Genomic DNA, 144,179 nt, shown 5'->3' with positions numbered 1-144,179 from the left:
GCCATAGAACTTGTTCTACAGCCAAATCCTATTTAACTATCTAAGACTCACCTTCACCATTGTCCATTGTTCTCTCAAAAAATGATGTGTTCATGAAAGGTAAATAAAGTCTAAAGATTCAATTTCCAATCAGCGCCCATTGCCTTTTTAACTAATGTTTCAGTTAACACAATGTGGAGACCTTTATGTATTTGAAGTCAGACAAAAATACTTACCTAGATTTCAGGTTTAGCTTGCCTGTTTGCCGCCATCCCAGCAAGAAAGGGATATTTCTTTATTTCGCTATAGCCTTACACCAACTGCCAGTCAGGATTTCTCATATTTTACTCATATCAACGATACATGTGTTTCTCAGTTTATTCTTGCAGATTTTTCAATCAATTTCCCTGACTGATAACCACTTTATAAATATACTTGTAGTTCTGCCTCCATGTTGTGTCCTCACGGGGCTTCTGTTGCCAGTAGGGTGTTTATTTTAGATTTTTCTTTCCTCAATGACATTACTTGATCGCCTCTCCCTTGTGTGACTTGGAATATGTAATATGCCAAAGTAGGTTAAACCTTCGTGTTCCCTTGATGTTATTGCAATCGGATAGCTGCCAACACAGTTTTTGATTGCTCGTAAATGCTGTAGGATTCATATTTGTACTTGTTTCATTGTATTTCCCGCATATTTCTTGCCGCATTTGAATTCCACTACATGTACACCAAATTCTGTTTGACATGCAATCCATTTCTTTCTCTGCACTTTTCTTCCTTTCACAGCTATATTTTTTCTTATTTTTAGCATAAGCGCACCCCTTACAAGTGCCACATTTCTCAGCCAGTCATGCCCTGCTATCCCTTTTAACTGGCTCATGATAACCTTTTACTAGTAGGTCTCCCACAGAAACTGCTTTCCAGTATGTTACATTTAGATGAGGAACCAGATAATCCTCACTCCACAGCAAACTCCAGTTCCTGCGCAATAGCTTATTGATTTCTTGATATTCCATAATGAGCTCTATGATAAATCTGCTACCTTTTTTCCTCATTTTCACACTCGTTAGTGCGACTTCCAATACTGCATTGGGATAACCCCTATATTTAAATGTTATACATGCTGCTTCCTGATTGAAATGATCCTACCTGGAGCAAGTTCTGCAAGCCCGCAATATCTAACCAAACAGAATAGTCCATTTAAATGTGAAAACACTTGCAAAGTGGGGGAGTGGAAAAGATCATCAATCAGCCTCCCTTTTACTATAATCTACACACAGAGATTGATGAAGGTTATAAATGTTGTTGCTGCCTTTTAAAGGAAATCCCTTTTTTTGTACACAATGTGTGTACCATGGTGGAGCCTTAAAATATTGGGCTCTAGATAATATTAGGGATTGGAACACTAAAATGAATAAAGGGGGGCGTGTCCAAGATGGCGGCATGAGTGGACACGTTGGTCCGAGCTCCGCTGCCCTGGCCCCAGAACATTGCCGCGCGACCCCGGAGATCGATGGCCTGGGGCGCCCAGGGGTAGCGACTGGTGCCGCAGATCGGAGGGCGCCCCGAGGAGACCGGGGAAGCCCACGGCGGCCAGAGACGGGGGCGCGGAGCCTAGGCCCGCGCTCACAGCCGACGTGCGCGGAGGATCGAGCCGCGTGGTGGGCCCCGGACCTGGAGCTCCCTTGGTCGTGGGAGATATAGCGGCAGCAGCCCAGGAGGCAGGCGCCGGGGCCGTGGCGCGGTGAGGACTGCGCCGGGGGCCCGATGAGGTGAGGAGTGCCGGCGGCCCTGGGAAGCGGAAGCGCCCACATTGCTGGACTCCCCCTGACGGACGGGCTCCCTGGAGGTGGCGGCAGTGGAGCGGGGTGCATCTGGTCGCCCCGTCTCTGAAGTGGGAAGGCACAAGGTGGAGAGACGGTGCTAGGCCACTGAGCGGCGGTGCGGTCGGCCCGTGGACCTGGCGATTCAGTAAGCAGCAAGGTGACGAGTGGCCAGAGGGAGTACAAGAGCGCAAGGCCAGCAGCTGTTGCAGGAAGACGGGGCCTGGGGTGATCTGGCCCCTGGGAGAGTCTGTGAAGAGGCCCTGGCTGGGAGATAGCACGATCGTGGCAGCAAACAGGATTGATGGCTGCTTCTAAGTCCAAGCGGGAGCGATCAGTAAGAGAAATGTTGACTGGAGCACGCCCGGTGCCGGGTGGCGCAGCTGAGGAGCCGCCGGCGACAAAGTCCTCAGAGTTGCGGGCGGAGACGGAGCTGGACGAGGGGTCCCCTGTCACAAAGGGCTTCCTTACCTCCTTGTTCGACTCGCTCCGGAGTGATATACAGGAACTCCGAAGGGACATATCTCAAGAGGTGAGAGAGCTGCGAGGGGAGGTCACGTCCCTGGGGGAGCGAGTGGCACAGATGGAAGATGGCGAGATCTCCCGCGGCGAGGAAGTGGCGGGCCTGCAACAGGAGTTTGTCCGCCTGCGGGAGCAGCAGGACCTCCTACAGATAGCGGTCGAGGACTTGGAGAATCGCTCAAGGAGGCATAATATTCGCATCAGAGGGGTCCTGGTTGGGGCTGAGAAGGAGGACATTGGAGAATTTGTGTTGGAACTGTTCCGCTCGTAACTTGGCCTGGAAGAGACCCGGGAGATTACGTTAGACAGAGTTCATCGAGTGGGCCGGAGACCGGCCACCAGATATTCTAGCCTGTGTTCACAGCTATGGGCTTAAAAAAAGCATCTTGCAGCGGGCCCGCAATCTTCCGCAGGTCCATTTCAGAGGGCATGCGCTCCAATTATTTCAGGACCTCTCAGCACGGACCCTGCAGAGGCGGTGAGAATTCAAGCTCATTACAGAGCATTTGTGAGCGCATGATGTGACTTACTCTTGGGGTCATCCGTCTGTTCCGCATTGTCTTCCGGTGGGAGGATCAGCTCCGACAGGTGAGGTCCATATCGGAGCCAAATCGGATTCTGCGCTTGGAGAGTGATAGCCAGGTCCGGGGCGCTAACGTGGGCTTGGCTGGCGGGGATCGCCCGCGCTGGCGGCGGAAGGAGAGAAGGAGGAAGCAGCAGCGCCCTACTGTTTCGGAGCAGATGTCGGAACGGAAGTCGGCATTGAGCAGCGTGGCCGCTGGGACTAATGCTTAAGGGAGAGGTGGCTGAGGAGAGCTGGACTGCTGTGGGTTGCATCGTTTCCGGCCTTGTGGCTGCTCAAGAGGGACCAGGGTGGCGGGGTCGATGGACCTGGCTCGACGAACTTGAGTGGTTCTACAGCCCTGTTGAGACTTTACCTCGGCGGAGATGTGTGTGTGAGGACTTTTCGGTTGTGAGCACCTGTTGTACGTACTGGTTGTATGTTGGTGTGCTTCCCTGAGATACTGGTTATTGAGTGGAGTTGCGGTATGGCCCTGTTGTTCGGAGTGGTTGATGGTCTGTTCTAGGGTGTGGTTCCCCCCACGAAGTCCCTCCCTTCTTGACTGCTTTTCTCCTCTTGATGCATGACTATTAAATTTATAAGCTTGAATGTCCGTGGGCTTAACAGTCCGACTAAGAGGTTGGCAATCTTATAGGCCCTTGAGAAGTCTGGGAGTCATATCTGCCTGTTACAGGAGACACACCTAGTGCAGAAGGACACCTACCGCTTGCGCTCCAAGTGGTTCCCTAGGCAATTTTGGTCTTCAGCTTCCAGGAAACATGCTGGGGTTGCGATATTACTTTCGAGGTCCTTCCCTGGGAAAGTAGTGGCAAAATTACATGAAGTGCAAGGAAGGTTTTTGGCCATTAGGATGAGGATGGGGGCTTTTTCCTTTACTATTGCTTCCCTTTATGCTTCTAATATGCAGCAAGGAGCCTTCCTGAGGCGGGCGGTTTCCCCGATGCTGCACTCGCTGGATGGTGCCATTTTGGTGGGGGGTGACTTTAACTTGGTGATGGATAATGATCTAGACCGCTCTGGTCACCACTATGGGCAGACGTGGGCGTTGACAGCGGCAGGTCGCCAGTGGCTGGCTGAGTGTGGTCTGGAGGACGTGTGGAGGAGGGCGCATCCTACGCTTAGGGATTATTCCTTTCACTCAGCGGTGACCAAGACGTATGCTCGACCTTTTTCTGGCATCGCAGGAGTTCCTCTCCCGAGTTAGGGAGACCACGATTGAGCCTCGGGTCGTGTCAGATCATGCTCCTATCACTGTAGAGGTTACTATGGATCTGGGACGGGTGGGGGCATTGGGCTGGCGCTTTAGGGATTCATTGCTTCAGAATGGCACGACAGTGGAGTCGATCCGACGTGCAATCACGGATTACCTTAGTTTTAATGACAACGGGAACACCTGTTTGGGGACGCTGTGGGAGGCCTTGAAGGCGGTGGTGAGAGGGGAGGTGATGTCGCTGTCCGCTAGGGATAATAAAGCAAGGAGGGAGATGAGGGAAGAGCTGGAACAGAGGGTGGCGGTATTGGAGCGCTCCCACAAATCTACAGGTGCGCCTAGAATCTGGCGGGAGTTGTAGAAGGTGAGGCAACAGCTGAAACGGCTAGACTGGGACAGGGCGGAGTACGCGGTGGCACGTCTTAAGCACAAGTATTACATTGGGAGCAACAGCTTCTGGCACACCGGTTACGAGCGCAGCGCGCATCATCGACGATAAAGCTGGTTCGTTCCCCTTCAGGAGCGGAAGCGCGAACGAGCGATCAAATTGCAGAGGCGTTTGCGGAGTTCTATCGGGGGTTGTATGAGGCGGATGAACGGGGCAATGTGGATCCAGATACATTTTTAGAGGGTATTGCAATTACTCCCCTGGGCGAGAGGGAGGCAACTTCATTGGACCAACCTGTAAGGGCGGAAGAGGTCATATCAGCAATCTCACGCCTGCAGGTGGGGAAGTCCTCTGGCCCAGATGGTTTTACTGCACTTTTCTATGAGACCTTTTGTGTGGAACTCGTGCCGATACTGGTGCAGCTTTTCAACTCCTTCCGGACGTCGGGAGTACTAACAACCAGTATGCTGGATGACACTATTGCAGTTATACACAAGCCGGGGAAAGATCCAGAGGAGTGCGCTTCCTATAGGCTGATTTCGCTCTTGAATATAGATGCCAAACTATTTACAGGAATACTTGCCCATCGTCTTAATTACTATATGCCGGGTCTTGTTGATCCAGATCAAGCAGATTTTATACCACACAGGCAGTGCAGCGATAACACGAAGCGGTTGCTTCATTTGCTAGACAAAACGGATCGTTCCCGCCGGGAGGCGCTCTTCCTCTCTATTGACGCGGAGAAAGCGTTCGATAGGGTTCATTGGCCATATCTTTTTAGGGTGCTGGAGCGCTTCGGGCTGGGCCCGGGTTTCATGGCGTGGATCTGTTGTATCTACCAGTCTCCTAGCCCTGCTGTCTGGGTTAACGGTATGCTTTCATTGCCGTTCCCAATCAGACGAAGGACCCGGCAGGGGTGCCCGCTCTCTCCTCTCTTGTTTGCGCTTTACATGGAGCCTCTGGCGCAGCGTCTGCGTGACAGCCCGCTGATCACCGGTGTGAAATTCGGGGACGATAATCATCTCTTTTCCTTGTATGCAGACGATGTGATCCTTACCCTGGCTGAGCCCGCGACCTTGTTGCCTGCGCTTATGGGGATACTTGATGAGTTTGGCCGGGTCTCGGGATTCCGGGTGAATATGCAGAAGTTGCAGGTTCTGAGTCGGTTTATTAGCGCGGAGCATGAAGAGGGCCTGAGGGCCCGGTACCCCTTTATATGGTCGTCCTCACAGCTTTCCTACTTAGGGATTGACTTGGCACCTTCTGCTGCAAGGACGGCGAGTTTGAACTACACGGAGTTGGTTCGTGAAGTGCAGCGAGATCTAGAGACCTGGGGGAAATTCAAGCTTTCCTGGCTGGGCAGAGTGGCGGCGGTGAAGATGACAATCTTGCTGCGTGTACTGTATGTGTTCCAGGCGCTTCCCCTGACGCCTCCGCCCCGGACGGTAGCAACCTTTCAAGTGGCGGTTCTGAGATTTGTCTGGGAGGGTCGAGCGGCGCGCCTTCCGCGACGGGTTCTGTATCGCCCTAAGGGGGAGGGAGGGTTAGCGGTTCCCTGCCTCTTGCGATATTTTCAGGCAGCGCAGTTGCGTTTTCTTTTAGAGTGGAGTCGCTCGTCTACTGAGAAACATTGGTGCTTCATTGACCAGGCGGTGGCGGGCTCCCATATATGGAAGGAGCCCTGGCTCTGACGTCGGCACAGGGTGGGCGGCCTTTACTCCTCCCCGATCACGGGAGCAACGTTGCGTGTATGGGATGCGGTGGCCGGTCGGTTGGGGCTGACATCGTTCCCGTCCCCGATGACCCACATAGGTGCGAATCCTGACTTTGAGCCAGGGCTACAAATGGAAGCGTTGCAAAGTTGGTATGAAGGGGGCTGTAAAAGGGTGGGGAGCCTTTTTGATGAGCAAGGAGTGATTCCCTTTGACCAGATGAGGGAGACATATGGCTTGTACTATCAAATACGGCACTGGGCCCTGTTGCCGGCTAATAGAGCATTAATATATAGGCCGCTAACGCCGTTTGAGAAATGGCTCCTGCTGAAGAAGGATGATAAACGTGTGATCTCGGAGCTTTACAGGATATTGCAGGGGGAGGGGCGCCTGCCTAAGTCTAAGGGACAGTTGCGATGGGAGAGGGAGTTGGAAAGGGAGCTTTCTGACAAAGAGTGGGATAGTATTTTTTATAGAATACATCACACGGCCCATAATGCGGCAGGCACGGAGACAGCATATAAGGTGGCCTCCTACTGGTACTACACCCCGGCAAGGATACACGCATGGGATCCCACTAAGTCTAGCCTCTGTTGGAGGGGGCGTGGGGGCAGGGGTACACTTGTGCACTTACTCTGGCATTGCCCCAAGCTCCATAGATATTGGGAGAGCGTTATAGAGGCCATTGATGCAGCGTTTAGTACCAAGATCCCCAGATTCCCATCATACATCTTGCTGGGTCTGCCCAATCCGCTCACCTTCCCTCTGAGATCATTAAAAGGGCGGCAAATGGCCCTGGCCCTCAATGCGCCGCTGCAACTGATTTTAGCGTTGTGGGGTACAGACAGGATACCGACCTCCGTATCATGGCTGCAAAAGTTGTGGTTTATTTTGGCAATGGAGAAGCTTACTCTGGCCTCTCAACAGCAGGTGGGTGATCTGAGTGACTTATGGAGACCGTTCTTGCAGATTTTATCCACAGAGTTCACTGAGTTGACATGCCCGGCTTACCTGAGAGTGCTGGGGCTGACCTGAGCCTCTGGGAGTATGTCTGTTGGAGAGATCTTTGGGAGAACTGGAGATATGCGGGGGGCGGGGTGGGGCGGGGTAACGGAGAGACTGGTGGACGACGGGGCCTATCAAGGGAAGCAATGTTGGTGTTTTATTAGTTATCTCTATGTTGTGTACTATTATGTATGGAGTTCGCTTCACAGTGCAACAAACTCTTGCGTGTGACCGACCTATGCACAGGAGTGCAAGGAGGAGACAAGGGGGAGTTCCCCTCTGATATGGCTATGCAGGAGATGATCTCTATGGGTCGCTTCAATGCTTCTGGACTAGAAGTGCTGCATTGTGTTTGTCATATTGTAAAGAGCTGTACTAGCTATGTTGATAAGTTGAAAACAATAAACAGATTTGATCCATAAAATGAATAAAGCTGCCTAAAGTGATACCTAACCTGTCTGATTATGTTTATAGGTTCTCTTTGACAGGGTTAAATAATGACATAAAAATGTTGATGGTCACTGGGCCCTTACCACCTTACCAACTTTGGTTCAACATGTTTCGACCAGTTTTAAACATGCATTGTGATTGATGAGCTTCTTCAGGATTTACAGATCCCTACTGTTACCCACTTATGGAAATAGACATACTATTAGTTGATTCATGTGTTAGTGCTGTCAAAAATGATGGGGTAGGCACGTGGACATCACCTTTTCACCACACATTCCTCAAGGGCCCAGATGCTGAATACAACTGGAAAAACAAGAAAGTGGAGAACTTAACCATATTAGAAAAACTGGCGTTGCATAAACTTCAAATGGAAACAACGGTGGAAATCAAACCAGCTGATAAAGGTGGAAATATTGTAATACAAAACAAAAAAGACTATGTAAAAGAAGCCATGCGGCAGTTGACAGATAAAACGTGTTATGCACAAGTTATTGGGAATCCACTAACGAAATTGAAGGAGGAGATAAGTCAATGTATTGTGAGGTGGGAAGCTAGTGGCCTTATTGATCAAACAGAGGCAAAATATTTGCAAGTGGAACATCCTGTAACCCCAACAATATACTTCCTACCCAAAATACATAAAAATTTGCAACATCCACCAGGTAGACCTATAATATCAGCTAAAGCATCCTTACTGGAACCCATGTCGGAATATATTGATTTCTTCCTAGCACCTTTAGCGAGAAATTTTACCTCTTTTTTACGAGACACAGGAGACCTATTGTTGCGATTAGAAGGTATACCCTGGCAGGAGACCTACAAATTAGTAACGATGGATGTGGTCTCACTTTACACAAACATTGAACATCATATAGGAATTCAAGCATGCAAATTCTTCCTAAATCAAAGGAATATATGTCTTTACCAGCATAATGAGATGCTTTTGGAAATGATCAACATTTGTCTAACTAATAACTACTTTTTGTTTAATCAACAATTGTATTTACAAACTAAAGGCACTGCGATGGGCTTTTCTTTTTCTCCAACTTTTGCTAACTTGACAATGGGTTGGTTTGAACAACGAATAGCATGGGCAGAGGAAAATGAGATTCATCAACAGAAAGTAGTGATTTGGCTGAGGTTCATTGATGATCTGTTTCTGATCTGGGATGGCACCGAATCAGAATTTGAGATATATTTTAAGATTATGAACTCTAACGTAGCAAAACTGAGTTTTACTTATGATATCAGTGCGACACGTGTGACTTTCCTAGATACAGAAATTTATGTGAAAGATGACATAATTCAAACCTCATTACATAGGAAGCCAACAGCTACAAATTCGATACTACATGCCAACAGTTTCCATCCACCACGAACGAAATGGAATATTCCCTATGGTGAATTCTTAAGAATAAAGAAAATTTGTTCTGAACCAAAAGAGTGTGAAAAGCACGTAAAACTGTCCGAGGAGAGATTCCTGGCAAGACAATATCCAAAGAAGTGCCTAGCCTCAGCTAAGAAACGTTTGAAACAATCATCAAGAGAACAACTAATTCATGGAAGTAATCAAGTTACTAAACATGTTAAACAACAACAGTTGAGGTTTATAACAACATACTCACAGAGTGCCACACAAGTTCGACAAATTCTGGAGAACCACTGGGCAATCCTATTAATGGATCCAATAGTGGGAGAAATTATGGGACAACACCCACAAATTACATTTAGAAGAACACCAAACTTAAAGGATAAATTAACAGACAGTCATTTTCAGACTAGAAAACCGAACTGGTTACAACAACCTGGGATTTGGAAATGTAGTAAATGTAAGGCATGTAAAATTGGTGTGAATAAGAAAGAATATTCCACAAACACTGGCATGGAGAGAACAATACGCAAACACTTGAATTGCAAAAGCCGATTTACAGTATATGTGATTGAGTGCCCTTGTGGGCTAAAATACGTTGGCAGCACCATATGTGAGACTAAAAAACGAATTTTAGAACATATTCGAGCAACTATTAATATAGATAGGAGCTATGCAACAGCGAGACATATGGAGCTAAAACATGACAGCAAGTGGGAACTCATGTCATATTATGTAATTGATCAAGTACCAAAACTAGAGCGTGGTGGTGACAGAGAAAAGAAATTGCGACAATTGGAATCCAGAAGTATACTGGATATCCGGTCACTCACTCCGCTAGGTTTGAATCAGGATAAGGAATTATTTGTGCATTTATAATGGTCTTCATAGATAATATTATTCCGCCACCTTAACATCTTAGGCCTGTTAATTGTAAGAGGTGTTGTTTTGTGGTTTTTGTGGGCTTGGGCAGTTTTTTAAACACATCATATTTTTTAGGGAAGAGTCATTGACTTTCACTCCCCTCTCTGTTGTTCCCGCCTCTCATATATATATTTTTTGGCGCCAGAAAATAAAAGATTTTCGAATGAATTAAATTAAGATCCATTCATATTAGAGGTGTAGATTGCAGAGAAGTGTAAAGTCTAATATTAAATTGAGGGAATGTACTGTCTCAGGCAACAAAGTATTATATACTTCGTTTGAATACGAGAAATAATAAGGTTCCCTTTAGTATGACAGTACACTTGGATATTTGCATTAACAAGCCTTTGTACCTCCCTGTCTCTTGTCACCAAAAAATCTTTTATTCTAAAAAATGTTTATTCTTTATTTCTTATCTTTTTTCGTTACATAATTTCTTGAACACAAATTGAAAATTTATAACCGTTTGCTTAAAGGGATTTTTCAAACTACATATACCAGAAGACATTGCAATTTAGAATGGAGGGGAAAAACATCTCGGATTTTTGTGAATTATATTCCTTGAAAGAGAAAATATATCTGTTAAAAGTTTTTTGTTATTTTGCTTTGTTTATAGATATTTATTTGTATTTTGCAGTGATGTTTAGAAAGAATTGATTAATTTTGGTGTTTTGTTTTGGAACCTTTTTTTGAAGTGGGTGTAGTTGATTTAAAGCGCCAAATCCATGTACAGGAAACACCTGTGAGCAAGGTCCGGTGTGACCGAAACGCGTCAGGAGATTCCTGTTTGTTTATTTTGCTTGAGATTTCACTAATGGAATTAAAATAGAATGATTTATGGCACAACGATGGAGTGCGGTTCTTCTCTTTTCGAATCTGAAAGAGAATCCTTTCTTTATAACATGGTATGTCCTGCCTAAAACCTGCACCACCGGAAAAACAAGTGCGCCGAAAACACGCTTCCCAGGACAATCTTCATTTTGTATATATATATATACATATATATATATATATATATATATATATATATATATATATAGTCATAAATCATTACTGCATTACAGCATCCGAGAGGCAATATTTACCAGCTTCTCATGGCAGGAATGACGCCGACACCATCCATCAGCTCAAGAGGTAATTTATTTTCTTATTTCATGTAGAGTACAAAGTGCATAGTGCTATTCAAACAGATATATATATAAATATATGCAAAACACAAGAGAGAACGCTGGGTAGTTCCCAAATTTAGGTGGAGCGCAGCTCCAGTAAAGAGCACTCTACAACACCAGTGACATTCTAGATTTGCTCACTTCAAATGTCTGTTTATCTAGCAAAGTTTTCAAGTATAGGATCAGCGCAGAGCTAGATAGGCTTAAAAGCTTTGCTAGATAAACAGACATTTGAAGTGAGCAAATCTAGTGTCGTTGCTGTAGAGTGCTCTTTACTGGAGCTGCTCTCCACCTAAATTTGGGAACTACCCAGAGTTCTCTCTTGTGTTTTGCATAACTTATGCGTCACTCTAACCGTGAAAGGGGGTTCTTTTGACTTATACTGGGTGCTCCCTTGTGTCTGGACAAAGCTAAACCCCTCTGATGAGCTCTAATGAGAGCGAAACGTGTCCAGAGTTGCTTTATTCATTCCAGGTTGGCTTGGATGGTATTTGACCAGTCCAAAGCTGTAATACTGTGCCTGGAGTGGTAAACGGCTTTTGTCATTTTACAGCTCGGCAAAGATGACACTGTGTCAATCCTATGCTTAAAGATTTTGCTGTACAAATGGCAAAATACTTTATCCCTATCTAGCTCGGCGTGGATAGCACTGTGCTGATCCTATGCTTAAAACTTTGCTAGATAAACAGACATTTGAAGTTAACAAATCTAGAGTGTTGCTGGTGTTGTAGAGTGCTCTTTACTGGAGCTACTCTCCACCTAAATTTGGGAACTACCCAGAGTTCTCTCTTGTGTTTTGCATAATTTATCCATCACTCTAACCCTGAAAGAGTCTTGTTTTGAATATATATATATATATATATATATATATATATAGTGTCCTGTACTACATCTGTGCTCCAGGAATGAATTCATTGTAAAAGGTTCTTGTACTGCTTGGTACTTCAGGGATACAGTCATTCACCAAACCCCGGCACTACACCAAGGCTTCTGTAGGACACTGGTGATCCCAGGATACACTTACCATTCAGGGCTGCTGTACTCCACAGTGCTTCCAGGATGTGATCACTATTTAAGGCTTCTGTACTAGGTTGTATGACAGAACCATGCATGTCGGAACAACTAATTCCTTAACAACATGGTTGGAACCACGACCTAAGCCCTGAATAAAAAAATACCCAAAACCAAAAACAATAGCCCGTCCCCCCACCCTAAAAAAAAAAAAAAAAAAACCCCACCCCCTCCCCTTAAAAAGAAATATGCAATCACGGTTGAAGGCTCCTGTATTGCACTGGTGCTCCAGGGATTCAGTCACTGGTCAGGGTTGTTGCACAACACTTGTGCTCCTGGGTGCCCTCACCATTTGAGGCTCCTGTATTACATTAGTACTCCCGGGGTGCAATCACCATTCAAGGTACTACACAGGGCCCCAGGGATACAACATCCAAGGTTTATGTACTCCAAGACACTATCTGGAGCAATTTCAAAGTGGCAAGCTGTGTGGTGGGCAAATCAACATTTGTGTCCCTTTTACTACCCTTGTAGTCTAGGGTCGCTTACTGTGGCATTCTCAGACATGACAGCTGTGGGAATATTCATATCGAGGGCCAAGTCTTCAGTACTACTGAGACACCAAATGTGGCATTTCAGACACACCAGCAGTGGGTTTGCAAGTGCTAGTATTCAGGAAAGGTAGCTTCCTAAAGTCACCATTTAGGATATCACAGAGTAAATACTATTTCCCTATGCTGACCAGCTTCCTGTAACAGATGTGGTGGAGGGGCACCAAGTACAAAAGCCGGTCAGCGCTTCGATTTTAAACATGATTTGAAAGTGTCTCATTATTCGCATGTATGCATATACTATTTCTCATAGAGTCGGTTATGTGCATATTTCAACATTAACATTTGTATGTGTTTTCTATTGTATTCTAAGCAAAGGAGAACTGATCCTCAAGAAAAGTAGTGAATTCACATGTGCAGAAGAACTCTTACAGAGGTGGGCATGCTTACTCTTTGTAATTCATCAAAACCCCAGTAGTAAGCCTGGAAAGCAGCCCCAGTCACGTGGGCCATGAGTGAGCCAAAGACCATTTACTTAGAAAACATTTGAAAACTGTATTCTTTTGATTTTCTTTAACTGAAATCAACACCCAACAGGGGGCGCAGCTGGAGAATTTAAGATATGTTTGATCACTTGTCCACCCCTTTTTACCTCTCCACCCTGCCACACTCTCGCATTATTTCGCTTTGTCAAGCGCTCTGAGGTAACCAAAAGTAGACCCAATGCGCTTTATAAAACATTTTAGCCAGCAAAAAAACATATCTGTCTTTCCCACTTCAGGCCTCCCGACTATCAAACAGGTAATTAGCCCTTTTCGTGACCAGGGGGTAAGTGAGCAAGTACAGGGCAGGCCCACCCTCCTGTCTCACCACCAAAGAACCCTAACCCCCGTGCATCAATCAGTCCCGCTGCTTGCAGGCCCTGGGACTGCCCAGCAAACCAGCCGAATGCCGACATTAATGTATGCGGCGCTTTCCTCTTTCATTTTATTTGTCATAAGCCAGAGCTCTTCAAAGGTGGCCAGAGTTATGGCCCAGGAAATTGAATTCCCATAGTATGTGTCCAGCGAGAGCTCGGGTAGCGGCGGGGTGGTGTGTGGCATTCCCCACAATGCACTGCTCTCAGGCCGGCACTAGGAGCACCTGCCGCAGCGCGGAGGTGGGCCGCCCGCAGTGGTGAAAAGCGAAGTTCAGGCCCTGTGACCTGTTTTAGCCCCAGGCCTCCTCTTCACGTGCTGCTTGGATGACACCATCTGAGCCAGTCCCAGCTGCTGAAATGCATCCCAGGCGCCGGCATTACTACAGTGTTATTCATAGCCGCGCATTTCGTAATTTAAGTAAAACTCGTTTGATGAGGCGGAACATCTGGAGTGCGACCATGCTAACTCACTGGCTGATGGATGCGTGCTTTAACAAAAGGTGGCAGTCTTTGTGGGGCTCACAGTAGTATTTTTTGGCATTAATGCTTTAAAGTAAATAAGCTTTCCATTTTCCTGACTAGTGTAGGCAGCTCGTGAAAACACACCATAATATATCGCGTGTCCTGGTGTGTGCTGAAACAATGGTTCCTGAACAATAATGCACTCGTGCTTTTCATTTTATCATCGATGTTATTTGAATTTTCTGACAACTGGTTTAGACTCCCCAAGACATCATGGCATCTCATACATCATGTTGGGGCTGGCGGTGCCACGTATGGGCTGGTCCTGTTTCTTTTTCCACCTTCCCTTCTGCAAAAATATCAAAACGAACCTCTTAAAGCTTCATCTTCCATAGTTTCCCCGAGACCTTCTGTTTTTTTCGGTACTTTTACCCCTCAGTTACTTAATGTTCTGATTCTTTCCAGGATCAAGAGTGCTCTATAAAAAGCCCCTCGTGCACCAGAGGCTGGGGCCGCGTTCTCTGGTGATCATAGAAAATAAAATCATCATTAATGTCTGCGATATTGCCGGTCCCCGGCTTTACATCGGCAAACTGTCTTTCTTCTAAGTACCTCTACCTCTTGGTGGTCTAGCACAACTACCCGTTTACTGGTCAAAATTCAGAGACTCTCAGTCTGCAGCAGCTCTCCATGGTTCATCAACTTCTTTCCTTGAGATCAAGGCAAGACTTGCCCACAGGTCTGAGGATTAACTGCAACGGAGCCCAGGAGCCACCTAACGGGAGCCCTCTCACGGTCTAAGGGTTCCAGTCCAGCGAGGTTTGGTAGATCATTGCTTTCTAGGTGATGAACAGCCCACTAGAGGCCATAAAACCACTACTAGCAGCCTTCCTCGAATTACAGACACGCTGTAATAAATGTCTACTCACACTACACAGCTAATCAAGTACTCTTCAAATCACAGTACTCCAGATGCTCTATTTTCAGCTCACATCTGGACTTCGTCCACAAAACAAATGGTGTCATAAATTAATTTTCACAAAACTACCCAGATGGATCACTGCTGTCCCACCAGTCTATTAGATACACAAACCATGTTGCACTCAAGGATTTCCTGAGATAAGCTGGGGCCCTGTGGGGTCATGGCATTCCTCTGCCAGCTTACCTTCAAGAACCCAGAGAGCTGTTTAGCAGCCAGCAAGGCCGTCCCTCTGGATTAGTAGTAAGGTCCTACCACAATGACTAATTTTCAGCTCACTCACTGAAAACAAGGAGCGTCTAAGTCCCTTAACCAAGCAAAAGCACCTTTCATGTGCAGAACTGTATGGCATACAGCGCAGTCCAAACTTAGAATGAGGTTGGTCCAGCATTTGGCTCAACCTTCTTCCTACTTAACCAGACTCTGATTCACACTCACAGTCATTCTGGTCTCTGAACCTCCCTTCAATGTCCCATAAATACGCTTCACTTAATAGGAACTGCTGAGGTGGTGACTTGGTTATTTCGTCCTACTCCCGGAGTTACAACCTCCTTTCTTCCCCACACTCCTAAGCATCCAGTCACATTTACCCATGCACCTCTATGCACAGTGTTTTCTCGCTTTATTTGAGTTACCCCTAGGTGAAGAGGTAATAGTGTGGTTTCTGTTGCAGACTACGCTATCTGGGGTATCAAAGCCTGACTAATTTCACCTATAGTGCTGACCTGGTTTCTCTAAAGAATAAGTTACTCTTTATAGCTTGGCTTAAGAAGCAGGGTGCCATCGGAGACAATAACTTGTGGTTGAGTGTACAACAACTGGCCAACCAACAACCCAGTTAAGATTAAAATATCCTAAAGGTCCAAACCGAGTTATTTAAAAAGATAACAAAGTAATAAAGTAAAATGTTACCCTACAGAAAATGGCTAAATGTTAAACAAGCATTGGCAATGCTAAAAGATTTCGCCTCTGTGAGATCTATTGGCTCTGTCAGTGTTTTCTAGACATATTACACAACAGCATTGGCTGCTGTGTAACATGGCTGAAAATAATAATACTATTGTTGTGTTGATATGAATTGTGATGTCACTCTGGAATGTATATATATTGAGGAGATATAGAACATTGGTAATGCACAGTGTTCACCACTTTATCTGTATTCAGCTTTAGCATCAGTTTATACTAAGCTCTATTACTGTAAATAGGATGTAATTTACTTGTTAGCTTATATTCTATTGGTTAGGTCAATTTGTTGAGGGGGAAGAGGTTTTATGTTGATATGAATTGTGATGTCACTCTGAAATGTATATTTATTGACGAGATATGGAACACTGGAAGGGTGTTCGAGGGAAGGCAGTACTGCAGTGTGTTGTCTGCTGTACACTTTCCTGACGGGGTCAGATGCTTCTTCAATAAATATCATTTAATTAATACTATGATGTACATCGCATCCTTACAACCATGAGGCGGTTAACGCTGGCCGTGTTACGGCATTTTTTTCTTTTATTTAAGACAAGTTGCACAGCAGCCTGTGCTGCAACATGTCTAAACAAAATTGACAAAGCCAATAGATCTCACATTTATCTCTCCTAATGCGAATTTTAGAGTTGTCAGAAATCTAAACAAGTGTCCTAAACTAGCTAAAAGTTCATACCTAATGAAATCTTTTAAGGAACCAGTAGCAAACCTCAGAATACGAACTCAGCAATGGACAATTGGCCAAGGGCTTTAAGGAAGGTGCTTATCAAACCAGCTTCTAATTGCAATGTTTGTATGGGAAAAATCTTCTGCATGGTCAACAGGCATTTCAGAATGGCTCTTTAATTTCTATCTGAAAAGGCTAATTCTGAACAGGGCAAGAACTCTGCATACAAGAGAATTGGAGGTAACATTGTCTGTTGGATCTTGAACAAGTGCAAAAGATGCTTCTTTCCAGTTGCATTTATTGTTTCCTCCTCCATTAGAGAATGCATGTGCAGACTGCTTCCGGATGTGGAGTTTATGGAGCTATTCTTTGTAAGGGAAATACCAAGACAGATATAATGTTTAACTCTTCCTATTTTGCAGATATTTGAAATTTAGAAAAAACCTACCACTTTACTTTTAAAAATATTAACTTTTAAAAAGTTTCTCCATGCATACAGATGTAAAGCATATTGACCCTGCTGGAGGGCAATGGGTGCTGGGTCTAAAATAATAACATCACCTGCATATAGCAGAGTATGAAATGCTAACTTGCACAAATGTGGTGGAAACATTCTGATCCCATGATAAATCTTAGGAAAATCATAGATGTATAAAGTTTAAAGAAGTGGTGCCGGAAGACACCCTCATTTTCTTCCTCTCTGTGTAGTCATAAGTTTAGTTAAAGCTTTACCTGATCTCATTAGTATCCTGCAACATGTATCTGTTTGCAAGACAGTTGGTAATTTCAGTACACCTACTAGAATACTTAAAGTATTCCATTTGCTACCTACACTATTGAATCATGTGAAATAGCCTATAAAAGCAGCATAAACTAATTTCTCTTAACAAAGTTATATTGATCTAAACTGGTATAAGCCACAGCAGTAAAATCAGATAGAAAGTGTAGGGTGTGAAAAAGACTGTTCTAGAGTGCGTATTGCCATCTTGATAACACATGTCTGGAGGTGTCCCAATAGAGACTTGGAGAACAACTTTCCACTGGCATCCAGAACAGCTATTAGTCAATAGTTCTGAAGTAGGGTCTTAAAACCCTTTTTGTGGCGAGAGAGGAGAATTCGTCCTCTCCTTGAATTTGGGACTGAGCAAATACCATTCCATAAATGGTGGAAATAAAAAAAGGAAGCCATGTTACTGATCATTTTTCATTAGCACAATTAGGATGCCACCTGCGTCCTCTATACCAAAGTATTAGCCTTTTTTAATAAGGGTTGACATTTCATTAACAGATAGAAATGTATAAGATGGTAAAACGCCAGCCTTTGGTTATCCCTTTGAAACAATTCTTTAATATATTCTTTAGTTTTGCACACCCTGTTGTCATCATGAAGAAGTAGTTCCTGAAATTGCCCTCTTATGAATTTGGTTTTACCAAGGTTTAATTCTACTTCCAATACTGATGTGTAGAGTAAACTGGGATGGGTCACAAAAAAACTGGGTTGGTGGCGGTATGGGGGCGGGAAGGTGCAGGCCTGGAATACAAAACATCACCCAAAAATTGGCGGTGTTGCTATATTTGCTACTCAATCAAACACAAATAGATCTGTTTGAGTCAAGTGCTGGATCACAACAAACATCGTAGTCAAATTGCATTTAAATGCGCCATTTGTTTTACTGCTTCTGCCCGTCGTTAATAATCATGTTGAAACATAGTGCATAATCATAAACACCAGTCCAGTCATTTCTAATAAAAATGGGAACTTATGTTGAACTGTCACTAAAAGATGTTCCTGTGATTTTGCAATGCTATCCATGGGTAGAGGGGGTCTGAGTATTTGAGGGCACTGTTAGCGCGTCAGAGCCTCAATAAGTAAACTTACAAGGAGACGCGTCTAGGTCGACAAACCTTTGGACCGCGTTCGGAGACTTCCCAGTATGAAATATTTTCTCACATCATCAACCAACAATATCAATAAATAATCAATAATGACAATCACTAATCAATGAACAATCAATAAGAATCGAAAATTGAACACACCATGACCTTTCAGTCATGAATAACCACACCAGTTTAATTGAGTGTTAGGATATTTATTTCCCTATTTAGTTACAATCTGATATCATCTTTATTAATGTCACTAGCAATAAACTCATCAGAGAACGCTACCGATTAGCAATCAGAGCACAACTTAATCACTGCATAGACTATATTCATTCAATATGTAGGCACATCATTAATCTGAATCACCTTAGCAGCGTCTCATTAGTACATGAATCAACAAAGCAAGATCTCAATCATTTGTCTATTTGCACAAGGTATTAGTGAACACCTTAACTAACCTTAAATTAGCATTAACATGTTGGGCTTCATGCAAAACATTTAGTAAACATGAATTTAGAAAACATCAAAACTAAGTCCTCTATCAAAATAGCAGTTGGTAACCAGAAAGAAAAGGCAAACAGACAATCACAATTTGCATCGGATAGTTACCAATCCAACAAATCAGCAAGCAGTGTCAGTCTTCGTCCTCAGGACATTAGTCGATTCACCATCAGCAGAGATAGGACGGGGCAAAGTTTTTAGCATTAAGGCAAAGCAAAGTCTCTTTCAAGGCGCATAAGATAGCATAGCTAGGGAATGATCACTTCCCTCGGGTAGAGGAGAAGTTAGCATCAGGCAAGAACGGGGTAGAGGATGGTTTTAAAGTACTCAGAATAAACTCAGGAGAGTAGACAAAAGTGTCCGGAAAAGTGGTTCGAGTGGAACGGGGAAATGGCAGAATGGAAGTGGTTTCTTCCTGGGTCATGCGGTTAAGTCAAAACTGTCTAACTATTCCATAATTCCTCATTGGATAAAGTTTGGTGCATCATTATCTCTGTCCAATAATTTGGTAAGCACCTTGCTAGAATTTTCCACAGTTCACAGTTCCCAGTTCCCATATCACGGATTGGTCCATGTTATTAACGTCTTCAACAGTTGGAATGTCAGGTATAAAATGTTACACTTTGCGCTCCAGTCAGAGTCTTCATTGTCTTCTCCTAGGAGAGTTAACCTTGCACCTGTTACAAATTACACTGTTGCATCTAGCAAGAAAATCGCCTTTAGCAAGCCGGTTCTCATGAGAACGAATTTACTACGGCTACACACACATATAGCTCCTGGAAAAGTACATCTTCGTGTCCTTCAGGAAAAACAGCACACTACATGTTAGAAAATGCAATTCAATATGAGGCCAGGCAGCTAGGCCCAAGCCTTTGCTAAGTTAAAGCCTTTTGTTTAATGAAGCAAATTCTTAACACATAACCCTAATTATGATATACTAATACAAATTCAAACATTATTGCAAAATAATTCAGAATTAACAAGCCTTTTCATTAGTCTTCGTATACATTGGTAACCACTCCCCGTGGGCCCATTTCAAACATGTGCATTATTTTCTATGTTAACACATTTTATATGCAGCTTCATCACACAATATATCGCAAGGTTTCGTATTAATATTGCTTTTAAAGGACACACTCCAACAATCCCTCCTCTGAGGACTCTTGTAATCACACAAAACCTTTCCCCACAGATTTTACATCAGTTAAAATTCTGTCATTTCAATCTCTTCACTAATTGGTTTCCCCTTTGATTTTTCCCTAAACAATTTTTCCCTTTCCTTTTCTTCCCTCCTCTTATTATTTTTCGCCTTATTCAATTTTATTCTTTTGCTAATTTTACATGCCACCCACAATCCAAATAGACAAGCTATAACAATCAATATCCCCTGTATTATTTTAGACAATATCCCATGCCAAATGTTGCTAAGCCAATTCCCCACTGAAGCAAAACCCCTTCCAACCTTTTCCCAAACACCAGGTTTTTTCAATTCCTTCAAGTCTGTACTATCCTTAGTCAAGTTAGTAAGCATACTTCTAAACTCATTATTATTATCTGGTATACATGCGCAACAATGATTCTCATTGAGCATCCTACAAACTCCGCCATTTTTCGCTAAAAGAATGTCTAAAGCAAGCCTGTTTTGAAGAGTCATAGCCCTCTCCGCAGCAAGTTCGTTATCCATTATGAGTATAGCTCCTGAAAAATGTGTCAGCATGTTATCCACAATAGTAGACAACTTTCGAATCTTTATTGAGTTTAAAATAACTCCCACTGAAGGAATTATCGCCCCAAATATGTCTCCCACTACACCAGCACGATGTAATTCAGATAATCTCGGAAACTTCTTTAAGTCATCAAGTTGGTATATCTTTGGGAAAACTATCCCCAAATAACATGTCCCCTACCATCCCTTTGAAAGACGGTAATAAGCATTAAGCCCACATATATAGTAGATCCCTGGGATCGCCGGATCCTGTCCATTTAACATGAACGTCCATTTACTCTGAAACAAAAACACATGCTTACATTCATTCATTCCCACAAACAAATTGTCATAATATGATTTCGGCCTAGATATTCAAAGCTTCCCTACGTGCAATGCATCTAAAGCTAACTTCCCTTGCTCTCTAATTGCACCATAACCTTCATTACTAGCAAAAGATCGCTGCTGTAAACCTTTTTCTAATTTACCCTTTAATGCTCTCCTTCTATCATCCGTGTGATCTAAAAAGCTTTTCTCTACAGGTGTGAGCAAGCATGTCAAGTTATTGCGGTGAGCATAAAATGTACTAATTTTCAATGTCGGCTCAAAGAATCCTTTAACTAACTTTATACTATAGTATCTAGCTACATCACTCAAATCCTCTATTATAGGCACATAAGAAAACACAAAGTCTTGATTAGAATAAAAGTACTGGATCTCCTCCTGGTTATAAAATCTTGTTAGTAACAGACTACAACTTATCCCATAGGTTAGTGGCAAGCTATGATAGGTAACCCCTTCTTGTACCGAAACAGGAATCTGTGTACACACAAAGCAATCCTTTGCATCCGTTGTCTCGACATATTCACTCAGCAGGCGATAGAAAACGTTAGTAGAAAGTTCCCCTTTTGCATTAGGTCCCTCATGTAAGTATCTCTCATCCAACTCAAAGCTCTCCAAAGCTGTTAGTGCAGTAGTTGTTTCAGGAACTGAAGCATTGTTAGTCCCACTCTTATCCATTAGTGTCATACCCACAATCACAACTACAATGAAAATCACACACACAATACCTAAACCAACACCCAAGTATTTACAAACTCCTTCTATTCTCCTGACTAGTATTAGCCATGATCTGTAAAGAATCAGAAAGTGAAGGATGGTTATTTAAATCAACAACAGAGGATGGTTAATAATTCTCTCCCGCAGCAAAGTCAAAACAAGCATAATCTTCTTTCAGCAATTATTTACAACTTTCAATCTCACTCCCAGGATCCCTCGTCAATTCAGGTTAGCAGCTTGTCAAAATCGGTTTCCAAAAGCCAATTCAAGTTCTCAAAGTCTCATCCGGTAAATTCCAAGTCTCTTCTCTCAATTTCAATCTTATCTCAAATCTTTACACCAATTTCAGTTTCTTCAGCCAGACTCGGGTACCAAAGTATTGACCTGAGACTTCTTGATCAAAACAAAACGCCAAGAACTCCTTTTGCCATTCGTCTGTAGTTGCATACACCCATTGCAACTCTCCTTCACTTAGATCTTCTCTCCTTGTTTTGTCTACTTCTTCCTCTATGGCATCCTCGACAACCACTTCTCTCCTCTTTACTTGTAGCTCTGGCCACTTGTCTCCTTTCAGTGTCTCTTTAGTCTTTGGTCTTTCCCTCTTTGCTCTATGGTTTTTTCGTTTGATGGACCTGCAATCTGCTCAGGAGGAGTCTGGACACTCTGACTCTCCTCCGCCTCAATTCCTTCGCCTTCTGGGTCTGTCAAGTGCTCTGGCGCATTCTCATAATCGTCTACTTCTGGGAGAACTTTCCTCTGGCTAGGCTCCTCTGCTGCCTCAGTTGAGATAGGCTCACCATCACCCCTCTGGATCTCTTCTCCCTCGTCTCTCACTGGAGTGACCAAGCCGTCCTCAACGGGCTCTCCTTCTGCCTCAGTTCCCCTTCGATCACTCCCTGGCCCTGAGACTTCTTTGTCAGTTGTCGGTACTTTCAACAACTCAACTTCCTCATCAGTTGGACACACCACCTTTTTTGTGTGACTGGCATGGATCCAGTTCGGAACTCCTGCACACTTCACAGCAGTGGTAGTCGTTAGTATGACTTGGTAGGGTCCCTTCCAATGTAACTCCAAGCAAGTCTTCCTTACGTGTTTCTTGATGACAACCCAATCGCCAGCTTTCAGGTTGTGTCCTGGATCATGAATCGGTGGCAGGGTGGTAGCTTCCACCTGGTGAGAAAAAGAGAGGACCTCATCAGCCAGACCCTTGCAGTAGTCCAACAACATATCATCCGTGATATTCACAAGATCATTTGCAGGCACTGCGGGCAGTCTCATAGCTCGACCCATGAGAATCTCATGCGGAGACAGTCCTGTCTTCTTGTTAGGTGTGTTTCTCATTGACATGAACACTAAAGGTCGGGCCGTTTCAAATTCGTGGCTGCACACATTTTCGCCATTCTCGACTTCAGGGTACCATTCATCTGTTCCACTAGTCCTGATGCTTCAGGGCGGTAGCTACAGTGCAACTTCTGCTCAATGTTCAATGCTGCACACAGTAACTTAACCACCTCATTGTTGAAGTGACTTCCCCTATCTGATTCTAAAGAGATCGGGAAACCGAAACGCGGTATCAGTTCCCTAAGCAACAATTTCGCTACTGTGAGGCTGTAATTTCTGCGTGTAGCGTAAGCTTCAATCCAATGGCTAAAGATACACACAATCACCAACACATAGCTCAAACCTCCACACACAGGCATTTCAATGAAATCCAATTGCATTCTGCTAAATGGACCTCCAGCTCTTCCAATGTGGCTCAAGTTCACCACTGTCCCTTTCCCCGCGTTCATCTGTTGGCAGATAACGCAACAATGGCAAATCACCTCTGCGGCTTGTCTAAACTTTGGGTTAAACCAGACAATCCTGAACAACCTGATCATGGCATCCCTCCCAATGTGTGCTTGGCCATAGTAAAACCTTGCAAACTGACAAAAGACTGTTCGGCAAGACCATTTTCCCTTCGTCTGAAACCCACAAATCATCTAGTCTTTGTATGCATCACATCCCAAACCCAAGAGCGCTTCTCATCTTTGCTGGCACGGTCCTGCAACAATTTCAACTCTTCTAACGTGTCAATCACCCTCAATGCATAAGCTGTGCATGTCTCATTTTCTTTTTCAGGTAACAATTCCCATTGATCCTTTAACAATACACAGTTCAATGCGCAAAACCTTGCGACTTGATCCGCATGTCCATTTCCCATTGAAACAAAGTCTTGTAACTTCAGGTGTGCACTGCATTTCACCACCGCAATTTCATGAGGTAACTGAATTGCATGCAACAACTCCTTAATTCTTTCACCATTTTTCACTGGCGAACCAGAAGAGGTCAAATAACCCCTCTGTGACCACAGTTGGCCAAAATCATGAACAATTCCAAATCCATATCGACTATCAGTATAGATAGTGACTCTCATCTGAGCAGAGACATTGCAAGCCCTGGTAAGAGCTACCAACTCAGCTACTTGAGCGGAATACACTCCTTGAAGCCAGGACGCTTCCAGGATACCGGAAATCGTGCATACAGCATATCTAGCTCTCAGCACTCCTACTGAGTCTCTCAAACATGAGCCATCAACAAAGATAATTTGGTAATTTTCTTTCAATTGGGTATCTTTAATATCAGGTCTTGGTTTGGTGCACATTTCTGTTACCTCAAGACAATCATGTTCTACATCTTCCAGATTTTCAACCTCTGTATTTTCACTAGGAAGTAAAGTTGCCGGGTTCAACACTGTGCATCTCTTTAACGTTACATTTGGTGACCCCAATATAATCGTTTCATATTTGGTCAATCTTGCATTAGTCATATGCTGTGTCTTTGTTCGTGTTAAAAGGGTCTCAACTGTTTGAAGAACCATGACCGTTAAAGGATGTCCCATCACTATACCTTCACACTGTGTGAGGCTTTGTCCAACTGCTGCTACTGAACGCAGACAACCCGGTAAGGCTGCTGCAACTGGGTCCAAAGTAGCTGAAAAATATGCTACTGGTCGGTTTACACCTCCATGGACCTGTGTCAAGATAGGCAAAGAACATGCATCGCGTTCATGACAAAACAGAACAAAATAATTTGTGTAATCAGGCATACCTAACGCTGGAGCACTACACATGCTCTCCCATAACTCAGTTAACACTCTCATTTCCTTCTCTCCCAAAATTATAGCATCCTGACCCTCTTTGACCGTCAGCCTCTGCAATGGCTTGAAAATAACAGAGAAATTCGGGATCCACTGGTGACAGTAACCCATCATTCCTAGAAACATCCTAACATCTCTCCATGTCGTCAGGGGATTCATCTGTAACACTGCAGTTATTCCTTCTCTGGATAACTTCCTTGACCCTTTCTCAATTTGATGACCCAAATACTTCACTTCTTTCTGACAATATTGCAATTTCTTTGGGGACACCTTGTGTCCATTCTTCCCCAAGTGATTCAGTAAGGCAATCGAATCATACTTGCACTCGTCCCTTGTTTTGGATGCAATCAACAAATCATCAATGTACTGTACTAGAGTCGATTGGAAAGGCAGCTCCAATTACTCCAAATTCTTCTTCAGTATCTGATCGAATATAGAAGGTGAATCAGAAAACCCTTGAGGAATTCGACACATTCGACACCAACTGTAGACCTTGTCCAAGAATTTAAAACAGAAGAGAAATTGGCTGTCCTCACGAAGAGGCACGGAAAAGAACGCTTGGAACAGATCAATTACTGTGAACCATTCTGCATCACATGGAATCTGAAACATAATCACAGCCGGATTTGGCACCACTGGGCAACATTTCACCACTATGTCATTGATGTTCCTCAAATCTTGGACAATCCGAACCTTTCCACAAGGCTTTCTCAGTCCCATTATTGGTGAGTTACATGGACTGCTCAACACCTCCTTCAAGACTCCCTGTTTCACAAATTCTGCAATGATTTGCGCAACCTTTATAAGGACATCTTGCACCATATGATACTGCGGTATCTGGGGGAACACATTGTTTGGCTTCACACTGACTTTGACTGGCTCTACTCCTTTTATCAGCCCTACTTCTTTCCCTGTCAATGAACCCACAGCCAGGACAACATCAGACTTGACAAAGTGCAAAAAAAGACAAAGCACAGCAACAAACCTTCGCCATCTATACACCTATGATTGTAACAACTATTGCTATCGAGCTGTACTGCTCCAACCCTGCTCCATATTAGGAAATACTGAAGACACACCTTTTTAAAGAACATTGCAACATTGTTAGAAATGGGGTTTCTGGTTGGAGAGGGTATGCACCTCAGCCAGGCAGAAGCCACCACTCTAGTCAGGCGAGTCAGTTACACACCAAGGACAACCTGTGCACTCCCCCAGTTGCGTGCCACAGAACAGTTAGGCTTATCCCCAGAGGCCATGTGTAAAGCATTTGCACAACACACTCACACCAGTGACACAATAAATGCACCACTAAAAGAGACTCTACACAATATTACATAAAAATATTAAATATATTATACATAAATCATAGACCAATAAGACATAAATCAGTGTCTACTTTGTCACACACATCACAATGAGTGTAACAAGGAAACTACTTTTAGGCTGCAAAATATTGTGGAACAAAACATTACTGTGTCTATGAGACAGTTGCTTCCAAAGGGCTAGTTATCCTGAGCAGTACGAAGAAATTAGGCCAAAAAACAGTGAAGGACTAGGGTAGGGAATGCATGTTAGCTCTAGGGTGGTACATATGCATTACTATCGATCCCCATAGTCCATCATTCCTTGCATGGCACCAAAAAGGTATTATGGTAGAGGTACATGTGCACAATGCAGTAATTCCACAGTAAAAACATGGCATAGGTGACATAGCATGAGTACTGCTGTGTGAAAAGATAACTGCGTCAAGGTTCTGAATGAACAATTGGGGCGCAGGAGTGCCTGCACTTCTATTAGCTGATATATGGTAATGTTGGTGTTTCTCGCGGAGGAGATCCTTTATGACCCTGGGATTCCTACAAACCAGGGGAGAGTACTTTGGGCACAGGCAGAGAGAGGCCAGCAGGCCAGCGCCATAAGGGGAATTAAGGATAGTTTCTCCTGGCAGTCCAGCTGTGCCTAGGAAGTCGAGAGGCAGGGAGCAGGCTGGCAGCAGGGCAAGAAACAGAAAAGCAATCCACATGAGTCCTTTGTGGCACCCAGCAGCCACCAGGCAGTAGGGCAACAAAAGAAGAGAAGTCCAGATGAGTCCTTTGTGCAGTTCAGCAGTCCTTTTGGCAGAGGTTTGTATTTGTATTTGTAGAGCGCATTCCGGCCATAGCATCGAAGCGCTAACCAGTGAGAGACGCTGACCAGAGCAATGAGATACAAAAAAACAAAACAAAGGCAGGTTATTGGTCAAAGAGCCAAATTTTAAGCTGTTTCTGAAATGGCATTAAAGCTTCCAGCTTCCTGATATGTAAAGGAAGAGAATTCCACAACTTAGCTGCCGCAACAGAAAAGGCCTTGTCTCCCCATTTATCTATCCTACAGGGGGAAACACGGCCCATTTAAAGGCCGGCTGATCTAAAATGGTGGCTAGGCATATACCACTTTAGTGTAGAACAAAGATATCCAGATCCCTGGGAGTACAAAGCCTTATAAGTAATACAAAGAGCCTTAAAGGAAATACACTTTTCAATAGGCAGCTGTCTGAGGCTCTCGCTTGTAGATGCCGACCTAGGGAGACCCAGCACCAGGCGAGCTGTAGTGTTCTGTATGAGTTGTAACTTATGTAGAGAGCCTAGATTGATATTCAGCAGTTATGTATTACAGTAATCGAGTCTGAACATAACCAGAGCAAGTACAACAGAAATCCTAAGATCCTTAGGGAGAAAGGGAAGCGTTTTCTTTAGGATTTTAATCATCCAGAAACAGATTTTAGTAGTTTGATTAACCTGTAAATCAAAAGTCAAGGAGTTATCAAACAATATCCCTAAATTTTTGGCTACTGGTAATGGAGATGGCAATACCCAACAAGATTGGGGCCAATAGCGAGAACTCCATAACGACCTATCTAAGCCGAAGATCAAAATCTCAGTCTTCTTCCCATTCATTTTCAGCCAGTTCTGGCTCATTCACTTGTTTATCTCGTTCATATAATTATGGAACCTATTTGCCACCTCTTCCCAGTTCCCATCCAACAAGACAATAAGTTGAGCATCATCCGCATATGAAGAGACCTAGAAACCAAAGGAGTGGACCAGTTTCGCCAGTGGCGCCACATACAAGTTAAACAGAGTAGGACTGAGTGACGAACCCTGGGGGACACCGCAAGGGAGTTAAAAAGGGGTGGCTCTAAAGTCCCCACAGCTCACAATAGTGGATCTCCCACTCAGAAAGGAATGCAATATATGAAGCGCAGCATCCCTCACCCCTGCCTGAAGCAAGCGTTGCATCATCAACTGAGGAGAGATCATATCAAATGCTGCTGAGAATCCAATAATACCAAGATAGCTGCCCCTCCTTGGTGCACAAGATGATGTATAGAATCCGAAATGGAAATTAAGGTCGACTCTGTGCCATGAGATTTCCGAAACTGGTGCTGGGAAGGATCTAAGCATCCTTTCTTCTGGAGAAAATTAACCAGTTCAATAATAAGATGCTTTTCCAATATCTTAGCAGGAGTAGGCAATAAGGAGATTGCGCAAAGATTCTTCAGGTCGCCAGGGTCGCCCCATGATTTCCTTTTCAGTGGGATGACAATAGCCTCTTTCCAGGAAGAAGGAAAGACCATGGTATCTTAACACCTCCTGAAAGGTAATTTCCAAGGCCTGAGAAATAAGATCAGGTGCCAACGGTAAAACCCTAAGTGTGCAGGGATCCTGACCTAATCCCTGTCAAAAGCAATTTGATTCTGTCAGCTGAGGGCTGGGGAAATCTAGTTAATAAAAATCCACTAATAGTTCCTGCCCCAGTCACAGGTTCATCATTAATAAGATCTGAAGTATGTTGAGCAAAATTAGCATGGATCTGTAAGACTTTGTTTTTTAAAAGGTCTGCTTTCACAGGCGGCTTGGGAATTCTCTAAATCAGAGGGGGTAGTCGGAGAGGCAAGAGAACAAACCACCTTAAAGATTTCTTTAGGTACATTGACTGCCTCCTTAATCTTAAGAGCATAAAAATCAGTTTTAGCTTTTCCAATAGCCTGTTTGTAATCATCAAGCAGTGCCTGAGTTTGGCTCTCTCTTCCGAACCCCGGTCTAATTTCCATTTAGAGGTTCGGTCCTAGTTCCAAAAGTGCTTTAAAAATCATGAAGCCAGAGCCCCTGTACATATACTCCCAACGTGCCTTTGTCTATGTGGTAACTTCAAAAGAACACTTACAATTGAAGCACAACACCATTTCATCCCCAGCCCTGTCTTAGTAGGGGGTAATCAGTCCATTGTACAAGGGCAGGACACAGCCTATTCACATGTAAGGTGTGAACGACCCTCACTCTCCACAGCCCAGGAACGCTATCAGTATGCAGATCCCTTTTCTGTCACACCCAGCTTCTCCTGTGTGATAGCTGTCTGGAGGGTATGCACCAAGTGGAGCTGTCACTCTGCCCCAGACGTGGATTGGAGTCCGACTGCAAAGCGCTAGAGCAATTACCACAGAGAAATTGCCACTTTCTAAAATAGTAATGAAAAATTCACCAACATCAGTAAGCAGGATTTTTCACTACGATTTCAAACATACCAAACATGCACATGTTACTCCTCACAGATCAGAAATTACCACTCAGACATATATAAGGGAATTCCCCAATATAAACCTATGAGAGGAGCAGCACTCACAGTAGTGAAAATCAAAATAGGCTGTTTGTCACTACTAGCATATGTAACACATAAAAATCTATCTCCCACCTTTTACATACACAGCACCCTGCCCATAGGGCTATCTATAGCCTACTTTAGAGGCTACTTAGGTGTAGTGAAAAGGAGGTTTAGGCCTTGGGAAGTAGTTTGAATTGCCAAGTCAATGTGGCAATAAACTGCTCATGTAGGCACTGCAGTGGCAGGCCTGAGACATGTTTGAAAAGCTACTTCTGTGGGTGGCGCGGTCAGTGGCCCACCAGTAGCATTTAATTTACAGGCTCTGGGTACATGGTATACCACTTTACAAGGGACGTACAGGTAAATTAAATATGCCAAACATGTGTAAGCCAATCATACCAAGTTTTCGGGGAGAGAGCACATGACACTTTAGCACTGTTTAGCATTGGAAAAGTGTCCAGAGTCCTAATGTAAAAAACAAGAGGGTCGTAAAAATAGGAGGAGAAAGGCAAATAGTTTGGAGATAACCCTACAGGAAGGGCTATTTCCAACAAACATGATACAGTAACAGTCCACTTTTGTTCTTAGATATTAGCTAACTCTCCAATCACACTGTGACTGTGACTTTGCCTTGGATTCTCTACAGTGCTCCAATGCCTTTCTGCTAGGTTTGTGCTAAGTAAACACCACATACATGCATACACATTTAATATATTATGAATAACTCTATTGTTGTCATTCCAATTGATTTTTGATTGATTGATTTTTAAATTTATAGAGTCCACTGATGCCCTTGAGCATCTTGGTGCTAGCAACCTACTACGTCCAATAAATGATCCTTCCATTTTCATTTATTTGGAAAGATAACAATACATTGTGGTAACACGTACATTTGAGGGAGAGCTCAGCCAATTAGTTTGAAATACAGTGATGGAGATACATTTAGAGTTGGATACAATAAATACAACATGACATAAGAAACAGCTTAATGATTATTGAATTTAAGGAATTAAATGTATATGCACACACATACAAAGGAGTTGTGAATTATTTACAAAGGCAGGTAACTTAAGAATGTCTTTGAATCCTTTAAATTGGTTGCAAGACCACCCATTTGGATGGTGTTGCATCATGAAACAACCCTGAGACTTGTATTATTGATATTACACCAGTATTGACATCCTTGTTATGGACTTCTTACCCTGTCCAGGCTTTAAGCTTGTTCCAACTCGTGTCTGCAGTGATGGCTGCCACTGAGTGGCACAGTGGAAACACTGAGCAGGACCTTTGACTGATTTCTGGCCACCACTGATCATAAGATTATCAGTTTGAAATGATGTAGTTTAATCAGTGATACGCCTCACATACAATGAAGCAGCATGCTGTCTGAATAGATGGCTAAGTACTGCAATGTACCCATTTCATTTGTTTGGGCCTCCAATATGTGTGGCAGATGAGACCAAGAAATGTATTACAAGACTGGTCATGTCAAGATATACATCACAGGTTTTTCCTCCTCTGCCTGCTTCATTAAGACCAACTGGTCTCTAAAATCTCCTAGTATCGCAGCAGTGTCTCCAGGTGACAAAAAAAATCATAACAGATGGTTGACTCTCTCTGCATAAACTTAGTGATGAGCATGAGTTATCTTCCTCCCTGGGGTAGTGTTACAGTAAATATGAGGCATGCCGAGTAATCTTGGACTGAAGTGGTAATATAAAGTGCCTTGAGGGATTTCACATGGTTTCCCATTCCAATGTGTGTGTTAATATAGGTGAATGTGCCTTTTCTTACATATTCAATTGAGTGAGGCAGTTTACTGCTTAAACAGAGTCGTGCTCCCTACCTGCAGACAAAAATGACACAAATGATAATCGTGGTAACACATAATCCAATATGGAAAAAGGTAAAAGCACACAGGCTCACTCTCTGTACCTGGAACATATTGTCTGGGCAACAAGAAAGGTACAAAGTGCTGCAGCAGGTAAAGCAGAAAGAAAGTATCTTGATCACTCTTGCCTCAGAAATATTCTTACCTTTCATTCTCCTGGCAAATGGCAAGGACATTTGGTGCAGGTAGACTATGAAAGATGCCATTAGTCATGCAGCTCCAGGGTGAAAAATGGAGATATTGGGAAGTACAAAGATTGTTTGGTTCCTGAGCAGACAGAGAAAATGGCAAGGATTCGAGGAGATAATGGAAGTAACTTGGGACCCACCACCGAAGTCCCACCATAGGGAAACCAAAGCTGACTCTTCCAGAATGGCGTTTTTAGAACCAGTGACACCCTCTCCTTCTGGAGCTACACTACAGATCTCAGGATCATGGTAAAAGGGGAAATGAATATCCTGAAGGGGCCTGGCAAGACTGTAGGAAAACATCTACTGATTCCAATTTTGGATCCTATCTCTAACAAAATCCAGTGAAGCTTGCGGTTCAGATGGGAAGCAAAAAGGTCCTACAGCAGAGGCCCCCACAGAACATGTATCTGATGAAAGCTGAACGGCAATGTGCCCGGTCACTAATGCCCTTCAAAAACCTAGACACCCAAACCGCTACAGAGTTTGTCGACCGCGGTAGATACTCTGCACACAGCATAATCTCTATTTCCAGACAGAAATACCAGTACTCTCTTTACATGTCTGCCAAACCTTTCAAACGAGCACCACTAGCCTGTGATATTCTGTACCGCAGAAATGTTGACCATCCTCACAAGTATGCAATAACACACCTTTTCCTCAACATAGCTTTTCACTGCAAAAGCACCAGTAAGCAATTCTATGTAATATATATGTCATGAGTTGTCTTCCACTACCACTTTCCCCCACTATAACATCTCCTGCTTCTCTCCTCATTAAAGTTTTCTGACTTCTAACTCTAATGCGATATCAGGAACTGGGTCAAAAATGAATTTTCCCTTCCATGTCTGTATATGGGAGAGCCACCACCTCAACTCATCCATTCAATGTTCAGAAGGAAAATTAATACTGAAAAAGGGAACGCATTTCTCACATGCAGAGCCTTCAGACACTGAAAACGTATCCCTCCATATTCTGATAGGGAAATTAAGGCTGAGAAAAAGGGCGAGCCTTCAGATGCTATAAATCCCTGTAATGAACATAAGCTTGGAAAATTGCTTGACTGCATGTGGAAAGAAGGCCGACAATCCCTGACAGTGTCTGTAGAAAAAAACCTGTCTGACTTCAGCATTGCTCGTATTTCCTACTTTATGACTTTGATCTTTTACCCGGGAAAAAAGGCAAGCCTTTAGTGAGTCTATCCGAAAACCCAGGAATTGCTCTGTCTGTGAAGGTACCAACAATAGCTTCTGCTGGTTTATCACACTATAGCCCAAAGACAAACCGACCTGGAGAGACTTGAACTGGTAGGTTTTGCCCCTCTTTCGAAAATGGAGAAAACACCTGTGAGAAGCATGCACCAGAACTGAGAGATATGTGCCTTTCAAGTCTATTTTCACCATCCAATTTCCTTTCTGGAGTGAACTCGTTCCATCTTCGAGTGTCTGTATAACACAAAAGCGTTCAGTAATCTTAGGTTTGTCACAGGCCAGAAGTTCGTTTCCCCTTCCATTCTAGAAAAAGATTGCTCATAAAACCTTGCCCTGTTTCCAACTGTTCTATTTCCCCTTTGTAGGACAACTCTGAACCTCCTGACACCAGTTTCCTTTCGTACTGCAAACATTCAATCACTCATGGGGAGATAATTGGAATGAGGTGGAATGAAACTCTATATGGTCTATATGCGGATCCCGATCTGTATGAATCACCCAGGGGTCTGAAGTTATATTTTGTCAATGCTGGAAAAAGAGGGCGAGTCTTCAACACAACCCTTTGGGATTTTCTTTTAAAGTTTGCTGCATCATGATTATTTTAGTTGGCAAATCCTCTGCCTTTCTGTCCTCTCCCATGCCAAGATTCTCCCCTCTAGTGGCTAAAAGGGGCAACTTGTTCGCAAAGTTGGACACCTGTCCTTTTGGAGTGAAGAAAAAAGGTTTAAGGGAGCTTTGCTGTTGCCAAAAGCTGGCAGAGGGAGACCTACCTCTGCCAACTCTTGCAAAAACACATGCGGAGAACACCTTCCTTGACTTTTTCTGGGCTCTGTCCCAGAAGTAGAGGTGAGCATAAGATGTAATGTCCTTGACAAAGTTTTCTCCAAAAAGGTGTCTGTTCAGAGCAGCTGCTAGCTCTTTATGCGACATCTCGGAAAGCTTAGGGTCAGTCCTCATCATTGGGGACTTTCAGTGTTCTGTAGAGAGGGAGGCATTAGCATTGTCCAATATGCATATTGCCGTCTTACCCCAACCAGCTAGCAAGGGATGTTTCAAATGGGTACTTGAGCCATCAGCCTTCTCTGGCAACTATGTTACCTGGTGGAGGGACCCACCATATCCAGGAGCTTCTCTGAACATAATCTAAGTGCCTTATTTGCACCTTTTTATGAGCTTTCCCTTTCTTGGAAAAAAAGCAGTCATAATTGGAAAATTAGCTTTTTTTCAGTTTCTTTTGAGGGACATTTGCAATGTTAAACAGGAGACAGTACCATTTACCAAAAGATTACCGACTGATTGGTCCTTTAGGACACCATATACCTGTCAAGCGCAAATTCTCTGGGGATACTGAATTATATGGGCAGCCCACTTCGGCATGCGGTTATGCAGGCGCTGGTGCCTCTTTTCAGATGCTGATAAATGAATAAATATCACATTGTTGGGCAAAGGTCACCCCCTCCCACTTCAAAATGGATGCGAACTAATTTCAGAACATCAATAACTCGTGGAATTTAACAGAGACAGGTGTAAGGCAAATCATTTAATATATTTTTATTCATGGTAACATTAGTTTGAACTGATGGGGATTTTCGACATCTGAATAATAAAGCAGAAGACTTTCTACATGTTTATAACGAACGTTGAATATCATTTGGAGTAGCGTGTAAATTGTTTATGCTTCTTGTATCATGCACACTGCAAAACTGAATTGCTTCTAGGGGCCACAGCATGGAATTGGTCAACATAAGTATAGAGGAAGGTTTTACACTAATCCAGGCACCATGTCTGTGCAAGGTGTATATACACTTTACAAACTAAATAAGCACGTGGCAAACGTTAGCACCTAATAGAATCATGCATGACAAATGGCCAGGAAGTAAACTTTCTGATCGGAGAGCTTTTTCTGTCAGCCATTCTTTAGTCCACTTGGCATAACTACAACAATCTCCTCCATTTAAGGACAATTACTTTACTTAATTCACGACACCCTTCCTTTCCTTTCCTTATCCGCAGTATTCATTGTCAAGAGCTCTGACGCCCTGGGGCCTTACTCTGCACTACATTAAAGAAGTAAACTGTAGTGCAGTTGCTGTTTGCCCCTTGCTGGGTAACGCTGCATGTCATTCAGTGGAACAGAGCCCCTTACCTGGTCAAGGCAGGGAACTCTGGGCCTCTTTTACAAGTTGTTGCCACAGGGCAGCACAGCAAGTTACTTTGCTACTCTGCCCTGCGTCAAAAGGGAAGGGCAGGAAAGTGCTGTATTAAGGAAATACGGGGTATTTCTGTCCCTTCTGCCGGTGCACAAATTGGTCCCTAGCGCCAACGCAGCCACCTTTGCAACATGGTGCTGGGCTGTCTGCGTTGTTGCCATGATTGTTTTTGTGCAGAGAGGCCACCTTCCTGCACAAAAACAATCAACAGAGGCGTGTTCCTCTTTCTATGTGTCCTGCAGTGTGCAGCACAAATAGAAAGAGGAAAAACGGAGGAGAAATAAAGTTATTTCTCCTCATTACGCCTCACCTGCAACCAGTTTTGATGCATTGTCAGGTCTACAGATTCTTGTAAATTGGGAATGTGCCAAAACCTATGGGTGTTGCATTGGAAAACCCACTACAACGCCCACGGAACGCCTCCTTGATGTACAGCAAGGCAACGCAGCACTTTGCGCTGTCTTGTCTCACTCCATATCTCTGAGGCGTGCAAAGCCATACAGGGTGACTTTGCGTCAACTCATAGATATGATTGAGAGGTCTGCTCACTGCAGCATCATAAAAAGCTATGCTCCGGCAGCGCAAGCCTCCTGTAAATGAGGCCCTCTGTCTTTGCGCAACAACGCGCTCAATACTAGGCAGAGAGGCCGGGGGTAATAGTCTTCCTATAGCTGTCTGTATATAACGCAAAGGTTACATATTGCAGTTCAGTTTTGGGTTAAGATTTATGCTACACAGACGTGTGAAACCTATAGGTCACAAGTGGCTGTCTTCAAAAGACATCTCAGTCGGTTAATGCACTTTCTGCAGAAATGTTTTTAAATCAAAACCTTTCTGGGAACCTTCTACACATACATTTTTCCAATCTTTAGGTCACAGTTTCCTTCTCTTTCCTCCAGCCTGCAGCTTTACACCCAGAGCACGAGCCTGATCTTTTTCTCATGTTCCAATTCCTGTATTCTGAGCTGCACCCCTGTCTGCAGCTTGCTGAGAGGGCTGCCCTCTGACCGTGAATTAAGAGCAAGGGATATTACTTACCTATTCCAGGTAAAGGATACAGATGCTGCTGTTTTCATTGTAGCTGTTGCATCAACAGCTTCTTCCATCATAGTGCCTAAAGTGTTTTCCATTAGGATCTTTTTATTAGAAAATGTAATATACAATATAATAATTAGTTACCGATATTTTGGCTTAAATGTATAGAATGATTTGTTAGCAACTGACAGTGCCATAATGGGATGGAGCGAGAGAAAGGGATATCATTATTGCAACGGTCACTCCATGCAATAACGTCAAAGTGTCACACTAGCAAGATGTCAGTGTGTGTGTTTATTTTCTAGTGTTTTGACTGTTAAACATTTCTAGTGATGGAACACTGATGTCATAGCTAAGTCTGGACACTGCACAGTAAGGAGTCACCTCCGGCCTAGTGGTTAAGGTCTCAGACATGCACACTGAAAGATAAGGATGCCAGTCTAGGTGAGCCTGTGGTCATTTCCTGCTTTCAGTTTCTTTTCAACTACAAATATTTACATTACATACTGAAAGGTGATCTCACTCTTTTCAATTGACAAGAACATGTTTCTTTTCAATTTGTCCACAAATATCTCATTCTAAGTATATTATTCATCAAATCCTAAATTGCACTCTCTCTCTCAATCTCTCACTTTCTCTCTCTCTCTCAGGGTTGGGTGGTGAGGGTGGTTGGCCGCAGGGACTGGCCCCAGGCCAGGCCCTGCAGCCAACCCCACCGCGTACGTCTGGGGTTGGATTAACGTATAGTAATGAAAATTATTTTACGTTAATAAACCATAGATATTCACTTAAAAAAACAAAAGTTACAGAGTCGTTATAGTAAGGCTCACATTTTAAACGTACAAAACCACAGAAATTCACCTGTTATAGTTAGAGTTATCTCAAGTAACTATAAATCGTGCCCTAAGCTAACTTTAACTTGCACCCTCACCATACACTGCTAATTACGCCACAAATTACGACACTCATGACATCATTGATAACATCATTGATAATACGAGTTATATTTACTGTATTCACTGAGAAAACCAACAGGTTTAGGGATGCTATAGTTAGGTTGAGTTTTGCCCATAAAAAACATAGAAATTCAGCAGTTATAGTTCTACTTATGTTATGAAACTATAACTCATTTCCTAAAGTTACTTACCGACACAAGTTATAGTTTCTTCAGATAAGTATAACTACAACTATACCTGCTGAATTTCTGTGGTTTTGAATGGGGAAAATGTCAACCTAACTAGAACATTTCTGTAACCTTTGGTTTTCTCAGTGAATTACTACAGGTTTTTTTAAAATCATAAAGTAATATATAATTACTGTTTGTTGAAAAAATCACCGCCACCCATGGCCTGTGGCCAGGCCAGGCAGCCAACCACTCCACATGCACTCATCCCCATGCTGCGCACAGCTTTTGGCAGGTGTTTCATGTGTGAATAGGTTTATTTATTTTATTAACTCGGCTTTGGATCCCCAGATCCAGCACGGAGTTACACGGAGGGTCATGCTGAGCCCCATGGTGGGTCAGCGGATCTGTGATTCTGACAAAATAAAAGGTCAATTTTTTGCCCATGAGGTGTCCCTCAGGGGCCCTTCCATGCGTCCTATGGAGTCAGGATACCTGTATTCAGACCCCTTATGTGTTTTTCACCTTGTTTTGTCTCCACTGACCCAAGCGAGAAAGAAAATGGCAGCTGCAACATTCTTGCCAGGTTGCGGCCAGCCAATCAGAGCCTTGCATTTTCCTCAGGCTGGGATTGGCGGAAACCCCTCGAGTGGATCCACGTCTCTAGATATCTATATTTCTTTTTTCTTTAATAACAACTAAAATACTTCCAAAATGTACACCAAACCACAAAAAGCACGCTTTCATGACCAAGATCTAGCTTTCTACAAAATTTGGGGTAATTACATTCAGAGGTTCAAGCTGTAATTGTGTCTAAAATCTCTATGGGAAATTGGATGAGGAAAACATGTTTTAAGACCCCCCCCCCCTCTTTTCTTAGCCCCGACTGACAAATCACCCTAAAACATTCCACGCAGAACTAGGCAAAGAAGGGCACTTTTTTGGAAAATTTCGTGAAGATTTGTCAAACAGTGCCAAAGGTAAAAGTTATTAGTAAACCAAAAACGCTTTTCCTATAGAAACAAGAGAGGTGAGTGAAGACAAGTGAAGCATTGCATATTCATTTATCTTCCCACTAGTGCACTCTGTGCTTTTTCACCTTGGTGTTATGAGTCACTTCTCAGTGGTCTTGAGTTACTGTAAACACAGAACATGAAATCAATATGAAGTTTGTTTCTAAAACATTGTTAGCATTGTGTTAAAATAGTTACAGTCATGAGTATTCTAACACTTGCACACACCTTTTTATAAACTTTGACGTTACTCGTTTCCTGTGATTCAGACTTTAGTGTGCTGGAGAGCCCAAATATTAATTATACACTATAGGCATGATTTCAAGTCTTTACCCTTTGGTGCAAACCTGATTATGACATTGTTCTTCACTCAGAGTTGACTATGGCACTTGCTTAAATGCAGTATCTCTTCCACTCAAACACAAGCCCGGGTAAACTTTGGTAAACGTATTGAATGCACTCTTTAACTCAAATGCACTTCCAGATTAAATAATGCAGCAGTTGCAGGGTGTGGCTGCAGGTTGTGTCTTTTATAGAGTTGGTGCCAAAATGGCCACGAGATTTTGTGATCATATGCAAGTTCCTGGAGAATGTTCCAGACTTTCACAGCTCCAGGTCGGTGTGCTCAAGGTGGCACATGTTATTCAGATCAGGCACCCTCAAGTCAATTCACACTTTTCTTCTTACATATTACTAATGGTTTGCATTGCTCAGAACCATGTCTCAGTAGTGGAGTCACATTGAAGGGAATCTTTTTAGATTCAGCAAGGTAATTTTGGCTGGACCGTAAAAATTGGCACAAGTTAAATTCTATGGTGGAGAAGCACCTGCCACTTTTCATGTGATACCTTTTGGAATGTAGAATGCTTTTATAGATGCTATCATATGTGCAGGAACAGGGCAGTGTCAGCCTCAAGTGTGAGGTAATGTGCCTAAAACAGGATCATAATAGACAAAAATTAAATTGTAGCCAAATAAATAAGCAATCTTGGCTCAAGTCAAAGTTAGAAACCATAAAGGTTTATTAAAAATGTTGCACCATTCAAGAAGGCAAAATACAAGTCAAACAGGAAATTAGTATAAGGCTTAGTCAAATGAAGCAGGAGGCTGACACAAAGTCAATCCCCAGAAAGAACTTTAGAAGACTGATGTGAGTCTGCTCTCTGAGAGTTAGAAAAATAACACGACTTACCTCCAAATGAGCTTACTTTTATAGGAATAAACACATCAAAACCCACAGTGTCAGCATAAGGTGAGCAAGAACGCTATGCAGGCTCAGCAAACCACAATTCAGATTAAAATGCAACATCCCTGCAACCATCTCAAGACCATCCCCTAATTGAATATGTATTAGACCTCTCTGAGATACTGTTATCGGATGTAACAGCAGACAAACTGAACAATGACAGACTTATAGACTGAATGGCTCTAATGAACCAGACAGGAAATACCTTGAACACCTACATTCTGAAAGGAAAGCTTCTTCCAAGGGTCACCAAGGACAGCATCATAACAAGACATGTAATCAGTGCACATTTTGTCGGGTGTGGAGAACGAAGTAAAGAAATCCAGCCTTGTTAACTTTCAATATGGAGTTAGGCCTAGTTTTGCCAAGTACAAGAAAACACAATTCTGTAAAGTGTAGTGAATTTATTTTGATACAGCATATCCAGGGCAATAGAAAAATATTATTCATTATTTGAGAACACGAGAAACATTAATATTTTTATGAAGGAATGTGCTTAGGGAGATCCGCAACACCGAAAATCTCATTTAATATGAGAAGGACTGTATTATCAAAACATTGATAACCAATAACTCTATGAAGATGGTGCAGTTCAGTTACTCTTGCTCTTCTAAACTTACCTCCAACCCCAACACTACCCCTAATCCTAAAGTTACCAAACTAGCACCAATTAATAACCTTTATGATGTGAACATTAGCCCTTTATTTTAATGTCACGTTGCTTACTTATATCCACAAATTGTCTTTTTTAAAAGCACTTTGTTTAAAATTTTCAGAAAATGAAACAGAACAAAGTGGCACCAACAAGGGGATGTAAATAAAAGTAAAATGTATGGCTACATATACATTTTTCAATGCAATGGAACTTTTTTGTTATAGTGATTATAAATGTGTCACAGCATTTGTTTTCACCGTGGTCTCTTCATAATAGTGTTTCTATATACAGTTTTCTTCATAGGTAAGTAATCCCAGCCTTTCCTCTGTGTTTAATGTTTCTTTGTTGTCCTCGCATAACTTTATGTCCTGTATTGTCACTTTAGAATTTTCCCTACAATTTCCACAGGGGCTTTTTAACAAAGATCATTTCAAGTGTAACTTTTCAAATACAAATTGAAGCTTAAAAATCTGAAGCTATGGCATATGTATTACACTTGACTGACAAAACCAAAATAGTTGTACATGCCTATGATCTATGTGTGCTTAGAGTTCACATGCTTACCTTATTCACACATATAGCCTGATTTACTATTTTTCCATGCAGCGCAGGGCAACAGTCACATTTGTACAAGAGGGAAAACACAGTGTAGTGACACGTCTACGAAGATTGCTTTGCATAAGGCACAGCCTCTCACCATGGTGCAGAGGTGAATGTGTGTTGTCCAGCATAGCATTTGGCATACCCTTCCAGTACAAATTCCTATGCATAGACAAAACTAAGAAGGCTCCCACACATTGGATTAACCTGTTTCTCCTTGTGTCTGCTTTCCTCAAGTAAGTGTTAGATTTTGACACAAAGCCCAGTTTTGCTATCTATGTAGATCAGGCTTTGTATTAAAACCTTTGGTTGTGTGAACTGATCCACCCAAGTAACGCCCATTGACGCACAGCAGTACTAAAACGTCTTTGCGCTGTGCACATTTGTAGCCCAAAACACTTTTTGCTCTGTAAGTAATCACACATCTCGCGTTGTTCCACTCTCACTGCTCTAGCAGCTGCACAAAGCCTTAGTAAATCAGGGCCACAGTTTTGTACTTTGCTGAGATGGATGGGCATTCCTATGACAGAAGTAATGAAATTCCGGTTGAAATAAGCTGAACCCTCACGCCCTCTTTACTAACGTATATGAGTATTACCAAATATTTTACAATTCATTTTTCACCTTTACATTTACATCTAAGTGACACAAGAAATGTTGAGGTTTTACTGCCACGGTAACTATGGGAAAGTGCCCCAAGGGAAAACGCTCAAGGAAAAATATTTCTATAGGAAAATGCAATCTATTAAAGGAAAAAGTGAAATCCCTCAAATTTCCCAAAGAGAAATTTTGTAAGCAGTGCATTTTGTAGGCACCACAGTAGTTTTGGAAAAACATACTTTAGTTATTAGATAGTCATTGTAAATCCCGTGCACTTACATGGGTAATTTATGACATTCGTATACCGTGTGTGTAGTAAAGTACAAATGTAGTTTCATAAGCTAATGACGTGCAAATGATAGCAAAGCACGGACATACATTGTGTTATCATAAGACTTAGGATGTGTGGTAACTGCCCAAGTAGCAGAGGGTCTTGAATGGTAGATTTTGATGTCCTACTTTTTGCAAAGACCCTCAGTGACTTTTGATCGTCACACATTTGGCGAGGTCACAAACTAGAAGCTTCCTCTGCCTACGTTTTAACTTTATTCCTGAACATATTAAACTGTTACATTCATGTTTTCTCTTTGGGAACACAAACCCCAATAAAAAGGTTTTTCAAAATGTGGAAAGGTAGTTTGCTGTAGGAAAAAAACAGATATCCCGGAAGGATTACTATGATTTCCCGCCTTGACAAAGAGGACAGCAAAACATTTGTAATAGATAAAACTTTTTAGGAATGATGAAGAGGTACTTCAGCAATCAATCACTACGGTACTATAGCACACAGACATACACACACACTTAAAACATAACGTCATTTATTGTAAACATAGCTGTGCTAAAACTAGGATTAAGATTCTTACTCGTGTCTGCTTTTTACAGATTTACAGGATTGTTAGCTGCCCTCGTGCACAGTACAGCCCCAGTCAAAAACTGCAAACTAGCTAGTTCTGAAACAAGTTACTAACAACCCGTGTGGTACCTGAATTTACACATGTATCCTTCGAATCCGCAGGTGTGTGGGATTAAGTGGTGGGCTTGTGCCGCATTTCCTGTAGTCAGTAGGGTTCAGTAGTTGCTAGAGGTAAATGTGTTGGAATAGTGGACTTTAGAAAATATTTAGTGGTTAGTATGAGTGAACCAACCTATCAAGTGCAAGCCAAGTTTGACGTGTGTCACAAGCAGTTTATTGTACTCTCACTGGGGTACCGCCATGTAGTGCACACATGTGCTTCATGTGGAGCCATCATGGTGTGAGCTCTGAGGAACCACCTGGCCTGTATACTGAGAATAGGTGACCCTATCCGGCAGCAGATGCTAGATCTTATTTTCAAAAGGGAGAGTAAAACAAGAGGTAGGTTTGGGGATGATAAACCAGACATTCTAGCAGACATCAGTTCAGCCACTGAGGAAGCGAGACACCCTACTAAGGATCCTCCCAGTCGGAGATCATCATTACAGGCTAATAGGGGCATGTGTTAATCACAGAGGTAGGTTCAAAGCATAATGTCACATGAGTGGTTGTCTGAGTTTGGCAGCAAAATTTACCGTTTCTTTAGTTTTCCTGGAAAGCAGATTTGGTAGTTGTGTTAAACGAATTTCACTGTGCAGGCAGGCAGACCAAAAAGGTCATGTTTCAACTATTTTGGTGTTTGGTGAACTATTTCAATGAACACCATTTGTGAGATCTTTATATCAGACAGATGTTCTGCCCTTCCAAGTACTTTCAGATAATAGCAGGATGAGAAGAGGAAAGGACGTGACAGAGAGAAGTAAAGAAACTGGCACATCCATTTCTGAAACATGATAGGCTATGCCAAAATACAAGCTCAGATTTATTTCAACTGCTTGTAAACCGTCTGGACTTTTAGCTATTTTTTTAGCTAAATAATGCAAAACAACTGCACCACCTTTTGCCACCAGTTGTCAAAGTTTTATTCTGAAGAGTATATTACCAACACCTCTGGGGAAGGCTGGGGCATAGATACGGCGTTCTACCAAAATATTGAGTTTTTCATGTTGAGCTGCAAATTCATCAACACCACCAAATAAGAATATGAAATCTATATTTGCTTCGGTATGCTTAGCTTGACAATATGTTGGTAGTCGATATTCTATAGTCTGATATAAGTGAAGGTTCATATTATTGACCTCAATGTTATGACCTATTATGATTAGTCACACTATGAAAATGGTGGAATATAGCCTTATAACCCACTGCCGAGGGCTATACCGGTGGTTAAAGGCCCTGAACACGAGTCATGGGGCTGAGCAGCAGGCAAGGCCCTATATACTGATGGGGAGAGGGCTCTCAACATTCCAATGTTCTAATATTGCTTGTTTGCCCCTTCAGAACCAATGGCTTTTAACCCATTTACATGAAAACTGTCCTGTAAAAATCATAATTTGGACTAAACTTTTAAAACAAATTCTCTGAAGAAGAATTACCCAAAACTCCCCAGAGAAGTTCACTCGTTCCCTGCTGTTTGCTGTGGATCTTTACACCTCACCGCAATCAAAGTTCACTTGTTCTAATGATCATCTTCGCTCATGTATGGCACTATAGAAGCAGGCCAGCCTGCATCTACTACCACAATTGCCAGGAATTACCTCTTTTAGCTCTCAGTGCTTTTGTTCCAGAAGAAGTGTCTTTCATTGAATGTCTGAGAAAATTTCACCAGAGGCAAAGCTGCTTCCATTCCTATCTCAGGATATTTTTCTGCCAGAAAGATATGTAATGTGGCCAACAAGTCATAAGGGAGTAAATGCCACATTTCTATCTTCTCTCATTATCCTTATGTGGAATATTATTGTTGGTTGTGAATAGGAAAGACATAGGAAGTAGGAATAGGATAATGTTACCTTAATGATGACACTGTTATTTGTCATTTGTGTGGTGTATACTATTCCTAGTATCCTCACGCCTATGCTGCTTTTAGCCAAAAACATGCACACTAAAGGCCTGATCCAGATCTCGGCAGAGGGGTTACTCCAGCACAATGGTAACAGACATCCAGTCCGCCGAAATATAAATACCCTTGTTTTCTATGGTTTTTAGATTTCGCCAGGCGGGATAGCCGTCACCGTTGCGACGGGTAACCCCTCCGCCTAGACCTAAATCAGGTCCTAAGTTTTCTGTAAAAGAAGAAACTGATTAGGAAGAGGGAGAACATTCCTTGTGTCAAAACAGGGCTTTACCCAGTATGGTATGTGAAGGCATGCATAGAGTCAGTCATGTAAAGCTTTGTACTGAACCACTTTAGAAAGGAATTTTGTGTCCCACCAAAACAGGGTAGGGCACCCAGAGTTCCAGAACAGGTTTGGAACAGTGGAAACAGGAGATAATTTGATCAATTGGATGTGAAGGGTTCCTTAAATCAGCATTTGCATTGGAGCATTATTTGTTTCACCAATATTGGTAGGAAATAAAGACAACCAATCGAGGTCCTTATGGGGCAGCAAGGTGCATTACAGCAGTGTCTGGCTTTCTGTCTTTTTTTAGGTTGAGCATAGAAGTGCGCAAGCGCTGCTTTTCAACCTGCAGATTCTGTGGGCTTTAAACATGCCCATCTCACGCCCATCACTTTAATTCATTCCTGGGCTTGCCTTTCAATGGTATCCCTTGATGTCATTGGCAAATGATTTACGTTTTTCCCACCTTAAGGCTCTTTTGTTACACCTTGCAGACTGGCCCTTTTACATGGGTTGTCGCAGGATTGCCGATATACTTTTAGGAGGGCAAACTACTTTTTTCTTTTGTCTCTCCCCTTCGTGCTGCATGGCGGCAATGACGCTTTGAGCGTGAACCATGCAAACTCGATTGGCGGTATTGGAGCACTCGTCACATTTTTCACACTGTTACCAAATTGGAATAATTTCTATTTTGCTTTTGTCTCTCCCCTTTGTTCTCCATGGCTTTCAAAAAACCCTTGTAATTGTAAATGCTTTACCTAAATAAAAACACAGCAATCATCAAAGCGGTTCTCCCAGCACAGCGGGAGAGCCGGTCCTACAATATTCACTGCACTCGGGGAAACTCGCCCCAGAATACTTGGTAAGCATTCTTTCTCAAAACACTTTTCGCACCACCAAAACAGTCAGCACGACACACTCTTTCTGTCTAGGTCATTTTGGGGTCCCCACACTAGGTTACTTGGGACTCCAAAATAATAACCCCTCCCACCATTCAGTGTCTTTTTAATCTCTCTCATGGCTGGAACTTTTGTTTTACAGTGGAGAGTAGTTTGCATTTTAAAGACCTTGTTTATAACATCATTGTAGTTGGCCTGCTAGTCCTTAAAATATGTACTGCACTACCTCCTCCGGGGGCTAAATATATGGTTGTGCTGCAATACTTTCTGCCATTTTGTTTTGATGAGATTGGCAACTATATGGTTATATGACCATATTTCTTGGAAATGCTTTTTTTTGTTTTTAAAGCTGTATTTATCATAAGGCAGCAGACAGATTATTGTATTTTAACATCGCAGTTCATAACATAAGTGAATCACCTATGAGGTCATCAATGGAGCATATACCTTTAAAATTACTAGCAAATGGCATAGAAGAATATCCTTGAACATTAGATCTCCCTATCCTTCCAATTTGACCAGATGTTGTGAAATCGGTTACAGGCTCCAACCCTCTTGGCATACGGATTTTCAAGTCCCATAACCCTTGCCATTTTTAATGCCATCGAGCCATAGTAGGTATCACCCTTGATTTCCAATTAGCTAGAATTAAAGACTTAGCTACCAAGATGGTTATAAAGCAGCGCTGAATACGTGCGGTCAGGAACTTATCCTCCATGACTGGAATGCCAAAAAGATCCCCCAACCGATCAGGGGCAATTACCCAGCATGCCCAGGCCCCTATCTCATGGAAGACGTTGACCCAAAACCTGTACAGTTCAGAGCATAAGACGATCATATGGAGCCAATTACCAGATTGAGACCTGCACTGAAAACAACTACTGCTAGCATCTTCGAGCATGCGCTTAATTTTTTCTGGTGTATAATATAACATCCATTTGCCATAAAAAGCAATTCGTTAAAGTTCGCAGCACGAACGGCTTTCCCTGTGATCTGGTTATAGAACTTCTATTGTGCTCTCATTACTAACCTGTCAGTAATACTCGTTATTTTATTCAGATGATCCAGAACGTTGATCTCTCCTAGATCTATAGCTTTGACTCTGTACCAATTTCCTATAACCTATAAATGAGAGATAAAGAAAGCTCAAAATATTTTTTGAGCCGCTTCTGAAACTTCCACCAGGCGACCATCACACATGTGCCCTATCTGAATAAAACTAAAATACAGGCTAGAAGGTATGTCATTAATCCTTGAATAAGCTCTCTCCAAGTGACCAAACAATTATTATGGCAGAAGTCCCCCACCCGTAAATAACCCAGGGCCAGATGTAGGAAAAAAGCAATTTGCGACTTGCAAATTGCGAGTCCCTGCAACTCGCAATTTGCAAGTCGCAAATTGCTATGCAGTACGGTGTCTCAGACACCGACTGCAACTCGCAATGGGGTCGCAATGACCCACCTCATGAATATTCATGAGGTGGGTCGCAAATTGCGGCCCCATTGCGAGTATAGGCACTCGCTAACATGGAGGCCTGCTGACGTCAGCAGACCTCCATGTTAGCGACCTGCTTTTAAATAAAGCAGTTATTTTTTTTTTGAAGTGTAGCCCGTTTTCCCTAAGGGAAAACGAGCTGCACTTCAAAAAAAACGAAACCTTTAGTTTCGGGTTTTTTTCAGGGCAGGGAGTGGTCCCTTGGACCACTCCCTGCCCTGAAAAAATATTTGGGGCTCCAGTCACAAACTGGAAGGGGTCCCATGGGGACCCCTTCCAATTTGCGTTTGGGTTACCATCCACTTGAAGTGGATGGTAACTGCGATGCCATTTGCGACCGCATATGCGGTCGCAAATGGTATTGCATCCCAATGCGACTCGCAAATAGGAAGGGAACACCCCTTCCTATTTGCGAGTCTGAAATGCATTTTGCGAGTCGGTAACGACTCGCAAAATGCATTTCTGCATTGGGATACGCGTTTTGCGACTCGCAAACGGCAAATTTTGCCGTTTGCGAGTCGCAAAACGTTTGCTACATCTGGCCCCCAGTGTTGCCCATCTATTGATCGTAGTGTGGCTCAGGTTTAAACTGAAGTTTGGGCAATGCTTGAGTTTTACCTCCAGGTGAAAATATGGCACCTTAAACCGTTGCTAAATACAGTTAAAACGTTTTGCTATCATTTGAGGTGACTTATCACAAGTCTTTTTTGGAAGCCTGGGAATCCGTCTAAAAGTAACAGGATCTATCCTGGCGGTTCCCAACATTGCATTTCAATAAAAGTTGCTGTTGTCGGATATGTATGTCGAAGAGGAAGTTAACTAGCTTAGAAGAGATGCTATTTTTATTGTGGTGTCCTCTATGGGCTGTTCTGAGCATTACAGTCAACATAGTACAATATTCACAGCACATGGAAACTGGCCCCATGATGCTTTGCAGGACATTCCTTTTACAAAACATTTTTACTCATAACTCAGCCTGTGGTGGTCTTAGGGCAATGGGACCACCTTCAAAACGTTCACCACTGTGTGCTCGTTCTGTCTAGATCTTCTCTGGGCCCCCACACTAGGTTAGTGGGGACCCCAAAATAATAACTCATCCCACCTTTCAGTGTATTTTTAAGCTCTCTTATGGTTGGGACTTTTGTTTTGCACCTGGGAGTAGTTTGTGTTTTAAGGGCCTTGTTTGAAAAAATATTTTAGTAGGCCTACTGGCTCTTTAGTTATATGCAGGGCTACTAGAATTATGTGGCCAAAATGACCAAAATGTGCACCAGGGTTGACCAAGCTATGTGGCAAAAAAGTCCAGTTATGCATTTACAAAGCAAACACTTGTTCTTGTAGATAATCACAAGTTAAACAGTTCTGTGGTTGAGGGGTCAGAGATAGCCTCTCGGATACCCGAACAATGCGAGCATCAACAAGTTATATATGTCTAGAGACACTAAGAAAAAAAAATAATGACCTCTCTACCTCTTTCCTTCAGCCACATACATTTTTAGGTTTCATTCTTTCACTCACATCATGTATCAAAATAAACACTGGAAAAGAAGATCTTTTTTTTCTTATGTGTAGTGGAAAGCATCACAAGACAATGAAGGTACAACATGGACAGCCACGCGCAACCTTCCTTAACACACATAATAAGTTAAGGATAAGTGGCAGCAGCAAAAAGAACATTGCATGATTTTCTTACAAATACATAACAGGTACAAGACTGGTGGCTATTACACTAAAGTGCGAGGTGTTACAGGACTGTTGTATAATTTTTATAAGCAGACATAAACATACAGGAAGTAAAACACTCATGCAAAAAATAGGCACACCTGTTATAGAATTGCCACACAATCGTGTACTCATATAGCACGAGTGCTCACCTACCTAATGCAGTATGCTTTATCAGTAGGTTCAATAATTTGCAATGAGATACCTTGATGACTCCTAGGGGCTTATTTACAAGCCCCTTAAACCACTGTTGCCTAACTTTTTCCTCCTATAAAAAGTGACGCAGCGATGGTGCAGGGGGCTTGTAAATAAACCCATGAGTGCCCACTGGTTGTACAATCTGATAGTTATGGTTTCCTAGTTTGGGTGAGGTTATGTCACTTATGTCGACATTTAAGTACTCCCTTTCTTAAACTGTCAGACCTATAATAACATTTTATGTGGGTGAGCTAAAAATGTTTTTTTTACTGGGGTCTCCCTACCACGTGATTAAAATCAGGAGGTCTGAGCAATGGACCTTACTTTTCTTTTCCAACAACATGTTTTAGTGCTTGAATATTGCCCTCTTGGGCTTAGGCATCTTCTCCAGGACTATATGTATCTCAAATATTGTGAAACAATTCCTACTTCATAAGGCATGTTCACCAGCGTCAGAAGGAGGAAGACTGATGGGGCAGGTTTCACAACAGGCTATTGGCGAGTTGTTTGCATGCATCATGTTTTCCAGGGCGACTCTTTGTAATTGCAACTTGCACTATGAAACAGACGACATCCATGTTTCCAAGCCACACTTGTATCTGACTGATTGTGGGCATCAGGAGTGTATAGGCCTTCAGACGACAAACTATATGCCCAACACCAAAGCATCTCCTGCCTCCTTGCAAGCACGTACAGGGCAGTGTTAGCGAAGTGGTGAACACCAGGTCCCATCATTTTCCACAGCCCCCTATTGAGTTGCATCCTGTCTGGAAAAGAGGTGCTATGAAGCTTAAGGGAACAGCTTTTGGCTCAGTCTGGACCTGCTCTTCATCAAATGACTGAGTGTCGTACAAACTTTTATATAAAAATTGAATTGTTTCACTTTAACGCCTTAGAATATATAACTGCTCTTAGTGGTCCTTATTCAAATTAGTGAACCACACAATTTCTGCTGTGACAATGTTATTAATGACTCGAGAGACAAGTCAGTAGTTTTCTTTACTGCTACATAAGGCTTTTGTTGTTATGGATGGAGCAAGATTATGGCCTATTAAGCCATTCCACAAGAGAGGTTGTTATACAGAATGCACCCTGAACTTTTTCCCGATGCTATCAAGTGTGATGATCATGGAAATTTAGACAGAGTGGAGTAAAGTAATTGCCTAGGGCCACACTGTTTGGTTAAGCTTGGAGGCTGGGATAGAAACCAGGTTCATGATTAGACAGTGTGCAATATTCATCCTAGATAGACAGCATATTCTTTCCCCCTTCTGCCCAGATGAACATGTTATACTGACCCAAGAAGCAAGTGGGTTGGTTGACTTATGCCTCCTGCACAAGACCTTTCCTGTTATCCCAAATGGGATATGGTCTATTAACCCGTGTACAAGAGAGGTGTTTGTACAGTGCACACCCTGATCTCAACTACATCAAGTTGCCCTCAAATGTGATCACTAAAAGGGAGCAGGGGAAAGAAAAGCACAGGGTCACACAGTTTGGCCAGCCTGGGAAGCTGTGATTGAAACCAGGGTCTCTGGGTCAGGGAACCACATCTAGTTTTGCCCTAGATCTAATAAAAGCTTCTGACTGTCCTGGTCATATTATGCAAGGCCATTCAAATTATCGGTTTTATAGAATGGGGCAACAGCATCAGAAACCCCTTCAACCCCTTCAAAGAACAGCTCCATCCTAGACAGGAACAGTGCAGGCACCCCTCCTTCAGAGGCCAGACAGAGCTAGGGTAGCATCAGCAGAAGCAGGTACAAATCAGGCACCATCAGAACAAGCTTTACCTCCTCACAGAATAGGGACAGCACGGCAATTGCAAAGCAGGCTTCTCTCTCACACAGAAGTGCAGTCCTCTGTTTCCTAAGAACAGATCCAGCATCGCAGAGTTGCACAAGCTTTCTTAACTCACAGAACATAAACAGTTAAGGCATGAGTGACATGTAGGTAACAGACAGGCGTCTGGAACAGGCGTTTAACTCACTGAGAGACGTGTATAGGTGGGTGAGTGAGTGACTATGGATGGTCCGGCGACACACTAAATTAAGTGATATTCCAAGTCAACACCCTGAAAATCATGTTGCTGTCACTCTGGAACCTGTTTTTATTGGTTCGTTGTTGTTTTATGTACTGATAAATTGCAGTAACATATTAGGTCACATTTATTTAGAACAGCTTTGCCAAAGCCTATGTTGCTAGGCTCTGGACAGGTCCACATGTGTCAACCTCTTTGAAAAAGGTTATGAATGGGCGTGCATCAATCAGGCTGTGTGCAATCCCAGCCTCGGTGCTGCACCTGTTCAAAATGTTGCGGCCGCCATTGAAGGTAGTCATATTCCTGACACGCTTGAGGCCTGCATTTCTCTGGCAACCAGGAGCCCCCTGCTCCTCTTGCCTTAGCTGAAGTGGGAGGGTGAAGCCGAGCAGGTGAATCCGCATGAGCCCCGCGCCCTCCAGGCTTGTAAGGACGCCATAAGTGCCCAGAAATTGTTCAGCCAATCTTTGGAGCGGAACCAAACATGCACGGATCCCAATAAGTTCTGGATAGAAAATAGTTCTGAAGCTCATGTTGCGTGTTTGTAAAGAGTGTATCAAAACAGCTATAATTACCAACAGAACATTTTGAAATTGTTCTAATCCATCCATGGAAAAAGTAGCTGGCACAGGCAGTGTGCTGTGTGCAGCTATTGTTGTGAAATAGCACTGGGCTTCTGTTCCTTTGAAGCCTGCAGTTTCAGGGTCTGTTTAATATAACTGTCATCGAACGGTTTAAATTTGTCAGCCCTGCATGGCTTCATTACTGCTGCCGGTTTGAAGGGTTCATTTCCAACCTTGCCAAAACTTCGAGCAACTGATAGTGGTAAATAAAACTGTGCATTTTTTCGTGACATATGGACATTTACAAGGAAAAATATGGATTACAGACGGTTTGAAAGCAGCTTTCTTGCACATCTGTGACAAATGCATTTGAGGTTCATTTCTTGCTGGCTTTATACAGGGGCGGGGCGTGGTCAGGAAGGCTTGGTGGGGCGGGGGGCGGATGAGCTTCAGTTTTCCCAACAATCACGCTGGCATATAATGTTAAATTAAATGCTACCACAAGCAGGGTACAGGAGAGGGTTTAAGGGTCAGCTGAAAGGGAGAGGAATGTGTATTGCCAGGGGTAGCAAGTGAAAGAAACACACCATTTTATAAAATAACCCACATTTTAAGGACTTTCAAAACTAAGATTAGAGAGAGTGTGTGTTTTTGTCTGTGTATATGCAAAAATCCCAGGTGAAATCCGATAGATATCTCACCATATCCAACTGAAACCTACTGTACCCAACTATTCATCAGAGAACACTTTATTAGGGGGTGTAACACCCGGTACACCCCCTCCTCCCCCGAAGCTAGGCCCTTGGCTTTATAGTTAGTAGCCCTTTGGACGAGCCTTGCAGTGGGACACATTGAGGCAACTGCCTTGAAAAAGGCGTTGATTCCTTCGCCTTACAGTGACGCATTTACATTGGGTGTAGGCAGTGTTTAGTCTCAGCCGGTGGTCACTGTTGGGGCCCACTGGCACTCCTTTTCGGGGACCAGCACTGACTTTTTCTTGTCAGACGTCCACCTAGTGGAAGAAAAACACAAAAGAGCCAGAGAAAGAAAAGGAGAAAGACAGAAAAACAGTGAGAAAGGGAGAAAGTGGGAATGAAAAAGAACCCACAGAACTAAGATAAAGGGACAGGGAGTGTCTGGTTGTGGATGAAAGAGGCCTGAGAAAGAATCAAGACTAGGCAGCTTTGATACTCAGCATGCTACTCCCCTTCTCAACTGCTCCCCCATGAAGGATTCATGGGCTTTCCGAGCAAAGGTTTGGCCCCGGCACATATTATTTTACTAATTAAGCACTGGCTGCAAGTATAAGAGGAGCCCGCCACAGAACTCAACATTCGGGATGCAATTAAAGTTATTTATGTACTACAAACCATAGCTACCGTTATAAAATATATTTGAACTGGTGTCTTCTGATACAGTTCTATAGCTTGGTAAATGTATAATCTACTCTAGGAAATTACCGACCTTAGATTAACGATGTAGAAAAATGGCTCCCTGATGCAGTTACCCCCCACTTTTTGCCTGATACTGATGCTGACTTGACTGAGAAGTGTGCCATTGTTTCCACAATTGGCACACCCCTGGCACATAGATAAGTCCCTTGTAAAAGGTACCAGTGGTACCAAGGGCCCGGTGACCAGGATGCCACCCTTAGGGACCCCTCACCTAACATATGCACACTGCCATTGCAGATTGTGTGTGTTGGTGGGGAGAAAAAGGCAAAGTCGACATGGCATCCCCCTCAGGATGTCATGCACACAAAATACTGCCTGTGGCATAGGTAAGTCACCCCTCTAGCAGGCCTCACAGCCCTAAGACAGGGTGCACTGTACCACAGGTGAGGGCATAGCTGCATGAGCAATATGCCCCTAAGTCTATTCTTAGACATTGTAAGTACAGTGTGGCCATATTAAGTATATGGTCTGGGAGTTTGTCAAAAACTAACTCCACAGCTCCATAATGGCTACACTGAATACTGGGAAGTTTGGTATCAAACTTCTCAGAATAATAAACCCACACTGATGCCAGTGTTGGATTTATTAAAAAAATGCACACAGAGGGCATCTTAGAGATGCCCCCTGTATTTTACCCAATCCTTCAGTGCAGGACTGACTGGTCTGTGCCAGCCTGCTGCCGAGAGACGAGTTTCTGACCCCCTGGGGTGAGAGCCTTTGTGCTTTCTGAGGCCAGAAATAAAGCCTGCACTGGGAGGAGATGCTTAACACCTCCCCCCTGCAGGAACTGTAACACCTAGCAGTGAGCCTCAAAGGCTCAAGCTTCGTGTTACAATGCCCCAGGGCGCTCCAGCTATTGGAGATGCCCGCCCCCTGAACACAGCCCCCACTTTTGGAGGCAAGTCCAGGGGAGATAATGATAAAAACAAGGAGGAGTCACCCACCAGTCAGGACAGCCCCTAAGGTGTCCTGAGCTGAGGTGACTCCTGCCTTTAGAAATCCTTCATCTTGATTTTGGAGTATTCCCCCAATAGGAATAGGGATGTGCCCCCCTCCCCTCAGGGAGGAGGCACAAAGAGGGTGTAGCCACTCTCAAGGACAGTAGCCATTGGCTACTGCCCTCCCAGACTTAAACACACCCCTAAATTTAGTATTTAGGGGCACCCCAGAACCTAGGAAACTAGATTCCTGCAACCTGAAGAAACAAGAAGGACTGCTGACCTACAAGCCTGCAGAGAAGGAGGAATACGACAACTGCTTTGGCCCCAGCCCTACCGGCCTGTCTCCAACTTCGAAAACCTGCACCAGCGACGCATCCGACAGGGACCAGCGACCTCTGAAGCCTCAAGGACTGCCCTGGACAAAAGCGCCAAGAAACTCCTGTGAACAGCGGCCCTGTTCAAACCCAGCTACTTCTTTGCAACAAAGACTGCATGTTTCCCGCCGGAAGCGTGAGACTTCTCACTCTGCACCCGACGCCCCCGGCTTGAGATCCAGAGAATAAACACCACAGGGAGGACTCCCTGGCGACTGCGAACCCGTGAGTAGCCAGAGACAACCCCCCTTAACCCCCACAGCGATGCCTGCAGAGAGAATCCAGAGGCTCCCCCTGACAGCGACTGCCTGTAACAAGGGACCTGATGCCTGGAACCAACACTGCACCTAGAGTCCCCAGGACCTGAAGGAACCGAACCTCAGCGCAGGAGTGACCCCCAGGCGACCCTCTGCCTAGCCCAGGTGGTAGCTGTCCAGAGAAGCCCCCCCCTGTGCCTGCCTGCATCGCTATAGTGACCCCGGGTCCCTCCATTGTTTCCTACCTGAAACCTGACGCCTGCTTTGCACACTGCACCGGCCGCCCCTGTGCCGCTGAGGGTGTGTTTGGTGTGCCTACTTGTCCCCCCCCAGTGCTCTACAAAACCCCCTGTCTGCCCCCCGAGGACGCAGGTACTTACCTGCTGGCAGACTGGAACCGGAGCACCCCTGTTCTCCATATGCGCCTATGTGTTTTGGGCACCTCTTTGACCTCTGTACCTGACCGGCCTGAGCTGCTGATGTGGTAACTTTGGGGGTGCCTTGAACCCCCAACGGTGGGCTGCCTATGCCCCAGGACTGAGACTTGTAAGTGTTTTACTTACCTCCTAATCTAACCTTTACTTACCTCCCCCAGGAACTGTTGATTTGTGCACTGTGTCCACTTTGAAAAAAGCTTATTGGCATTTGTACAAAGACTGTATATGATATTGCCTTCATTCAAAGTTCCTAAAGTATCCAAGTGAAGTACCTTACATTTAAAGTGTTTACTGTAAATCTTGAACCTGTGGTCCTTAAAATAAACTAAGAAAATATATTTTTCAATATAAAAACCTATTTGTCTGGAGTAAGTCTTTGAGTGTGTGTTCCTTATTTATTGCCTGTGTGTGTACAACAAATGCTTAAAATGTCAAAAAGAAACCCACTGTGACTGTGGCCTTTCTGTGTGTGGGGATAAAAGAAGGGGTCTGCCCAACTGCCAGCTAAAATTTGCCTATAAAGGGGAGGCCTCTTTGAAGTACCATATGAAAACCCCAGCATAGCTGTCAAGCAGATCTTGACACTACAGCAAGATCTGACACTATGGTGTCAACATGAAGCCCACTGTGATGGAGTCTGGTTTGGCTGGAGGGTCAAAAGAAAGTTGCAGACCTGGATGTTAGCTACAACTGCTCGTAACAGAGTAGCCCTCTTTGAAGTTAACCAAGTCCTTGCCTTCTGCCCACAGGCCATCCTGTCAAGGACACAATAACACCTCCTAACATCCGAGGGCTTTTGTCGCTGTTCTGGTAGCAAGTTCACACCTCATTCACACCTATTGAAATGCTAATTACTGACTGACAGAAAAGGGAGAGAAAATGCAGATTTAACTTCCAGGTACTTCAGACAGTGCAAAGGTATTTTTCTAAAAGTCGTCTTCCCACAATATTTATTACAAATCCGAATTCACTTGTGAAATGAGCTTGTGATAAATATTTTAAAAAGTCCATTAAATTTGTAGATGTTTACTAGGCAAAGATAACATTTATTAAATGTAATATTGTATGCCACTTCTTTCCTATGGAACAGCCAACTCTGCTACAGTGAAAATAGCTTTTAGGGCTTTTTCACTGTTAAGTACATGTTGAGCATTAACCTTTTACATGTCCTACTGTTAACTACTTTGCACCCTGCCTTTTAAGCAATAAGGCCTACTTAGGGGTGACTTGTTAATATTTAGAGGAGGAGATGTGGCCTAACTGCCTGAGCAGCCAACTTTGGAACTGGGGACTAAGATTTATACCTTGTGGAATACCAATGTGACTGGTGCGGAGTGATGGGTTGAAAGCAGAAAGTCCGATGATTTCACATCTATCCGAAACATACAATTTGATCCAGTTTAGTCCAGTCTCCTGGACTGTAGTGTCCTATAGTCTTTGGGCTAGTAGTTGGTGGTGTACTGTGTGAAATGATGATGAGAGGTGGGGTGGAAGTAGAGCAGGAACTCCAGAAGTATCTACTGAGCTCATGAGATCGTCCAGATGGAGATTAGCACAAATTCAGTCCCTTTTGCAGCTCTGGAGCTGTTTCGTCTATCAGATAGTAGTCTGTTTTGTTTGATGCAGTTAAACCCCTGAGGAAAAGCTCCCCATTCATGAATTTAACCAGAAATAACTTGTTAGATATTGGTGTGTAGTTTACTGAATTAGACTGGTCAATATCCTGTTTTATTAGTATTGGTTTAATAAATGAGGCTTTCAAGTCACTTGGGAGTTTGCCAATTTATAGGAAGGAAATTATTATCTTTCTAACTGATATGGCAACTGAGGATTCAAAGAAAATGGATTTGAAAATGTTTGGATGACAATGTTGTGCTGTAACCCCTGATATGTTTATGCCCTTGTTTTGAGAGGGGTCACCGTGTGGAATACCATGTTAACCAAAGGTATAATTGTATTACTGACATTTGCAGATCCATTGAAGAGACAGAAGCAGAGAGTTTTTCTTGTAATTAGTTGACATCAAAGTTCTTCCTCTGTCTAGTAACTATGGCTGTATTTATGTCTTTAGTGCTTGAATTGCCAAAGGGATGTTGAGCTTAAAATGAGTAATGTGGTAGACACTCCACAAAATGCAGGCACATCCAGTAACAGAGATTGGACTTCTTGGCGTGACTTCAGTGTATTGGATGTCGCCTGTCGAGAAGACAGGTCCAGTGACTGGTTAGTAGAAGTCAAATTAGTCAATGCGAGGGAGTGGAAATGATGTCTGGCGTGGGGCTGGTTTATCCCTTAGGGCACAGCGATTGTGTCTATTAAAATGTCTGCTCTTGAGTCCAAGAAAACATCTGCTATAGCAAGGTTGTGTGAGGAGGCAGGCTGTGAGGATAAAAGAGACTGGAAACTTGCTGACTGAGCTGTGAACAAGCAGTGAATTACCTTCCATTCCAAGATAGTGAAACAAATCAAGTTGAATGTAAATACAGTATTTTTAGTGACCATTGCAAGCCCTATAGCATTATTTCTAGATGAACAATTTTTGAAGAAGGTTTTGTATCCATTGAGGATTGTATTGCGTAGAGCGGGCGCTGCAACGTCACCCAGAAAGTCTTTGTGATGATGAATGAATAGGAACAGTTACATAAGGTACACACCAGCTTACATGTCTCTTGGTGCTGGTCACTTGGAGAGTCCACGAAAGGAATGTTTAAGCTGTCAAAAGTGGCTGATTGATTGAAAAAAGTTCCACAAAGTGACATAGAGAAAGTTCTGCTGCCCCTGGATTTACATTTGTAACTAGATACAGATGGCAGTACTTGGTCCTGACTTCTTAGTATACAAACCAGGTTATAATGTGAGAGTCAGCAGATAAGAGATTACAGATCCTTGTGATACACTTTTACACCCTGTGGCAGTGGGTTGGTGATAATAAGGACTATGAGGCTTGGGTGTGTGAGAATCAAGAATTTTATTTATGGTTCTTTATAGATATGTGATTGGTTCACGCAGATATGGACGTCGTGTTTTCCTAATTGAGTGTCTCTTCTCTCTTTCTGTTCCCAGCTCCCCTCTTGACTGGCGCAGATTTCTTCTGGGGCTCCCAGGCGGACCGGAAAAGAGGAATGGACAAAGGTAAGTCAGGATGGTATAGGAGTAGAGGTCTTTATTAGAAGTATAGGAGGGAGAGAGAGAGAGAGAGAGAGATTGTGTGCCCTTTTTGGAAAGTGTGTTAAGTTAGAAAATAGTGGGTGCAGAACCCGTCACCTCTTCGTGGTCTCTTAGACTTCGCTTTTGTTTCTGTTTGCTCTTTAGGAATTACTAAATAGCGGTCTTTCTTATCCGCGATTAACTCCTTTTGTTTAAGATGTTCTTGCATTTCCCAGGATACTTTCCTCCTTCGCAATACCCTTCTCCCCCTACCCTCTCCGGACTCTCCCCCTTCGTCTCCCAGCCTCCACCCTCCCCTCTCCCATCGTTATCCTTCCCCTTAGATAAGATTTTGTCCTTTATGTAGGACCGTACCTTTGTTAGCCACGTCCCTCCGGGGACGTGGCGGAGTTTGTGTCCTTTGGCTTCCTTTCCGGCCTTAGGTAGGCCGTTTCCCTCCAGGATATCCTCGTTACTCTTGGCACAGCCCCGGTCGTTCGTTCCTTCCTCCTCCTCGTCTCCGTCTTGTTTTTCCTTTGTGCGCGCCATGCAAAGTCCATCTTCCCTTTCAATATTCTCGGGAACCCGGATATCCGGGTTCCCTAGGCAGTTACCGACATCAGCGTTGCCTTGACACCGGGGCAAGGCGTCGTCCCCGACATGGAATCAGGGTATTGTTTCCGATTCTGGGACTTCTGGAGCTGGGTGATCGGACAGCCGGCTACACACCCCATCCCATGATCGGGACTGATACAGTGCCAAAGGATCCGGAAAGCGAGACAGGTAGTCAGCAGGCCCCTGGAGAGAACCCGGAATATGATGGACCTGAAAAGAGAAGGTCTGAAGTTCCATAAACCACTGAAGTACTCGAGAGTTGGAATCCTTATTGGAAGCTAACCAAGTCAAAGGAGCATGGTCTGTAAACAGTACGAAAGGGCGGCCCAGTAAATAATATCTCAGATTGTCCACAGCCCATTTGATAGCCAAACACTCACGTTCAATAATTGGATAATTACATTCTCGTGGTAGTAACTTCCTACTAATGTAAACAATGGGGTGGTCCTGCCCATTGTCGTCCGGTTGGGAGAGTACTACCCCTAACCCCAAATCCGAGGCATCCGTGTGGAGATGAAAAACCTTGGAAAAGTTGGGACATCGTAAAACTGGTTCTGTAGTGAGACATGCTTTCAATTAGCGGAAACTAGTCAACTGTTCGTCAGATAGGGAAGGTATCTTGGAAGTGCAGTTTTTCTTGAGGAGATCAGTGAGAGGGGCGGCCAAGGTAGAATATTGTGGTATAAAGCGACGATAATACCCAATTAACCCTAGGAAGGAGCGAAGCTCTCGCTTAGTAGCTGGTATGGGAACTTGCTGAATGGCCTCGAGCTTGCTTTTCTGTGGTCGGAGCTGACCCCTCCCTATATAATACCCCAGGTATGCGATGTGGTTATATCCCAGATTGCATTTCTTTGGGTTGGCTGTGAGACCGGCCCTATGTAATGTTCGAAATATCTCATGGAGGTGGGTAAGATGGTCTTCCCAGGTGTTGCTGAATACCACAATATCATCTAAATATGCTGCAGCATATTTTTGGAAAGGATTCAAAAGGTGGTCCATTAGTCTTTGGAATGTGGCTGGGGCCCCGTGGAGCCCGAAGGGAAGCACCGTAAAGTGGTAGACGCCCGACTGAGTGGAGAATGCAGTTTTCTCTTTATCAGCGGGTGCGAGGGGTATTTGCCAGTACCACTTTGTTAAATCTAGGGTCGACATATAGCGGGCTTGCCCAATTTTTCTAGTAAGTCATCCACTCTGGGTATGGGGTATGTGTCGAAGAGGGAGTTTTCGTTTAGTTTGCGGAAGTCGATACAGAATTGTATTGAACCGTAAGGTTTTGGGACTATGACGACGGGGGAGCACGGTTCTATTACTTTCAATTTTAGCATTTTTTTTACTTCTTCTTCAATTAAATGTCGACGGGCTTCGGGAATATGGTAGGGTCGTAACCTTATTACTTTCCCCTCAGGGGTTCTTATATGATGTTGGACTATATTGGTTTCCCCTGGAATTCCTGAGAAAAACTGTTTATGATGGTTTAACAAGTTCTCTAGTTGGTTCTTCTGGTCCCCTGTGAGGTCGGAATTAATATGGGGAGTCTCTATTTTATCCTTGGTGTCTGGTGGATACAATTCTAGGTCTAGTGGTTTTTCAGGGGTTACTAGGAAACCTGTAGCTGTTTGATTGTGTGCTATGGCAGGTTCTTCCCATTTTTTTAACAGGTTAACATGGTAAATCTGAGTTCTTTTGGGGTGCTTGGATAATTCTATCAGGTAAGTAACAGGGGATATGACCTTTAAGATGGTGTACGGGCACTGCCATCTAGCTAGGAGCTTATTATCGGAACAAGGTCTTAAAATAAGAACCTTATCGTTCGGTTGGAAATACCGCTGTTTTGTTCCTTGATCGTAATACTTCTTTTGGATACTTTGGGATTTTTCTAGATGTTTCCGCACGTCTTTCCACACGGATTGTAGGTGTGTTTTAAGTTTATGGTTGTACTCTAATAGAGGTTTTTCTTCCTCCCCCTCTTCTTCCCATAACTCCGCTGCCATGTCTAAAAGACTACGGGGTTGTCCGAAAGACCAGCTCGAAGGGGCTATGTCCTGTTGAAGCCTGTTCATGTGTTCTTATGGCATATAGAACTAGAGGGAGTTTTTGATCCCAATCGTGCCCAGTTTCAGAGACTGTTTTCCGTAACAGTGTTTTTATAGTACGGTTATACCGCTCAACTAACCCATCCGTTTGGGGTTGATAAACTGAGGTCTTGATTTGTTTGATCCCAAGGATCTTACAGATATTATTCATAAGTGAGGACATAAAGGGTGTTCCCTGGTCAGTCAGGATTTCCTGAGGAAACCCAACTCTAGAAAAGAAAGTGATCATCGCCTGCGCTACTGTTTTAGAGGTCATACTAGAGAGGGGTATGGCCTCGGGATACCTTGTAGCATAATCTACTAACACTAGAATATATGTGTGTCCATTTGTGGAGGGTAAGAGAGGACCTACCAAGTCCATACCTACCCTGGAGAAAGGGACGTCAATGATAGGGAGGGGATGAAGTGGTGCTTTCATTGGGGTCCCGGATCTATTAATTGACACTGGGCACAGTATTGTCTAAGTTGGGCATAAACCCCGGGCCAATAAAATCTCCTCAATAAATATTCTTCGGTATTTTCCCTACCATAGTGTCCCCCTCCTGGTTGGTTGTGGGCCAAAAAGAGGACCTGTAAGCGATAGGGTTCAGGTACTACTAGTTGTCTTTTCTCGATGTTCTTATGTTTTTTACGACCCTATAAAGAAGATTTTTATGTACAATGAAGTAGGGACCCACCTCATTAGTAGACTCAGATTTCGCGGTTCTCCATGCATTACATAGTGTTGGATCTTCTCGTTGACTGATTCTGAAGGGTGGAGGTGGAGGGACTGTAAGGTTGGCCACTAACTTCTCTATGTTCTTTCCCTTTTTAGTAGTCCAACATTGTTGCTTTATTTGTCTCTTTTCCCGTCTGGTAGGTTTTGGACGATATGGTTTTTCTTCAATAGGACTATCATGAAATGGGGCTTCTGCCCACCTGGTCTCTGGCCTAGTTTGTGATCTCACCCTGTTCAACAGCTCGGGGAACCGTATATAGTCTGTACCCAATATACAGTCTTCCACTAAGCGGTCCATAACCCCTACTGACAGTAAGTCATGGTTATCTTCCCACTCTAGGCTTACGAGGGACAGGGGGTAGTTGTTTTTGTCCCCGTGTATACAACAGATCGATACCTATTGGTTGGTGTTTTGTTCTGAGGGGTGTAGTACATCAGCTCTAACCACAGATTGACTACACCCCGAGTCTATAAGAGCCCGGAGCGGTCTCCCATTTATCTTAACGGTTTGTTTGTATTTAGGATCACCCCCACCGGTACACAAGACTCATCCTCTAGTAACCCCGATCTCCATGGGTTCAGGGTTTTCCTTTTTCCGGGGACATATTCAGGCTACATGGCCCCACTCGCCACAGCTATAACACTGTGGTTGCTGCATAGGTGGAGTTTCTCCGAGCCTGGGATGTCCGGCTTCTTCTATGGGTTTCCGAGAAAAGTTCCTTAACGGCACAGGTGGGGGTCTCGGTGATGTTTTAGGGCTTAGGTTCGTGAAGTCGATTGACCTGTGGTAAGCACAAGCTAAGTCCACAGCCATCTCAGTATTGACATTTGGGTGTTGTCTTATCCAGCTCCGAGTGGAGGGGGGAAGAGATTCCAAATATTGTTCCAAGATTACTGCCTTTATAATGTCCTCCCTCTCTGTACCTATAGGTCCCAGCCATTTCAACCCCAGGTCCTTAACTTTATAATAGAATGTCCGGGGATCCTCTGTCTGTCCCCATTTAATCTTCCGGAATCGTAGACGATAGTACTCAGAGTCATGACCTACCCTCTCTAATATGCTCCTTTTAACGTCTTTGTAGGGTGTGGTGCCATCCGGATTAGCGGCCTGATAAGCCATTTGTAGGATACCGATCAACAAGGGTGCTATGTATTGCCCCCACCGGTCTTCTGGCCATTGGGCAGAGGAGGCCACTCTTTCATAGTTAGTAAAGAAAGCGTCGGGATCCTCTCCTTCTTGGTACTTCTGGAGGACTGAGCTAGGTACATTGGGATGGACCTTGCTTGCTGCAATGGTATCCGTGATCTTTTGGACGGCCGTCTCATGCACTAATTGATTATTAGCCATGATGGTGGCCTGGCTTTTTAGCGCACTCTGAAGTGCCTCTCGGTCCTCCTTAGCCTCCCTTTGATGGGCCTCCCATACTAGCTGAAGGTGTTGTTGCCCTTCAGCTAGCTGTTGTATCATGTCCTCCAGTGTGGGTTTGTCCCCCATTGTCTCTTCTTTTCCGTTTATCCTTTTATCACCGTTCAAAATCCCACTTCTGACACCATTGTGGCAGTGGGTTGGTGATAATAAGGACTATGAGGCTTGAGTGTGAGAGAATCAAGAATTTTATTTATGGTTCTTTATAGATATGTGATTGGTTCACGCAGATATGGACGTCGTGTTTTCCTAATTGAGTGTCTCTTCTCTCTTTCTGTTCCCAGCTCCCCTCTTGACTGGCACAGATTTCTTCTTGGGCTCCCGGGCGGACTGGAAAAGAGGAATGGACAAAGGTAAGTCAGGATGGTATAGGAGTAGAGGTCTTTATTAGAAGTATAGGAGGGAGAGAGAGAGAGAGATTGTTTGCCCTTTTTGGAAAGTGTGTTAAGTTAGAAAATAGTGGGTGCAGAAACCGTCACCTCTTCGTGGTCTCTCAGACTTCGCTTTTGTTTCTGTGTGCTCTTTAGGAATGACTAAATAGCGGTCTTTCTTATCCACGATTAACTCCTTTTGTTTAAGATGTTCTTGCATTTCCCAGGATACTTTCCTCCTTCACATTACCCTTCTCCCCCCTACCCTCTCCAGACTCTCCCCCTTTGTCTCCCAGCCTCCACCCTCCCCTCTCCCGTTGTTATCCTTCCCCTTAGATAAGATTTTGTCTTTTATGTAGGACCGTACCTTTGTTAGCCACGTCCCTTTGGGGACGTGGCGGAGTTTGTGTCCTTCGGCTTCCTTTCCGGCCTTAGGTAGGCCGTTTCCCTTCAGGATATCCTCGTTACTCTTGGCACAGCCCCGGTCGTTCGTTCCTTCCTCCTCCTCGTCTCCGTCGGCATCTTGTTTTTCCTTTGCGCTCACCGCACAAAGTCCGTCTTCCCTTTCAATACTCTCGGGAACCCGGATATCCGGGTTCCCTAGGCAGTTACCGGCGTCTGCGTTGCCTTGACACCAGGGCAAGGCGTCGTCCCCGACATGGAATCGGGGTATTGTTTCCGATTCTGGGACTTCTGGAGCCGGGTGATCGGACAGCCGGCTACACACCCAGTAAGCCATTTCAAAATGAAGGTGGTCTTTAACTGGGAGTACCTTGCCTGAGAAACATGACCTCTATGCCCCATCCTACTATAGCTCTAACTCTGGAGATATATACACCCACTGCAGCTTGGAAATCACACTGGCTGGTAGGACCAAATAGAGGCTGCTGCAGTAGCCCAACCTAGAATTGATAGAACCTCCTACCACTAGGGATTTCTGTTTGGCAGCTAAAAGGGGAAGGATAAGTTTGAATTTTGTGAGTCAGAAGAAGCAGTTTCCAACCATTTTTATGATTTGTGTATTCTGTGACATGTCATGGTTGAAGGTGAAATGCAAAATATTTATGGAGGTGGCTATCCCTGTAGATCGGCCTAATAGTGGGAGCAAAAACAGGGCTTTTGCATTCAAAGATGATAAACTCAGATTTACTGCCTTTTTTTAATCTGAAGCGGACTCCAAAATTTGTTTCAGCAATTCCTGTATTGGAATTATTAAAGATTTGACTGCACATCTGTGTATCCATGGTGTAATTGTGAACGTTGGCTTCCGCGTAATTAAAAGAATTTAAAAAATGTGCCACATTAATGTTAAATAAAACTGGTGATGGGGGTGGGAAGACTTGAGGGATCCTGCCGGCTAAAGAAATTAAAGGTGACTTCAAAGAGGCCAAACTAACTTGCTGGTCCTTTGATTAAAGAAGACCTAAACCAGTTAATGACCAATCAACTAGTGCATGGCACCTCTTATATCCTTTTTGATTAGAAGCCGGCGATTTAATGCTTCAAATGCAGTTGATAGATGCAATATGACCATGGTGTGGATTTTTAGTTACAGAGTAATAATCCTATGAACCATACTAGCAGGTACCACGCCCTCAAGGAATAATCACAATCAAAAGCTGAATGACAGGCACAAATATAGTGACAAACTCCCACAATAGTCCTGGGTGCTGGATCCTCAGGGCTATCTGTGGGTTCAGAAGTTTTTAGTATCCATTGCATGTTTGGAGTGGAAAGTGAAGAGAAAAAGAAGGAGATACTAATGGAAGGAACTGATTGCACATAAGTCCCATGAGCTAAAGGCTTATCAGCATCCTTGAATGCTGAGATAGCTTAATTTATTTTATTGATAAAGTATTGAAAGCATTACAGAACTTTGCTGAAGGAGTCACTGAGAGATGTCAGTATGATGGAGTGATCACTGAACTGAACCAGGGAATGCTGTGCAAATTGTTATTTTTATGTCAGACAATTAGTGGATCACACAGAGTTACATGAAGAACTAAATGTTCCGTAGAGTTTTTTGTGGGAGTCTTCATGCATTGATAGGTCGTCACAAAAGTTGGACAGATGTTCTTTGAATACAATGGGACTGATTCTGCCAGCCTGTATCCCAATATTTGGCTCTGAGAGAAAGGAAAGGAGTGCTGAGTGGAAAATCATATAAGTAAAAACTAATTTAAAAATTGTTACAGGAAAGATGTTTTGTATGGAAACTGGAATGTCTCTTCTAAGGTTTACAAAAAGTGTGACCTTTGCAGTGTGTTGAACATACAATTAGTTATGAAATTCCCAGGTTTCTTAAGCAGCAAGAAATAAATTATAGATGATCAGAGTTATTTTCTAACCAAAGGTTGAAGTCACCTAGGAGAAGCAATGAGGAGTCATGCATTACTGTATCACTAATTAAATCAAGAATTGCATACACTTGGTCAGGATGGTGAGAACATAAAAAGGAGGGCACTTATTAAGGAGAGCGTAAGATGTTGAAATTCAAACATTCTCATCCTGATTTACTTTTTGTACTGTCAATTAAACTGATAACCAGTCAGTGTTAATAAATTACTCACCCCCTTTCTTCGGCATTATGGGGGTTATTCTAACTTTGGAGGAGGTGTTAATCCGTCCCAAAAGTGACGGAAAAGTGACGGATTTACCACCAGCCGTATTACGAGTCCATTATATCCTATGGAACTCGTAATACGGCTGGTGGTATATCCGTCACTTTACCGTCACTTTTGGGACGGATTAACACTCCTCCAAAGTTAGAATAACCCCCTATGTCTTGATGTATAATTAAATAGCCAGATGAGATCATGTTGGAAGTTGCCACATCTGTGAGGGATGATCCAGGAATCTGATAAGAAAAGTATACATGGGCGCTTCCAAATTATCAGGTTGTCGATTTCTACTGCAGAATGAACATGTAGTAGTAAACAATGCAGTTAGAGATGGCTGACACAGAACAATGTATGCTTTTACTTTTAGATAAACAGCCAGCTAAGGAGTTAGATTAAGTTCTCTCATTAATACCTGTCATGTGTAGAATCAAATGTGCTGCAGTAGAGATGGAGTAATTGGCATGCAAATTAAATAAGTTTTCTGCCCAGTGCATGTTTGAAAATAGACCTTCAATAAGGTGCCAGCAGCAACTTGCTGCATACACCACTTAATGTGGCCTTGTCATTAGCTGTCATTGTCTGCTGCATGGCTGGAGCTACATGCCTAAGGAATTGTCTTAATTATATAAGCAAAGAGGAGGGGGCCTCTGACCTGTGGTGCTGACATATGCACAATTGACCATGCATGGTGTGAAATTGGATCACTGTACTGCAGGAGGCGTAGAGTACAGTGGTAGAGTACAGTGGTGTAGAGCAGAGTGGCAAAGAGTAGCATTGTGGGGAGTGGAATGATGTAGAGTGCCACAGAGTGCCACTGTGTGCAGTGGAGTGGCGTAGAGTAGTGTAGAGTGGAGTGGAGTGGATTGGCACGCAGTGGAGCAGCATAGAGTGGAGTGGACCGTTGTGGTTGTAAAAACTTAAACAAAGTACCAAAATTAAAATCAGCACAGCGGTATGAGGCATAAAGGGGATGAATGGCTGAAAGACAACGAAAGTAGGAGATTGGCGGCAAGCATCAAGAAGGTGTAAATGTGCTGTTAGTGTGACATTTATATATTATCACAACACTCCATCCAACAAACATTTTTATTTCATTTTAGTTATACGAGTAAGTCAAAAGATGCAGGTGTAGATAAACAAAGTAAAAAAATGTGACTGAAAACAGAATGAATGGAGACAGCAGCCCAAGAACTGGAATCGGAGAAAGAGTCCTGAAACGCACATCATTTCCAGCATGATCAGCAGATGGGCACTCCTTAAGTTGAATCAATCTGCTCTTGGTCCATGCTACACAGAAAGAAAAGGAAATAACATACAGCACGTGCTGGCCAATTAGGTGATAGCAAAGAAGAAGAGTGACAGTGACGCCAATGAATGGTAATCAATGGGCAGGCTCCAGGCCCTTTGTTGTAAACAATACCCCTTGCAAGAGAGAGTGCAAGTAGCGCATGTGCTATTGCAGGTGAAGCAGAGATTCGTAGTAATTATTTTTCCAACTAAATGTTCCTTTTTGTTCTTATTTGAGCAGTACTTCACTAAAAGCAAAGAGTAGTTGCTCATTGTGTGTTGTAAGCTCAAGGCTTTATTTGCAGAATTTTGTCAGCTGATGAATTCATTTAGGGACTTCCTTAGTTGACATGAAGTTGATCTAGAATTAATCTGGAGCAACAGAAGCTACCAGGTATGAGAAAGGAAATTAAACACAAGACTGGATGAATTGCTCCTACCTTAAAGTTTACAGCTTTATCAATGTAGACAGGAGAACGGCTACCTCAACGTGCTTTGCTGCCCATTTCCGGTATAAGCGCTATATCATTTGGCATGACGAAGCACGGTGCCTCCCTGTGCAACCAGTTCATTCAGCCCATCACACAGACAAACAGCAAGTGCATTCTTTCCTGATTAGAATACTATTTTGCAAACAAATAAATCGATTCCAGTAAAAACGATTGGTCGATCGTCTGAAACAACAGATTACAAGGAGCTCGACGATGAATTTAAAAACGGTAGATTTGGACTTTGAGTGTAAGACTGTCTGCTCTCAAGACTGAACATGTCTCGAGACTGCAGTGCATAAGATACAGCTTTTACATATTTTCTAAAACGAATTTATCATACTTACATTTAATGTGCAAGGGCTATGAAACATCATCTTTTTGGCTGGCTGGGACTTCTTTTGGATAGCATCACTCCTTTGGTGTACAAATGAATGATGTACCCCTGGGCCCCTGGGATAAATTGCGTTTTTTTATTTATGGGAAGTGTGTTCTAAACTTTTCCTCAAGAAACTATGTGCTGTGGAAGTACTTTGGCAGCACGACAAAGATCTTTTTAATGTCTCGCAGCCGTCTTTTTCAAAGCAAACATATATTAACTCATTTTTATGGTGTGGTTGTTAATATTGCTAAAAATCATACTGTTTTTATTGCTGTACAACCCAGGCGTTTTAAAGCGTTTAAACAAGTTTCTCATTGGTAGATCAAAACAATAAAATATTCCTTCTCTTGCTTAGAGTTTAAGGACCAGCCAATTATTTGGGTTTTCTTAACAGCAGAAACAATGCCGTTACATGCTGTAATTTTAGAGTTCATTTTCGAACTACAAAAGCGTAACAGGCTAGCTAGATTTTGGAGGCCTCGGTTACACATTCTGGGCCCCAGTGGCAAAGCTACACCCAGGGCCGTAGCGTGGTCAGGAAGACTGGGGGGCGTGAGGTTCGGATTTCACAACAATCACTCTGGCATGTAATGTTAAATTAAATGTTAGGACAAGCAGGGTACACAGAGGGGCATAAGGGTCAGCTGAAAGGGAGAGGTATGTGGATTGGTAGGGGCAGCAAGTGAAAGAAACACAAATGGGCATACGTAGCCGCTGCGCCAAAATTGGCAGTGCCGTGCTGCGTCACTTCTAAAACGCATAGATGCGCCGTATTTAAAAGAAAATGGCGCATCCCTGTGTTTCGCACCTGCGACGGTGCAAAATTAGCTGCAGAGCACCAATGCAGCCACCCTTGGCCATGGTGCCTAGCCGGGGAGATTGTTTTTGGGCAGAAAGGGACGCCTTCAATGGTGATTTGCTCTTTCTATTTGTGCTGCAGAGTGCAGCACACATAGAAAGAGCAAAGAATGAGGAGAAATGAAAGCCTAAGTGCTGCATGTCAAGGGGCCTTATTTACAAGCTGGCCTTAAGCCACAAAGAGTGGCTTAACGCCACCTTGTAAATACGGCGCAGTGCACCACGCCACCGGAGCATCACAAAAAGTGATGCTCCGGGGGCACTAGGGGCTTGTGAATATGCACCCAAATTTAGTAAAATAACCAACATTTTAAGGACTTTCAAAATAAAGATTAGAGACAGTATATGTGTTTTTGTCTGTGTAGATTGAAAAGTTCCAGGTGAAATCCAATAGACACCTCATCATATCCAACTGAAAGTATCTGTACCCAAAAGTTCATCAGATAATACATTTATTAGGGGGAGTAACACCCAATGCACCCCCTGAAGCTATGCCCCTGGGTGAACCTATGCTTACCCAGTTGTGTGCTTACTACTAGGGCCCTGAGTATAGTGTTAGATACGAATAGGAATTGCGACTTGTGCAATAATTATCCCACCCTCCTAGCTTCCCTTGATAAACTTCAACAGGTGAAACCTGCTGAAATGTATAGGGGGAAAAAGCCCAGTCCCATGGACGTGATTTAGGGGTTGCCAGGGGTCGCAGTTGTGGCCCATGGCTTGCCCCTTGCGACCCCTAGCACTGTTTTTGCGACAACTGGCCTCAGAGGTGGCAAAATCAGTGCCCAGAACACAAGGGCAGCTCGTCCCAATAAACGTCAGCTGGGGCTCCATTTTCCTGTTTTTTCTGTCAATTTTTTTATTACACCAATAGTGAATAATACTATTCACTATAGGTGTAATAAAAATGGACTGCAATTAGCTATATTGTAACACTGTCTGGCAGCTAAGGTAAGCAAAAATGCTTTTAAATGTGTGTTGTATGCATGCCTGTGGGTGAGAGGGTGTTTATGTGAGCGAGAATCTCTGAATGTGTGTGTATGTGTAAGCGTGTGTGTTAGTCAAAGTAAAGGTCAAATGGCATGTGATGTCACTTCCCTACCCCTGGCATTTAAGTGAATTGACGCCCATGCCCAGTCTTGGTCAGTACATGCGTATTTTGATGAGATTAAGCAAAATCTGCATGTTATTCCCCCCAAACTTGTATTCAATTCATATTTATCTCACTGACTCTATGGGGCTGGATTTTATCAGGTGTGATAAATATCACACCATTTATGGGCCGCTAGTAATGAGGGATATGTGCATGTTTCCAGATTATAGCAATTCACAACGAAAAATAGCACAGTTTCTCACAATAGTAGATGACTATCTCTCTGTCCCCTTGCCACGGTGTAAACTATAGAGGAGGACAGACATATGCCTGAACATATGTCTGGAGTGTTACTGCAACTAACACCAATGTACTACTCACGGGTCTCCGCTTTACATATCTAGGTGAATTAATGTAAAGCTTAATCATACCGAATGAAGGTAAAGAGATAATAAGCCACAGATGGCTACACTCACACAATCATAATAAAACAGAAATAATGTGTTTTATTTGAATCAGAGAGTTGACCGAACCAGCAAGATGCATACCACCCAGCGCTTAATTTGTAAACAATTAAAATAAATTCCAGGGCCCTCGCAGGAGGCAACCGCAGTTTACACCAAATATTGTCACTGCGAGTGCTGCCAATGGCTGTACTTACACAACTCCTAACCGTCACACTGTTACAAGTGTGGCAGTTCACACTTGTAACAGTGTGATGGTTAGGAGCTATAGGAATGGCTTGGGTGGCAGGTATTAGTTAAATATAGATTTAGTAAACTACTGTTGTTCTGCTCATCTTTAAATTACGAAAAACAGGTCCACCATGTGGCAACTGTCAAGTGCCGGTGTTTGTAATTAAGTGCCGGTGCAGAGCAAAGGAAAGCAATGTCTCAAATTAATCACTGATACCACACCACTCAAGAGGAGGAAGAGCTTCACTGACGGGGGGATAGACATTGTGGTAAACTTCATAGTTGACCACTGTGATGTACTGCATGATCTGCCTCCACACAATGTCAGTGGAGCAGAGAAGATGACCAAATGCCAGGCCGTTACTGACATGGTGAATGTGTTGGAGATAGAGGTATGCACTATGGGGAACATAAAGCAAAAATGTCAAGACACAGGTGGTTACTGTTATACCTGGAAGTGTAAGATGATGGCACCTTTGTCTCACCCCAGACTAGCATATCCTCTCCACTGTACCTCCTCACCTATTGCATGGCCTGCCACTTTTGCAGACTACCATTGTCCAGGTGAAATGGACACATTATCACTCAAAGCTGTTTTTCACAATCCCTGAAAATGTCACTATCACCACTAACAGTATTCATACAAGGCACAAGACAGAGAGCCCAGTACAAGACATGCAAAATTAAACCGTAAACATAAATTCCACACACAGGCGGGTGCTGGGATGGAAAAGTCACCCACATTGTGATGCCCTAAGTTCCCCAGCTGCAACAATGCCAGGATCTGTGGTGCTGATTTCTATTGTCATGTGCAAACACAGATCATGAGTATGTGAAATTACATAGGCCTGTCTCACGGACTGCAGTCTTGTTGAACCGCGAGCAGTACCCAAAACGCTACCCTCATAGTGGTAAAAGGCTACTGCCTTTACCAGGAGTTAAGTAGCATAAGCATGGTGGTGGCAGCATATCGTGTAGTGACCCGTAGAAGTGAACAAGCCTTTTTATGTGTGTCACTGGAGTGAGACCTACAGACTCACTCATGTAATGTTCCACTGCTATGTGCCCAACTCATCCTAGGCCTACATCAAATTAGTATGCAGCGCTGTGCAGCATGTGTGTTGTTGCATTAATATGTTTTCTGTCAATGGTGCAATACATGGAGGACTCTGGGTTCCATTTTGGGAGGCCACAGGCTGACTGGAATAGCATGAGGAGGTAGAGGAATCCCCCGTGGTAGATTTGTGGATTGCTTCATTCCTGTGAGATGGGTGGGAAGCACACACACTAGAGGAGGAAGAGCCAGGCTCTCCAGCACACTTCAAAGGGTACTCCTTTATTCAGGGAGAGGTCAATGAAAAGGGGCGTGGGCACATCTCAGGAAGGAGATGGGGTTAATAAGAGAATCATAAAGAATAGTGGTAGGTCTTTGGGATAACTTTTTGATGCACATATTACTGTGGCTGACATTCAGCTCTGAACCTGTAGTCACTCCCATGGCCTGTGTTGTGGCTTCTGAAGAAGGGCAGGACAGAGGAGTGGGCACTTCAAAAGGAAGCAGACCACTAACACACATTTCACAGAGTCAGATCCTAAATCACATTTGGTGTCTGAAAATGGACTATAATAAGGGGAGGAGGAGCCTCCCCCCCATATTGTCAACCTCTGAGTAGCCAGCCGTGCTGTGCAAGGAGGAAAAGCTTTGCAAGACTTCTGCCTGTGACTAGGTCTGGGGGTTAAGGCCTGCCAATCTCCCAGCTGGCTATGAGGCATCACCCAGGGAAAACAAAGACCACCTACCCTAAGAGCCAGAAGCACCAGTGTCTGCTTGTTTCCCAAGACCAGTGTGCCCAGTGGTGGATCCTGATGTGTGGATCCCTGTAGCAAGGTGTGAACAGGTGGCTGATGTACTGATCTGATCGTCACCCATGTGCAGGTTCAAGTTGGCAACCCTGTATGCCAGAGAGGGACACTGTGAAGTTAGCCGTGGTTGGCATAATTGAAACACCGAATGGGCCATAGTCCGAGCGCCAAGTGAAGTTGCCCAACCTGTATGCCAGAGGGGGCCACCATGAAGATTACTGCCTCACTTGATTGGGCCGTAGCCTGTGTGTGCAGTGAAGTCAGCCACCCTGTATGCCAGAACGTGCCACAGTGAATATTACTGCTGTGCCAATTGGGCCATAGCCCATGTGCGCAGTGAAGTCAGTGACCCTGTATGCCAGAGGGGGGCACCTACGCCAGAGGGGGCCACTGGAAAGAACAACTACCATTTCCAAATTCAAGAGGAGTGGCCACCATGGTGAGCCGTGTGGGCCTGAGCCTCTGATTGTGGATCGATATGAGAGCAATAAGCACCCCACCTATGGGAAGGATCAGAGGAACAGCCTCTCTTACTGGAGGAAGTGCAGTGCACACTCAGTCCCTCCCCGTGCAGAGCTGCGACTGTTACTCACCAACAGCAGTGGCTGCAGCTCTCTGCTACACCCGCAAGTGAAAGGCTCACAGAGATTCCAGTCACACAACCCTTGCAGGGCCAGAAAGCCTTGGGGGGAATTTATTCCGACACGTAGTGCTTCCGGGGGCTGGAATACGTTCGACTTTCATAAGAGTCGGAGTGTGTTCATCCTCTTGTGTCTACCTTCTCTCAAGAAGCCTTGGACTGCTCAACCCCTGCTACCACTGAGAGTCAAGTGCTGCATGGGTACTTGGTCCAGTTGCTCAGGATACATAGTAAGTTGGGTCCTGGGATATCAGGAGTAAAAAGCCTCAACTACCACGGTTGGGACCAGCAGCTTCTGTTTGCACCATTGACCTCTGAAAGGTGTTCTGACAGCAACATATGCACAAGTTAATAATCATCTCTTTTACAACTCCTAAGCCCTGTGCTATCATTGCAAGAACCAACACATACAAATCGTCACATACAGTCACATTTAGTCTGTCACTTTCACCATTTCAGGACCTATGTTGCCTCTCAGTCATACACCGCCCACTGGATTGGCAACTCAGACCAGATGAAGGGCAGAGTCTGGCAGGTCCCCTTCAACATTTACAATTAAATATCACAACATATCTAGTTTTGTATGTACACCTGAATGTTGCTTTTTGACACAAAACTCAAACAATGCATATCTCACCAAATTATGCTGTGGATGTTCCCATGAGTCTCAGGTCGTAACTTTCCATGAAGAACACACCTGTGTCTTAACCAACAACACTGGTGTTTCCAAGTCCTAGGTTTGTGCTCCATAAATGTGTGTCACGATATTTCCACAATGCGGAAATCACTGCATTAATAGCCAGTGTTAGAACTATTGTAGTACCTATTGTTGATAACTCTCAGACGCCAAAAATGTTCAACTATCACTCCACAGACTGTGGGTATCAACTTGTTGCATTTGATGTTGTCATGAAGGGCTTTTCCAGGTACTCAACACAACATTAGAGACCTTCAAGGGTCATCTTCACCAGTCCAAGTCCCTCATGGTGCAAAGTGCCTTCTACTAAAATGGAACAGTTGTCGTTTATGGATTCCCAGGGGTAGTCAAAGATCGGAACATCTCTTAACATGGCAAGGCCATTGTCAGATTCACCTATACCATTGTACATAGACTGGCATTTCACCTTTTACAAGATGGTCTCTATACAAGGCAATCCACTTCCTCCCAACTACAATGGTGCTTATGCCCAAAGTGATGAACTTCCAAGTCAAAGCCAGCAGAATGAGCATAATGTTAGACTATGGGCCTGATTTAGATCTTGGCCGAGGGGTTACTCCACCGCAATGGTGACAGATATCCCATCTGCCAAAATCTAAATACCATTGTTTTCTATGACATATACATTTCGAGGGACAGGACAGCCATCACCATTGTGATGAAGTAACCTTTCTGCCGAGATCTAAATCAGGCCCTAAATTCCTTAGGTTGACAGTACCTGACAACTGCGTGCTTAGTTGCGTTCTGTCTGTCATGCTAATTCTTGCCTGGCTTTCCCAACGTCTCACCATTATTGTTTTGAGCCATTTCCTTTAGTTTCCTCTGAGCTTGTGTATCTGATGTCCTACTGCTGTCTTGATGACCCTTCCTTTGAGGTGTAGCTCTCCCCTGCAAGTCCCTTCTGTGGAACCTTGTCAAATTCACCCTGTTGGTGTAGCCTTAACTGAACCTGTAGTGATAAGTGTATATATATATATATATATATATATATATATATATTACTGTTGATATCCTTGACTACTATCTTTCATTACTTAGTTATAAGATGCATGCTATGCCTTATTGAAGAATATCTTATTATGATTTTGTGGGAGTTATTTCCTGATTAGAATTACATATGCTTACTAATATGAGGCATTTGCAATTAAAATTAGAATGTTGGGATGTACACAACTGAACTGTTTTTCTGAGCTATGCTAATCTAGGCCTCCATCCTCCCTTTACTCATCCCAAGCCTAAATCCTATTACCATAAACTCCCAATTAACACTTCTGGATTCTTTCCTCCTCCACCCCTCCATTACTCCAGTCAGTCTAACTAACAAACTCTCATATCCACGGTTCAAACTAACTCATAATAATACTAAAACTGTACTCATATTTCCCTATACTAATCCACCACTAATTCTTGTTGTGTTCCGGAGTAGTGTACTACTCACCGAAAAGCACTTTGACGCCTCATCAGGGGTAGTAAGCGCTATATAAATACTATTACAATACAATACAATTTGCCCCTTTCTGACCAAATGCCATCCAGGAATGTCAGAACAAAACTAGTTACATGAACAATACAAATAACAATAAATTAATGCAGTATAATCTGCAAGCAGGAAAAGCCTTAAAAGACCTGAAGGCTTCCCCTTGATTTCTTTGTGAACAACATGTAATTACAAAACAAACAGTGCGCATCTTACTCATGCGGTGTCAATGAGAGATATACAAACAATATGTATATTATGAAACAGTAGCCATGGTTTTCAAAATGGAATTAATATTCATATAGTGGGCTAGTGCTAGGGCGGTGGTATTATATGATTTGTAGTTGCATTGATACGTATGCTCACCTGATGCTATGTAATTTCTATTGCTTTCTATGGTGATCTTTGCTATACAAACTCTTGAATTTGGGGTTGAGCCAGATCTGTTTGGATCTCTTCTAGGAATACTGTTTGTTTCTACACTGATTTGCTGCACATTATGGACTTATTTTATTTTTTAGATTTGGCTTAATGCTGCATCTATTTAAAGTCAGAGAGCCTTCATAGCAATTGAGCTCTATGTTTTTAGAACAATTTATTGCGTCTGCTATATTTAACATTTCTGTGTTGCACTTTAATAACTGATAAACCTTCATGGTTTCCAAATTTACTGATATCAGGGTCACTTTTTGAGTCAGTCTTATTATTGACTGTATTGAAATACTGTTTTGAATCTTACCAAATGGGACACATTGCCTCATCTAGGGCAGCACCGCCTGCATATTAGCTAAGAAACAGCACCCACAGTTTTTGTTGGCCCTTATGGGGAAGATTAAAGGTTCAATACTAGATCTACCACGAGATAACCCTTGTCCCCGTTCTCCAATCAGTCTGCACACTCCGATTTCCATTACCAGACTGAAACTGGATTATTTGTGGTGCTCCGGTGTTCCAGAGTTGTTCCAATCCAGAGTAAAGGAGTGTGAGTATTATTTTGGTGGAATGCTTTTTGAATGATTGTGGCACTTCGTAGTGCATTGTGGGATTTATAGTCTGAGAATGGGAATTAATGCAGAGATGTGAATTACACTGCATGTAACTTTTTTGGTTATACAGTTTTAATTTGAAATTCATTGTGTGGTTTGATTACTGTGATTATGATAATTTTGTTGTATTTGTCAGTCAGAGAATTAAGGTTTGTCATTGAAAAGGAACCAATTTTGTGTTTAAGTCAAAGAAAATATTGGATTTTTATGTTTGATGTTGCTTGAGGTAATCAGATTTGTTGTAATCCAATATCTTGAGATATATTGTTGAACTTGTCTGCAAACTGGTGTATGTTTTGAGAGGCGCCACATGCACAGATTGATAGGGGTCTCAGAATTAGTAGGAATTCTTGTTGAATGTATATTAATTTAGATTGGTGGTTGTTTATTCTTTGGTGCACAGATGTAAATGCTCTAGTTAGGGGTGGATTACTGCTTGGTGTGAATCTGCCTTAGTGTGATTGACTGTGCTGATATGGTACTTATCTCTTCTGTTTCATGATACTGATATTTCTCTGGTGACAAGATCTTGCAGTTTCCTTTAGAAATTTCCTTTAGAGTGTACCTTGAACGTAAGGAAACCTGACTACCTGAAGCATGTGATGAGTGAAAGAAAGCTGTAGCCTAGACCTACATAATTTGAGGCTTTAAACAAATGGGACTGATTGGACATTGAAAATGAAAGGAAAAGAATGAGAAAACAAGTTAGAAATACAGTGAGACAATGGTTAGAGGCAAAGAGGGGCATGCAGAGGAAGGCATGGGGAGAAGACACGATGCAAGGTATGGGTGTACTTCCTGCCATAAATAGGTAGCCAAAAGGAAAATTGAGGCTACATCTGATGTTCCTAAATTGAGAAACAAAAGAGAGACTAGGAAAATGATGAAAAGTATTCTGATGAGGATAATTTCCCAAATTACTTATTAGAGTTGATACTCCTTTTTACATTGATGATGCACAGACACTGGGAACCCCAGCACAATAAAAGAGTGCAGCAGGAGAACCACGCACTGTTGTGCAAGCAAAAGTGAATGTACCACCACTGCTTGAGAGTACACCAGGATTAGCATTGCCTGGTTCAATTGCAATTAATCTTCTATCTACTGCTGATGAAGCTGTCTATTTTCAGTGGTTATTGCACGGCCTACATAATCTGAACCAGGGAGGAGAGAAATTAATATTGCCAATCTAAAAATTGAGTTTGGAGAAAGTTTGCAGGATGCAATTAATGTAGAAAGGCTGCTTGTGTACAATTTAAATTAATTGAAATATCTAATCAGGGATGCAGGTAGCTGTGCATGTGAAGCAACTGTAGGACCTATGTTAGGAAACTACTGGCATAGGTGTCAGAGAGGTCAGTAGGGAAGTCTTAGTGGGATTCAGATAAGGGAAAAGAGAGTTGGAACTAAAGTATCATATCTATAGGTACATACATGTGAATATATATTTTTCCCAACAACCTAATGGATAAATATGACATTGATAAATACAGAAAGAGGAGCTTACGTAAAAACTTTGGAATGGTTTTGTGAGGCTGAAGTAGGGCTGGAGCGGAAAAAGCAGTTCTCTGTGGCCCACTATCTCATATCAAAGAATTACTTGACTGCATAAAATACTAGAGGGATTTGTGGAAACAGAGAGATAAATGGAGAAAAAGGCTAATTCTAAAAATAAAAAGATTAATTGTGAAAAAGATGCACGGGTAATCACAAGTCAGGCTGAAATTGAAGTGGTTGTGACAGAATTTTCTTTGCTTGAAGTTCATGGAGGAACATGTGTGCATGTGCCTTGGACTAGGTCCTATCTATGCATTTCTCAAAACTAAGGGAGGAGCCTGATAAGTGGTACACAGAATTTGAAAGGCTAGTGACAGTTTCAAAAGTGGTTTGGTGGATTTGAACACATTATTTAAGATTATTCTTCCTAAAGATTTGTCGGCTGAATACAAAGCAGCTATTATTTGGCCAACAGAGAGGCCCTAAAAAGTGGTTCCTAATAATGATCTAGCTCCTCTAGTGATAGAAATATACAAGGCAGTGTGTAATCGCGCACTCCGTGCTGCAGAGAACTCAAATATGGCCGCCACAGGGAATGCGCAAGAAAGGAGGGGCAGTACATTAGTGTTTCAGTTCCACATCATGGTAATGCGTACAGGCGCTCCTACGAAAGCAGGCAAGGGATTCTAGGACGCTGTTGACTGTCAGTGAAGGAAGACCCATGTGCATATGAAGAGGACCCTTGAGCAGCGGAGGAACCATGAGAGAAGAGTGAGGAGGTCGGAGGCGCAAAGGGACGTCTACTACATACAATAAATGCCAATATGTACAATAAAGCCTTCATAAAAATACACCAACACGACTGGACAGTGTCTGTGAGGGGAAGACCGACTGACCACACAGTGACAGAGCATCTGATGCAGAAAGTGACAGAGAGAGAAGTGAATTGGGTAAATCTTATGAGAGCTACACAAGAGCAGAAAGAGTCAGCATCTATGTGAGATGATTATGCAGATTTATAGATAGTACAGTGGAGCTGAGGACACAGCAAATAAAAGGCATTAGCAGATTCATATCAGTTTTTGTTTTGTGCTTGCATCCAGTGCTTAGTTCCGACACTCAGCAGAGTGTGATGTGTTGGCAGACTGAGTGAGTATTGGTGAGATACTCAAGTTTGTCAAATGTTGCAACAACTGTTTTGACACAAAGCAGAAAAAAACAAGGAGCAGAATGGTAGTAAAAATCCAATGGTGAATTCGAGTTGTAATTCTAGTTTTGTTGATGGTGCAAATTCTTGTGCAAAGTTGAATTTCGGGATGCTAGGAATGCAAGGAGCTGGTATGCCAGAAAATAATATGTTGTCTGCATAGATTAGAAATGTGGTCCCACAGAGCAGAGGTAGAGGGTTTGTGATTTATTCTGGAGTAAATGCGAACATGTGTACAAAGAGTACCGTTTGTCATACCTGTGGTATTGGTCCCTGGAAGCATGAGTGCAAGCAGAGCCCTGATCAAATCTATTATAATTTTGTTTCCTAGATGTACCAAAATGTAAATTAAATGACACAATTTACTGCCCCAGTCCAACAGACACAGATGCACGATGTGCAAAATCCTTGTCATTTCACATAATACATGCATGTAGCTCCAGTGTTGTAGCAAAACATGAGAAACAAAATGCCACATTGCCAGAATTCAGGATTTTAACAGAATCCTTTGATTTTAAACAGTGAGTTTCCCTAGTTTTCACCGGATGTAATTAATTCCAAATGGTGCTACCTGAGGGGGAGTAGGATTGCATGTTTGGTGCAGTCCTAGAAGTAGACCAGAGTGAACCATATGTAGATGTTGAGGTGAATGGCTCCCATGTGTCATTCTTGCTTGATGCTGGTGCTACCCTGACCACTACTCATTCCATGCAGGGCCAAACCTACTAAACTCGGGAAAAGAAGTCTATGGTATAGGCATACGGGATAAAAAAATGACTAATCAGGTTTCAGTAAATGAATCTGTAAAAACTGGCTCCACTGAAAATGATCACACATTTATTGTGCAATTTAAGTCTTGTTAATTTGCTTGGAAGGGATTTGTTATGCAAGATGAATTTTACTCTACATCGGATGGTGTCGCAATTCAAAACAAGATGAAGATTTAGAGTTCAAATTAAAATCACAAGAAACATAAGTTCATTTATTTCTAGTTCTCAAAAAATGATCTGCCTCTTGATTTAAGACATACAGCTAAAGAAGAGATATGGGATTTTACATGTACAGAAAATAGATTGATTAAAAGTTCTGCTATAAGCTTTCAAGAGAAGAAGAGGTAATAAAGCCTGTAATAGAAAAATGAGAGATCATAGACTTCTGAGAGAGGTGCTTGGTAGCTCTTGCGACTCTCACATGATGGGCATGAAAAAATAGAGTGGCAAACGAGGAATGGTCCAAGATCTTAGAAAAATAAAATTGAAGACCCATGTTGACCAGGTGCCTAATCTTGTTATCATTTTGTTTCAGATTCCTGCAGATGCAAGATGGTACACGGTCATCGACTTGTACCAAACATTCCTTTTCTTGAGGATAGCCAATAAGTTTTCAGTTGGGTTCAAATCCCACAGGGGTATACAGAAAGTCCCTCAATCTTTAGTCAGATCCTAAAGAATGGTTATGAAAATCTGCAAACTATCCTGTAATTTAGTGGTGGTGCAGATGACCTTGTGGTGGCTTTCAAGACAAAAGAAGATTGCAAGTTGGATACACGTGCTCTTGAACTATCTTGCTAACAATGGACATACGGTCTCACCTGAAAAAATGTAGAATTGTCACAGAAAAGTGATTTATGTTGTTCACCACATTGATAAAGAGGTAAGAAGTGTGTTCAAAGAACACATTTATGCAATCCTGAGACTCAATCCACCAACTACCTAGAAGGAAGGGAGAATGTTTTTGGCAATGGTTGGCGACTGCCATCAGTGGATTCCAACTTTTCCCTGAATACAAAGCCTTTAGCAAGACTTACTTACAGCAGCATAGTGGATTCACTGGCATTCAATAAGAAAAACATGAGTGCCTTCCTAGAACTCAGAGACAAACTCTGCAGTGCACCGGTTCTGGGAATGCACAATTATGATAAGAATTTTTATTTGTACGGCTATGAAAAAGATGGCTGTGCACTCACTGTCTTCTTGTAAGTGCACGGTGGAGTAAACAGCCTGATGCTTACTATACTGCTACATTAGATCCATTAGTTGCAGCTCTTCCTGGTTGTCTAAAATCTGATGCCGCTTTTGCCTGGCAATAGAGCAGAGTGAAGGAATTGTGATGGGTTACACATATATTGTGCTAGTACCTCATTCAGTCAAGATTTTGCTGACTGCACATGAAGTGAGCACATGACAAACAACCAATTGACAAAATACAGGCAAACAATACTTTCAGCAGATAACATCTCAGTTAAAAAGGTGTTATACCTTGAATCCATCAACGGTGCTGCTGATTCCAAACAAGGATTAAGATGCTAAGAAATCTGACCATGATTACATTAATATAACATAATTGTGTACCACACCAAGACTAGACATAAGTGCTCTGCTTGATGAGACTGATCTCATTCTGTTTGTAGATGTTGCTTGTCTGAGAGACCATCAAGGAATACTGAGAGTAACGTAAGCAGTCTGATCCATTTCTGAAATTGTTGACGCATCATACCTCTGTAATGTAACTTCCGCACAAGTTGTTGGATTGACTGCCCTGACATAAGCAAGCTGTCTGGCTAAAAGAACTGAGTGTGACAACCTATACAGACATCCACATCCAGTTGTGAAGTGGTACATGATTTTTAAGTCAGTCAAAATTCATGTGTATGGGGAGATTTACCTAATTAAACCATAGACATAAAACACATTATTTTAGTCACATTTAAAACACAGTAAATAAATACATGGTATAAATTTGTTACATGGTTTTGGACAACTATTGTCACAAAGAGTTTTCATGATATCTTCTGGTAATCCAATTAGGAAGGGGTCAAACATTTTAAATCTGTTAGAGGCTTTGCAACAACCTAAATACATTTTGGTTGTGTAGTGTATTGCTCATAAGTCTGGTAGTGACATGGTCACCATAGGCAATTGCTATGCCAAACAGGTTGTTAGTGACGTCCACTCCCTCTCTTTCTTTTGCACAACTGATGGACAGTTAGCAGTGTTAGTTCCTTACCGGCTTCGGTGCTCCTGCTGAACCTGTTAAAAACCCCCTCTAATGGTTCACTAGAGTCATCACATCTTGCCCTTCTAAAGGTTTTCACAAGGCAGAAGTCATCAGCTTTGAATTTTGGCATCTGGATTCTTCTAATCCCCTCATCTCATCATAAACTTGACTTTGAAGTTTCTCTAATTCAGTGTCAACCCTGTTCCTTTTTTCCACTTGTTACTGAAAGCTTTTTTTCCCCACAATTTGTCCTCTCCCTTAATGAAATAGATCCAGCACCTTGAATGATGACAACACACACTACTCTGTTTAAGATTGTTAATATGGGGCTAGAGTTAGCTTTAGAATCCCCCTCCTACATTTCTAATCCATTCACTAACCCTAGCAAACCCTCTTGCAATAGAACTAGCCAGATAAGCTATTTCCTCCCATGCACCAGTCTTCTCTAATTACTTCCCTTTATGAGCGATATTAGTTTTTTTAACCACAAAACTGTTAATCTGAGTTAGAAATAGGGTCTCCAGTTGGCAGTGGTTTGCACCCTGTCCACGTAGGGACCCTAAATTCTAGTCAGGGTAAGAGAATCACACAGCTAAGATAACCCTGCTCACCCCCTTAATAGCTTGGCTCAAGCAGTCAGGCTTATTTCAGAGGCAATGTGTAAAGTATTTGTACCCACACAAACCGTAGCATAGTGATTACACCATAAAAGTACTCCAATAGCCAATATTTATCTGAGCAAAACAAGATCAAAACAATAAAAATCCAACATGCACAAGTAAAGATATCACTTTTTAAAAGTTTAAAAGAATCTTAATCCATAGGAATCAATGGTTATATCCTTTTAATACACAGTACCTGGGATGCGTCAAAAACAAAGATAATGCGGGCTGCAAAGGAGGTGATGTGTCAGTTCTCTCCTCGCAGGAGAGGCGATGCATTGGTTTCCAATCACAGAGCCTTGGTTTGTTACTGCGGTGCAGGGTTGATTAGAAAGTGATGCTCAGATACGATGCATGGAAAATCCAGACGCAATGGAGATAATGGAGTCATGGTGGAACAAGGGCTGTGCTGTTCTACAGGCATTGCGCTGATTCTTCCACCGCAAGACAGATGCTGCGTCGATTATTCTACCGCAATACAGGAGCTGCGTTGATTTCTTCAGGCGTGGAATCGATTTTCAGCTATGGCGCGTTGATTTGTGGATTTTCTTCCTCATGACACCAGTTTCCACTTCCAAGGGCCCTGGGACAGGATTTGGAACCACTTGGCAAGTCAGGACCCTCAGAAGATGAGCCCGGGCACTGGAAGATTAAGTCTTTGATGTTCCTGAGACTTCTATACAGGAGGCAAGCTCTGTTCAAGCCCTAGGAGAACCTTGGAAAGCAGAATGTAGAAAGCAAAGTCCAGTCCTTTCACTCCGAAGACAGAAGCAGCAAGGAGCAGGCCAGCACAACAAAGCAACAGGCAGAGTGGCAGTCTCTCCTACAGCATCCAGCTCTTCTTCCTGGCAGAACGTCCTCAGCCCAGAAGTATCCTAAAGTTGTGGTCTCAGAGGCCCAATACTTATACTCATTTCTGCCTTTGAAGTAGGTAAACCCCAAAGGAAAGTCTTTGTAGTTCACAAGACCCTGCCTTTCCTGCCCTGGCACCAGACACACTCCAGGCAGTTGGTGACTGCTTTGCGTGAAGACAGGCACAGCCCTATTCAGGTGTAAGTGTCATCTCCCCCTACCATTCTAGTTCAGGAAGACCCATAAGGATATGCAGGGGACACCTGAGTTCTCTTTGTGTGACTGTCTACAGTGAATACACAAACAGCCCAACTGTCATCCTGACCCACAAGTGAATTCCACAGACAGGCAGAGGCACAGAATGGTTAAGCAAGAAAATGCTCACTTTCTAAAAGTGACATTTTTCAAATTTACAACTTAAAACCCAACTTTCCCAAAAGATATATTTTTAAATTGTCAGTTCAGAGACCCAAGGCCCCATATCTGAATCTGCTCCCAATGGGAAATTACAGATTATGCCTTTTTGGGGAGTAACATGTCTAGTGCAAGGCTGGTTTTCATTATCATTGCTCTCACAGCTACTAAGTCATTTTTAATGACTGTTAATCCTCTTGCAGTGTTAGTAGAAAGCCTATCCATTAAGGTAGACATTCTTATAATCTTCACATGGCTCAAGGCTACCCAAAAGAAGGCATTAAAGTGTCAAATATATCTCCCAGAGCCTGTTCATAACTATGGTCCATATGTACGAACACATTTCCCCATTGACACAGAATGGGAAAAACCCTTTGCTACATCTGGCCCTATGTTACTTCTCCTTATATTCGTTGTGTTCTCTTTATCCAATTCATCTGAAAGACCAACTTCCCACCCAATAATGTGGTAACTGAAATTATGCAGATTTACCACAGTCATAGTATATTGCCCTAATACTAATCTGATCATGCTTGATCCCTCACCAAATAATTCTGGTCACAGTCACTTGCAACCACCATTTCTGCAATCTTGTTCCCTCGCTTTCACGAATGATACATAGTTCCCCTCTCTTTGCCAAATCCAGGTCTAGTCTTGGATGTATTTCTGTCTCGTCAGCCTTTTATTTTCCCTGCTTCAACTTACCCTTCGTTCCTTCTTTTGGTTCTTCACTCCATTTCCTTATCCTTTAATTAATTCTGTGTATTCAAAATCATTTTAGCATAGCTAATTTTACACAAAAGTTCACTTGCACTTGTATTAGGTTGAAAATAAGGTTGAAAATATTTCACCATGAATTCTCTTTTATTCACCCTATACTTCTGAGAACCAAGAATTATGGTTAGTCATTTAGATGTACAGATTTGAAGAATTAGTGATCGGTACTTTCTATATAGGTGATTTATAATTGGAAAAAAACTGCTTGATGATGTCCTGACAATAAAACAGATTCAAAAACACACTACACAAAAATGAATAGGAGAGAGGAAGATGAACATAAGTAGATCCCTCAGCTTCAGAGGCAGGTAAATAGGAAAACACATGCCAGTTTTCTACTTTCATTAACCTTACACACTCTGCTAACAATGCATAATAAACATTGTAACAAAAATACTTTCATAGTTATTCTTCTTTGTTAATCTCCCTCCTAACTCTTCTTTACTATTTACTAGTGTTTGGTTTTCCTTCTTGTTAGGCATATCCATCTAGAAAATATACATCCAACAACAAGGTAACTACAGAGGTTACTAAGGCAATCGCCAAAAGACTATTACAGAGTTTTGCAGAACACCTGTTCTTCAAACACCATGTTAATCGATTTACAGCTCAAAGCAGAGAAAAAATAAAAAAATGTATTGTTTGATCTTGTTGATAGTCAGTATTAATTCAGTTAGTTCAGATCATATTCTGTGCTACAGTCTTTACTCTATGAAGCTCTCTAGTGTAACTGCCGCCTTCTTCAGCTATATACTTATGAGCTCTACAGTCCTTTGATTGTTGGTTTAAGGTACAAATGTAAAAATTGTCTCTACTTTGAGTGATGTTTTTGTGAGTTCCATAATGGTTGACAAATTTATTTCACTTTAGCTATGGTTCTTGCATTTCATAGGGGCTCATCGAGGTTAATCTGATTGTCATTTAAACCAGTGTCACCTCTCACAAAGTAAGTCCATTCAGGGCCTGAGTACTTCTTATTCGGCTCTCTGAATCTTCTTGGTCTCTTGATTTCTGACTGCTCACTTTCACTACCACTAAGCTCTTCCTGTTCTGCATCTTCTTGCTCTTTTAGCTGTCTTTCCTCTCTAATAGGCTTAGGCCTTCATGGTCTGGTCAGCATTCTCCTCACAGTTTCATTCTTTGGCCATTTGTCTTCATGATGCACTGGCTCCTTTGAAGTACTTGTCACTTACAATTCATGGATCACACTTTCACTTTGGAGTCTGAATTCACCCCTGCTGTTTCTCCTGCTTCATCTTCGACCCGCAGTGCACTGGCTCTTGCTTGACAGCCCACTACTCTCCGGAGTTTGCTAGGGGCTCGGCTGATACAGAGTTTCAATCTTGTTCTCTGGGTTACTCCATGGACTTGAGACTCTGGCACTTCTGTTGAGCTCTGCTTTGGCTGCTGTTCAGATAGGCAGAGCTGCAGACTCTCAGGTAGGACTTCTTCTTCAAAGGGATGACCACAGGTCAAAAAGGTACTACTAAAAGTAGAAGTCCGGGCCCTCACCCACCCTATGGGTGTCATGTATCATCATAGGGCCTGCTCCTGAGCGGGATGGCCCTGCAATGTCCCACAGGCCCCTCTGGGGGGTTCTTTGCCAGAGATCTTTTAAATGTGTGCTGTGGTTAGATGTAGAAGTAGATTCAGACCTACGAGGAGAAGTGAAAAGCTGGAGAGGGTACACTAAAATTGTCTCTAGACCCTACCATCAGTGTGGTTTATTCTTAGTGAAGGGTCTAGGTCAAGGTTAAAAACAAGGGGAGGGATCAAGGAAATAATGATCCTCCACTCTACCACACCTATATTGTCTCTACCGATCAGTCGGCATTTCTTCAGGACCAAAAGCAAATTAAAAAAACTCCTAAGCTTCACTACGGAATTTAAGTGAGTGTATGGTGCGTAAAATTAATGATAGTGAAAGTACCACTTACATGAAAAGATAAAGGACCTGAATAGGTATGGACCTGTGAAAACAGAAATAAAGAAGGAGATAAAAACATACAGTCACATGTATCAAAAATACCGATATCCAAGTAGTGCAATGACACTCAGTGATAGCATGCACACATGCTGTGCGTCAAGGTAGTGTTCTGACTCTTCATAGACCCACCACTCCATGTGTAAATAATTCTATTGACTTAAAAACATGAAAGTCTAAATACAATGAGCTCGGTATCTTACCCTCCTATATTAGGGAATGGGCCCCTTGGGATAATGCGAGCCGAGGGACTATTGTAGCACTGAAATAAACAAATACTCAAAAGTGAAATAAATGAAAGAAACACATACCTAACGTTAAGTAAAGTAGAGAAGGAGGCAGATTGAGTAAAAGTACACACACTGGAATGCTGACTGAATGGTTTCAAAAAGCCCATTCTAAGATTTATTGATAAATGTGTGGCTTAGTCTCAAATCACGAAAGAAAGAACGATATGTATTCATGTTGTGGTATCAGGGTAGAAAGCAAGTATGTATCTATAAAGATACCACAATACCAGGTGCCAATCGTACATAGTTGTAGATGGGGGGCATCCTACGGGATCATACGTTATTCATCAAAACGTACACAATTATAGATGGCGGGCATCCTATGATATCCTACGATATTCATCAAAATGTGCCAAAATATTGGTAGTGGCTGTTTTTATGTGGTATTGCCGCAGTATTGCTTGGAGCGACAGAACACAATGCCAATTTTAAAGTGCAATGGGGGATGTATACTTTCATCAGTATGTGTGTGATGTAGCAGTATCTGATACCGCTATACTAATAAACAGTCCCCTCTAAGTAGACGGATGTAACATCCAAGATTACCCACCAGACGCTGAGGGAGACCAGAGGTAAAGGGGATCACTGTCGAATACACTAGCCCGTGGGAGCAGGTATCATTACACTCGCTGAAAATGAAAACATGTCTCAAAGAGCAAGGAAAATACTCAAAGTTGCAAACTGAAGTCCTCGCGCCGAGACCTACCTTGCAGCCGCAAACCAGGAAGTACAGGGGTTGTGTGTGCTGCCGAGTTTAAATAATCGTCACTGTCATCGAGTGCACCAGTAAACTACTGAAAACATACAACGCTCCATATTTTCAGATGGTTTCTGGACTAATTTATTATTTCCTGCGCAGCACGATCACGCTGGGCAGAGGTCGAGCACTTTGCATGACATCGACCCTGTTACATGGATAATTGCACTTTTGCTGGTTACATGGATAATTGCACTTTTGCTGGTAACATGGATAATTGCAATTTTGCTGATAAGTTTCACTAGAAGCAAACTTCTGTTTCCTTTTCTGTGTCTCCTTCACACTCATGGCGACCATCAGCTTGCATATGTGAAACTGTTTTATTTTTCATTATTAGTTTATGTGGCAAGAAAAGTCTGGTTAGGAGTTTACAACGATAATAGCACCAACGTGAGAAAACGCGAGACCTGTTGCATTCCAAATGCTTCTAATCATGCCGTTGATCTTCTCCACAACTACGGATGTTTCCTGCCTACAACTGCAGTGGCACCTCTGGTCAATGTTGTGCGTAACAGCTACATAACTTCCCTTTAAAAGTGACTACCTTGATCCAATTCCAGATAAACAGGCACACCAAGTCTAGGGATCAACTCCCTCAAATATCTCAAAGTAATTGGGATAGTCTGTGGAGGATAACATCTGCTTTTGGTGCCAGGACACCAAAACACTGGCTTATGGTGGCATAAGCATTCTGGGCCCTGTAATGTGTAACCCACCTGTTGCATCTAAGAAAGTCTGTAATTCCAATGGGACACCTACGGGTGATATTAGCAGAGTAAGGACAAAATTAGAGACAATATACTTTCTGGGGTAGGAGCCAGGTGTTCAAATACAAATATCTCTGGAGCCCATTAGTGTAGAAATATACAGCCAATAGATTTGTATTCAGGGAAACTTCCTCTATATACCTCTTTTAATACCAGCCCTCAGGGTGAAGTGACAATCCTCAATCCTTCAGAAGACAACTAGAGGCAAGACAAGGGGTCCTCATTGGGTCAAGAATGTAGCAGACTCACCATCACAACAAAAACAGGTGCTGGCTCTTCCCCTGTGCCCCGTGATGTTCATTAAATTGTTCTGGCTGACCTCGTGTACAAGAGACGATGTAGTCCAATTACAACTCCCACGTACCCTCTTAGTCACATGGACTCGGCACGTTTCTTGCAGACTTGTTCTCCTCCTGAAAGATGCAATTCACTGTTTCTCCACAGTGAAGTAGTGGAGGACAGCAACACTTCAATCAAGGTCTTTTACTAGGATTCTCCCTATCCTGCCAGATAGACGGCAACCATGGCTCTTGGTCCTTCTCAGCTACACTGGTGTGCAGCATCTTCCTAAGATGATGAGATATTCTGAAGAAAAATAATGAACAAGCAACCCATTACTTATGGTCAGCATTGACCAATCAAAGAGTCAGCACCTTTACATTTCTGTCCTGAAAGACCATGTGCACTGTGTCACCAGTGCATGCAGGGATCATGGCACACTGTTCTCCTCTCCTGGGCCAGTTAGGGTTGGTATAAGAGGAAGATTTATTAATGGATGCCTATTGATCACAGTAAACAAGCCAACTTTTTAAGGGACACAAATCACAAACATGAAGAGTGTGGGGGCTTGTCAACAATCTGACAAAGTGACTAAGGACCTGATTTGGATCTCGGGCCAACAGGTTACTTTATTCAGTAGTGATGGATATCCCTTCTGCCTAAATATAAATCCCATAGAATATAATATGATTTATATTTCCCATAGATTATAATATGATTTATATTTCGGCAGACGGGATAGCTATCACCATTGTGATGGAGTAACCCATCTGCCAAGATCTAAATCAGATCCTAAGGCTATTTTAAAGTCTAAAAGGGCAACCTACTCACAGAAAGTGCCAACTTTCATGGGGCCAGAGAAAAGAGTATCAAAAACCAGCCAACTCCTAGGTCCAGATTGGACCTCACAGCCATTACACCAAGAAAGCTACTTTTTTAAAAGGCAGACATAGGCGGAGTTCCCGTGGATTCAATCATGCACTTAGACATTTATAACCCTCCTCTGCACTGTTTCTCCCCCATTCTTTCATCTACTTTCTCCCTGATGTGCTGCTTTTCTCATCCAATAAGCTGCCCCCACCTGCACTTTCTGTGTTGTTCCCTTCTCTCCTACCCAAGCTTTTTTTTATTATTATGCTCAAACACTAAAGAGCATACATTGCTCCCCTACGCCAAACCCCATTGCTTCCCTGCTCACTCCCCAGTGTGCTCCTTCATTGCTTCCCCCATCCCTTGTGGTCTTTAAAATACTTGTTATACAATTTTGGAGGGTCCAGCAGCTCTCATTTGCTGCCAAGCTGTTCTGCTTTTAGAAATGTGCTTTTGCATAAGTCAATGTTAGTTTTTTAAAATGTATTCCTTGTGGTGGCGTCCTCCATCTTGGATCAGTAAAGTAAAGAATAAAGAAAAGGGCACAAGCTTATGAAATAAAGTGGTTGCAAGACGCATACTTGCTGATGCGTGCATCACATCATTGTGTCTTTTTTCTTAGTTATTTAATTATTTATTTAAAAAATACTTTAAAAGCACTGGCAAAGCCAATAGGTGAAAAAGGTGAGACCTGTTGGCTTTGTCAATGATTGTTATGCTTGTGTGCTGCATTTGCGCCTGCACTTTTGATTTAACAGAAGGTAAGATTAACAACCTTTGGAAATATCACAGTGTCCCAGGACATCAAATGAAGCAAATTGCTGCTTGTTCAGAGACTGCAGTCTCTACAGTTTCTGAAGTCTAGCCCAGGCTGTCCTATTCTGGGATGAGTTTTGCAATGATATTGCATATTAGCAACATACCTGGCCACAGCAGAAAAAAATAAGATAAGGCCAGCATAAAGCACCCAATTCCAGTACCGATGAAACACCAGCAATAAATAGAATGCCACAGATTGCGGAGTGATTGCATTGATTACCCACACTGCTTGCAGAGTAGCATGCATATGCATGCTCCATTCTGAAACAGTGTTACCTCATACCGTTTTTCCCTGAGAGTTTTACCTCAGAGTAAGAATTCTGATGCTCGGAACGAGGGATAGCATGCATTATCAGCTTTTACTGATGTTTAAAAGATCATGTTTTCCTTGTCCTGACTTTGTTCCCCCTGCATATTCCAACAGGTGTTACCTGGCAAAATTACTTTGTGGAAACAGTTGTGGGTTCAAGAGCTATTAGAACACGACTGAAAATGTAAAATTGGGTGCATCCAGTTTTCACATATTACTCTGAACTCAGAATGAGTAGTACTCAAGTATTCCCATATAAACACTACAACAAACTCTGATGATCCCCCTGCCCCAACTGAGCCTTCCAAATGACTTTTGGCGAAACCCTTACACATCCAGAACAAACTTACCTCAACCATTCCATCTCTCCGCCAAGATACTCAAGAATACACATCATGCACAGCATTCACCACACACCCACAACTTGCTATCATTGAATGAGGCACAAGCCAAGCAACACGCAAAGACGTTTCGGCAGATATGTGGGTGGAGAATCAGGGAAAGGATCTACGGGGTGTTAACCAACATTTTAGACTTGTTGGAAGACTCAATTGCCAGACTGTGCAGCCTGAGCAGTCAGCCAAACCTGGTGGTGGAACTACAAAAACAGCTGCATACAGTTACAGCCTTGCCTACCAGAATGATATCATGATCCACATACATGCCCTACTTTTCTGTGATATGGGCTCTTGCCCGACAGCTGTGGACTTAGCTTACTGAGCATTACAGTACGCATTAAGTGAGATCAGGCGCTCCAACCTTTTGTTAGCAATGAGCAACATTTGTGTGTTAGACAAAATGGTGAGCAACATCTCAATCACCACATAACAGCTGTGCTTTGATGTGACATAAAAGGATTGAAAATGAATTTGTGTGGTAATGAATTCAGTACATATTTGCCATAATCACCAGTATTGTGGCACACAAGATTTACGTACATTTAAAGGATTTAGTTATTATCTATTGATCATTACCACAATTAGATTGGATCTAAAGACCAATTTGCCAAAGATGTGTGTTCTAATAATAAAAGTTAATCAACTATGGTAAATTTTAGAGAACTTTGTGCCAGGAAAGCCGATCAACGCTAAAATGATTTAGTGAGTATCCTGCAATTTAGCTGACTGCTCTCATACATTTTCGGAATGTTAGTGACAAATGACACATTTTGCAGTACATTAAGCCTGTAACATTGGTACAAACAATTGGGATTTAAATACAATTTAAAAAGAAGGTTTGGGGCACTTTGCTACTACGAACATTTCAGACATTCAGGACTTCATTATAAGTGGTCAGATAATTCCAACCCTTGTGCAAACCCCGGTTTGCGTAGGGGTCATAATTACAAGCTATATTAATCTACTGCATTTGTTATTTAAAGGGTCTAATAACGTTTACATACCCTATCAAATTTGTAGCAGGTCCAAACTGTCTGGATTAAACGGAGGAAAAAAAGACAGTAGTTTGCTGAACTTGTGCATTTTGGTGCAGTAAGCACCCATATCTGCATTTTATTTCCTAAAAGCTTTTTATATATGCTATTTATTGCATCCGATGAATTCCAGCCCCTGTGGTATTACAACCTTCTCCAGGCATGTCATTGTGAGAGCCTTAGTTGTAAATGATATATCTGAAGCACTTTGAGCAAGCTGCATTGGTTAAACATGCAGGAGGAAGACTTCTCCATATGGACCTTTATAATAAATCTAGATAAACTGTTTATTAACGCTGGTCAAAGTATGGTAGGGGGTAAAAAAACACTTTCTGGGAGTATGTGGGGGAGAACTGTGTCCTACCCAATGATGTTTTCAAAGGGACCATGGCACATGATAGCACAATAGCCCAGTAACTACCCAAGGATGTTTTCAAAGGGACGATGGCACATGATAGCACAATAGCCCAGTAATTTTATGAACAATTGTTGGGATAGAAAGCCAGTTTGCACTCTGGTGTTAGCACATTTTGCAGTTTCCATGGAGCATTATTTAGCAAACTCTACTCAGCAAGATTTCACAATGACCTTGCTATGCAGACTTTGCTAATTCCAATATGGCCCTGTAGGACAATCGTTGTACGGCAAAGGAAAACCACATCAATCCAAAGTACGGTCCAGTCGCTTCGTTTTTAAGCACTTTGTCCACAGCCTTTCTAAGTAACAGATTTCAATATTCAGCATAGAACATAAAATGTTCACAGTAATGCACAATAATTGAACCATTGACAGCATTCCACTGGCTGCAGCAGCAAACAGGTTGCCGCCAGACTACTCTCCTTTAACAAAAATAAAATGAAGAACAAAAAGGTCAATACTAGACTGAGTAGAAACGCCAGAAGGCTTGTGAACATTCACCACATTACACTTCTTAGCAACAGATGCTGAAAATCGAGATGAATCTCAGATAGAGTTTTATGTCGGACCTGTTGAGGTACCCAGAAGCTTTTCCACTCATCACCAGTGTGACTCCAAGGATAACCATAGCATGTATAGGCAATGTTTAGCTGGTTCTATATTAGGAACCATGTCTACAGTTTTTCCAGGTAAACTGAATGATTTCAAAAGTCAAACGTAGGGTGGGGAATTGGATTATTGTAACATCCTTGCATCTTCTGCACATGAAAAAACCTAATATGGATGAATAGTAAGTTGCTTAACTTTATTGCTGTTTTTCTCCTAAATACTCTTCTCAGCAGACTATTCACTAATTCGGGAATTAGGGTCGTCCTTTTATTGGTTACAAATAGGTTCTTGAAGTGGGCCAATGACCAATTATTTCCAGATATATAAAGGTGTTCCCTAATGATAAATGGGCACATCATAGATTCGCAGAAATGTTGTTTTAAAGAGAAGACCTGTCAAACACGGGTCTACCTGCATAAGAACAGAAGGAAAGTCCTGTATGCTGTGGCGGCTCCTCTGCTATGGTGGAGGAGCGTTGCCCCCGATGTTCATTATCATTTTATTTTTCTACGGGGGGTATGGGGATGACAGGCACCGGGAGGAGTGGTAGGTGCCACAGGCAGGACAGCCAAACCGACATGTGCACTGAGCTGTCTCCAACCCGAGCTGCGTTGCTGGGTTGGAAACAGCAGGCACATGCTCCCAGTCTGTCTGAGAGTGCAAATTGAGGGTGCGCAGGCCAATCCTGATGCTGCTTTCATGCTGCCAGCAGCATGAGAGCAGCGTTAGAATTGACCACAGGGCAGCCTGGCAGCCTTTGCCTGCAGATAAGCCAGAAGAGTGGCGATGTGGCAATGTGGCGGGTGCAGGAAAGTTCTTTTTTTTTTTTTTTGTGCTTGTGTTTTTGTTATGTTCACTGTCCCTAACATTTCTAAAATTATTTGATGGTGCTTGGTTCCTTCTCAGAACTGACAGCAGTAGTATTATCTACGCACTTTCCAAGATGCTCTAAACGTGGTTGATTAAGACATTCAATCAAGATGGCTTAGTCTAGCTATTCCACTTTATTTTATTTAAGTTATGTGTAGACCACTCTGGGCCTGATTTAGAGTTTGGCAGAGGGGTTACTCCATCACAAACGTGACGAATATCCAGTCTGCCGTACTATGATTCCCCTAGGGATATAATGGAATCATAATATGTTAGAAGAACTATCCATCACGTTTGTGACAGAGTAACCCCATCTGCCAAACTCTAAATCAGGCCCTTTGTCATCAATTAATCATCTCAATTACTCATAAAAATCCTGAAACTAACAAAAAATCCATAGTGGTAGCACATCTGTTCTTCCCTATTGTTGCTTTTATTGTTTTTATCAGTCATTTACACATTACACAATTTATTTCTTGTTTTATGTTACATTCTACAGTGTCCATGTACCTAGGTTTGGTCAATACAAATATGACTAAATTTAATACAAAAACATCAGTTGGATGTCGTTTTGGTGCTTGGTCAAAATAAATGAGCCCATGGATGGGCTATCACTGATTTATTTCAGGAACAAATGCTTAAACTCAGCAATGGCACTTATAGGTATCATTCAAAAAAAGATAAAAATTAATGTATTAGAATAACACAACACCTAATTCAATTATACACTAATTAATTTGAAAACCACCATGCTTCTATTTTGCGGATTTTATATCAACATCATTCATGTAGATGACTACCGTAAAACACTGTCATATAGATTCAAAACAATTTGTGTGCACAAGGACCCAAGTGCAGTGAGCAAAGGACCACAAAGTAAATCAACACATAACAGAAAAGATAGGTGTGAGTTTCCTTTGATAAACAATGTTGAATTTAGCCCAGGTTTGTGAGGAGAGGTTCTGATATGTCTTTCGGCCATGATCTTGGGGGCATTAGCTCCCAATAGTTAGCTAGATGTTCCTGGCAATAGGTAGCATCATGTAGTCAGGCTGATACAGTAGAAGCCAGGCGGCAACCCGGCTGCATGGCTACTCTGTGCTTGTCAAGGATGAGAAGCACGGCTATATTTGGATGAGAGGGCCTCCGTCTGATTACAACAATATGCCCACTGAGCATCAGTGAGAGGAAGGTCAATGTCTGGCACCCACACAGCACAAGGGGTAGGCGTGATAGCTGGGGAGCAGATCTGCATTATGGAATATAGTCGGGTAACCAGCTTGGGCTACAATGGGTTTGTATGAATGTGTTCCAATGCTGGTAGCAGCCGGGGCGGGGGGGTCGGGGGCGCTGCGAATGTTGCATGTAATGAATGGCAAGCTGCATGGATCTGGTGATACAGTAGTATCTCCAGAACAGTGGGCGAGAGATGTTGACGGCTTCGAATCATGGTATAAACTGGTCATCTGGATATACGTCAGAGAAGGACACAAAGTTTCATTACTGGACACGCTCTGGTGCCTGCATTCAGCAGAGGTGGTAGAAGGGGGTTGTGGCTGAGGGTGATCGACAGGGCATAGCAGTGGGGAAGTCTAGAGGTATAAAACTTGGGCAGGATAACCATTTATGCTATGCGATGCACCCCGCGATAGAGAGCGGCAGACAGGACCAGTTGGGGACATTTTACAGCCATAGACTGCCTTCCAGAGCTCGTCCAGGCCAAATCCTAAGATATCACACCAGCTCTGATGCCCCCTGAAACAGATATTCTGTAGTAAAGGGCAAATAACTGTCAGTTAGCTGGAATAGGATGGATTTTGACCAATTGATTTGAATGCCTGAAAACCCACTGAATCGTATTATTCGGTGAGTCAGCGATGTACGGTTTTCTTGCAGCTTGTGCATGTAGAGGGTAATGTTATTGGCGTACATTGACACCACCAACCCTCTGGAGGTGAAGCTAATGCCACGGTAGGAGTGGCACTGCCTCAACTGTGCTGCAAGTGGCTCCATTGTCACAGCAGAAAGAACAGGAGAGAGTGGAAAGCCCTGCCACGTCCCACAGGTGACCGGAAACGGCTCAGACAGCATGCCATTTAGTCACACACGAGCAGTGTGGAGACTTACAAAGGAGCTCAATTTGGCAAATAAATCGGGAACTCAATCCTATACATGTAAACAGAGAGAAGAGATAGGGCCATTCCAAGGAGTCAAAGGCCTTGGTGGCATCTAGCAGGGCAGAGAAGGCCGGTACTAGGCGATCTAGGTGGTGCATTACTGCATAGAAGGTGCATAGGTTATGGGAGTTGGATCCTCCTGGAATAAAAGATTTTTGGAAGTAGGAGGAGGAGGCGATTGGCCAGGACCTTGGCAAAAATCTTCTTTACAACATTTATCAGCTGGTTTACCTGGTTTAAGGATTGTCACTATGACTGTCTCATGCAGTGGTGGAGGCAAAAAGCTCTTCTCCAGTGACTCTTCAAACATTGCTAGCATATGCGCTGTGAGGATGACAGCAAATTCTTTGTAGAATGCCGTTGTCAGGCTTTATAAGCCCGGTGCTTTGTCACCCAAAAGAGCTTGGATAACCTGCGGTATTTCTTCCATCGTTATGGGTGAGTCAAGAAACTCACAATGAACTTGGTCTAACCAGATGAATTGTAGCTCATCAAAATAGTCTTTCAGGTCACTATCCATGTGGGTCAAAGTGCCGCTATAGAGCCTAGCATAAAAAGCAGTCATAGTTCCCAACAGATCTTGGGGTGTGGATTGCGGCCAATATTACAGGTTGTCTGTGAATCGCGCCGGCGAGGATTACGTATTTGGCATTCTGAGCACAGATGGTACGTTTCATTAGCCCTGGCGTATTTTTGCACAGAAGTATAGCAACGTCTCTACCATAGTTAGAATAGAGAGAAGTGTATATTTCTCGGCACCAGCAGTGACCGCGGAGCCCCAGTGCTGTGGGTTGAGTGAGGTGTAGCTCCTGGAGAATGCAGATGCCTATGTGGTGATGGTCAAGGTGTGCATTTACCAGGCAGGCTTTCCTGCAGTTGTTAAGGCCATAAATGTTCCAGGTAAGGCATTTGGTGGAAGTCATGTTGCCGTATAGAGTGTGCCCGGGTGAGGGATAATGTCAAGGGGGGAGGGGAGACCCAGGGCTAGGAGTGAAAAGTTGGGAATCTAGCCATGCAGGGGAACAGGGGAGGGAGCTATGTAACGGGGAGTAACAACATAAAACACCCGTCCAATCCCACTCACTCCAACCGAAAAACCAGATTGAATATCCCCTTCCCACCCTTTAACTAAATATCTCTGGGGCAAAACAGAAACTAGTGCTGGAATCATCCCTGGTGGCAGAGAGAAAGACCGAGTGGACATCCCTGTCATGGTGTAACTTTAGGTATTTTTGAGGTGGAGACAGAAGCTGCAGGGCCACAAAGTACGGCTCCCGCCCGGGCCACGAGGCAGAGTTAGGATGTGCACATCAGTTCAGTGTTCATAGCTTGCTTGTTGAAACACTGCGTAGGCCTTGAGCAACCTGATTTCAATCATTTTTGTTGATAGGATCATCAGTCTGTATGTATGGGGTGCCACATGGTAGCAGCCAGTTCACGTAAATGTGTTTAGTGTATTTTAAGGCAGACTTGGCATGAGAGAAAAAATGTGGGTTCCCTTCAAATGAAACACGGAGCTCAGCTGAATACAATAGGGTGTAGGGCACTACTGCCTTTTGCAGGATTCGTTTGGCTGGAAGGAACTCTTGCTGGCAGCTTGCACCACCTGAGTGAATTCTGAGTACAATGAGAGTTCATTTTACTTCTAGGCTATAGATTGTGTTTTTCTTGCCAGTCGTAGGACAGCGTTGTGGTCTCTGTAGTTGATGAGCCACGCCACTATGGGTCGCGCCAGGGCCTGGAGGGGACGTGGTCCCAGCAAAAGATGGGCCTGCTCCACTATGAAAACTGAGGAGAGTGCATCATTGAAGAGCTATCACAGCAGAGTTTCCACATAGTCCTCCATTTTGTTGATGGCGGTTGATTCTGGAAGGCCAATGAGTCGGAGATTGTATGGTCTTGATTGCGCCTCCAGGATCTTCATTCTTAGCCTTAATGATCTCAAGGATCTTATCCATTTTCAGCAAGTGTTCCTTAGTGTCCGCTGGAATGTAGTCTATGTTCGAGATGCAGTTTTCCAGATGATCCAACCTGCCCCTCATGTTTGTCGACCTGTTGTTTCAGACGAGAGGTAAGCATATCTAGCTTAATATCTATGGTTTTCAGGCTCAACTTCACCTCCATCAGCAGCTCCTCAAGCTTCAGATTTGATAGGGTGTCTTCTTCAGACCTGCCTTGTTGTTCCTCAGCTGGGGCCTCCTGCTCCACTAGGTGAGCGAGGCACCTGCCCTCAATGAGAGCTTCTGTTGACGTGTCATGTTTACCCATGTTCAGCACCAGGGGGTCCCTGTAATAGGATGAGGGGCAAGCTGGAATATGGCCATTAGGGAAGGAGGGCTGCACAGCAGGGAGCAGGGTCTTGAAGGTTCAGCTCCAGCAAAAGGAGGTGAGGATCCAATCTGTCACAACACCCCGAGTGGAACCCTAACCCAGGGTGCACGAGCAGGCTTGGTGTTGAAGGAGGTCCGTCAGGGGAATGAAGGCAGCCAAACGGGACAATAATACGGCTGCTGTAGGTGCACCACAGGGAGGCTAAATCTGGTACAGTTTGTAGTTTATAGGGTCCACACGTGCAGTCCCTTACCTTCAAGTGGTGGTCTAACCCCGCAGCAGCAGGCAGCAAGGAGCAATTATAGGGCTGGTGCCCACGGAGAAAGCTCAGGTGGCAGCAGTAGCCAGAGTCCGGCAGCAGGTCAGCATTCAAGGTCACAGCATGGGTAGAGCGGCACTTACCAGTAGCAAGGAATGTGGGGGGGTGAGCAGGAGGTCAGCGGCATGTGAAGCAGTCCTACTTCACTGCTGCACCGCCTTGCGCCTCCCGCAGCGGCGTAGCGACACTGCCTCTCCAGCCCACAGGGCCCGTGCCTCAAGGTCTAGGTCACAACAACCGGCAGTCGGCCCCAGAGTGGACGGGGGGAGGGAGAGACACCAGCCCCCACCTCAGATGCCCAAAGGCAACAAACTCCTCACCAGCCCACGAGGCCCAAGTCTGCGTAGGGTTGCCAAGTCTGTCGGGTGTAGGACCAGCATGGCTGTTTGGTCGATTCCCTTTCAGAGCAGTCCAGAAGGCAATCAAAAAAGCTGCCCAAAATATCAGTGTCACCATAGTTATGGCCTTTGAAATTATATCTCATTATCCAGGACACCAGTAGAAACACAGAGATGTCAAAAAGCAGTAGCGAGAAGGCTGACCCTTGCATGACTTGCACTTCAAATATAGAGTTGGGATGCATGCAACATAAGAAAAAGGAAAGCTGTACCAGAGCTTTGGAATTACATTCAGTCTTGAGCAGCTGGTTGATCAAAAACATGTGGTCACTGATATCAAAAGCCACCAAAAGGTCAAGCAGCATACAAGCACCAATATTTCCATAATCAGTAAACCTCGTAGAATGGACATTAGTCGTAAGCAGGACTCAATATGGAATGGATCTAAAATCATACTTTTCTTGATAATGGTACGAAACTGGAGTTTTATGGTTGCCATTTTACCAATTTTTATAAATCTTGGAAATTTTACATTGGTCCATATTCAAGACAAGATCATATACTCAGCACTGGTTTATTCAGTAAGGATTTCTAAAAGGCCTATTTACTTATATTGATCACCCCATTCCTAGCACAGCACTCTTGTGTATGTTTTGACTGATCTGTGCTCTAATAGTCTTGACGTTTTCTTTTTAGTTGTATTGATATTTTATCTCACCTGATGAATATGCTCTGCTGAATTAAATAAATATTAAAGAGAAGAATAGATGTTCCACCTATAGATCTTCTCAAAATAATTGTCTGGCAATAATATTATAGTCAAAATGTTGTGACTATAAAAATATTGTGAAACTAAATATCAACGTTAAGTATATATCATATCTTAACTGTTTTACTGGTATATTGAAGTTTAAAACATTTCTTTTATATTGTTTTTCTTTTTGTTTTATATACTATTTTATGTTTTCCTTTTATTATATATTGTTTTAAAATTACTATTTTTGTTAGAAATATCATAATCGTTTATATTTTTAGGTAGTTGGGTTAATTGGTGGATTGGGTGGGTAGTTTTTTTAAAATTATATACTAATTAATGTTAATTGGTAAATTTGATGATTATTTTAAATATTTGAATTGTTATTTGTTTAATGTAAATTACATTTCTTTTTATGTTGTCTGGTTTATTGGGGTATCAGGTGAGTAAATTGTTTTAATGATGTATTCATTTATTTATAGTAATTGATTATCTTATTTTTTAAAAAATATTTGAACTATTATTTATTTGTTTAAATGTTTTTTAGTTTGTTGAATTTTGTATTCGTTTTAAATTTAGGTGGTGGGTATTATGTTGAGATTGGCTTTGTAGTTACTAAATAAAATGTTTAAAACATTGAGATACAATGATTAATGTATTCATCATGTTCATTTTTAAATTAACAAGTAAATAATTGTATCTTTAATTGTAACTAAAAAGTATAATTTTATATAATTGTTAAAATAATTTTATCTTAAATGGGTTCTGTGGTATTTTTTGGATCTGATTGTGTTTTGACAGAAAAGCAAATCTGTCCCCGATGTATGTGCTCTGAAGCCTTCCCTCTAAGAGTGAATTCACTTTCCCCAAAGTTTGTTAGAATGGAGTTAGAATAGTAAAGCTGACCCCCAATATATACACTTACTCCAATGTTTGTTAGACGGAACCTAGAACAGTACAGCTGAACAGCATGAGTGCATTCTCCTCAAGACTCCAGTGGCTGGCAGTAAACTGCAACCCAGTGACCTGGTTTGATTCTTGAGCAGATTATCTTGAGTTCTGAAAGTCAGTAATGCCCTGAACGTGGGGTAAGGCCTTGAAGGTGTAGAGTAGGTACTTGCAAAGAAGCATCTAACTCCAGACCTGCAATTGAATATCAGAACATCTTTGTGAGTGTGTTGGAGTATGATACTGGCGGATAACTGGTTACTCTGTAAGAATAATAACTTCTATGCTTGAACCATTCTACTCTTCTGTCAAACTTGAGTGCCAATGCAAAACTGACTAGGAAGTAAATCAACTAGGCAGAGGTAAATAACACTGAATAAGCTTTTGACTCCAAGTTAGAACCTGAATGACTTAGAAAGATGTGCCTGTCTAGAAGGAAGCCGTGGACCACAGAAAGCATTGTTCCCAATTGAGAGGTAGACAGGTAACCTTCCTGGTGAAAACATTTGACTCAGTCTACGATGTCACTCATTTACTATCACGCACTTTGTACAAGCAAAGCAACAACATGGAGCAGCCATCTTCTAAGGCTCTAAGAGACCATGATTGATGGGTTTCCTGCATAGCTCAAATCTGTGTTTTTATAACCACTTAATGAAAGCAAGTATACACAATCGCCTTTAAGGGCAGAATACAAAGCAAGAGCAAAATCTTAAGTGTTTAACTGTTCAAAACTATGAGCCAGTTAATAAAGAAATTAAAAATGGCAGTTTCATAACGATAACAGAACATTTAGCCATGCATTTGAAAGAAGAACATTGTTCCTTTCCAGCAGTTTTTAGATGTACCACTCTCAAAAAATTATATTTAAAAGATGGATGAAAAACCTAATTGAGGGAAGCAGATGATGGATTACTAGTACAACTCTAAGGATTAAGGGTCGGTGCGAGCAGCGACCTCTCTCCAGCACTGTACAACAAAGATGCAGACGTGGAGGATTCATGGGAGCCAGGCTCTGGACTGGAGGTCCTGAAATCTAACCAGATGGTACTCATTTACTGACAGGTCTGAGATATTGTGCTGTCTTGCCCAGTAAATTCCTCTATGTCCTTGGAGGTCCACAAAGTCAAGGGCCATACCTGGCAACACCTCGCAGCAAACCGCCCAGAAACGTGACACAGTGACAAGTCCATAATTCAAATACCCGTTTCAGTTCTACAAATAAAGTCATGGAGATTTAGCTAAATCTACAGACTCATTTCCATACCGCGCTCATGTTAAAAGACAACCTTCACACGGTTACGCAATATTTGGAGTACTCCCCACATGAGCATCTGTGCTCACGCTCAAGCGGAACTTCACTTATCCCCACAGGCCACCTCAGGCAGCCATTCGTCTTCGTCACCTCACAGCTACGTACCTACGCTCGCTGTCGTGCCTCGAGCTGCGGATTGCGTCAACCGTAAGACGCATGCGCCTTCCACTTCCAGCGTTTCTGCAAGTGTTGGCCAGACACAGAGCTATGTTTCCCCAGCTCCTGCTGGCCTGCCCTGGGGATGAATTTTTCAGCCCAGACAGATGGTTTATGTAGCAGGGATTTACCTAACGTTTGGGAACCCACTGAAAGGATTGCCGCCGGGGTGTCTCAGCGCCGAATCTATCTTAAAGTTATTTGGCTGGGAAATAGAGAAGCCCCTTTCCCACATTGCTCGAAAATCAGTCCCTTTTTTATGATCCTCAGCGTGCTGGACTGGACTCCTGAGAGGGCAGGTACTCAAACAGGACCGTCGCAAGAGATGTTACTACTGAACAGTGACATATCTTACCTCTGCTGAAGACTCTAAGACAACTGGGGGCTCCAGTCTGAACCTGGCCTTTAAAGATTTAGAATGAAATACGAGCCCTCCTGAGTTTGCTGGAATAAGTTTCGAAAGAGCGCAACATTTACAAAGTTTAATATCCCTAAAACCCACCCTATCTGCTTGGGTCTTCTCTGAAACAAAGGCGATCATGTTTCCTGGAGCGGCCTGTGTTTTATTTCAAGCTTCGCCTTGTGGACAGGGGTGTATGTTGAGGTAATGCTGCGAACACCCAGGTTCACCCAAAGGCCGCCCCTCAGTAGGGGAGGGATTATGACAGATAGTTGCAGGATGAAACCATGGACAGCTCTCTTAAAAGAACTGCACCGAAAGCTTCTCTCCAGTGCAAGGCTAGCATCACCAAACACAGTGACCACATAATTCATTTGTGATGATGACGCGTTTGTACTGGAACAGATAGTTAATGTAAGCCAATGTTTCACAAGGTCTCCAAGTGCTTCTTACACCAAATACCGTTACCTTTTCACGAAATGGAAAGTGCTTTGTGCAGCCACGAGTAGGTTACCAGGGGCAACAATCTGTAACTGTAATTCACAAACTGAATGTGATTGAAAACAACCTGACACACTCAGTGTAATAGCACAGCCAAGTGCAGGAACAGTCAATGTAACTCATAGAATCACAATCCAGCGTCTTTAAGCACTAGTGCTACCACGATTTATTACAACAAAGCACACACCCTAACGCCACTGGAGGCAAAACGTGCACCAACAAACAGCAATGATGAGTTTTATTTTTGTGCGTAGACTATTAACTCCTCATATTTACCACTGGTTTGGTCTGGTTTGACACCTATCTGTCTGAATGAACTACTGTTAACAGCGCTTTAAATTACACATACAAGAGGGTATGGTTCCGCCCAGAACATTATTTTTGTCTCAACTCGTGCTATTTGGCTGTTTGGTGCATCAATCCACCTCCCTTCGCAGTGCCGGAGGAGGGCAGTGCTTAATTTATAGAAATATGAATGCCAGGGCCCCGGGCCTTCCACTGTAGCCTGCACCACCCACAGCTCCTACCACTGGCAGCATTACCTACAAATTATCTCACTTAAACAAGTGTGAGATTCTGAACAATTCCAGTTAGCCCGAAGGTGTAAGGATGGCCAGCAAGAGCTAATTTTATACATTTTTTAGCATACTGAATTTTTAAATTATCTAGTGACTTACATTGCTGAAAAATGGACACAAAGCAGCACCTTGTTGTGTAATCATATAAATAAGTGCTGGTCTTTGGGAGTGCTAACGCTGAGCACCTGCACAAATTCAGCACTGCACGACGGACTATTTCAAATCTCAAAAGTACACTGAATTATCACATCTTAAAATCTGTGTAGAGAAAAGGATATTTGTGTCTATCTTTTTCAATGCAAGCCAGTCACATAGGCTTTCCCAATGCTTGTTTTGTAAAGTGCTCGCAAACTGTTATCGCCTCTTCATGAGCAAGTCGAGAAGCAAGGGTGTGTGAAGGGGCATGGGTTGTTTGAGACAAGGTAGATGGCTGTGTCACACAACAAACAGTAGTCTCGCGCTGCAGAGCATTCCTGCCTCCTGAGACAGAATGCCAGTGATTAACTTTGAGGTCAGCCCTCTAAGTATTCATTAACCACAGGACACAAGAACAAGCGGATTGCAAACCCCTGTGGAATCGCAGGAAGTCTTATTCAGGTCTGAAAAGGTCCCGAGGAAGTAATCTTGCATATTGTCAAATATTACCAGAATTGTTATATTTAGTTCCATGGATTGCCAGTAACTTCAGGTGGACTGGTTTGTCTGATATCATTTATGTATTTTAGATGACCAATGACTCTTCGAAATCCATATAAATGAGTTCATTTTGATATTGCTCAGTGCGAAATGCCCCCCGTTCGCTGTTGAAGTTAAGATGCACCCGCAACTAAAATGTATTTCTGAAAAAAGAAAATATATTTCAATTTTAAGTAACCTCTTCTCTTATGCCACCCTGAAATTCATACATTCGGTCTCCTTCACACCTCGATGCACAGACGTTCCCGTTGCATTTGCTGTCATTGATGGAAGTTGCACAAGTCGGTTGATAAAACTACGGGAAAAGTTTGTGAATATCCTCAAAGTGACGACTTGGGTTTTTAGAGCTTTGGCAAAGACCACCTTCTGCCCCCGCACAGGTGCACCTGTGTGCACTTCCATCACTCTAAACTTATAGCAGCGAAAAGTCCTCCATAGTAGTGGATTTTCCACTTTGGTATGAGCAATTTATATTTGTAGAATGCCATATTCCAGTCAATATTGCATTGCATAAACACCACTTAGTGCAGTAAAATGTTTGAGAATTCGGCCCTATGTGAGAATGATGGCACACTCCCTCCAAAAGTGACTCAGTTGGACTAAAAGTGATTAATTCATCACTTCATCACGCCCCCCTTTGTCAGCACATTTAAAGTAAAATTTGTGTTGATTAGGAAATTTAGGATAGGAACTGGCAGAATGTGGCCATAGACTCATGCTGGAAAAGTAATTAATACTTTCACCTCTTTGCTTATTAGAGATATTTATATTGTAATTGTATTTATATAGTGCTAACTATCCCTGACAAGGCATGGAAGCGCTTTTCATCGAGTAGCACACTACTCCGGAATGCAAAAGGATTAGTGGTAGATTAGTATAGGGAAATAGGAGTACAGAATTTGTATTAGTATGAGTTGATTTGAGCAGAGGATATGTGAGTTTGTTAGTAGGTTTGAAAAGAATAAGGGAGGGATAGAGGAGGAAAGAATCCAGAAGTGTCAATTTTGGATGAGTCAAAAGTGAGATAAGTGAGGGAGAATTTAGTAAGGTTATTTGGGAGATCATAGTAGTAAACTCAGGTTTGGGGTGAGCCAGGAGTGGTCGAGGAAGGAAGCGTTTGAGCAGGGTTATTTTCGAGATCGTAGTGGTAGAATGGGTTTTGGATGAGTCAGAGAGTGGGGATGGCGAATAGATTGATAGAGGAATAGGGTGATGGGGAGACAGAGTAAATATTATGAGAGAGTAATTATTCATATTTTTCCCTCATACACAGTAGGATTAAAGTAATAAATAAATATATATATATAAATACATAGCGCAGGAATATATGTATAAGGAATATAGAAATGGATATAATCTTTTGAGATTTAAAGTTGTGTTGCATAAACACAGACTTTCAAGATTTGCAAAATTTGAGGTTAATTTATTTGTATACCTTTCTAACATTATTTATTTTTCCTCAATTTTCAAAAGCGAAATGCTTGCTGATAAAATAGTTAAGATAACATTTGCTCATTGTGATTATAAAAGGAAAGCAGGGATTCATACGTTTCTAATCTAACAATTTATCTAGGAACTATACAATTACCTATGAACATGTTAAGCATTGAATGATATACACACATATATTTATATATTTATACACACATACATTGTATACATACTTGTATATACATCCATACACACACACACACACACACACATTTAACTGTGAGTAAATATACACTTGTTAATTGGGCTTAAAGAGTATGTACATATTTTATTATTATAAAATAGTAATGATACATATTTTTTAACCCCTTCGTTGCCAGGCCTTTTCCCCTCCTGTGCTGAGCCTTTTTTTGGCTACGTAGCGCAGTTCGCGCTTAGGCCCTCATTACCTTTTGTCCACATAAGCTATTCACACCAAATTTGCGTCCATTTTTTCCAATATCGTAGGGATTCTAGAAGTGCCCAGAGTTTGTGGGTTCCCGGGAAGGAGACCAAGAAATTAGCCACAATACAGTTACATTTTTGTTTTTAAAAAATAAATGGGAAAAAAGGGCTGCAGAAGAAGGCTTGTGTTTTTTCCCCTGAAAATGGCATCAACAAAGGGGTTGTGATGCTAAAATGACCATCTTCCCAGCTTTCAGGAACAGGCAGGCTTGAATCAGAAAACCACAGTTTTCAACACAATGTTGGCATTTTACTGGGACATACCCCATTTTTACTATTTTTTGTGCTTTTAGCCTCCTTCCAGTTAGTGACAGAAACGGGTGTGAAACCCATGCTGGATCCCGGAAAGCTAAACATTTCTGAAAATTAGACAAAATTCTGAATCCACCAAAGGGTCATTTGTGTAGATCCTACAAGTTTTTCCTACAGAAAATAACAGCTGAAATAAAAAAAATATTGAAATTGAGGTAAAAAAACTGCAATGTTTCTACACGTTTTACTCTAACTTTTCCCTGCAATGTCAGATTTCTGAAAGCAATATACTGTAACGTCTACTGGACTCTTCTGGTTGCAGAGATATATAGGGCTTGTAGGTTCATCAAGAACCCTAAGTACCCAGAGCAGGTAAATGAGCTGCACCTTGCAATGGGTTTTCATTGTATACAGGGTATACAGCAATTCATTTGGTGAAATAAAAAGACTGAAAAATAGATATGAAGGAAACCTTTGTATTTCCAAAATGGGCACAAGATAAGGTGTTGAGAAGCAGTGGTTATTTGCACATCGCTGAATTCCAGGGTCTCCATACTAGCATGTGAATTACAAGGCATTTCTCAAATAGACTTCTTTTGTACACACTGTCTTACATTTGGAAGGAATAAATTGAGAGAAAGACAAGGGGCAATAACACTTGTTCTGCTATTCTGTGTTCCCCCAAGTCTCCCATTAAAAATGGTACCTCACTTGCGTGGGTGGGCCTAATGCCTGTGACAGGAAACGCAACATGAACACATCACATTTTTACATTGAAAACTGACATGTTTTTTGGAAAGTGCTTAGCTGTGGATTTTGATCTCTACCTCGGCCGGCACGTAGGGAAACCTACCAAACCTGTGCATTTTTTAAAACTAGACACCTAGGGGAATCCAAGATGGGGTGACTTGTGGGGCTCTCACCAGGTTCTGCTACCCAGAATCCTTTGCAAACCTCAAAATATGGCTAAAAATATTATTTTTCCTTACATTTCAGTGACAGAAAGTTCTGGAATCTGGGAGGAGCCACAAATTTCCTTCCACCCAGTGTTCCCCTGTGTCTGCTGATAAAAATGGTACCTCTCTTGTGTGGGTAGGCCCAGTGCCCGCGACAGGAAATGCACCAAAACACAACATGGACACATAACATTTTCCCAAAGAAAACAGAGCTGTTTTTTGCAAAGTGCCTAGCTGTAGATTTTGGTCTCTAGCTCAGCCAACACCTAGGGAAACCTACCAAACCTGTGCATTTTTTAAAACTAGACACCTAGGGGAATCCAATATGGGGTGACTTGTGGGGCTCTCACCAGGTTCTGTTACCCAGAATCCTTTGCAAACCTCGAAATTTGGCAAAAAAACACTTTTTCCTCAGATTTCGGTGACCGAAAGTTCTGGAATGTGAGAGGAGCCACAAATTTCCTTTTACCCAGTGTTTCCCCATGTCTCCCGATAAAAATGGTACCTCACTTGTGTGGGTAGGCCTAGTGCCAGCGAAAGGAAATGCCCCAAAACACTATGTGGACACATCAAAATTATCAAATACAAAAGTACCTGTTTTTGCGGGGGAGAAGCACCTGCGTTTTTGGTCCTGGGCTCAGCAGCCATATAGGGAAACCTACCAAACCCAAACATTTCTGAAAACTAGATACCTGAGGGAGTCCAGGGAGTTGTGAGTTGCTAGGCCTCCCTCCCCCACCCAGTGTTTTCTTACCCAGATATCTCAGCAAACCTCAAAATGTGGCCAAAAAAACACTTTTTCCTCACATTTTGGTGACAGAAAGTTCTGGAACATGAGAGGAGCCACACATTTCCTTCCATCCAGCGTTCCCCAAGTCTCCCGGTAAAAATGATACCTCACTTGTGTGGGTGGCCCAGGTGCCTACAACAGAAAAATGACAAAACCTGTAGAGATTGAAGGGATACCACAGCAAGTTGATAAGCACATATTTTTATTTTATACATCTTTAGGCTGCCTCTGCTTTGGTGACCCACACTATTGAAGTATCATTTTGCGTGGGCAACTGAGAGGGATGCTGGGTGGTAGAAACTTTGTGCAGAAGCAGTGATCCTACAAAGAAAAGTGAGGAAAAAAATATTTTTTAAGGAACTTTAGAGGTTTGCAGAGGAGTCTGGGTAAGAAAATGTGGGGGAGTCCACGCAAGCCACACCTCCCTGAACTCCTTGGGCCTGTCTAGTTTTAAAACATGTCTGTGTTTGGTAGGTTTCCCTAGATGAAGGACCAAAAACATAGGTGCCCCAAATCCCCCACCCCCCCCAAAGACAGGTACTTTTGTGATAGATCATTTTGATGTGTCCACGTACTTCTGTGATGTTCCAAACACTAAAATTGTGAAAAGAAACACACTTAGGTTATGTTCAAAAGACCCCTCACCCACCAACCAAGTTGGTGGCATGCTTCATCATCAGGGTTCCACCCGAGACACCTAGCGTGTCACAAGTGTGCTGTGACGCCTGATTACAGCGGAGAAGGTTTTGTCATTTTTAACACACACACTGATTGGATTTGGCATGAGGGTGAGTGATGGTTCAGTAGATAAAATTTTATTAACAAGAGATTTCACAAAGATGAAATGCACAGTTAATAACTGAAAGGCCAAAAAACTGAACCAATGACTCACAGCTCGAGAGCTGTAAAGCCATGACAAGGCAGTACATTCACACACCTTTCATACATGGCATGCACAAGACCATTCATGCCGCCAACCACGGTCCCAGCACATTACAACACTCGCATCGACAGAGAGCGCCACTCAAGGGCCCATCACTTATATACGCCCACATGCCTGATAGCTGATGGGAGTGTGTGGACTGGCGTTTGGCTGGCAGTGTTTAGCAGTGGCCAACAGCAAGTCACTATTTACACCGCCAGCCAAGCGCCACTCCATGCACACCTCCATCACTTCTTTTTTTTTAATCAACAACAAAACCAATAACTAATTATAAGTAAGTGAAAAAACTACAAACACAAAAGCTCTAACTAAATACATGGAAGTAATTCCAGCAAAGAAATTGAACACATGAAACAGGCAGTTTACTCTCACGGTATTTCCCAGATTTTTTTTTTTGTGTGGTAACTCTTGAAACAGCCACCCACACACAGCCAGGTTTTGAAGGACAATCTGGGAAGTATATTCGAGTTTCCCTCTGGATACTTCTTCGAGCACAGACTCTATATTTCTTAGCTGGAAAGTCTTTTTTGGGAGTGGGAGGAATGTGCTTAGCAAAGTGGTGATCTTTCAATCTAGCCACATCCTCCACCACTGCTTCTCTAGGAACTCGTGCTTGTACCACCACAATAAGGATCTCTATCACTGACTCCTGAAATTTCATAAATGTCATCTTTGACTCTGGAGAACTATCCTTGAACACAATAAAAGCATTAAAAGTTGCCAAGTGGAAAAGGTGAACCACTAACTTCTTATACCAAATGTAAGACTTATGAACAGTAGTATAAGGTTCCAACCTCTGATCAACTCTATGTACACCTCCCATGTGCTTTTATAATCTAAAATGTACACAGGTTTGCGCACTTCGGCAACCTGACCCCAAACAGTCACAGGGGAAGTACTCTCATTATGGATGGTAGTTAGCATGTAGACATTCCTCCTGTCTGCAAATTTCACAGCTAGCAGCTCATCATTCCGCAAGGGATTGCACTGTCCCCTCTCAAGTTTTTTTTACAGACAGGCTCCCTTGTATAGCCTTTTTGGTTAGAACAGATTGTGCCACAAGCAACAGTGTCCACGCTAAACAATTCCTTGAACAACTTCACTCCAGTCTAGAAGTTATCTACGTAAAATGGTGACCTTTGTTAAACAGTCTTCTACCAAGTTCCCACACAATTTTCTCACTAACTCCAAAAATGGGCGGACAACCAAGGGGGGTCTATACTGGAATCCCCTACCAGTGTAGACCCGGACATTATACACATATCCTGTACTACTTTCAGACAGCATATACATTTTAATTCCATACCTTGCCCTCTGGCTAGGAATGTACTGCCTACAAACCAAACTGACCTTGAACAGGACCAAAGACTTGTCCATAGCTATTTCTTTGCCTGGAACATAGACCTCTGAAAACTGATCTACAAAATGATCTAGGACAGGCCTTATATCAAAAAGACGGTCAGAATCAGGGTGATCTCATGGGAAGGCTAAAGCATTGTCAACAAAATGCAACATCCGAAGAAGAAGCAAATACGATTACGACTCACTCATGGTTGCAGGAAATATAGCCATTGCCATCAAGGGACTAGTAGACCAATAAGAAGCCAGTGACGGCTTCCTTATCAACCCCATCTAATAAGTCAAACCCAAGAACTTTTTCATCTCTTCCAAATTTGTGGGAATCCACTGGGTAGCTCTAGAGTGTGGCCTAAGTCTGGCAGTGTTGTCCCTCAAATACTGCTCTGCATACAAAATTAGTCTGCTCAACAATCTCTTTCAAACATACATCTTCCATTGACAACTCAAAGAAATTGACAGGCAAAAAGTTTTCCGTATTGACTCTACACCTCGGGAGACCCGTAAAGTCAGGCAAATCTGGCTGCTCCATGTTTGGGAAACCTTTGAGCTCCAGCCTGCTGCACTTTAGGCACATGAGTGTCCTCCTCTGAAACAGGCCCTTCATCTCCACTGAGAGTGGCTTCATCATCAGAAGATTCCTCTCGGACAGAAAATTCACTGCCAGAATCTCTCACTTGCTCCTCTGCCTCAGATGCAGAGTCAGTCTCATAATCATGGTCAGAAGACGACTCAAAAAGCATGCCAACAACCTGCTGAGCAGTCACTCTACGGCTAGCCATGATCCTTTCTAAGAAGTGTAACTTGGCAAATGTGCCAACAACAACCAGCACTGTCTAAAATAAGTAATAAACAAAGTGTGGCTTTATCAAAAGAGTAATCTACTCAAAAACTATACCACTCACTTGCCTGAAAAAGCTAGACTCACCAGCAAACTACTTTGCACAGACACAGCAATCACCAATGTTATCCCACAAAAAAGAAAAAAGAAAAGCAAATTAGACATAAGACAACACAAATATCATTGTGCACAAATCTAAGGACAATTTCACTCACAATCCTGCATTTAGTATACCACCTACAACACATCATTTGTGCATGGCAACAATACTATTTGGAGTAAATTGTTTTTACTTACCTAAAACATGCAATTTTGCAAACCACAGGTCAACCACTGCCAAAACAGCAAGGAGCCACAGCAAAGGAAGCAAAAGTTTTGAACTAGAACAAAAAGGAGAAATAAACTGTTATAATCACAAATGCAAATACTTCGCCAGTTGACAAACACCCCGCCACCAAGCATTTAGAAATTTTCCCTGGTGCCTAAGTGGACTCTGCCACTCTTGGGGAAAGATGGGCCTACAAAAAAATAGGCTGATCTGCCCCCAAGGGGGGCATAAATGGCCACCAGTTCTATGCCCCCTTTGGGGGACAACTCTTGCCCAAGCGGCAGCCCCCCCACACAAAAAACAAAACTAAAACAATCTCTGCTGTCTTTGTGGCTTCTGCTATTATTAAAAATAATAGGCCGATCTGCCCCCAAGGGGGGCAGAAATGGCCATAAACAATATGCCTCCCTAAGGGGAGCGACCCTTGCCTAAGGCCACCACCCCAAACAAAAAAAAACACACACTATCCCTGGTGCCTAAAATAAATAGGCTGATCTGCCCCCAAGGGGGGCAGAAATGGCTAACAGTTCTATGCCCCCCACAGAAATAAAACAAAGAAAAAAATCCCTAGCGTTCCAGTGGTTTCTGCCCCCCCCCCCCCTGGGGGCAGATCAGCCTACAAATATTAGGCTGATCTGCCCCAAAGAGGTGCACGAATGGCCATAGATAATATGCCCCCCTAAAGGGAGCGACCCTTGACTAAGGAGCCGCTCCCCTGTAAACAAATACACGAAAAAAGACAATCCCTGGTGTCTAGTGGGCTGCCCGATCGTATCCCCATCAGGCAGCAGGAATGCTAAAAAAGACATTGAGGGAAAGGAAAACCCTTTCCTTCCCCCCTATGCCTCTTTGTTAGGAATCCCTTCCCACCCTCCAGCCGGTGAAGAAACTCACCTGTTTCTTCTAACGTGCGCTGGAAGTAAATGGCTTTCAGTGTGACCAGCACCCTCTAATGAGATGGGGGAGGGGGTGGAAGGGGAAGCGATTCTCCTTCCATCTCTGCCCTGGAGGGGTGGGGTGAAGGCTCATGGGGGGAGCACTAGTGCTCCCCCCATTCTCCAATATGAGGATGAAATGGTTACGTCCTCGGCATAGGAGCACTGTACCGCGGGACGTAACCATTACGTCCGCGGCACAGAACCGGTTAAAGAAATACACATCTCTCTATATATAGACATAATCAGATTTTAAATGTTTACCAAAACAGGCATATGCAGTCCATTGCTGTGTGGATATGGTGGTTATGAAGGAAAAATCCTACTCTTGAGTAGTCTTCTGAAGACAAGATAGTTTCCGTGGATCATATATTTGGGGGTAATGAATTCCATAGATTGCCCGCTTAAACCAAGAAGGATGTACCATCTATAGCCTTTATCTTGTATGGTGGTGTTTTAAGGCGGGTGCCAATCTTGAGCAGAGGTTTCTTTATTGAATTGTATTTGGTGATTTTATTCCTGATGAAAAGTGGTCCTGTTGCATCTATTGCTTTGTGCTCTTCTGGCAACTGGTAACCAATGTAGTGCCCTCAATGTAGGGGAGATGTGGGCTTGTGGCCTTTACATGTAGTAGTAGTCTGGCAGCTGAGTTATGAATATGTTGTAGTTTTTTCATGGTAGATAGAGATGATCCATGGTAGAAGCTATTGGCATAATGTACTTTAGAAGGTGATGAAGCTTGATCGTGCTAATTTGCACGAAATGGACACTCATTGGATGGATTGTTCTGTTTATCTCACAAGAAAGAATACTCAAAAGTCCACTGGTAGTTCAACAGTATCAAAACAGGTTAAACATCCTCTAGCCATATGGTCACTAAGAAATGTAAAATACTACTGTACATTACATTGTATGTGTCTCAGATGCTGTTGTACACCATGGCATGGCCCTGTTAAATTATGTGTTTGGCATAAAGCACAAGGAATACCTGCATAGATGAATACAATACAAGGTTCAATGTGGCATCATACTAGTGACAGTTTTTTTGTTGTTGTTTTGTTCTCATAGTAACGTCACCAACCAACAGCCTCGTAAGGTTCATGCCGGGCACGTCCCTTTAGGTCATGGGATGGGGGGGATTCCCAGCCTAGCCAGTCAGGTGTGACTAATCATTGGACCTTAAACTCCTCAAGCACAACAAAACTTTAGGAAGTCCCAAAACCCTTTCCCTTTCCTTTTAACTTCTCTTTTATCTACCTCTCTGAAGAATAGTGCAGATCTTTTCCATGCTTGCCAGCTTGGAGCGTAGGGTTCACCCCAGCCTTTGCAGATTTCCCTCCTTGCCAGTAATATCAAGTAAAACAGTAGGTCTCTATGGTGCAGCTTGGGCGGGAGCAACCAATTTTCTGGGGCAAAATCCCAAACATGATTAAGCAAGGGCTCACCTCGATTGTAAGGTCCAAAGAGTCTGAGATTGTCTCATCCACCGCAGACCAGAATCCCTCTAATTTCGGGCAAGAAACTAACATATGGATGTCATCCGCCTTGCAGCTGCCACACCGCTTGCAATTGGAGGTTGCACGTCCTCTTAACTTTGCCAATTTTAGTGGGGTCCAATACGCTCTATGGAGGGTAAAAAAATGATTTTTTTTCTTAGGGCAGGAGATTTGACCACAGAATATAATGTAGCAAAGGATACTTGCCATAACTGCTCCAACATTTCATCCGGTAGGAACCGGACCACAAAGATTGCATTGAGTTCTCCACTGCTGCTAGAAGATATTGGTACCATTGTGCAACTTCCTTCTTTGTGGCCCCGAATGTCTGTAGATCTATCTCCATTTGAGTAGATTAAGGGCCCAGACCCCCTTGACTCCATTAACCTGCAAAACCTTAAATCTGGATATTGTCCCTTCCGTCCTGTTGCTCCAATACTCCCATGTCAGCCTTTGACCCTCATTGGCTAGCTGACCCCATCTGGTAACTCCGCTTTGGTTCAGAGGCAAAGCTAAACTGTCCAATAAACACTCTGGGGTCCCTGGTGAGTCCCAGATGGGAGCTAATTTACTGTAATATCTGATACCTAGGAGGGCTCTTATTTCGTACCAAGCCATGGCAGCTGCCTGTAACTACTTCAGTCTGACTTTCTTAAAAAACTTTGGCACCCCAAATTTGTAGAAGAAGATGTCCACGGATAGACCCGCCAACATTGCCCTGCATATGGACCCCAGTACCGACTTGTCCGGGGTCAGTAACAACATTCTGTTATTCTTTAACTGGTAGGCCCAACAATAAAGCTGCAGGTCAGGAAGGGCCAGCCCACCAACACCAACCCTTCTCCTCAGTTTTTTCCAAGATAGGTGTATGCCTTTACTGTCCCAGATAAATGAGGTTATCTTCCCTTGTAGAGTTGAAATTACTTTTTAATCAAAATTTAGGGGAATGTTATCAAATAGAAAGGTAATTTTTGGCAGAATAGACATCTTTACTAAGTTAACCCGCCCGTATATAGTAAGTGGTAGATTCCCCCATTTTTTCAGAGGAACACCAACCTCACCGTCCACCTTCTCCAGATTTCTATCCGCTAACTTTCCCACGTCCTGCGTTATTCTAATACCTAAGTACCTCATCTCAGAGACCCTTCTAGGATTCTTGCTTTTCTGGTTCCACATCATTATCTCAATTTTTTCCTCATTTATCTCTTAGCCAGCCACCTTTGAGAAAACCATAGCTTCCCTTAAAAGGTTCGGAAGGGCAGAAGTCACATCAGAGGATCTTCTTGTGTAGGGCGATCTTCCTATACAAATCTCCTACCACAAAAGGCTTTATCTGCTTATTTGACCTCAAACTCTCTGCAAAAGGCTCTATATAAAAATCAAAAAGGATCGGTGAGAGGGGGCAGCCTTGTCTAGTTCCCCTTTCTATCTTCACTGCAGAAGACAAACTGCCATTCACCAGGATTTTTGCAGTTGGCGCACTATAAATCCTTGCTAGCACAATAATTAAGGAATTGCCTATTCCAAAATGGGCAAACACCGTCATAAGATATTGCCAATTCACACGGTCGAATGCCTTGGGGCGTCCACAGTCATTATAGTTAACGGGATTTCCAGAGTTGTGGCCAGATCAATGGAGCCTATTAAAGTATGGTTGAGATCTCTCATATTCCTTCCAGACAGGAATCCCCTCTGATCTTGATGCACCAAGTAGCCCGAAGCTTTATTTAGACGGTCTTCTAAAATACTAGTAATGACTCTATAATCGCAATTAATTCGAGATATTGGGTGACGCTGTTGAGGGTTCTTGCCTGGCTTCAATATCAGTGAAATTACTGCATCATTCCAAGAGCTCGGGATAGCACCCCTCTGTAGCAATATAGCATTCACAATTAGGTTATGCCTGTGTGCCCTTCCCTCCTTATCTGAGAAATAAAATTATCCAAATCAGTCAGTTCAGAAAAGTTGTGCATCTTATTTTGCCACATGCCCTTCATAACAGCTGGAACCCTCAATTTTGCTGTCTCACGCAACTCCTTTAGATCCTCCAATCTTTTCCCCATCTCCCACTGCCTGTCGGCTGTCTCTCTGGAAATGTCAGATCTAATCCTGAAAGATGCCCCTAATGCTTGCAGTGAGCCTGATTTTAGAGCAAGACCCAATATTTTCTCTTTGACTGAATATGGAAGAAAATTTGCCAGAATCTTCAGAGGGCTCTTCTGCCCAGGGTGTTGTTTACAAGGGTCTCTGTGAACTCACTGAACTTCTCCTTCAAGATTTTCTATCCAACTACCCTGGGGAAAACTACAAATGATTTAATGTCCGCCCCTTCCAGGCCCTCTTTCACCCCCAAAACTCTGACATTGTTTCTTGTGGCATTGTTTTCTATTCTTTCAAGTTTAGTCTTTAACCGCGTCACCTCCTGGGCAGTTCCTTGTACCTCAGCTTGGAGGACCTGAAACCCATCTTCTAGAACTTGCGTTTGCTGGGTTAAATTATAAATTTTGGCTTCTAAACTAGAGAAGGTATCCTGAATTCCCTTCTGGTTTGCCTCTGATATTACGAAGCGCTCTTTAATTTCTTGAGATAGTTGAGTGAGCTTCTGCTGCACCAGGTCCCACCCACTGGACCCATTGTTCTGTGTGCTTAAGTCATCCATCTCTTGGGGTTCAGGCTGGACCCTACCCTCTCCCGTGTGAGACCCTCCATCGGCTAGATCAGGAGCGTCCACCGCCAAGCCTGCAAATCTGTTATGTGTTGATAGCATTGTTGCCGCTGGCGAGGCAACAGAAATAAAGGACTCCAGGGGGTCAGGTCTCTCAGATTCCATGTCTCTCGCTTTGTTACCATGATTTTTTATTTTCTTCTGTTTCGCCTTATCCTCTCTAACGCAGACACTTGAATCCGTTTGAATTTTAAAATAGGGTTTTAAGGAGCGTGTAATTCTCTGAGGGTTTTTATTTAGAGATACCTTTTCCTCAATTTGATAACACCCTACAACTGTTTTTGCCAAGGAGTTTTTAGAATGGGGGGCCTTCACTAGAAAACTCTTTGCCCAGGGTTTAGTCGCTGTAGCAGGGGCCTTTATTTTCATCTGTCCTAGGCCAATGTTGTCTCTGCCACCACCTTCTTGCGAATGCTGAGGCTTAAAAGACCTTAAAGAATATCTCTCAGCGCAGCCCAGCTTCATATAAGTGCATTTCTCACATACTGGAGGCCAGAATCAGCCTCAGCCCCCTAAGTCAATTCACCTACTAGGCGTTGTACCACTTCCACATTCTCCATTAACTGAGGGTTCTGGCCGCTGCCCCTTTATCAGACACTCCCATCTGCCTAGACTCCTCACCTCTGTTGCAGCACTTTTCTCTCCTCTGAACTGACAGCACTGACTTGTGCTGACTCTGTCACTGCCTCTCCTGCCTCTCCTGTCGTGGCTTCCTGGAAAGCTGCCTCCATTGTGCCGCACGCTGCGCTCGGAGCACCCCAGCAGCCAAACCCCAGCAGGGGACGCCTGTGGCCACCATCAGTGAAAATAATGTTGGTAAGAGGAGAGGGGCCCCGCGCACCGCTGCGCCGCTCGCCACAGGCAGCGTCCATCTAGGAGTGCGGCAATTATTTGTAATAGGCTCATCATTGAACATCACCCAAAAAAGTTTTTTTATTTACTCACAGTTTCTTTTTTAATGATTTTTATGTTTTTCATTTTTCTATTTTCTGTTGGAATTGCTCAGTTTTCCTGATTTAGCTTTTTTCCATTTTGATGGCATACCTTGGTCATGTATCAATCAATCAATCAAGTATTTGTAAAGCGTGGCTTGTCACCCATGAGAGTATCCAGGCGCTAGGAGCAGGTCTTCACTCATAAAGCCAGGTCTTGACCTGGAAAATTGCATTAATGACCACTCTGCTGGAAAAGCCCAATGTAGATCCTCTGGTATGGTCTACTTATAAGCCAGTATCTCTTTTACCAATATTTTCGAAAATGTTAAAAAAAACATGTGAGTCTGCAGATAACAATGCATACAGAACAGAATGATCTACTCCACTCCTCTCAGTCGGGCTTTCGTGCCGGCTACAGCACTGATTCAGCGCTTTTAAAGGTCACAGAATTCCTGACATACAAACTGGATGAAGGGGGGGCATCTGCACTTCTGTTACTGAACCTGAGTGCAGCTTTCAACACTGTTAATCACAATATTCTACTCAGGAGACTTGACAAATTGGGCAAACAAGGTAAAGCATTAGCATGGATTAAATCCTTCTTGGAGAACCGTTTCTTCCAGGTGCATACCAATCAGTGTAGTCCAAAGCTATATGCTTTCACGTCAGGTGTGCCTCAGGGCTCCATTTTGAGCCCCCTACTTTTTAATCTCTACGCAAGGCCACTTGCTGACATTGTTGAGAGCTTTGGCCTTACTCTTTTCCTATATGCAGACGATACCCAAATTGTGGTATCTCTGGGGGTCATTCTGACCCTGGCGGTAATTACCGCCATGGCGGAGGTTGGCGGTAGCACCGCCAACAGGCTGGCGGTGCACCGCTGGGCATTCTGACCGCGGCGGTTCAGCCGCGGCCAGAAACGGAAAGTCGGCGGTGTACCGCCGACTTCCCGCTGCCCTTGAGAATCCTCCATGGCGGTGGAGCGTGCTCCGCCGCCATGGGGATTCTGACACCCCCTACCGCCATCCGGTTCCTGGCGGTTCTCCCGCCAGGAACAGGATGGCGGTAGGGGGTGCCGCGGGGCCCCTGGGGGCCCCTGCAGTGCCCATGCCAATGGCATGGGCACTGCAGGGGCCCCCGTAAGAGGGCCCCACGAAGAATTTCAGTGTCTGCTTTGCAGACACTGAAATTCGCGACGGGTGCAACTGCACCCGTCGCACCTTCCCACTCCGCCGGCTCCATTCTGAGCCGGCGTCCTCGTGGGAAGGGTGTTTCCCGCTGGGCTGGCGGGCGGACTTTCGGCGGTTGCCCGCCAGCCCAGTGGGAAAGCCAGAATGACCGCCGCGGTCTTTCGGCGGGAACTGCTTGGCGGGCGGCGACCGCCGTCCGCCGCGGTCAGAATCACCCCCTCTGTCTTCAAAGGACCACTTGACCACGGTTGCACTTCCTCTCTGCCTTCAGGAAGTAGCACATTGGATGAGTGTTAACTCCTTGAAGCTACATCAAGCTAAGACGAAGGTGCTATTAGTGGGTAATCCATTTATGCCACAGGGTCCGTATTTTTGGCCAGTGTCTATGGGTGCTCTTCCGCTCCCTGTTTCCTCTGTAAAATGTTTGAGAGTCTTGTTGGATCAGGACCTGTCCATGAAGCAACAGATAACTAAGGTGGCAGCCACTTGTTTTGGCATACTGAAATGGTTTTAAAAAATCCTCTGATGTATTCCTTTTACAGCACAGCACACCATAATTCAAGCCTTAGTTATTTCAAGGCTGGATTACGGAAATGTTATTTTTCTTGGGGTGACAAAAGCCCTATTTAAATGTCTTCAAACAGTAGAAAATGCTGCTGCGTACCTCTTGCTTTGCCCTGCACAATTCGCCAGTTCTGCCAACCTGCTAAAACCCCTCCATTGGTTGCCCATGGAAAGTCGGGTGCATTGTAAAACTCTGTTTTATGCACAAATGTCTTCATAATATTGTACCTTCCTACTTGAGTTCCTTAGTTACTAGTTATGTACCTAGGCGCACACTTAGGTCAAGCTACCAGAGCCCAGCTGTCATCCACAGAACATGGACAGCCTGCCAAGGTGGCCGTTCCTTCTGTTTCTTGGGACCTTAAATCTGGAACGTTTTCCCCCCACCCTTGAAAGACTGTAATTCCTTTTGGATATTTAGGAAATTGTTGAAAACTTAGCTGTTTCAACGTACAGGTTTATAACTTCTCCTTAGAGGTCTCGGTCTGTAACCTGCTTGGTAGCCATGCACTATATAAATTACGTAATCAATCAGTCAGTCAATCAATCACTCATTTCCTGAAATCAGTCAGCATAGGTGAGGTACAGCGGTGGAGGGCGTTTCAGGCCTGGAGGCAAGGTGGGAGAAGGAGGGCCTCTGGCGCGGCAGCAGTGAGTGCGGGGGATCTGTGCTAGGGCCAGGTGTGCAGAGCAGAGATTGTGGTGGGTGTGCTAGAAATTCCGATGTTGGCTCAGGTAGGGGGGGTCCCTGGTCGTGGAAGGCTTTGTAGGCATGGGTGAGGAACTTGAAGTGGCATCTTTTTGGGACTGGAAGCCAGTGGAGGTCTTTCAGTTGCTGGGAGATGTGGGCTCTCTTGGGCAGATCGAGAATCAGTCTGGCGGCCATGTTCTGTATTGATTGGAGTCTTTACATGGGTTTGGTGGTGGTGCCTGCATAGAGTGCATTTCCGTAGTCAAGACTGCTAGTGATGAGGGCATGAGTGACTGAGGGTGATGGGGAGCCACTTGAAAACTTTCCAGAGTATGCGCAGCGTGTGGAAGCAAGCTGAGGCGATGATGTTGACCTGACGTCTCATGGAGAGCTTGCTGTCTAGGATGATGCCGAGGTTTCGGGCATGGTCTTTCGGAATGGGAGTAGGGCTGAGCTCCAACGGCCACTAGGGGTTGTTCCAGAGGGTGGTGTTTTTGCTGAAGATGAGAACGTCTGTCTTGTCTGTGTTCAGCTTTAAGTAGTTGTCCTTCATCCATGCTGCGACGTTCTTCATGGAGTTGTGGAAATTTGTCTTGGTAGTGTTGGGGTCTGTGGAGAGTGATAGGACAAGTTGAGTGTCATCGGCGTAAGAGATGATGTTGATGTTGTGCAATATATAGTTTGAGAAAATGATTTATTAAGCTAAGCGTTAAGGTCTAAGCGCTTTCTGCTGACAAGTACTGACTCCTGCTGAGGCATCATATCTTTGGTAAAGAAATAACTACCTCAAGACAATGGTACTAGAGCCGAAGAGACGTGGTGGCCATAAAATCATGACTATGGGCTACTCAGTGGTTTCAATAGAGTACCAGCACCCTCCAATTAGAAATGTCTATCTAAAGATCTGGGGCTACTAGGAAGATTCAACCATTGTACAGTGCTCTGAAAGACACTTTGCTGTAAAGTGACATAAACAAGAAGCAGAGAGAGCAACACTCAGCTATAGTTGCCATACCCCTAAGAGATTATCAGCTCCTTGAAAGAATGCTTCTACTGAGTTTCTAAAGGTTGGAAACACTGAGACAAAGCTTCCACCCTTTTGCCTTGATGGAAGAAAACATACCTTCTGTTTGATTTGCAAGTTGAGTCATAGACGCTATGGCAATTTCTTTTATTTTCCATTTTCTGTAATCCACTCCAGAGCACTGAGGCCTTCTTCATGGCTGTTTTGGATGAACGACTGGCCATATTTGGCTCAAGCAAACCTTTTTGAACTGTTTGCCGCTTATAATTCCATAACAATACTATTGTGCTGTACGTCCTACAGAATTCAGAGGACCTGTGAAGGAAAGTAACTTCAGTTGTGGGGGAAATCACTCTGAAACATCCCTCTCATACAGTTGTGTTTGGTTAGTAGTCATAAAGACTATCAACTTGAATTTTACAGTATTGTTGGGATGGATTCTAGCCACCTTGTTGCTGTGCCAGTTCTCTCAGTCTTCCTTGCCATGCACGGCTTCTGTGGAAGCCTACAATGTTTCCTCAAAGTAGCGAGGATGCAACGGCGTCCTCCCTGGCTGTGATATTGGAATCCACATGGATTAGGTTCCCAATACCTGTAATTTGAATGTAGCATTTACTTCTTGTTTTTTACTTCTTATTTGGTTTACTTTAGGTAGAATATAAGAGTTATGAATTATTATTGCTACCTCTGCTTCGATGTTTTCTTTTCATTATTAGATATTTACCTACCTTCGGAATCCAAGATGGCTGACATGTTTTGAGTTATGTACTATCCTGTTCTCACTATATAAAGGAGCTCATCTCTAAGTTCAGTTGTGTCACTATTGTTGCTGAATCATTGCACACTTACTTGAATTCATGAACTTTGTGTTCTCTTTTGTTCCTGTAGTTAATCTCTCAGTCTCCTGAACCACTGCCTGGCAAGAAGGTGTTTTCTGGTCTCTAGTATTTTCTCCTTCTTGCTGAATTATTTTTTGGGAGTATAGATGGACTTTCTGTTACATTCTGGCACTTCCTCTGGAGATAAGAGGCCATTTCTTCGAACCAACAAGGTCATCTAAGTGTCACATAAAAGACCAGCCCTTGACAGGTTGCGACGCCAACATCTTCTGAAAATGGATCAGGTTCAAGAAGTGACTCAAATTCAAGACCTAGTGGCAGTTGTCAATAACTTAACACTGCAAGTACAAAACTTGGCCTCAGAAAATGCATTGATTCATCAGTCTTTCACCATTTTCACAACAAGGAACCCTGGGTATTCCGCTGTCTGGCTTAAATGATTTTGAAGTTTGATGGCAATCCCAGACAGTTAAAGGCTTTTATAAGTATTTGCCAAGTCCATTTAATCTTCAGACCTCACATCTATGCATTTGACAAATCAAAGGTGGGATTGTGGTGAGTAACACCACTGGTAAGGCTTTGGCCTCAGCTATGCCACTAATATCAAATTTCAGTTGTCTCTTGGATACTTTAACACCTTTCCTTGAGGAATTCAAAAGAAGGTATTTGATTTCCAAGATCATAAGTTTCAGGGGTCAATGGACCTTCATTCATGTATTTTGAAATTCAAGGTCTTGGCACGAAAAAAAGACTGGAATGACTCCACCCTCTTCACCCTTTTTTTAGAAAGGGTTAAGGGATGAAACAAAAGATAAACTTGCTAAGGTCGCTCGGCAGTCGGCCCTTTAAGACCTTATTCAGTGAACCATCCATATCTACAGCCTTCTTCAGGAAAGACATGTGGGAACCTCAGAAGCAGATCCGTCTCTAAACCATTGTTTAAAGCTTCACCCAAGTCTTCAGAGCCTGAAGATGAACCTATGCAAGTAGGTATCACCAAAGGTCCTTTAACTGAAGAAGAAAGGACAAGAAGAAGAATGCTTGGCCTGTGCTCACATTGTATTCATTTGAGCCGTTTGTGAAGCTCCTGCCCAGTTTGCTCTGCTCGCAGTTCCAAGACTTTGAGAAACTAAGTAGCTTGTCTCATGTGCAAGGAATAGAGGTGAGTGACAATCAAACACTCTTGCCCACGGCTCTGAAAGCATCTACTTTTGTTCTTCAAGGGAAGTTTTTAATTCATCCTGAACATCTCATGACATCTGTGCTCACGACTATGGAGTTTCAAAAATGTACATGTATATTCAGTGGTCCTCACATCATCATATTCCAGTTGTCAAGAAAGAGGTACTGATGGTTGTAGAAGCTGTCGATGGAACTTTAGTGGCCTCTTAGTAATTGAGGAGGCACAGCTCTTACCTCTCAAAATAGCAAACCACAACAAAACATTTACCTTTGATTTGATATCTTCTCACCATTACCCTATTGTTTTGGGAATTAATTGGTTAGCCTAGCCAGACACAATCCTTACATCAATTAGTCAGATAAAACGTTGGGTTCTGACTATTGGATATCTAATTGTACTGTGTAGGCGGGCGTCCCTCACCTCGCCTACCTTCGCGCAACACTGGCGGACGCCGAACGCCTCCTCTGGCTTGCGTCCACGTCGTCAAGGAGACGCGTGGGGGCGGAGACGACAATCGGCCCCGGACTTCCGGGTTGCCGGATGGCCACAAAAGGAAGACGCCGCGATCGATTGTGGTGGAGAAAGGAAGAAGGAGCAGGAGAGACGCCACGGATCCCCATCGAGAGAGGAGAAGACTTTGAAAGGTCCCGACCGGGAGGAGGCGACCGTAACCGGACCGACAAGCCGTGCTGCACCGGCGCCCCGTCCGGACTCTGTCAAGCCGGAACGACCGAGAGAACACGAGACAGCCTGCCACGGCCCAGGAGGGTCGTGGCTGCACAAGGTACGTGCCCTCTTCAGGGGCAGTCACCATAAAGAGGGAGAAGGGGAGGCGGAGGAGGGGGAGAAGTAGAAGGGGGAGGGCAGGGACTGGGGAGCTATCAGGGCACCTTCCCACCCGATCTCTAGCCTAACAGAGCCCCGAGTAGCCTACCCCATAAGCTCCTAACTCCCCACTAAAACACCACTTGTATATCACTTTTGGTTACTTCGTATCCCCTCACACCTCCCCTATACTAACCCATAAATCGAGAGACAAAAAAATACCATCCCACTTACCTGGTGTGTCATTTTGTCCTTTCGAGAGAATCGCGAGACCCAGAGGAGGACACCTAAAGCTCGTCACCTAAGAAGGAGACAAGAAAACCGTTAAAAGACCCGTAGAAACCCAACGCTCACGCAGAAGAGAAAGAAAGAAGACCCACCATTATATTTTTATTTGTTCCATCTCTCCTATAACTCTAATAAATCACGTAAAAACCCTGTCAAGGGTATTGAAATCTGCGTCCGTGTTCTCTGTAGCCCCGATCGTATCCCCACATACTGCTAACCAGTCTTCTCCTAAAAATCCTGTAGTTCATCCCGACAAACCTGCCTAGTGCGTTGCATTGCTCCATGAGATTTCTGATACTTACCATGAATACCTTGACATTTTTCAAGAGTCTTCAACTGAGGATCTATGCCCTTATCGTCCATTTGACTGCGCTTTTGATATCTTGCCAGATGCCATTGTTATCTATGGCTGAATGTTTCCTTGTCCCTCCTAGAACACTAAGCCTTAAGGTAGTATTGTGATGAAAATCTAGCGAAAGGTGTGATAGCTTCACCCCTATCCCCTGCTGCAGCACTCTTCTTTTTTGTGCTTTTTTTTGTGAAAAGGGGACATCCATATTTCAACCTTGCATCAATTACTTAGGTTTAAATCAAGCAACTTTTAAGGACCGCTATCCTTTGCTTCTCAGATGTCTTAGAAACAGTCCAAGGCACTAAAATATTCACTAAACTTGACCTAAGAAGCACTTATCACATAATTCATGTCTTCAGAGCACCTTTTGGGCATTATGAATACAAGGTAATGCTGTTTGGGTTACATTATGCTATTGTTGTCTTTCAACAGTTCATTAATACAATCTGAGTGACTGTCCGTAAAGATCATAGAAACCTCCAAATAACAGACAAGCCACTGGGCCTTTTTTTTTCAACAATTTGATTTTTTCCTCACCTATGTAACTGCATCTGAAAACATAGTTGCAGACACTTTATCCAGATGTTATGCTGAATTTAAAAGATTCAAAACTTTGGAGAAGAGAATAATTCCACAGGCCTTCTCCTCTGTCACTTCTACATTCTTGGACTTAGTGAGTCAAAAATCCAAACTAATCAATCTACTCAAACTAAAACAAAACGTTTCTTAACTAAAGTAAATCATTGGCTTAGTTTGGTATAAAAAAAGACGGTTTGTTCCAACACAATTACAAGCAATGATATTACAACTATGTCATAATTACATAGGTCATAACAAATTACTTTCTGAGCATAGAGATCAATGGGTTACTGAAGATCTCATCAGAAGGAAGGGTTGGTGGCATTTTCTTCACGAAGATGTCATGATATTCATTAACTCCTGCAAAATATGTGCCCAAAGTAAAACTGAAACACAAATAAAAGCTGGATTACTTCTAACCCCTGAGATTCCTTCCAGACCCTGGGAGATCTTTTTACATTGAATATGTTTTTGGTCTCTAGTTCTTTTTCCTTCTTACTGAGTTATTTTTAGGGTCATTGCTTGACTTCTTGTTACATTCTGGCGTCTGGCACTGCCTCTGGGGATAAGAGGTCATTTCTTTAAACCAAAATGATCATCCGAGCGTTGCCTAAAAGAGTAGCCCTTGATGCTTCCTTTCAAATACTTTAAAAAATATATATTAATTTTTTTGGTTAACAGAATGCAACAACACTTGAGTAGTCAGCCCAGCTCATAACAAGATTTCACTAGTTAAATCATTACAATTTTGTTAGCACACCACAGCCTCGGACTGAACGCAGCAATAATTGTGGTAAGATATGTGATTACATTAAGCAGGTACAGCATATCACTCAAACATTTCTCCCTTTTACAAACAATGCTCCTGTGATTTTCTGGGCACCTTGCACGTTACACTTCGTTTGTTTTCTGGCCAACACCAGTAAGGATCATGTAACATCTTCATCAGTTATCTTCTCTCCTTGTGCCTCCTGAAAAAGGAACTGACATACTTATAGTTTATTACAGTAAAGTAGGTCTTACATCCATATTTTGCGCTGTGGCACTGTACATCTACCCCTCCTGTCATCTAGCTAGTAGTAGTGCCAGGGATTGTAGGATTGGCTTACCCACCCCAGCAGTGCAATCTTAGCTGTAAGGCTACCAGGCGTATTCATCATTTTCGACGAGGACCTCCTCAAGAATCATCTTACTCTAGGGCAGACTCACACCAGGTGTGAAAATCCCACTTCAGCCATCCAACATTTTTCCTAGCGTAAGTCCTGCCTAATGCCCCACTGCACATAACTGGCAGGTTGTAATATAGTACAGTGGTTCCCAACCTGTGGTCCGGGACCCCTGAAGGTTCGTGAAACCTCCTCAGGGGATCCGCTACTGCTTAGAAAATTATACAATATTAACAGATTAGGTCCCCAGCTTTCAATAATGGCTTAGTAGGGGGTCCATAGACTCTAATAATGAGTTAGTGGGGGTCCCCAGGTTCCAGTAATCATAAAGTGGGGGTCGAAAGAAGTCAAAAGGTTGAGAACCACTGATATAGTATATGCAGATATTGGAAGTGAACAAGGCGGAACTACTACTTGGCAAAATCTTAACCCTTTGAGAGCAACAGCATTCCCACATTAAATCAGTTAGTGAACCTAAGAAGTCCTCATTCCATTTATGTTTAGAGGGTACCGTGAATGTTTGGGCCACTGCTTACCTTGAATTATATAGGGATAAAACCAATCTTTTTTGGGCGACTTCACCACAATGAGCAATGCAAGAGACTTTGAAGAAGTGGGCTCCCCCAGGATAGTAGGAGTTAAGTGCTTGCTTGCCAGTATGAGACGGTAGCAAAGAAACACATCTAGCACGGAATGTCCATCACAACCCTTAATGTAATCATAAGAGATGAACAGATCTTTGGCGAACAGTTCTCCCCATTTTCTAGTGTTAAGGTTGTGCATCTTGAATATAACCTTTTCCTCATTTGTATATATTAAAACTGGGATGATGTGGTTGCAGCCTTGCAGGGGAGTATAATAGTTAGGGTAGCTTTATATTAAAATTTGTCACAATCAGGGCCCAAGCGGGGCAGCGCAGGGTGCTCTGCGCCCGGGAAGGTTGGAAGGAAGGGATGGGAACAAAGCAGTGACGTGGAAGCCGTAGGGCCTCCCACGTAGGGCAGTGCATGCAGTGGCGAATAAACTTTCCTTTATGCCTGCCACTGAGTGCAAGGGACTTTCTAGAGCTCCTGAATTTGTGACACAGTTATTAAAGGCCTAATTTTCCGTTGAGAGTGGCAATTCTTCCTTATTTCGGTTGTAATACTACCTTAATTACACCAATATAAGGCAGAAATTTAGGATTAAACGGTGAATTGATTGCCTGAAATTCATTGCACATTCGTGCTTTTGGAAGTGGTGGTGAGGTTCCCGCTGCCGTCGGTTACTCAGGCAGTAGGGGTTCAAGATGTATGCTTTTGTCCCCGCTGCCCAGCCTCCGCATGTGTTTCTGGGGTGATTTTTGCACATAGACCACTCTCTGTCCCCTAAGTGCAGGAGAAGCGAGGGATTGATGAAATCATTCACAGAACCCACTTCAGGATGACTTGTTGGTTTGGAAGCATTTTTGGCGAACTGTAATGGAGAGGCCATGTGGCTACAAAATGACCCAATGATGTGGAAGGTGGATATTTTTTCGGATGCCTCAGGAGCAGGAGGTTTTGGGATGTTCTGGGTGGGGTGTTGGTGCGATGAGAGCAGGCCCCAAACCTGGAGGATCGAAGGCCACAGTATTGCTGTTTGAAAAGTTTCCATTGCTGTTGGTAGGGTGTCTGTGGGGTGAGCGTCTGTGGGGTGATAAGGAACAGGAGCATGACTTGTGTCTAAAAATGAATCGGCAGTGCAAGTAGTGAACAGAATGACTGCTTCTGCTGCTTGGGTGGTGAAGATTCTGAGAGAATTGGTCTTGTTTTGCTTGGAGAAGACTATCTTATTTCGAGCTAAGCATATTGTAGGTCTGGACAACTGAATGGTTGCTGCACTTTCTTATTGACTGTTGGACAGGTTCTTTGGTTTGGCCTTAAGTGCAGCGATGGAAGGTGTTTTTGTTCCAGAAGACTTGTGGGACATCGGGCTATGAAGGCATATATATTACTAGATTATTCGCTGACACAGGAAAAATGTACCAACAGGGCTGGAGAGAGTTCATAACATCTGGTGCCAGAAAGCATGACCATGACAGGGTGGAGTTGTGGTTGAGACGTGAGGACACGCTGAAATTAATTGTGGGTCAAATAGAGAGGGGTTTATCTTCGATTACAACAGGGACAAGCTAGCAGGTATTGCATTCTATGGGAAGATCCATGCAGAGGAGAGCTGGGTTAGAGACTGTTTATTGCTGGTCCCAACTGCATGGCAATGTGCCTCGTGTAAGAAGTACATTTTCGATTGGGGCCCTGAAGGCATTAATAAAGCAGTTGAGAGTCACATGCACTTCTGCCTGGCTGGTGCAGCTCCTCAGAGAGCTATTCTATGTGATGTTCTTTGGTGTCTTTAGGGTTTCAAAGTTGGTAGGTGAGAAGGGACGTTTGAGGGCTGGGAGGAGTTTGGACAACCTGGTGTGGCATACAAAGCCAGCATCACCAGATGGAACTTGGCTTGTTGCAACAATGTAGGCTTATTGGGCAGGCTGTGATGGTACCACTGCTAATGCAATGCAAACAAGTTATAACCCGTGAGCCAGCATCAGAATTGGTTATAGAGACCATCCATGACACCTGTGGGTGTTCTACTATGTTCTTGCTATAGAAATTTGCGCATGCTTTGATGGTTTTGTATTTCGCTGGGGAAACTTTGGTACTCTAAGGTGCCAAAGTATAGCTCTGACAAGTCAATCACTTGTATCACGGAGTGTTTCATGCTCACGCTATAGTAGTGATGAGACAAATACATTATGGAGTTTATCACTATATTGACTATGAATTGTACCTCCGGTTTGCACTCATGCACCAGAGATCTTCATATGAACTCTGACCACTCAAAAGAATGAGTTAAGCAGGCAAGCGTCTCAAGACAAGGACATGAATCTTGTTGCCATTTGAACAGGGCCAATAATGTACCTCTGCAGGACATTCCAATTGTCAGCTGTCATCACCAGACTCCCGTACTATGCAGAAATTATTATATTTTTCTGGTATGGTTATTGTGTACTGTTTTCACTGAAGGGTAAGAGGAGGAGGGCAGACTGTTCAGCTGATTGGGGGAAGTTGGGTGGGTGTAAGAACGAGAAAAGAACAATGGAGCCAATATCTGGGGCAAGGACGAAGACCTGGTCTATGAGTGGGCAGGCATGGCAAGATGGTTAATGTGAGTTCTGGTGCAAGGAGCACAAGAACGCAAGGCATTTCAAAGGTTGTGTGCAGTTCGGAAGTGTTTGGGGATAGGAGGTACTTAGGGGAGGCAGGATGTGTAAGATCCTTTGGTTAGCCTAGCTGACAGGGTACCCTGTGAAGCTCAGCCAAAGGACTGGGTAATCTGATTGCCAGTTGTAAAGAAAGCGGCCTTTTGCACACAAAGCAAGCCTCCCAAAAGTTCATTTCAGCCAACCACTTGGGAAACTTTTGGCAGAGCCCTTTAGTCAGAGGGGTCGAGTTAGCTACCACTCCACTGCCAGGAGGCCATGTAGCACTAGGAGTGATACCAGCAGAAGGCATATTGGGCCTTTCCCCTCCAATAGTTCTATTATGTACTTGCAACATTTCTCAGGGACATGGAGTTTATATTTCTATGTGCACATAACACACATTTGATTCTCTAGGTTCAGGGGACAGATCATCAGTTGAATGATGACACTCGTGTCAACCTCATCCATATACTGGTATAGAATACACCAATTGGTGTCTCAAGGACAGACAGAATATTTTATGACAGGGTGGGGGAGAAAACTATTTGCAGCCTAAGCCCTTTCCACTGTCTGTCTACCCTTCTCCCACAACCCAGAAAATAGCTTTCAATGACTAACTATACTTTACCCCGCATACAAAGCATATCACAGGCCCAGTCCTTTCAAACTTTCAAATCTACTCCTTAAACCTGTGCTATTCACAGTTTGGTGAAGCTGCGTGGTCTCACAGTTTGATCAAGCTGGGGTGCAGCAAAGTATCTGTGTATGGCTAAACGGCTGTAGCTTGTGTATTGCCAACCAACTGAATTGCAATGACAAGTAGAACCTGAAGTAAACTAACACTACCCATGTGTTATCTGCATACAATACTATATAACTGCCAATAAATAAATAAAATATGTGGCATTGTTCAGAGCTAGGGTACCTGCACTTGTTTGTATAAGCTTGCAGGGTGGATCAGTGAGCTTACCGGTGAGTTACGCAGTTAACCGCCGCTCACGTGCTTGAACTTACCAATGGCAATTTAGCCTTATATACTAGTGAGGTCAGTGAATACAGCTGAACCGAGTTATAGCAACCCCAGTTAATTACACCGCTTAGAAACAACAAAGTTCAGAATGAAGAGTTATATAAAAAACAAGTCATTATTTTGGCTTAAAAACAGGAAACATTTTTTGTAGAGCTTTTAAGATTTTGAGCTCCCATACAGGCCAACTGCAAAAAGGCCTTACATCATCAGGGAAGGGCCTCTCTCTCCACAGAGCCACCTCGCCCCAGAGGAACCTCCTGCAGCCAATAGTTACCCCTCTTGGCCTGGGCACAGAGGTGATGCATTACACGCCTTGTTGGTCTTCCGAGCCCAGCAATACCAGGGGCCCTTTGTCAGAGGAACAATCCTTGAAGTACCTGACAGCACACGTCAAATAGGGGAGACGGCGTAATTTAGATAAAGGCCTCGTTTAAACACGCCTAACAGCATCAGTTGTATTTGTACTGCGGCCTTCGCGCTCTGAGTACACACTCACAGGGTCAGGCGGGGAGGGCTGCGGCTCAGCTGAGAAGGGTCTCCTCCTTGAACCAAGGTCGGAACGTAAACATAAGGAGTTGGGGCGGGGGCCTTGTAGCGAACTAAGCGCTTGTTTCACTAGCAACATCGGGCTTGTTTCCTCCAGTGATGACGTCAACTGTTAATATCCCTGCAAGTAGTAGAGATTGTGGCGTAACAGCCAGAGCTGCCGGCCAAAGTCGGGGGAGCCTGGGGTTCGTGTGTTGGCGTCGGCTCAACATCATGTGTTTCTAGCCAAATCAATCTACGCGTGCCTACCACAAATGTATGTATCCCTATGTGACGTAACTGGTGTTCATGTAAAGCGTTCCTGTGAGTTCGCGCTATATAAAACCGCAAAAAGGAGTGGTTAACTGAGGACTGAAAATGTCATCGATTTGACCGTCGAATTTATCGTTGTTATCCAGTCAGCGAAATATAACTTTGAGGATATTAACAACAAATTATTTTATATATCACTTATTATAGTTGTATCTCCGCTGACTGCTGTAAATTACAGGTATTACGATAACTAGCCTAAAGGATAATAATTGTTGCTATCTTAATTGCCACTATGAACATGCGTTTTCTAGGTTAATTATCAACATTACTGCTTTAAACAAAACTCAGTAAGGTAGTGCGGATCTTAATAAAACTAACATTAACATAATCACAGTTCTGATCTTGGGAGGGCAGGGGTAGTGATCTCTATTCTATGTCAGGACCGGAGGCTTCGGATTATGCTTCTCTTAACTTTACTGACAAACACAGCAGCCAATAAACAAACACTTTTCCAAAAACTACATTTCCCATGAGCCTTAGCCCACCAATCATAGCACGATAATGTCCGTAAATAGCTCAAACACCGCAGTCCTTCCTCTTTCTTTGCTGCTCCAGCAGCCAGTTAAGTCACGCACGCGGCGCTCTGTACTTGTTTAAGCTTTTTAGGGTCTAAGTTTGATTGCTAATGCTTTCGAAGTGCGTTTAATAATTGTCTTTGTATTGTTTTAAAGAGTTACTGCTCCCTGTACCATTGCAGTCGTTTTGTGGAGTGGGAGCAGGCCTTAAGCAACGAGCGTTCGCTCGTGTTGGAGGACACAGTCCTCTTTTGATGCCCATGCGTGCGCGCGCGCGCGCTCCATTTCCCGATCGGAAGAGTTTCCGACCGGCTTGGAGCGACGCGGGCTGCGTGCTGAGCACCTCGTGCAATTTTGTGGCCTCAGAGCGCCCGTAGGGGCTGTAATAATACTGTCTGAGCCTGGCTCAGGAGGCTTTTTGTTATAAGTTTTTAAAACCTTTGAATATTAGGACAGGTGGCTCCCTCCACTATATATAGATAAAAATACAGTCTCTAACTGTTACACCTGTCCAGGGCGCCTCCCCCTGTTAACTCCTCCTAGCAGATTAACAAAAAATTTATAATCTAAAGATGGCGTACTACGCCGAGGAAGAAGAGCAGTATGAGCAACTGCAAGAGAATCCTTCCGAACATCATTTGGAGGAAAGACTGGTGGAAGCACTTGGTTCCCATGTGCAAGATTCCGTGAATTGGGCGTTAATTCAGGCTCTCAAGCCATTTACCCAACCTCTATCTAATTTTGCTAGAAGGGAATTTCTAGGCGAAGGTAGTCAAACTCGCAGGCAGACCGGGGAGTCTGGTGAGGTGCTGGATCTTAACGTACAGCGCTCAAGTGTCACTTCCTCTGCGGAAATATTGTCTCAAATGGCAACTTCAGTGTTGCGCGAGCATGCATATGGAGGTCTAGTGCCTCCTCAAAGCTCACCTTCCTTCCCGGTGCAAGCATCATCACAATCTAGCTATCACGACCCGTCATCCTCAAAGTCGGACTCAGATGAGTCGCAGGTGGATTCCCAACCGCGCAAAAAACGGCGCAAGACGAAGCATGGCGCTTCTAAAGAGGACGTTAGTCAAGGCAAGAACCTTTTATTCTCCCCGGAGGATATCATCCATCCTCGCTCTACCGAGTGGGTTCCTCATCAAGAGGTTGCAAACTATGTGCAAGACAGGCTGCGCAAAAGCTTCGAGAAGGAAGTGCGCAACACTCTTAGATCTGAGTGTCCCCGCCCCTCCCTACTGGGCAGGGTGGCAGACACCCCAGAGCTGGATCCCAACATGGCATCATTCCTCCGCAAATTTGCTAAGGATCCAAAGAAGGGCCTAGACCGGGCCTGGAAAGGCTGCCAGGACAAATTATTAGATTTATCCGGCCCGCTTACAAAAATTCTGGATTTAACGGTTGAATCCAAAGAATCCGAAACCCCTCTGGATACGGAAACTATTCTTCAATGGGCCCAGAGGGCCATTTGCCTTTTAGGCAACGCAAATTGCGCCATGTCAGCGGAGCGCAGGCGGTCCTTCCTGATTCGCTTGGACCCAAAGCTGGCCGAATTGGCCATTAACGAAGCCGGACCGGCAGCTAATGGAATGCTCTTCGGAGAGAAGTTCATCTCCAATTTAAGCAAATATGTGGCTACTTTCACAGCTCTTGATAAGGCTCAGTCCAATATAAAAAAGGTATTCAACAATACTCTTTTTCTTCGGGCCGGACGCTTCAGGGGTCGGGCGCCGGGCCGAAGATTCCAGAACCCCAGATATGCCTCCCAGGGTAATAGAGGAAGTTATTCAAACCAAGGCAACTTCTATCCCAATCGATACAGAGGTCGAGGTAGAAATTCAAGAGGGTACCGGGGAGCCAACTCCATTCAAGACAGCACTAACTCAGGTGAGAATCATTCTTCCCTCAGAAGTAATATTGGGGGGCAGAATTGGTCTGTTTCTTCCGATTTGGGAATCCATTACGCAAGATCCTTGGGTTCTGCAGACGGTTCAGGGTTTCCATCTAGAGTTTTACGCAACCCCAAAGCAAGCGAACCCTCCCACGCCCCTCCTTTTTTCCCTCTCAGATCGCAATTTCATAAAAGAAGAGATTCTCTCTCTCATTCAGAAAGGGGCGGTGGTGGAATCCTCCCCTCATCCTCGAGGTTTCGTCAGCACTATCTTTTTGGTGCAAAAGAAAGGCGGCGGAGCCAGACTAGTCCTGAATTTAAAATATTTCAATTCCTGGATGGTGTATCGCCATTTCAAGATGGAGGGTATTCACCTGCTCAGGGATCTTTTGAGGGACAGGGACTGGATGGTTCGATTAGACCTCAAAGACGCCTACCTATCAGTTCCAATATTCGCCCCACACAGACGTTTCCTCCAATTCCAATGGGGTTCCCAATGGTTCGAATTCAAGGTACTTCCGTTCGGCCTATCATCAGCACCCTGGTGTTTCACCAAACTCCTCCGACCTGTAGTGCAATATTTGAGAGAGAGAGGAGTACGTCTAATTATTTATCTAGACGATATTCTCATCATGGCCCAGGAGAAAGATCTGGTGCTGATTCATCTAAATTGGACAATAAAATTGCTCCAAGACCTCGGGTTTGTCCTGAATTCAGAGAAATCCAGCCTGATCCCTTCACAGAATATGGAATTTCTGGGTTTTCAGATAGATTCCTTAACGTCATTACTTATTCTTCCAGTCAGCAAACGGAACCTGATCAAGAAGGAGTTGAGGAGAGCGCTTGCCTCTCCGACTATATCCTTGAGGACTTTAGCCCGCCTGGTCGGTCTTTTAGCATCATCCATTCAGGCGATCTTTCCGGGGCCTTTACACTACAGGGCACTTCAGAGGTTGAAGATTCGTCACCTTCAGAAGGGTCTTCAGTATTCAGAGTTGGTTCCCCTTTCAGAGGAAGCCAAGATAGAAATATCGTGGTGGCTGGATCACATGGATGCATGGAATGGCAGAGCGATTTTTCCCTCCTCCCCAGACGTAGTGATAGAGTCGGATGCCAGTCGTTGGGGCTGGGGAGCCCGGTGCGGCCGGGTGGAGACAGGAGGCCGTTGGTCCCCGGGGGAGTTATCCTATCACATCAACTGTCTGGAACTCCTGGCAGGATCTTTCGCCATAAAATCCTTGGCCCCTCGCCAGGCTCATTGCTGCATCCTTCTGCGGATGGACAATGTCTCCGCAGTAAGGTACATCAATCGCCTAGGGGGAACCAGGTCTCGTCTCCTAGCGGAGATAGCGAAGGAATTCTGGCATTTCTGCCTCAATCAGAAGATTTCCGTGATAGCGGAATACATTCCGGGCAGCATCAATACAGCTGCGGATTGGAATTCTCGCTTCCTCCGGGATGGCAGCGATTGGATGCTCAATCGGAGCATTTTTCAAGCGCTGCAATCTCGTTGGGGGACATGTCAGATGGATCTTTTTGCTTCACGTCTGAACAGTCAAGTTCCCTGTTTCTTCAGTTGGAGGCCGGACCCTCAAGCGAAGGGGACAGACGCATTCATGCAGGTATGGCCAAGAGTCCTTCTCTATGCCTTTCCTCCCTTTGTGATGATCCCGCGCGTCCTGGCACAAGTGCGTCGCCAACGTTCGGAGATCATTCTTGTGACTCCCTGGTGGAGTGCTCAACCTTGGTTCCCTGCCACAATGAATCAGTCATGCGACCTTCCAGTGAGAATTCCGTGGTCGGAAGATCTTCTATCAGACCCATCGAACAGCTTTCATCCTTTGGTGATACAGGGTCTGTTAACCCTGATGGCCTGGAGACTTTCAGGCGACGATGGCAAGTGCCGGGAGTTTCGGAATCAGCATTGTTTTTCCTATCCCAATCTTGGGCCCCCTCCACGCACAAAAGATACGAACAAGCCTGAAGGAAATGGCTACGTTGGTGCGATTCAAGGAGTGTGGATCCCCTGGGGTCAGAGATTCACGTCATAGCCAATTTTTTGTCGGAATTGGCTTCCCAGGGTCTGGCTTATAGGACAATTAACAATTGTCGTTCAGCCCTTTCAGCCGGTCATCCACACATCCAAGGGAAACCGGTAGGTGAACACCCTTTGATTTGTAAGTTACTTAGAGGTATCCGTATGGTAAAACCACCACAACCAAAATATTCCGCGTTGTGGGATGTTAACGTTATTTTACGTTTCCTCAGGATCTGGCCAGACAATGAGGAGTTATCCCGCAAACAACTGTCTGCAAAATTGACTATGCTTTTATGCTTATTATCTTGCAGAAGGGTGTCGGATGTTAAAGCTCTGGATCTAACAGGTAGAGTATTCACTCCTACTGGGGTATCCTTTTCTATTTCCAGACGTACAAAAACCTCATCCAAATGCATTTCTTATCCTTCGTTTCCACACAACAAAAAGTTATGTGTTGTTCAATGTTTGAAGTGTTACGAAGAAGTCACACGAGATTTCAGACAGGATGTTTCAGGGCAAGTGTTGATTTCATTACAAAAACCGTTTAAGCCTGTATCTACAGCAACGTTAGCCCGATGGGTCAAGTGGCTTTTAGCCGAAGCAGGCATTGACATAAATGTGTTCGGTGCTCATTCAGTTAGAGGGGCCATGGCCTCCAAAGCCTATGGGACAGGAGCCAGATTGGAAGACATCATGGCTGCAGCTGACTGGTCCAATGATTCTACATTTAAGGTCTTCTATCATAAGCCTATTGTGGATGTGGTATCGGAGGTGGTAAACAGACTTTGAACTAGCATAATCCGAAGCCTCCGGTCCTGACATAGAATTAAAAATTTTCTAGCTATCGCGTCAAGAATTTTAGATTCTATTAAGGACACGGAGGCGAGGATTATCCCACCCAGTTTGTTAGCCATATTATCAAGATGGTTAAGGTTTGATGGTCATTTAAGTCAATAATATGAGTATGATCAATTGTCATAATTTTTAAATAATGAGAATGATGCCCACCCGTGATACTTTGATATTAGTGGTTGTGTTTTTTCGTTATTTCAGGAAATCCTAATACGACTTCATGAAAGATATCAAGGAAGCAAGTGTTTTGAGTTCATCTTCCAGTTCGGGAGATCTTCATTAAAGAGTTGGAAGGAGTTCAGGATCAAGTTGGCAAGTTCGCATGTTTGAACTGTTTCGCAAAGAAAGAGGAAGGACTGCGGTGTTTGAGCTATTTACGGACATTATCGTGCTATGATTGGTGGGCTAAGGCTCATGGGAAATGTAGTTTTTGGAAAAGTGTTTGTTTATTGGCTGCTGTGTTTGTCAGTAAAGTTAAGAGAAGCATAATCCTCGCCTCCGTGTCCTTAATAGAATCTAAAATTCTTGACGCGATAGCTAGAAAATTTTTAATTCCTTCATAGTTCTTCCCGCTCTCTTGAATCAGGACCTCGGGCGCTTGGCTATTCAATATGAAATGTTAACTTCTTTCATACACCAATGCAGAGCACCAAGTCAAAGTGACCCCACCCAAACCCCCCGGAATAACGAAAAGATATGATTCAAGTGAGAAACAACATTTATGTACAAAATAGGTTCATCGAAGACATGGCAAAATAGGTAAATGATGGAAAAGATTTCAAATGTAAACACTGCGTGACCGAGAAATAGAGGCAGAAAGTCCTGCACAGTCACAGAATTTGCAAATGTCCGTGGGCCGAAGTGTATCAACACTTGGGCAAAGCCCACACAGGAGCCCTGAGTCCGTTGGAGAGAACACTGCAGGGGCATCAGATGACAAAACTACAGGCACCTCAGGGGGAACGGAAGGGGGGGCACCACAGCCACATGAGTCCACGACGCCAGATCCAAGAAGGGGCCACCATGCCCACTGTCCAATCCTGGGGAGTGCAAAGCCACAGTCTCTCAAGTCTCAACAGTGGGTGGCTTGCCCACTGTCATATCCTGGGGAGTGCAAAGTCACAGTCCATCAAGTGGATAACAGTCTCCACAGGCAATGGAGGAGGCAGGGTGGGCCGAGTGCAGCGTGAACATTAGCACGACACAGAACCGGCACAGTCATTGGCCCAGCGGAGCGGTGCTTGAGACGGCGGGGCCCAGCGGAGCGGTGCTTTACAGGAAGGGCCCAGCGGAGCGGTGCTTGAGACGGCGGGGCCCAGCGGAGCGGTGCTTGACAGGAAGGGCCCAGCGGAGCGGTGCCTGAGATGAAGGGCCCAGCGGAGCGGTGCTTGACAGGAAGGGCCCAGCGGAGCGGTGCTTGAGACGGCGGGGCCCAGTGGAGCTGTGCTTGACAGGAAGGGCCCAGCGGAGCGGTGCTTGAGACGGCGGGGCCCAGCGGAGCGGTGCTTGACAGGAAGGGCCCAACGGAGCGGTGCCTGAGATGAAGGGCCCAGCGGAGCGGTGCTTGACAGGAAGGGCCCAGCGGAGCGGTGCTTGAGACGGCGGGGCCCAGTGGAGCTGTGCTTGACAGGAAGGGCCCAGCGGAGCGGTGCTTGAGACGGCGGGGCCCAGCGGAGCGGGGCTTGACAGGAAGGGCCCAGCGGAGCGGTGCCTGAGATGAAGGGCCCAGCGGATCGGTGCTTGACAGGAAGGGCCCAGCGGAGCGGTGCTTGAGACGGCGGGGCCCAATGGAGCTGTGCTTGACAGGAAGGGCCCAGCGGAGCGGTGATTGAGATGGCGGGGCCCAGCGGAGCGGTGCTTGACAGGAAGGGCCCAGCAGAGCGGTGCCTGAGATGAAGGGCCCAGCGGAGCGGTGCTTGACAGGAAGGGCCCAGCGGAGCGGTGCTTGACAGGAAGGGCCCAGCGGAGCGGTGCTTGAGACGGCGGGGCCCAGCGGAGCGGTGCTTGACAGGAAGGGCCCAGTGGAGCGGGGCCTGTCTTGGCGGGGCCCTCTTCAGCGGTGCCTTCCTGCACGGCGGGGCCCTCTTCAGCGGTGACTTTCTGGACGGCGGGGCCCTCTTCAGCGGTGCCTTCCTGCACGGCGGGGCCCTCTTCAGCGGTGACTTTCTGGACGGCGGGGCCCTTTTCAGCGGTGCCTTCCTGCACGGCGGGACCCTCTTCAGCGGTGCCTTCCTGCACGGCGGGGCCCTCTTCAGCGGTGACTTTCTGGACGGCGGGGCCCTCTTCAGCGGTGCCTTCCTGCACGGCGGGACCCTCTTCAGCGGTGCCTTCCTTCACGGCAGGGCCCTCTTCAGCGGTGCCTTTCTGGACGGCGGGGCCCTCTTCAGCGGTGTTTGTCCTGTAATTCCAGGGAGTCAGACCTGGGCAGGACTCCCTGCTCAGTCGCCCTCCGACCGTGCAGTTGCTGGACCCTTCGGTGACGGTGTCCTGGGCCCTTGGGTGTCCTGGGCCCTTGGGTGTCCTCCCTCACACCCGGGATGGGGCTTGTGGGGCCCTCCTGGTCCGCGCTCCTGCTGCTTGACTTCTCCGCCCTGCTGCCCTTGCCCTCCTTCGCTGTGGCTCTCTGGGACTTGCCTCCCCTGGATGTTGTGGCAGGTGAAGTGTCCGAACTTTGGTTCTTGGGGGCAGCCGTGGCACTCCTCCCGCGGCGGCCCCTTACTTTCCGGGTCCTCTTTCCAGGGGGGGGGCTGGCTGTCCCCTTGCTGCTGACCGATGTCTCACTGCTGGCAAAGGGGGGACTCCAAAATCCATGGACTACGCTGACACGTGAACCCGGGCTGGTGGTGGCTGAGGTGCTCTTGGGACTCTTAGCAGATGGAGGGGGTGGGTCAGGTGAGGGAAAGAGGTCAAGATTGGAGAGGTAACACTTTTTAGGACCAAGGTAAAAGGTAGGTGCAGTGGTTATGGGAGTGGAGGAAGAGGAGGTGGTTGTAGGAGAGTCAGGTGTCCTTGGGTGAAGGTGCATGGGCTGCAGGCTGTCGTGAGGTGGTTGGCTGTTGGGTGAGTGGCTGCCTGCGTTTGTGTGTCTTGGAAGAGGGGGTGACAGACACAGTGGGAGAGGACACAGGGGACGTGTAAACGGCAGTGGGGGTGGTGACTGCACGTGTGCGGACTGTACTGGAGGGTGTGCTGGTGATGGGTGTACTGGCTGTTGGTGGTGTGCATGCAGGTGTGAGTGTAGACGTCACAGGGAGGGAGGAGGGAGACGAGGAGGTGGGGGACACAGAGGTGGTAGTGGCTGTTGGCATGTCTGCATCTGGGTGTTGCTTGGGTGAATGTTTGTGTGATCTGTGGTGCTTATGTCTGGATGAGCTGCCCTTGGGTGTTGAGGTGTGTGCAGGCTGGTCTGATGGTGTGGATGGGATAGGCAGAGGAACAGGAGACAGAGACAGGGTGGAGGCAGTTAGAAGAGGGAGGCTGGAAACAGGGACAATGGCTGCCGTCAGTGCTGAGGCCAGAGAATTGAACGATTGTTGATGGGCAGACTGACCCGAATGAATGCCCTCCAGGTATGCATTGCTACGATGCACCTCCCTCTCTACCCCCTAGATGGCATTCAAAAGGGTAGTCTGCCCAACAATGATGGTCCTCAGGAGGTCAATGACCTCCTCACTGAGGGCAGCAGGGGTAACAGGGGCAGGGGCTGAGGTGCCTGGGGCGAAGGAGATGCCCGCCTTCTTGGGCGAGCGGGCACGGAGCGTAGGCTGAGGGGCTGCTGGGAGGGCGGAGCTGGTGCGCTGGGTGGCGGCTGTACCTGTAGAGGCGGGGGGCACTGATGTTGCCACCACCGCTAGGGAGCTCCCTTCCGAGGACGTGTCGGTGTCGCTGGTTTCACCACGGCTCCCCGTTGTGAAGCTCCCCTCGCCCTCCGTATCACTGGTGGCCTCGGTGTCTGTGCCATGGCCCACCGGGGCCTTGTGAGTCGCAGCTCCCTCGTGCTCCGGTGCCAAGTCTCCTCCGCCTGATGATGCTGAAGCACACATGCACAAGAAGATAAAGAAAAGGGTGGGGGGAGACATAATAAAAGGTTGAGTACATGCATTGTCAACACCGTTGGCGGAGAGGACAGACACAGGAGCCTCATGCACTAAGCCGCGCAATCGGGATACACTACTGAGTACTTGTGACTGGGCCAACAGGTCTAGGGACAACAAACGCGCACATGGGTGATGCAGGACCATGGCTAGCTGTACCTGGCACCGTACAGAGGTGGGGGGCGGGGGCACAGGGACATGGCTAAAGGAGAGTAATACAATACAGAAAGCGCCCTGGCCTAATGTCACCCACAGCCCTCCTCCCCCACCCAGGCACCTCCACTGCGCGTAAAGATAGCTGAATGTGCTGGTACTCACCCCCTTGTGTCTGCTGTGATGTCGTCACGCGCCCATCCAACTCGGGGTAGGCCACCGCCAGGATCCGGGACATCAGGGGGGTCAGGGTACGACTGGCACCCCTCCTAGGTTGGGAGGCCATCCCCAGCAGTGACTCGGCGGTCTTCCTGGTCCCGTGGTGGATGTCCTCCCACCTCTTGCGGCAGTGGGTGCCCCGTCTGTTGTGGACCCCCAGGTTCCGGACTTCCTTGGCGATGGCACGCCAAATGTCGATCTTCTGATGGGCGCTGACCTATTTGACATGTACAGGGTGGAAATTTAAATATCATCAATATTCCGCATGATAGATGCGATTGGCCCCCCCTCCCCAACCTTGCCATGTGGCACATGCTCTCATCTGTCGTGCCTTGCACTCGTCATTGTCCCCCCACCCCACCATCTTACATCCACCATACAGTACACAACCCAGGCATAGCCCATTCAACGTGCACACTGTGTACTTACCTGTTGGTCTGGAGGACCGTAGAGTCGTGCATACTGGGGCAGGACCCCATCCACAAGTTTCTCCAACTCTTCTGTAGTGAAGGCAGGGGCCCTTTCCCCAGTCGCAGCAGCCATTGTATCTCCCAGACCGAGCTCACAGCAGCACTTGCAGTATAGGTCCTCTCCTGTGGATGATCAGGTCTCGAGTGATTAATCAGATAGAAAATGGCAGTCACGCCCGCGGCGGCGCGTACCGCCGCGGTGCGTTCCGCGACCGCCGGCGCAGCTAGTCATTGGCTTGTGAAACCCATCGGGTTCGATGTTAACCAATGCGGCTTTGCGCCGCGGTCTTCGACCGCCTACCGCCACGGTGTGTCACGCCAGCGCATTGACCTCACATCCCACTGTCACACTTCTCAGGTCAGGCAGCCGCCATTTCAAGGGCCCACATGGCTTATTTCTACTGCGTCACACAGGCCTAGGCCTTGCATTCCCACTCATACAAGCCATTCAATGCATTGAGAATCGTGTACTGTGGAAGCTGTAGTTACGTACCTGTGGGTTGTTTGACTCTGTGCTCCATGTTGTCCTTCCTAGGCACCGTCCGCTGGGACTTGCGAGGAGGAGGATGAATCCTCCCGTGTACCGACCGCTGGTGGACCTGTCGACAATGGAGGAACGTCATATAATATTTCGGTACCGACTTGACCGAGCCACTATACATGAACTGTGTGCCCAGCTGGAGCCAGCACTGATGTCCCCCATCCGTCAACCCACAGGAATTCCCCCTCTGGTGCAGGTTCTGTCAGTACTCCATTTCTTGGCAAGTGGGTCTTTTCAGACAACAGTGGCCATGTCATCAGGGATGTCTCAGCCTATGTTTTCTAAGGTTTTGTCCAGAGTGTTGTCTGCCCTGACGAAATACATGCAGAGCTACATTATTTTCCCTGAGGAGGGTGATTTGGCCACTGTGAATGCTGACTTCTATGCCCTTGGACATATCCCCAACATCATTGGTGCCATTGATGGGACCCATGTGGACTTAGTACCCCCAAAAGACGATGAGCAGGTGTACAGAAACAGGAAAAGTTACCATTCAATGAATGTCCAGGTGGTCTGTTTGGCTGACCAGTACATCTCCCATGTAAATGCCAAGTTCCCGGGGTCAGTGCATGACGCGTATGTTATGCGAAATAGGAGCATCCCCTATGTGATGGAACAGCTACAGAGACACCGTGTGTGGCTAATAGGTGACTCTGGTTACCCCAACCTGCCGTGGCTACTGACCCCAGTGAGGAATCCCCAGACCAGGGCAGAGGAACAGTACAATGAGGCCCATGGACGATCTAGGAGGATCATAGAAAGGACCTTCGGCCTCCTGAAGGCCTGGTTTAGGAGCCTACATATGACAGGGGGATCCCTAATGTACTCACCCAAGAAGGTGTGCCAGATCATCGTGGCCTGCTGTATGCTTCACAATCTTGCATTGCGACGCCAGGTGCCTTTTCTGCAGGAGGATGGTCCAGATGGTGGTGTTGTAGCAGCTGTGGAGCCTGTGGAGAGTGAAGAGGAAGAAGACGACGGGGACGACACGGACAACAGGGACACGGTCATACAACAGTATTTTCAGTAGCACCCAGGTAAGAATCCCCCACGTCATTTTACATTTACTTCTGGCCTCCTGCATCTCTACTTTCTGTGTTTCCCCCCAGTTCCTTTCAACTGAATTGTGACTTTCCCTTGCCTTTTCAGAGCTGTATGACCCACTGCGTGACTTCTGGTTTGTTCGGCCATGGAGTAAAGCAAATTGACATTGGTATGTTGTCATCACAATGTAACTGTACATTTTTGACCCGTTATGTGTAAT

At 44.0% G+C, this 144,179-nt stretch overlaps 1 long non-coding RNA gene across 1 annotated transcript; it reads left to right on the top strand.

Moving 5' to 3' along the window:
- The first annotated feature begins 58,034 nt into the window (after positions 1-58,034).
- On the top strand, positions 58,035-124,622 carry LOC138274262 (uncharacterized). The gene is made up of 3 exons (XR_011200369.1): positions 58,035-58,106; positions 63,261-63,329; positions 122,688-124,622. It is a non-coding gene; the product is annotated as an uncharacterized lncRNA (long non-coding RNA).
- The last annotated feature ends 19,557 nt before the right edge of the window (positions 124,623-144,179 follow it).

Source organism: Pleurodeles waltl, chromosome 2_2 (genome assembly GCF_031143425.1).
Source record: "Pleurodeles waltl isolate 20211129_DDA chromosome 2_2, aPleWal1.hap1.20221129, whole genome shotgun sequence".
Taxonomy (NCBI): domain Eukaryota; kingdom Metazoa; phylum Chordata; class Amphibia; order Caudata; family Salamandridae; genus Pleurodeles; species Pleurodeles waltl.
This window is presented reverse-complemented; position numbering and strand designations above follow the sequence as displayed.